Below are 121,896 nucleotides of genomic sequence, written 5' to 3'. Positions count from 1 at the left end.
ATCCAGGTGTCAGAGTCTGGATTTTATTTATTCATCTGTAGTATACAGATAATATATCATATCTAGCAAATAATTTACTAACATAACTTCATTTACAATTTCCTACTTGTAATTTTGAGCATTAAAATGACCATTTTATTTACACATATGACATGTGCTTTAATTGCACCCACGTTTAGTCTGAGTGCTGTATGAATATTGGTAAACTCCTGTTTTTACTGCATTGATGAATGATGACATCAGCAATAAGAAACAGTTTAAGAACCTTAAACTGCCTGGGCTCCTGTAAGATCGGCTTGTAAGGCATTAGTTTTACTTTTTTAGCTTGTTCTCACATGGAATCTAGGATCCTAGCCTCTTTCTTAAATACTACAGAATCAATACTTTGTGAAACAATTCATACTGAACACTGTTTACTCAGTTTATTACTCATCTGGTGTTGTTTCTCCTATTAAACTGCACCCAGTTGTTAACCTCTGTGTAAACTTTAGAATACATCTAGTATATACCAGTATAAACCTTATAAAACATACAGTACATACCAGATAGTACACTGCTCAGATTTCTGTCTTTACTTGTTATATATGTGCTTGTTTTGAATGAATAATGAAGTGTTTATTGATTCTTGGGCTGTTGATAGGCCTATGGATATTGTGGAGGCTTAGAAATTGATTTTCTATTTCTATCTTAATGTTCACTATAAGATTGGAGAGGTCTGTGTGAGGGATGAATTGCTCTTGAATGGGGGCAGGGTGATAACCCAACTCAGAAAAACTTTCCAGGGGTTAGCTTACTTAGACAAGATGTTTTTACATGTTTTTATAAACAAGGTGGCTTCTCAAAGCGCTTTACAGGATGACAATAACAATAAATTAGAAGACTACAACAATAAATAAGAAGATTTCACAAGATAGGACACAATTATAATTACAACAGTACAACAATAACAATAGAGGAGACCATGGAAGGTGGTATTAAGAAGAGCAGAGGGGTGAAGAATGGAACCAGTTAAGTAAAGGCTTTTCTGAAGAAGAAGGTTTTGAGTCTGGATTTGAAGGAGTTTAGAGAAGGTGACTCTCTAATATCCTTGGGCAAAGAGTTCCAGAGCTTGGGGGCATAGCAGGAGAAGGCCCTGTCGCCCATACAATGTAGACGGGCTTGGGGGACAGTAAGGAGGGCAGAATTTGAAGAGCGGAGGTTGCGAGGTGGGGAGTAGGGCGATAAAAGTTCAGACAGGTATTGAGGTGCCAAGCCATGTAAAGCCTTATAGGTGAGCATGAGGATTTTAAAGTCTACGCGGAATTTGACCGGAAGCCAGTGCAAGGACTCCAGGATAGGAGTAATGTGAACACTTGCACTAGACCTGGTCAGGATTCTGGCTGCTGAATTTTGGACATACTGCAGCTTGTTCAGAGTAGATTTAGATACCCCAGGGAGTAGAGCATTGCAGTAGTCAATTCGAGAGAATACAAATATGTTGATCAGCTTTTCAGCCACAGTTAATGATAGCATAGGGCGTAGTCTTGCGATATTTCTAAGGTGAAAAAAAGATGTTTTGACAGTATGCTGTACATGTGGGTCGAATGTTAAGCCAGAATCGAATATAACCCCAAGGTTTTTCAATTTTGATTGAAGCTCAAGTACAGAGCCATCTACAGATAGGGTTACAGGACTGGCTTTACGAAGTTGATGGGGGGTACCAATAAGCATGACTTCAGTCTTGTCACAGTTAAGATGAAGGAAGTTTTGAGTCATCCAAATTTTTATGTCAGAGATGCAATTAGATAGAATAGAGACAGCCACATCAGTGTCAGGTTTGGTATGGATGTATATTTGAGTATCGTCAGTGTAAAAATGAAAGCTGAGGCCATGTGATCTTAAAATGTGACCAAGTGGGAACATGTAAATGCTGAAGAGCAAGGGGCCTAGTATTGAGCCCTGGGGGACACCAGACTTGACAAGACCAATTTCAGACCTGTACCCATTGAGAGAGACAAAGTGACAGCGATCAGTGAGGTAAGACTTAAACCATTTGAGGGCAGTGTCAGAGACTCCAAACACAGTCTCGAGATGAGAAAGTAAGATGTTATGGTCAACAGTGTCAAAGGCAGCACTGAGATCAAGAAGGATTAGTATGGAAAGAGAACCAGAATCAGAAGCTATTAGGAGATCGTTGGTGACTTTGACTAGGGCGGTTTCTGTGCTGTGAAGTTGACGGAAACCAGATTGGAGGGGTTCGAAAAGGTCGTTTGTCATGAGGTGGTTATGTAACTGAAGTGTGACAGCACGTTCTAGAATTTTAGAGAGAAAGGGTAAGTTGGAGATGGGGTGAAAGTTGTTAAGATTGTCGAGAGCCATGTTAGGCTTCTTTGGCACGGGGGTGATGGCAGCAGTTTTGAGGACGGTTGGTAAAAATGCCAGTGCTCAAGGAATCATGTATAATATTGAGGACAATGGGACAGAGAGAAGAGAAACAAGACTGGAATAAAGTGGTGGGAATGGGATCTAAAATAGATGTGGTGGGTTTCATGCGTGTAACTAGTTTGTTTAGGGATGCTGAGTCAAGAAGAGAGAAGCTGGAGAGACGGGAACCAGAGAAGTTGGATGAGGAGGGAGGAGGTATGGAAATGATATCCGTAGTGGAGAGAATGTGATTCTGGATGTTGTCAATCTTAGAACTAAAGAAATCTAAGAATGTGTTGCAAAGTTGTGATGAGGCAGGTAATGTGGTAGGGCAGTTTGGCTTGAGCAGTCTGTTGATGGTGGAGAAAAGATGTCTGGGGTTGTTTTGGTGATTTTCAGTGATGTGAGAGAAGTAGGTGGATCTAGCAGACTCTATTGTAACCTTATAATCAGATAAGTAATCTCTCCAGGCCTGATACTGTACATTTAGGCCGGAAAGACACCACCTACGCTCATGTTTGCGAGATGCTGCCTTCATGAATCGCAGATGGTCATTGTACCAGGGGGCAGGGCAAGAGAAGGAGATGGTTCGAGTTTTTAAAGGAGCAAAGGTGTCGAGGGTAGATAAAAGAGCATTGTCAAGTAACTGTATTTTGTCCTCTAGAGGGTCAGAGGAAGAGAAACAGGATAAGGAGGACAGAACAGAATTTGCAAACCTTGGGTGATCAATTGATCGCCAATTGTGGAAATTTACAGAGCGTGGGGAGGAGGTGTTAGAAACAGGTAATTCCAGATTGAAGAGAATGGCTAAGTGGTCAGAGAGGCCTAGATCAAGGGGAGAGCAGTGGGAGACAAAGGAGTCATTTGCAATAATTAGATCTAAGGTGTGTCATTTGTTATGTGTAGGGGTACAAACAAACTGAGTTAGGTCAAAGCATCCCAAAAGAGAAAGGAAGTCTTTAGGCAGACTGGAAGAGGTTGAATCAATGTGTATATTAAAGTCCCCTAGAATAAGGATCCTTTTAAACTTAAGGGATAAGAATGAGAGAAAATCAGCAAACTCACCTAAGAAGACTCCACTGGGTTTGGGTGGTCTATAAACTGTGGCAATATTAGTAGATTGGGGGATAGAAACATTTAAAACAAGACACTCAAAAGAAGAGGGAGGAGGTATAGTTATAGGACTTAAACTGTAAAAAAGGTTGTAAATAGCAATGATGCCCCCGCCTCTGCCTGAAAGACGCGGAATGTCAAACAAACCATATCCAGGAGGAACTAGTTGGTTGAGCAGGAGTCCATCGTTTTGTTTGTGCCATGTTTCAGTTAAACACAGAAGGTCCAGTTGTTTTTCTTTGATAATGTCACATAAAAGAAGAGCCTTGCTGTTAACGGAGCGGGTGTTGAGTAGCGCTGATCTGGCCAGTCTCGGGGATGCAGGGGGAAGCGGAGTGCGGTCCAGGTGCGGTAGTGAGAGGAGATTTTTTAGATCCGCACCGGTACGTGATGGACTTACAGACGTGCGCCGAAAGGCAGGGATAGAGACTCCGCAGGCAGACGAACGAAAAAAACGGCGTCCTGTGCTGCGATGGATGTAGCGAGTCGGTCGTAATATCCCAGTAAAACGGCAGTAATCGAATGTGTCTTTGACCAGAAGGTAGCTTTGTTTTAGTTGAAGAAGTTGCAGTGCAGTGTACCTCAGAGACATGATCAATGAATCGAGACGGGAAGGAAATCCAGAGAAGACGGTAGCAAGTGGTGGAGGTCTTCAGTTGAGTAAGTTCACAATGCAGTGGAAGTCGCATTTGTGAATTTGTAACGTGGAGCGGATAACGTGAAGCAGATGAAAATAGATAAGTTAGAAATCAGTGTAATCGAGGAGAAAAAAGGAAAAAAAACCATAAATAAGTAGATAAAAATGAAAAACTGGTGAGAGGAGCGGCAGCCAAATGCGCCAGCTTTCCCTCTCGACCGGAACCAGAAATCATGGATAGATCATGCACACCTGTTGAGAGCAAGGAGTATTGTTCATTGGGCACTAGGGTTTTACCATATTTGAACATCAAAAAAAGAGGACACCCTGAGAAACTTTCCTATTGCCTTATCTGGGAAGGGGGTCAGGATGGAGAGGGTTTTCAAAATATCCCACTTTGTATGTTCATTGGTAAAGTAACTGTGATGATGTTTAACTGTGTGAAATGCATAAGTCCCCTCTGCTGCAATAACAGTATCCTCTGTTTTGCTGCTAGATTTTACAAAATAATCTGTTAATTTGGTTGACAAACTCTCGCCTTGAATTGCCTTTTTGTGTTTGTCTAGTCAACATGAGCTTGCAAGTCAAGTACACCTTTATTTGCCACGGAGACGAAAGTACCAGGCTTACACACCAAACAACTTCCCAGTCTTCTCTGCCACTTTGAAAACACGGAAATGTACTGTACTGTTTAGTTCTGCTGTGAATTTACACGTTTGCATTGGCATTGTGCTTGAGAGTAGGAAAACAAGAAACAAAATAGGGAACCTTTCGAGGGAGTGCTTCTGCACTGCACAGACTGAGTAAAGACACCGATACTGACGCCCGATTTCGTTCTCTCATGACATAATCATACAAGTACAGGACGAAAACTGAATGACGAAGTAGGTCACGAAGCGAACTAGAGAAGTTAAAAAAATCCTCACTCTCTTTCTAACCTCCTCATCTACTATCTTTAAAACTTTTGTTAATTATTTTTCATGGTGAAAATGAAGCACTGGCACTGCTAGAAAATGAAGGTGGTACGATCCAAATTGTCTAAGTGCTCAGTGCTACTTTTATTATATTGTATGTGTGTGTGAGTTTGTGTGCGTGCACGCTCTTGTTGGTCATTGTGATTTTCTGTGGTTCCTATAAAAAGATGACTTGTAGGTGGTGCTTTGGTTTGATCAGCGGTGGTACCTGGTCCAAAAAGTTTAAGAACAACTGATATAGAGGGGTGATCACTCCTGTAATCAAACAATTTTAGTTGTCATTAACATATTTTTCTCTGCAGTTTGTGATAACTTTCAGGTTCTTTCGAATACAGTCTAAAAGTGATCACTTTGTACATTTAAAATTTTAATGAAAAATATTTACTATAAACTATACCTAGATGCAATTTGTACTTAAATAAGTTGTGACAGCACTGGAAAGGTGTGAATACAGCAAGGAACTGTAAATCTGTGTCATCATTAAGCTCAGTACAGTTACAGAAATTTCATCCTCAGCACCTGCAATCGATCTCAGCTGCAGTGATGTTCTTCTGCTGAGGGAAGTTTTTGTACGGATGTATAACACTGTGTGAGCAGCAAGTTACTGCTTCCCCAGGTTTCTGCTGGAACCAGGATAGGCAGTCATTGCTTGAAGTGCAGACGGCTACTTCACTGCTGGTCTTACAGCTCACAGTGACTGCCTGTCCTGGAGTTACAGATTTCACTGCTGGAGTCTGAGTCACAGTAATCTGTCCTCTGGATTCTGAAAATAAGAAAAACATTTTATTTTTTGTTTTCATTACTAGCATTATATTTTTTGACAGGTACAATGAATTATACAGTACTTGATTTGTATTTCCCTAAGAAAACTAAATAATGAAATAATATCTTACCCTGAGCACATGAGGAGTGTCCAGATGAAGATGGTGATGAAGGTCATTGTTGCTGTGGGTTCTGTTGCCATGAAGGGCAGCTCTCAGTCATGAAGTGTTAAACTCACAGGGCTATAAACACTCCCAAAGCACTGAAGCATAGGCTGCCAATGCAAAGTATCTCTTCTATGCAAATTGTCTTCCTGTATCTGTAGAAAATAGTTCCTGAAATAGAAGTGCAGTTCCTGTAGGTGTTAATTAAAGCAGTGTGTTTTCTTCACCTTCTTACATACAAATCCTGTGCCAGGCCTGCCATTGTGATCTGAGTTGGGAGCAGAGGTAGGACTTGAAAATGGATAGATAGTTTTCCTCTGATTTGAATCATTCATTAATCACATGGTTTTGAAAGATGAGATAGAGGGGCTTTCTGTCTGATCCCTGACTGAATTTAAAAGAGACATTGAGCAACATGAGACCCCAGTAGGTGAGGGCCAGGGAGAGAACACATCGTCTCACTCTGTACAACACCTCCCTCTGCTGGGGACTGTGGGGAGAGCATTATCATTACAACCCTGCTCTCCTCACGATCTCAACCCAGGAGGATGAATTTCTCACACAGCCTGCTCTCAGCCTCCAGGGGACAGCAGCTCCATGTAGAAGAGAGCAGGGACTTGTAGCCTCCAGTCGACAGCAGAGCGAGCTACACTGAGGGGCTGTTCTTTCCACTTGCTGGAGGGTAGAGTTCACATTTTCACAAACAGGCCAGATGAAGTGGTTTTGTTACAGTATATACAGGGAATTCAAGGTGGAGGTTGGTGTTGGGTTTTGAAGATCCTCCAGAGGAAAGTTTTGCTTTAATAAAACTCCTTGCACTGTTATTCTACAAAAAAGATTAATTATTTATTCTACAATAAAGATTTAATGTGCTGGGGCCACATGATCCACAGGTATTTAGGTTGAGAACTATTCACAATTAAATATTTTAATAGCCAGCCTTGTGGGGTTAACTACCTTCTCTCTGCTGTGTTGAAGGAGCTCTCTGCTCTACACTGTGATAATGCCATCTGCAGCTGAGTGTTTTCTGTGTGTTGCCTCCTTTTATACCCCAGGGAAACAGTAACCCGTTGGAGGCTTCTATATACGCTTGGACATGTTAATTGTAATTGCAGAGTGTGGAACATTATTGTTGTTTTAATTTTGTTGGATTTCATTTTAAAAAAGAGATATTTGCAGTATTTAAAGAAGTATTAAAATAAGTCTTTGCCACAGCCATTAGACTTCTAAACTCTTAATTAACCGGCCCCCACTCACACCCCACTATTTCGGCACTGAACTCACAGCACTGCCTCTGCTTGGTTTTTGCACACTGCTGCTGTCTGAATGCTAGTGGACATTACAGTTGTTACAGTATACTTCATTTATACTACTGCTATTGTATTCTGTATTAATAACATGCAGATTCCTTCCAACCACAGTTTTATTTTTTTATTTTCATTTTATACGGCTTACCATTACTGTATGCTGTTGGCATACATGCCATTATGTTCCTGTCTCCAACAGTATGTGCTGCCATCTGTTATGTCATGTGTTATTTGAGGAAACAAGCAAGTAAGCACTTTATCGTACTCAGGTACATATGACACTAAACTTGAACTTGAGGTGTGAACAGAAGTGACCCTTGTGTTTTATGGGGTCATGATTTTGATTTTTTTAGTGCTATTAGTGTTATAACATTGTATTTTTAAAATAGATTAAATAAATCTACAATATCTTAAATATAAAGATATCTGTCATATGATGTTGTTCGTTCCTGTTTTATCTGGGGTATGAATATAGCTAGAGCCACTGTGTCTAATTATGGAACTCCATATTACTGCAGATATGTAATTAATTAAATTCAGTGTGTTTGTGTGCAGTTGAGTTCTATTTCATTGTCTTCATCTCCAGCACCTGCAGTAGGTCCCAGCTGCAGCAGTTCATTCGCTGTACAGTTCTGCTGAGGGAGGTTTTTGTACGGCTGTGTAACACTGTGTGAACACCCAGTTACTGTTGGGGTAGTGTAAACTCTGACAGTAATAATCTCCTGCATCTTCAGCCTGGACTCCTGTGATGGTCAGAGTGAAGTCAGTCCCAGATCCACTGCCACTGAAACGACTTGGGGTCCCAGAGTTTAGTTTATTTACTAGATAAATCAGAAGTCTAGGAGCTCCTTCAGATTTTTGATGGTACCAGGCCATGTATTCACCATTGCTGTCACTGTAAACCGGACTGCTGGTCTTACAGCTCACAGTGACTGTCTGTCCTTGGAGAACTGATCTCACTGATGGACTCTGAGTCACAGTAATCTGTCCACTGGACTCTGAAAGGAACAAGACAGAACAAGAAACAATAAAAGTTATACTAGAATATTGTTCAAATATGTAGTACAATATTTGTGTACATATATCTTCCACAAAATCTTTCTGCTGTATATCATTCTTACCTTGAACGCAGAGAAAGAGAACAAAGATGAATATGGTGATGAAGGTCATTGCTGCTGTGGGCTCTGTTACCATGAATGGCAGCTCTCAGTCATGAAGTGTTAAACTCACAGGGCTATAAGCACTCCCAGAGCACTGAAGCATGTGCTGCCAATGCAAAGTGTCTCTTCTATGCAAATTGTCTTCTTTGATAGAGAAGGACTTTTACCCAAGAAGAGCTGTAAACATAGTGTGAAAAAATGCCTTTTGGAATATTGCCCAGCATCATTCTATATAATAAACAAGACAAGGGTTTTGCATTTTTATCTCAATAATATTCTGGTCACTACAGGAAACAAAGCTTGATTGTAATTTTACCTCATGTTTTCCTGAAGATACAGTCCATTGTTTCTGATTAAGTTCAGTTTGGGATCTTGTTCTATTCTAACAGCATGTGACAGTTACTGAGATATTTTGCTCACTGTTGTGTTTAGTTTAGATAAAGAGTGATCAGTCACTGTTCAGCCCTTTCAGAGTCACTGACACACACAGGACAATGATGCCACTGATTCTACTGCTGGGGAAACTGGGGCTCTTTGCTCAAGGTGAGGATTAAAGAAAATACTTCTCTAATTCTATTATTTTTGTTTTATTAACATCAATTGCACAATATTAACAATATTAATATTAATAAAATTAATAATATTAATAATATTAATAATTAATACAGTTTTAAAGAACGTAGAATACATTTAGAATAAACCTAAAATTTAAAGAACTTCAATAGAAATGTAGCAAATGTGTTTTCTGAAGCAAATATATAAACAAATGTTTTTTAAAAAAATGTTTTATTAATAATTAATTCTTGTTGATATTTTACCTCCTGTGTCCAGTGTACAGATTGTTCTGACTCAGTCACCAGCACAGTCTGTTCACACAGGAGATACTGTCTTATCAGCTGTACAGCCAGTCAGTCTGTTAGCAACTACCTGCAGAAACCTGGTCAGGCTCCACAGCTCCTGGTTTATGAAACAACAAACCATCAGTCTGGGGTTCCTGATCGATTCACTGGCAGTGGGTCTGGAACAGCCTTTACACTGACAATCACTGGAGTCAAGGTTGAAGATGCAGGAGATTATTACTGTCAGCAGTATGGCAGTACTCCTCCCACACAGTGATACACATCTGTAAAAAAACCTCCCTCAGCTATACAGGAGCTGCTCTGGCTCATCAGTAGGAACCACAGAGGACTGAGGCTGACAACAGCTGCAGAGCTGCTACATGTGAACTGAACAGAGCTGAGTTTGTACAACATTTATAAATGTTGAGTAATAAACATGTATTTAAGTATTAAACGTAATAGGCTATAAACGTAAAATTGCAAATCAAATACAGGTAATAATAAAATAATGTTAATAAACATTATAGCTATAGCTAATAGATGCCATCAGAAAAAAATATTTCAATATTTCAGCATAACTAGATATATATTTTTATCTTGTGATATTTATTGTTTATGTAAAATACAATCCAATCAACTCCATTCCTATAGACAGATCACAGAAGCTACTGTGAGACACTGGGGATCTGGATGTTTTTATTTCAGATGCATTAATAATCAACCAAGAAGCACAAAATCACAGACTGCAGTTCTTAATATTGACCGTAAAAGGGAGACAGAACAGGTCATTGCCACTCTGCTGTAACAGCTCTATGATTAAGTCAAGGTGACACCCTTCTTTTCTCACAATAGTCAACTCAGTGTCTCCTCTGAGCTAGTGATGCCAAAACTACACAGTTTTGTTTCTCGGCATCTCAAGGGGATTTTAGTCTGAGAGGTCCTGATATTTTAATCACTTAAACTTTGTGTATAAAATAAAATCTCCTTGTAAATTTGGATAATTGTTTCATACATTCTTACACAAATAAATTCTGAAAAGGTGAAAGTAATTGATAAGTATTTTTACACCCACTCTGTGAAAATAGTTTAAACATTTGCCAGTTCACATGTCTTGACCACCAGTCCACACTGAATGAAAGCAGTTTGTGCATGTGTTGTCTCTGGATTATGCATAATGAAGTGTGAAGTTGTTTACAGACTCCAATTTACTGGCTGCCCTTATCTTTAATGCCCTTAACTACGTACAAGGGGACTAAATAGCATGTATGTTCTGATCCATATCCTTAACAGTTGCCCATGATAACTCTAAGCTGCACATTACTCCCAGGGAAATTCCTCATCTACCCTCTGTTCCCAACCAGAACTCTTCTTATCTACTCGTTATCCAATGGGGATACAGGGACTGCTACAGTACTTTAGTCTTACTGTAAAGGCTCAGATATCTGCACCAGGTCTCTGGTCTCAGTTGTCACTACAGTAACAAAATGGTCAAATAGCAACAAAAGTTGCTTTTGTACTTCTAGGTATCCCAGTTTACCAAGATGACCTGGTTTTGATATAAGCCGTCTTTTTTTCTTTTCTTTTTCCTTTTATTCCTCTAAACTGAAAAAAAGGTACAGTATAAGCTGTCTTCACAATCTTCCTAACAATGTTGTGGTTGCATTGCAGGGAAAGCGATATTTTGCCTTTTCTTATAAAAGTTTTGTCATTTTTTAACCCTCACAGACAGCAAAAATAGAAAAAAGTTAAGTGTTTGAAAAAACTCTTTCTAAACTCTTATGATTTGTGTTTTAAAGCAAATACAATTAGGAATTTAGCCAAACTTCAGTAGTTAGTGTAATCCTAACCTCAATCCATTACAAAAACATGTTTTTGAACAGCTGCATGTAGCGCAAAAGAAAAACTGGGTAAAATGCATTATTTTCTAATGCATCAACCCTTATTGATACTTCCAGCAGAGCTCTGAGCTCTAGATGCAGTCAAAACACAATGTAATACAGTAGGTTGTTCATGCACTAAAATTATCATTAGTATCTCATAATTATGAGATAATGTATTATCTCATAATTTATTCATTTATTCAGAATTATGAGAAAGAACAACAGTTTTTTTTCTTTGATTTCAGGAAAGTGCTTCCATAGTTTCATCCCTCTATCCAAGTCTTTAAGCACATATTGTATAGTGGGGCAGGTGCCAATCAACACAGATTGAAAGACACACTATTGACCCAGATGCCTCTCAGTTTCCACACAGTAAGAGCTGGCATGTTGAGGTGTGTAGTGGTTCTCAGTCAGTGTCAGTGTAGACCAGACCTGAGCCAGAGGGGAGACAGAAAGGAAACAAAGGAGGGACAGAGCTCCATTCTGAGAGTTTTCAGAACAGCACTGAATATTTACTCCTTACAGTTTCTTCATTAAATTTAAATATTTACTTTACATACAGTACTTCAGCTTCCTTCTGTGATCACGGCATGTTTCCAAAAATGTATTGAATGGTCACAAAGGACATAACAAAACTGACCCTTTCACTCCCACCAACTCCTCTATACAAGACAGAATTAATAAAGGGAGCAGTTTTCTGTCGGGAGAGAGGGGCATCTTGTCCAGGACCAGCAGACCAAAGGAGACATTAGCAACACAGCTGAGGTACCTTGCTGGGTGTGTGTTTTCCTGCAGGCAAGACCAGACAAGCTGGTCTGGAGATCTGAGACCGAGGCAATGGACAGAGTGGAGACAGAGCAGAGCAGATCTTCTCTCTGGAGGAGGTGTAAGTACAGCCTGGCCACTGCAGAGACTAGAGAGACTGGACTGTGAGGAATTCTTTTGTTTTTGCTGTTTATTTGCAAAATGACCATTGCAAACAATATATTTCATTTTTCTTATTTCCCTTTTTGGACTTATACTTATATACATCTACTGGTGCTTTCATTAGTCAATAGTGGCAATGGCTACTGCTGTTTACCAGAAATTGATGTCATCAGCTTTCAACAGGTATTTAGACCCTTACCCCTAATGCCCTCCTGCTGGGAGTCTGCAGTGATAGACACTCACTCCTCATCTCCTCCAGGCCTCCAGCTTGACTCCTCTCTCCTGTTCCAGAGCCAGCATGAGGTTTTCTCTCTCTTTCCACTGCCTCTCCCAGCCTTCAGACTGTTCTCTTTCTGTCCCTCCCAGTCAGCCCCGCAGCTGTCAGCTCTCTCCCCACTGACTGTGCAAGGAATCCTCTGTACCCAAACTTCAACTGAGAACAACCACGCCTGCCACCTGTTACGGTTGACATCCCTCCCCTAGAGGGCACTCCATTTACTCCTGTCAATAGTCCCCTGTGATTGTTGATATGTGTTCCAGGTGTGCCTTGTTGTGTCTCCCCCTATTTAAACCCAGCGCCTCCAGTCCTCGGGGTTCATCATTAGGGTATGGATGTTGTGAGGCCTGCCTAGCACCAGGATACCCTATGTCCATTTCCTGAAGGCATAGGCCTCATCCCCAACACCTCCTGTTTCCTAAACCCGGGGTCTGGAGAACCTCGCCTCATCATCCCAGGATCGCTATGTTTTTCGTGCGTTCGTGTTTTCCCCCTTCCTGAGGATTTTAACCTTGTCGCTTCCCAGGATGGATCTACTGTTAATGGACTCAGGAACTGTGCCCTGACCTGCCTTTGGACCTGCTTGGATTTGGATGCCTCTCTTTGTTTCACCGTCTCACAAACTATCACTGTTACTTTACTGCACCATTTAACCCCTGTGTGTCTTCCCATACTCCGCCTCCTGTCTCCTTCAGCTCTTATCGCTTCACATAGGGTCTAAGTTAACACCCAACACAGGCTACAGAACCAGTTTGTAACACCACCCTTTCCCTCTGCACTCTTGTACCAGATTTTCATATCTGGCACTTTTCCTCGCAAGGCCCTCTAACTAAGAATATATTCTTAATCTTCTGTTTAGCTGACCTATCCACATACTGTAGCAAAGGCCAGTTACTGTATAGAGTAATGTGGGCACTATGAGCTGTGCTTACTCTCTAGTAATCGTGAGAGAGATTCCTGAATCCTGTGCTGTCTGTGGTACACTGGTGGCTCTGGGAGATTTGACTGCCTGTGTGGGGATAAGGAATGAGGATGAGGCAGCTTGAATTGCTAGGTGATGCAGTCAGCTACAGTTAGTGCAGTGTGGGTTCAGTATCCCTGGCAGGTATAACAGGTGTTCGAGTAGAAAAATGCTTCAGTGTGTGATCTGTAAGAGATAGACACTAAAAACACATCCCTTTGTAATACAGCTTATTTGAAATTGAAACAGTTGGTTTATAACACAGCTGGATTTGCATTGATGAGTCAAAGTTGAATTTGTAACAATGTGAAATCCAGTCTGCAAAGAAACACAGAACCTACAGAACCCAGAGAGCCCAGAAACGTGTTTGCTTGCAGGACACTACAGTGACCACAAGATGGTGCTGATATCAGTACTTCTTAACTTCTCAGCATTTCTGAACTGTCATTAAAGTGTGAAACAGACTTTGCAGAGTCTTAGGATTCCACATCAAATGCATGAACGTTATACTGAAAACAGCCTAAGAAATGGACATGATTTTAAATAATTTTCATTTAAACTATAGTACACCTTCAGATCAGTAATACATTGAGCTTTGAATGCAACCCATATTAAAGAAAATATTAAAAGTTACCAAACCCTGAAAGATCACATCTGTTTTCACAGTTCAGATCTCATCTAACTGTCTGTGACAGGATTTGTATACAGGAAGGTGCTTTGCATACCTGTGCCGCCTCACTGCTCCAAACACTTTAAGACTCACAGTGTGGATCAGTCACTGACACACACAAGATAATGATGTCACTGATTCTACTGCTGGGGACACTGGGGCTCATTGCTCAAGGTGAGGATTATATTGATATTTCTGTTAAAATAGTTTTAAGTGAGTAAATGTTTGTTTAACTTTTTAATTACTGTATATACTGTATCACTTCAGAAAAAAATGTGTAAGTATGTTTAGGTTCAGCATACATTTTACTGGATAACTAATTAAACTAAATGTTATCAATTTTAGTGCTATTTGTTAATTCGATTTCCATGTTATTTCAGGTAATACAATTTTTTCATTTCAGAGTCCAGTGGGCAGATTATCATGACTCAGTCTCCAACAGCTCAGTCTGTTCTCCCAGGCACTTCTGTCTCGATCAGTTGTACAGCAAGTCGGTCCATTGGTACTGAGCTCAGCTGGTACATGCAGAAACCTGGTCAGGCTCCACAGCTCCTGGTTTATGCTGCAACAAACCGTTATTCTGGGGTTCCTGATTCAGTGCCAGTTATTCAGGGACAGTCTATACCCTGACAATCACTGGAGTCCAGCTTGAAGATGCAGGAGATTATTACTGCTTACAGGACTATAGTACTCCATTCACACAGTGATACATGTCTGTACAAAAACCTCCCTCAGCTCTACAGAGGACTGAGGTTGAGAACAGCTGCAGAGCTGCTATAGACGAACTGAACTGATTTTTTTTTAAATTTAAATTATTAAATGTATTTCAAATATATTTCCAAAACATGATTTTCTTAAATAGCCATAGGGTGTTATTAACTCAACTTTGTTATCAAAGTATCTATTGTTAAATCTCTCTTTTCACTGGAATGTTGTATTGTAATGTATTATACTGTATGTTGGATAAATGCATGCTATTTAAGATTTTTCTTTCTTTTCTTTGTATCTCTGTCTTTTGTATCTCTCTTATTTCATGTGCACCACAAAAAAACTCCTAACAACCCAAAGGTTGGTTGCTATAAAGTTGACACTGACTTTCACTTTGTGTCCTTTGCTCTTCTTGATCTTAAAATCACCAGTTTCTTACTCTGGCTGTCAACTTTTCACCACTATGTCAAAAGGATGGAATTAATTTTCAATGTGTCCGCAAAGGGCTTTGGCAAAATTCACTAATAATAATAGTTTGTGATAGTACAGTGCTTGTTTGTTCCACTTGTTGGCAAACAAGCATATCACAATTTTTCCTTGAATAGTTATGGTGCTTTATAATGTTTTTTAATTTTCCTTGGCGGTCTCCCCCTATGATTCTGACCCAACTGTGCTAAACTGAGAACTTATGAGACCAGGTTACAAGGTGGCAGTGCTGTCATTTGTGACCGATATGAATAAATACCACATTTATAAATTCCTTACTGACTCTTGTTCAAGCTATATCAATTGGCAACCAATGTTTGATCTTTCATTCTGTCAGAGTTAGTAAAAAAATACTTATCAATTACATAAATCTATACGGAATTGCCTTACATGAGAACCTCTGAGACACAGCAGAATTTAAAAAGATAAAAACATTGATTTGATTTTCACATTATCATGACCACATTTGTCATGGCAACTGTGAATGATGAAGGCGGATTCATTGACGTTCATCAAAGTGCTGTTGCAGTGGAGAGAGCACTGAGGTGATCTGTCTCCCTCTAGTGGTCACCATTAATAACTGTGGTTTGTGTTGTAATAAATAATAATAATAATAATAATAATAATAATAATAATAATAATAATAGCTAATACTTATATCGCGCTTTTCTGGACACTCCACTCAAAGCTCTTTACAGATAATGGGGATCCCCTCCACCACCACCATCTTGCAGTTGTTTGATGATACACGGGGAAATAAAAACATCTGTATCTTCTGCATCTCCAAGCTGCTATTTCATCGATTTGTCATTCTAATTGATCCAGTACAGCCTTTTAACACTAACCCTTAAGTTTTAACAGTATCTTCTGAGTTCCGCTTTAAAAAATGGAATTGATTAGATTGCTACTTGACAATAAAAATCACAGGATGTAAACAGACATTTAGAAATTCTAGATATTGTAGCGGTCCCCCCTGCTTTCCCTCTGTAAAGCAATGCTGTCTCTAAGCTCAGGCTCATCATTTTAAAACACTTTTTAATCCTACATGGGCTGCAGTGTAAGAAGAGGAGGAAGGAGACTGGAACTGCAGCTTACTAATGTTATTTCCAGGTACACAAGCACGTTAGTCACTCAGGTAAAGAAAGGAAGGTAGGAAAGCAAAGGGAGGGAAACAGAGCCAACTGCTCGACTAGGGGTTTGAGCAAGAATGTGGGAAAAGGGAAAGAGGTCCCATACTATAGAGGGAAGAGGGAAAATTAGTCTAAGAATTGAGAGATTCAAGGTCATGTGCTTCTGGGACACTTCTGAGATGTTAAACTATGCATTGAGATATTTTCTCTGATGATAATTAGCATTATTTATTTTATTTCTAATTGTTCAATTTCATAGCCTTTTAAGTACAAAAATTTTAGTATCTACATCTACATATTATTTGTGTGTTTAGAATCTAATACAGTATTTATAAATGACACACAAGCCCAAATGAAGCAGATCAGCAGCTGTTCTAAGCATCAGTCCTCTGTGGTTTCTGTTGATGAACCAGAGCAGCTCCTGTAGAGCTGAGGGAGGTTTTTGTACAGACCTGTATCACTGTGTAACCCACTAGAGTACTGAAAACAGTAATAATCTCCTGTATCTTCAGCCTGGACTCCTGTGATGGTCAGAGTGAAGTCAGTCCCAGATCCACTGTCACTGAAACGCTCTGGGATCCCAGACTGACGGTAAGTTGCATAATAGATCAGGTGTGTAGGAGCTTCTCCAGCTTTATGATGGCACAGGGCTATAAAAACTCCCAGAGCACTGAAGCATGTGCTGCCAATGCGAAGTGTCTCTTCTATGTAAATTGTCTTCCTTGACTGAGCAGGACTTTTAGCCAAGAAGAGTTGGAAACAGTTTGTGAACTGAGATCTATAAAAAATTGTCTACTGGAATCTGGAACTGCATCATTCTGAATGATAAATAAGACATCTTTGTCACAGTAATATTCCAGGTTCATTACAGGATTGTTCCTATAGATAACAAACATTGTGCCCAATTATACATCTTGTTTTGTTCAAACACAATGTGGATCAGTCACTCTTCAGCCATTTCAAATTCACATAGGACAGCATTCAAACAAAACTCAATCTTTTTGACTAAGTTAACTTTAGTCCTGCTATCTTAATCACAGAAGATTTTTTTTAATAAAGGATATGTAGATATCTGTTTTCTTAAGAAAATCGATTTAGTTAAATAGTTATATTATTGAAATTTCTAATGTAAACATTGAACCGATACTCACACAAAGCAACATTCTGGCTCTGCCATTCTGTGGAGAATTTGAAAAGTCCCACAGAGAGGAAGCAGATTGAATTTGTCACAGTCTCCTGCTGGCTTGGCAGTAAGTCAGTACTGTTGTTTTACTGAGGAGAATTTAGTGTGTATGGCACTGGGACAAAAGAGAAAAAGATTCTACTCTTAAGTGACTTTACACCTGTTTATGCACATGGTGTGACTCAGGGACAGACTGTGAGTCAGGACAAGGGAAAATATACTCAGTTCACTCCCTGGGTGTAGCTGCTACCACTGACTATACTTTGATAGTCAGGCTTGTTGATATGAGTCTACACAAGATCATATGTATTCATTTAATTGAATACAGCTGAGAAGCAAGTAGCAAGATTGCTTTTGTGCTGAAAGGCCTTGCGGAGAATTGTAATTCATTGCAATATTTTGTAATGATACAGCTGCTTACTTGGTGTGATTCTCATCAGTAATCAGGCTGAGGAATCCACATACAGTACCAGAGCCAGGATGAATGGGAGTCCACTGAGGAACAAGTGGAAGATTAAGCAGGCAGGGCAGGCAGCAGCTAGAACAGGCGGAGCTCTGAATGCGCAGCAGGGACAGAGGTTTGCGCGAGGCTGCAACAGTGCAACTGGCAGACTAGGCTGGAGCTGCAGGAACAGCAGACTGATTAAAGGATTTAACAGGCATGTTCAAGCCAAAGGGAAGATCTGAAGACAATGTCAAGAAGGGAGGCAAAAGGTCAGGAATAGAGGATGGACTGAACAGACAGATTGAAGTGCTGAGAGCTTGTTATAGACTCAATGTCAGAACACTGAATGAAACCCAGGAAAGGATTCTGACTGAGTGACTGATGAATAAGAGCCACATCTTGCTCATGTTCTGCTGGCAATGGGCTAATCAGAGTCCTGTGTGGAATGCAGTTCATTGCTGTGGTAGCTGATGACTGCGGTGTAACAAATGTAAGTTACATTTCCAGACACATGCACAACACTGGTGGTCATCATGTGTTTTAGTATTTTTTCAGATTTCTAGGTTTCAACCAAACGATGAGAGTGAGTTCAGAAAGAGTGAGCAACATTCATGGCGGTGTGACACGACTGCATTATACCACGATTACAAACTTAAAAATGGACCGGTGGCTTACTGCTATAGTAAACAACAGTGGTGAACGTGAAACTATTAAAGCAGATTAATGAAAGGCACTTAAATGCATGTATGTATACATAATATTAATTATATTGTGTGAGTGTGATGAGGGTGTTCGCATTGTTTTCTCAATGGGTTTTGAGTTGGGGGGGCGCAAGTCAAAAAGGTTGAAAACCTCCGCTATAGTGTACTGTGGACATTATGAGCTGTGCTCACTCTCTAGTAATCGAGAGAGAAATTGAAGAATACATGTCCTGTATTGAATCCTGTGCTGTCTGTGGTACACTGGTGGCTCTGAGAGATCCTCCTGCTTGTGTGGGGATAAAGTGTTAGGATGAGGCACGTACGCACATGTTAAGGAAGAGAGCTGCTTTAGTATACAGTATTATCTGAAAAACATGGAGGTTATAAACATGTTTATTTGTAAAAAAACGTATTTAATAATAAAACAGGTGTTTTAAACCATAGGTTGAATTTGTATAAATGAGCCCAAAGAAATCCAGAGAATCACAGAACCTCCAGAACCTTATGAGCTCGGAGACCCTGCTTGCTTGCAGGACACAACAGTGACCACAAGGTGGTGCTCATCTCAACTTTTCTCTTCTTAACGTTCTTGAAATTAAATGACTTTATTAATACTTGCTTGAACTTTAAATACTGGAAAATTAGTACAGTGAAAAGAATGTACCATTTTTACATGATTTAGGGTAAACTAAATGCAATGTAAATTAAATAAAATAGACAAGCCCTGACAGATTGCACCTGTTCTCCCAGCTCAGGACTTTTCTGTCTGTGACAGGATTTGTATACAGGAAGATGCTTTGCATACCTGTGCCGCCTCACTGCTCCAAACACTTTAAGACTTATAGTGTGGATCAGTCATTGTTCAGCCCTTTCAGAGTCACTGACACACAGTGAGTCAGGACCTCAGTTTTACGTCTCATCCAAAGGACGACACCTTTTTTACAGTATAGTTTCCCCATGAAATACTGAGGCATTAGGACCCACAGAAACCACAGGGAGAGCGCCTACTACTGGTCCCACTAACACATCTTCCAGCAGCAGCTTTCCCAGGAGGTCTCAGTAACCAGTCAAATGCTGACAAAGGAAAAGGTAAAGGTACATTCATTTCCAGGTAAGGAAAAGAAGCACAACATTTCAGCTGTGGATCAATCTTCTGGTGTGAAAAAGGACTGCATTGGTCCTGAAGAGCTATTGTTGGGGTTAGCTTTTTCATAAGACACAGGCATTTGTAATGTGGTTGCTGGATAAATGCAGTCATAATCAAATTTTTAATATTGTGACTAATCCCTAGTTGAAAGTAAGTCCATGCAATTTAGCAAAGTTTGACTGTCACTAACACTATCCCCAACCTTCCAGCTGAGCTCTGGGTAGCTTCTACAGTAGGTGCTGTCAGTGCACAATGTAATAGGGCATCCATACACTCAAATTATCATCGGTATCTCATAATTATGTAAATACTGTATTATCTCACAATTAAAAGAAAATTATTTTGGAATTAAAGATATTATTTTTTTTACCTCAATGTCAGCAATGTGCTTCCATAGTTTCTTTCCTCTAATTAAAGTCTTTAAGCACATACAGTGTGGCAGTTGCCCATCAAAACAGATTAAAGACACATTATTGACCCAAATGTCCCTCCGTTTCCACACAATAAGAGGTGGTGTGTTGAGGTGTGTGGTGGTGCTTAGTCAGTGCAGAAGAGGAAATAAAGGAGTGACAGAGCTCCACCACACCTGGAAACCCACATACTGCAGTTCTCAAAGAAGCCTGAAACACCCTTTGTACCCTCTAGAATGGATTACTGTAACACCCTACTTACTGGGGTACCTCAATCCCAGATTGTTGTTATTGCCATTCTTGTGCTTGCAGGGCAGGTAGAAGGAGACTGGGTATGATGTACTGGACTACAAAAGTGTCTGTGTGTGCTTGTAGAAAATAAACCTGTCCTGTTTGTGTCAGCACCTATGTGACGTGTGTTTGTCTGCAGAACATTTGGTAATGAGGATCGCTGTCTATGGATTCAAAGTCACAGATGTCACACCCACACAGCCAGAGGACGCTCCTGCTCTGTCCTGTCCCTAGTTTCCTGTGCTGTTCTGTCCTTCTGGTGTCTCTCTCTCTGGGGCTATATATTTCTGGGTCACTTATTCGTCTTCACTCAGTATTGACGTTCGGTTGTCCTGAGACCCACCTAGCACCAGGTCGCCGCTCCATCCGTGGCCTGAGGGCATAGGTTTCTTTACGGCATTTCCTGAACTCATGTACCGCTGAGCCCGGGCTAACCCCCCATTCCTCTGCTTCACATTGGGTCTTTATTCCACTGTCCTACCATTCAACGGTTCGTCCCTTCCAACATCCGTGACAGCAGAGCAGTTCAGTGAAGGTTTGAGATGAGTTTAACTGGTGATGAAAACAGATATTTCCAGAGAACACTGGGAGAAGACACATGCAAGTCAAATCCTCCAAAGTGTCCTGGATTCCTGCAGTGTTACAGAGGATTTTATAGTCTGTGTGCAGTCATGGTCACCCTGTGTTATTACCATGAATGGGGGTTTAACAAATATTTCCACTAAGGGCACAGGTCTCCTTATACCTGCGTTGCAGACAACTGAACACTGCACAGTAAATATACAGAACCGCAACCTTCCAACATAACAACTCCTACAGCACTGTGTCCATGTGCTCCAGCAGCATGCTGGTACTGATTGTGAATCTTGGTTCAGCAGCTCCACTGAGAGCAGGAACCTGGTTTTCCTGGGAGGTCTCCCACTGTGGTTCTGATCTGGCCCAGCTGTGCTCATCTGAGATCTGATGAGACCAGGCTACATGGGGGCAGTGCTATCATTTGTGTACACTATAAACAAATACCAAATACATAAAGTTCTTACTTATTTAGTGTAGACTGTAGTTCAATATTAGTTAAATATATTAACTGACAGGTAGATTTTGATCTTGCGTTCTGTCAGAGAGTTAGTGTAAAATACTTTCAATTACTTTCAAAAATAGAATTGTGTTTTATGGGCACTTGTGAAACTATATAGTGCCTTGCAAAAGTATGCACATTCCTTGGACTTTTTCACATTTTATTGTATTACAGCATGGACCCATAATGTATTTAACTGATAATTTTTACCACTATATAATGTCAAAGTGAAAAAAATCCAAATTGACTAAATTAAAAATAAAAACAGAAAATTATTGAATGCATAAGTATCCCCCCAAGTTAATACTAGGTAGGACCACCTTTGGCAGCAATTACAGCTGTTTTTCTCTCTGGGTTAGTTTCTATCAGCATAGCACATCTTGACACTGGAATTTCTGCCCATTCTTCATGGCAAAATTGTTCAAGCTCCATCATGTTGGATGGGGACCATTTGTGAACAGCAATTTTTATGTCATTTTACAGATGCTCAGTAGGATTGAAGTCTGGGCCACTCCAGGACATTAACCTTTTTGGTTTTAAGCCACTCCAGTGTGGCTTTTGTTATGTGTTTTGGGTCATCGTCCTTTTGGAATATGAACTGTCTTTTAATTCTTAGTACTCTTGCGGATTGCAGCACATTCTCCTCCAGGATTTTTGTGTACTTAGCTCCATCCATTTTTCCTTCTATTTTTATGAGTTTTCCAGTCCCTGCCGCAGAGAAGCATCCCCAAAGCATGATGCTGCCACCATCATGCTTCATTGTAGGGGTGGTGTTCTTAGTGTGATGTGCTGTGTTAGGTTTGCGCCAAAGTTCAGTTTTGGTCTCTTCAGACCATAGGATTTTCCTCCAAATTGTTGAGTATCTCACATGCCTTTGGGCAAACTCCAGCCGAGATGTGATACAGTATGAGTTTTTTTCAACGAAAGGCTTTCTTCTTGCCACCCTTCTGTACAAGCCAGATCAGTAAGGGTTAAGGGCCTTATGCAAAAGCCAAATAGAATAGGATTCCTCTGCTGGCTGTGGGATCCGAACTGGTAACCTTCCAGCCACAGGTGCAGATCCTTAGCCACAGAGCCACCACTCCGCCCTAGGTGGCAAAATTCTCAGTTAAATACATCATGGTTCCATGCTGTAACACAATAAAATGTGAAAAGTCCAAGGGGGGTGAATACTTTTGCAAGGCACTGTAGAATTGAAAAAGATAAAAAAAAATATAATTTGATCAGCTGTTATCACATTCAGTTGTCATAACAACCCCACACCAGCCATACCTGGGTGGCTAATATCTGCTTAGTTTCTCCTCGGCAGTCAGTGCAGAGCAGGCAGGAGGATGGAGGCATAGTCTGCAGGCACTATAACTACAACACGCCCTGCCATCTCACCAAGAATGGGGAGTAATGAAAGCTGAATCACTTACATTCATCAAAGTGCTTCTATAGCGGCGATAGCACTGATATGATCTGTCTCCCTCTACTGGTCAGTATTAATAACTGCAGTCTGTGCTGTTCGCCATTTTGTTTGATGATAATAATTGCTTACACTTACATAGCACTTTTCTGGACACTCCCCTCAACCACCACCAATGTATAGCATCCACCTGCATGATGCAACGGCAGCCATAGTGTGCTAGAACGCTCACCACACATGAGCTATCAGTGGGGAGGAGAGCAGAGTAATGAAGCCAATTCATAGATAGGGATTATTAGGAGGCCATTATTGGTAAGGGCCAATGGGAAATTTGGCCAGGAAACCAGGGTAACACCCCTACTCTTTTCGATAAACACCCTGGGATTTTTAATGACCAGAGAGAGTCAGGACCTCAGTTTTACATCACATCCAAAGGACAGTGCCTGTTTACAGTACAGTGTACCCATCACTATACTGGGGCATTAGGACCCACGTGGACCACAGGGTGAGCACCCCCAGCTGGCCCCACTTCCTTCCAGCAGCAACCTTAGTTTTTCCCAGGAGGTCTCCCATCCAGGTACTGACCAGGCTCACACCTGCTTAGCTTCAGTGGGTTGCCAGTTGTGAGTTGCAAAGTGATATGGCTACTGGCAATGATGAACACATCTGAAGCAAAAATATCCATAGTTTCAGTGTCTTCAAGCTGCTGCTTCATTGACTTATCATTCTAGATCCACTCCAGCCTCACGTCATTTAGAAACGAATAGAGTAGCTTCTGAGTTTTGCCTTAAAAATTGAGTTGATTGCATTGCAACTTGACAATACTTATCACAGACAATGAAAATAGATGTTAAAAAATAAGAGATATTATATTTATTTAAATATTTTCTCTTATGACAATTTTTAGCTAAAAGGTTAGTTGGCATTATTCCTTTATTTGTCATTTTAAATTTCATAACCCTTTAAGTGACATACTGTAGTTTAAATATTTCTACAAATTATTTCTGTGTGTTTATTACACAATATTTGTCACTGATGAATGACAAACCTAACTGTTCACAGTCTCAGTCCTATGTGGTTCTTGTTCATTAGCCAGAGCAGCTCCTGTACAACTGAGGGAGGTTTTTGTATGAGTCTGTAACACTGTGTGAACACACCACCACTGTGGTAACTCTGACAGTAATAATCTGCTGCATCTTCGGCCTGGACTCCTGTGATGGTCAGAGTGAAGTCAGTCCCAGATCCACTGCCACTGAAACGCTCTGGGATCCCAGACTGACGGATTGTTGCCCCACAGATCAGGAGTTTGGGAGCTTCTCCAGCTTTCTAATGGTACCAAGCAAGACAGGGGCGATATGAACCACCACAATAACAACAAGTGCTCACCGCACTGCTGATCTTACAGCTCACAGTGACTGTCTGTGCTGGGAGAACAGATGTCACTGATGGAGTCTGAGTCACAGTAACCTCTCCATTGGACTCTGAAATAAAATAAAATACATGTATTACTAAGATACAATTTTATAATTTTAAAATGCAAGAAATGCCTAGAACAGATTTCTTTTATCACCTCACAAAATAAAAAATCACATTAAATTGCAAATCTCCCTGTTTTATGTTACCAATGTAACATAATAATTAATAATTTCATTTCTATTCACCATGAAAGCAGACAAGTGTCCAGATGAAGATGGTGATGAAGCTCATTGTTCCTGTGGATTCTGTTAGGGTTAGGGTTAGGTAGCTCTCAGTCATGAAGTGTTAAACTCACAGGGCTATAAACACTCCCAGAGCACTGAAGCACATGCTGCCGATGCAAAGTGTCTCTTCTATGCAAATTGTCTTCCTTGATAGAGCAGGACATTTACCCAAGAAGAGCTGTAAACAGAGTTTGTGCACTGAGGTCTGTGAAGACATGTGTACTGGAATCTGGTCCAGCATCATTTTGAATGATAAATAAAAACACGGTTTTTGCATCTTGGTCACAAGTGAATCTTCCAGCGTAACAGTGACTGGAAGAACACATCAAAATCCACAAAGAAATGGACAGATGACCAAAATATCTCACATCTAACACATCTCAGTGTTCAGACTCAAACCCCATTGAAAACCTGCGGCTTGAATTCTAGAAGGCAGTCCATAGGCTCCGACTGAAGGAACACAAACTACATTTTTTGGAAAAAAAATTCTATTTTGAGAAATGTTTTTGGTTAATTCTATTAAGTCATTAATAAAATATTTTTTTTTCTACTTGAGCTTAAATTATAATATACTGAAGCTTGTTACCTTGTTAGCTTGTTCTTTTTCTATAGCCTTTTTTGCTCATCTTGATTAAAGGTGCCAATAATTTTATAAGTAACATTTGATCATTGTAGACCATAAACATATTTTGTGTTAAACCCAATACGTTAAAGTGATATACTGTATATTGTCTCTTGGTATTAACTTCAACCCCGTTGGGCCTGGAGCATGAACTACCACACAGCCTGCCTATCCAGAACCTGAGACATCTATCAGTATAGCCTGAGCTGTATTTTCTCAAGCCTCCCTAGTTTACTGATTCACACAATCCAGCCCAATCCATGACTATGAACAGCTCTCTCCTGAGCTTCCTCTCTTCCTTTTTCCAGGCTCATGCTGGAAAAAGTGAGACTGAGACCTTTTTCCTCCCAATTGATCTTATAAGCCTCTTAATCAGCCCAGAGGAGTGACTAATTCCACAAACATCCTATTCCAACATCTCATTTACCTCATGTTTGCCAATTACTCATTAAGACCATTTGTGCCTCATTCTTGACATATATTCAGTGTTACTGCATTACTGCTTAATTACATTGTGGGAGGTACAGAATAAGAGTAGTTCCTACAATAAGTTAACCCTACCATGTATTGCATGCAACAAAAAGTAAGTAAAAATAAGATTTCTATTAACAACTGCAAGTAATTTCCTGCTAGAAGTGGAGAAGTAACAAACTTTAAAGAACAGGGTAATAATGAAAGTGATAAACAAACCATATTTGTTTGCTGGGAAAAAGTTAGCAGTATGTCTGTCTTGTGGTGCTGTCCAAACTCTGCATCACTGTTTGAATTGAGCTCAATAAAGGTAAAACTGTACAAGGCAGCCTACAATTCTTTGCTTAAAGAATTTCACACAGCATTCTGCAGGTTTTCAATCAACAGGTGGTAATGTTGGCTCAAATCCACAACAAAGGACCCGATGTTTGAGCCAAAATGGTGGCTTTATCACAAAACCACTTCTTATTATATCACAAACACACTGAGCTTCTACTGGGTTAGCAAAGAGAAAAATGTCAACAGACACAAAACCTTAATAAGCCCCAACTGTTTCCACCCCTTACAGCTTATCTAACTGTCTGTGAGAGGATTTGTATACAGGAAGGAGCTTTGCATACCTGTGCCGCCTATCTGCTCCAAACACTTTAAGACTCACAGTGTGGATCAGTCACTGTTCAGCCCTTTCAAAGTCACTGACACACACAGGACAATGATGTCACTGATTCTACTGCTGGGGACACTGGGGCTCTTTGCTCAAGGTGAGGACTATATTGTCTTTTAAGCAACGTTTAAATATTTGTACTAGTTTATTGCTTAATTTCTTTAGACATTTGTGATTATACAGTATATTGTACACACATTATATAAAGTCATACATTTTTAAGATTTTCATGCTATTTCAGAAAATATCCTTATTTTATTTCAGGTTGCCATGGTCAGATTGTTCTGACTCAGTCTGCAGCTCAGTCTGTTCTCCCAGGAAGCTCTGTCTCAATCAGCTGTAAAGCCAGTCAGTCTATTAGTGATGATGTACACTGGTACCTGCAGAAACCTGGTCAGGTTCCACAGCTTCTGGTATATGAGGCAACAATCCGTCAGTCTGGGGTTCCCGATCGATTCAGTGGCAGTTACTCTGGGCCAGTCTTCACACTGAAAATCACAGGAGTACAGGCTGAAGATGCAGGAGATTATTACTGTCAGCAGGACTATAGCTACCCATTCACACAGTGATACAAGTCTGTACAAAAACCTCCATCAGCTCTACAGGAAGTGCTCTGGCTCATCAAAAGGAACCACAGAGGACTGAGACTGAGCACAGCTGATGATACAGGTGACCTGAACTGATTTTTTCAATTTTAATTATTAAAAGATTTCAGATATATTTCCTAAAGACGTTTTTTCTTAAATAACAACATGGCAGGATGCTATTAACTCAAGATTGTTATAAGAGTATGAATTGTTAAATTGTTGGATCTCTATTTTCACTGGAATGTACTGTAACATTGTATTTTATTTTTGTATATGATAATAATAATAATTGCTTACACTTATATAGCGCTTTTCTGGACACTCCACTCAAAGCGCTTTACAGGTAATGGGGACTCCCCTCCACCACCACCAATGTGCAGCATCCACCTGGATGATGCAACAGCAGCCATAGTGCACCAGAACACTCACCCCACATCAGCTCTCAGTGAGGAAGAGAGCAGAGTAATGAAGCCAATTCATAGATGGGGATTATTAGGAGGTCATAATTGGTAAAGGTCAATGGGAAATTTGGCCAGGACCCCAGGGTTACACCCTTACTCTTTTCGAGAATACACCCTGGGATTTTTAACAACTAGAGAGAGTCAGGACCTTGGTTTTACATCTCATCCCAAGGATGGCACCTGTTTACAGTACAGCGTCCCCATCACTATACTGGGGCATTAGGACCCACACAGACCACAGGGTGAGCACCCCCTGCTGGCCCCACTAACACCTCTTCCAGCAGCAACCTTAGTTTTCCCCTAGGAGGTCTCCCATCCAGATACTGACCTGAGTGATATGGCTGCTAATCTATATGATACATGTACAGTACAGTATGTTATTTATTCTTTGTCTTTCTTTTCATCTCTTTTTATTGTATCTCTGTTATTCAGTTATGCACCACAAAAAAATTACTAACACCCAAGACGGTTGTTTTGGCTGTGAAGTTAACTTTTACTTTCACTATGTGTCCTTTGCTCTTGTTTAATAATCTTATAATCACCAGCTTCTTACTTGGCTGTCATATTTTGAGATCAGTGTCAAAGAGCTGGAATTTATTTTCCTGGAAATCAAGGACTTTGGTGAAAAGGTCTTTGGTGAAATTCACTAAATCTGTTCTGTGCTTCTCTTGCAGCTTCTGTCTTTCTGTTACTATACCTATATTTGGGAAACAAGAGGAGGGCATTGGGCACATCCAGGTTGTTTGGTTGCTACTATCTCAGTGATCTGAGATCTGAGAATCTCATGCGGCTTTTTCTTGAAAGAAGTGCAGAGTATCGGCTTCAGCAACATAAAGTAGCAACATATTGTAGCAACATAGCAACATAGGCGGGAAGGTTGTTCCATACTGCCATAGCACTGTGGGAGAAGAAGAGTGGATCTGATGCTCTGGTACTATTTTGTGACAAATTTGGGAAAAAATGCTCTAGTTCATCGTGGTGAATAAATTGAGCTCAAAATGGGAGCATTTTCATCTGGAATTTTCTCCTGGTTTAATACATAATTCAAAGAGGACCTATACAGAAGAAACACACAAGATTTCTGTGATTTATTACTATTGGCAATTTGCATAAGAAGAGCCCAAAAAAGTGTAAGAGCTTAAATTCAGCTTAGAGACAATATTTTTCCAGCCCCGAAATATTTTTAGTCCAGACAGAATGTGCTATAAAAGAATTACTGCTGAGGACACTGGGGCTCTTTGCTCAAGGTGATCATTGAAACAGAAATTAATCTAAAATTGTTTGACTAAAATAAATTTAATCCTATCCTATTGAATCTTATTATTTTAGCACTATTTTGGTACTAGCATAATTCTCTCTCACAATAGGTAGATTTTAAAAAAGAAATAAATGTGTTTTCTTAGGCAGATCAATAAAAACTGTACAGTTAGTGTTATTTCTGAGCAACTGAAGTATTTGTGTCTGAAAAATCATCACTAGAGATGTTTTAATCTTTTAAAATTCATCCATCCATCTTCTAACATCTATGCAATACAGGGCCACAGGAGAACAAGAGCCCATCCTGAAAAGCAGAGGGCACAAGGTGGGATACACCCTGCACAGGACACATGGCACACAGACACTCAAAATACCAGGGGCAATTTTCCCAGAAGCTCATGATTAATCCACCAGTTTGTCTTTGGACTGTGGGAAGAAACTGGATCATCCAGACGAAACCCACAGATTTGTTGGGAGAGCATGTTAAGTCCAAATTATTTTGTGCAAAATAATATGCATTTCCTTTTCAGTATATTGATCTGTTTTTTCTCTTTGTGAATTCTGTAAAGTATTTCAGACAAACTCTTACAAAACAGTTCTGATAATTTGAAAGTAATTGGTAAGTATTTTGACATCTTCAATGAGACAGAAATTTAAAAACTGGCAGTTAGTTCACATGTCATTAATGATCAACACTAAATGAAGACAGTAAGTACAATATACACATGCTATTCAATCATATTGTTCAGAAAGGACAGCATTACCCCCATGTAGCCTGGTCTTATCAGATCTCAGAAGCTGAGCGCAGCTTGGCCAGATCAGAACCATAGTGGGAGACCTCCAAGGAAAACCAGGTTCCTACTGTCAGTTGAGCTGCTGAACCAGAATTTACAAACAATCCCAGAATGCTGCTGGAGCACAAGGATGCAGTGCTGTAGGAGCTGCTGTCCTTCAGATGAGACATTTAAATCAAACTCTAAACACTAACCTGAGATTTTGACATGATTGAGGTGAATAACAAACTCGTGATTCTGATCAAGAGAGTGGGAGTGGGAGTTTTAGAGTAATTGATTTCATTACCTGGTCTGTTGTGTACTGAAGGTACCACAGTGGACTGAGGCTGAGAACAGCTGTAGAGCTGCTATAGCTGGACAGGGTCATTACATCATTCACTCATACAGTATACATTCATTCATCTTTGTAAAAAAACATTTTTTGTACATCCCTGAGATGCAGTTACATGCAAAAAGAATCATATTTGCAAAGTGTAAGCACAGCTATATTACAGGGTCCAGTGTGTTGTTACTGAAGGTGACATCATCCTGTAGAGCCCCAGACAGCATACCATTCCCCTGCTAAAAGCTGTAAGCACAATTTATGCACTGAGGTCTGTGAAGACATGTCTGTTGGAATCTGCTGCTGCATCATTCTGAATGATAAATAACAGAATGTTTTTGCATCTTTATCACAGGGATATTCCAAGATTCACACCATGGAGCAAACGTTGTGCCCAAGTTTACCTAAAACTTGTAAAAAGTTTACAAGTTTTCCTGAAGATATTGTCCATCGCTTTTGATTAAATTTATTTCAAAATTCAAATATTGTTCTATTCTAACAGGACATGACAGTTACTGAGATATTTTGCACATTGTTGTGTTAAGTCATTGACACACAATACTCAAGGTTAAGATTCAAACAAAACCAATCTAATGTTGTTTGACTAAGTTAACTTTAGTCCTATTATTTTTAGTCCTATTACTGTATATGTAAAAAACTATATCTATTTCCTTTTCAATAAATTAATTTGTTTTTTCTCATTGTCAATTCTGTAAAGTGTTCCAGACCTAAGGCAGTTCTGATAATTTGAAAGTAATTGTTAAGTATTTTTACATCTACTCTGTGATAGAAAGTTTAAAAACTGGCTGGGAGTTCACATTTACACAGCCCTCGTCACTAAATGAATAAGAACTGATTGATCATATTTTTCACAAATGACAACCCTCCTGTAGCCTGGTTTCGTCAGATATCAGAAGCTGAGCACAGCTGGGCCAGATCAGAACCATATCATTAAAATAAACTCTGAATACTCACCTGCGTTCTTGACATGACTGAGTTTAAGAACTCATGACTCTGTCCCAGAGAGTGGGGGGGGTGAGTTTTAGTGTCCTGGATACATTCTGAATAAAATATATATATTTTTATTTTAGGCATTTGTAATTCCCTGCGATGCAGTTGCATGCAAAAAAAATCATATTTGGAAAGTTTAAAGCATAGTTATATCACAAGGTCTAATGTGACCAATGCTGTTACTGAAGGTGATGTCACCCTTGTTGAGCCCCAGTGTTAGAATTTATTCTTCTGCTGTAACGGAGAATAGAGACCCAGTGTAATGGGAGCCGGTCCAGGTTCCCGCGAAGGTAGTTCAAGACCCTATGCAGACAGTATATTCTGTAAGTGGAGAAGGACATCCGGGGAAGGTACAGTAAGTTTAGGATGGGTAGACAGATAGAGGGGTGTGAATACTGTGATCCAGTGCTCGGGGGGCGTGGCAAGGGCAACAAGGTCCATACAGCCCAAAAGGGGGAATCCGGGGAGCAGTCCAAAGTCCAAAACCGGGGATCCATACGAGATGAAACAAACACAGTTAAAATCCAGAACAGGATCCGGAACAGGGAATTAAACCAGGATGACGAGGCCAGGCGCTCTGAGCCCTGTAAGAGGAGGGATGCTGACACCCAGTCTTCTGAAGGAGCTGAGCTCTTTGCTTTCTGGGAAGAGGTGGTGTACAGCTCTAAGCCCTCAAGTGACTGTGATCACATCTAGACAGGGAGAAAACTGCACTCAATACAGTTAACAGCTACTATCTTTTTGATTAAAATCATTGGTTACTCACAAAAGAAAATCATACATATTAAACTCCATCTCATTACAATAAATCTAATGTTGAAATTCACAATTATTTTATTCCTAATAAGTATGAATTAAAACAATTAGAATTCATTACATTTATAAAAGCTCACAAAATTTACATTTCATTAAATAAAATTTGATTATTTTTTATGATACGAAGATGAGGATAAGATGAAAGGGAGATGAGGGCGAGGTTGGAGAGAGACCTGGAGCTGAAGAGTAGATTGGGGTCAAGGTTAGATTTCTTCAAGAGGGGAGAAACAGCAGCTGTTCTGAGCTGAGAGACACAGCTCCAGTCTCAGGGGATTTATTGATCAGGTCTGTGATAAACTGAATCAGGAGCGGTGAGCAGGGTTTGAACAGAAGCATAGGAACAGGATGCAGGGAGCATGAAGGTGTTTGCATCTTAGAAATAATGGCCGACAGTGCAACAGAAGAGACCCCGTAGCTTGAAAAAGGAATGGTATCTGATGATGGACATCATGAGTTGATGTAGGTTTTTGTCTGATAATGGAACTTTTATCCTTAAAAAGTGAAGAAAACTATTGCACCTGTAACGTCCAGTGATTCTGTCAGTATCAATGCGTTTAGTCCTTATCCTGTGTGATGGTTTCCTCCCCCTGAATCAAAAGTCATCATACGCAGACAGTGAGGCAGGAAACAATTAACAAGAACTGAAGAACACACTGGTTGCCCAGATATAATGAAATGATCACACATTATGGATGGGCATGTGGAGGAGGGAGGGGCTGCTGAGTGAGTTTGGATCAGACCTTGGGCAGAGTGGGGCAGGAAAAGAAACAAACAAAGAAATGCATACTGACAGTTCTCAAATGACACTAGCTTCCTCCTGACAACCAACTGGAAAAAAAGCTCCTGACAGAGACAGAGACAAACCCCCTTCGTGGAGAACTGACCAACCAAAAGGGGTGAAAAGACCTGAACCTGAACAAATGAGGTGATCTATCTTTCTCTCACAATCCCCCTGACAAAAGATGGACAAAACAAAGGAAACAGTGGTTTTAGAATACCGGTGAAATTTGGAAGGTGATTCTTAATATTAACGTGCTCCAAAGAAATGTGGACTGCAGAGAAATGCAGAACCTCCAGCTTCCTGAGCGTCGAGCACCAGTTTGCTTGCAATACACAACTGTGGCCACATGGTGATGCTCACCTCAACATTGCACTCCTTAACTGTCAGAAATTTGATTAAAAAATGTTATTAAATTTTAAGGATTTAAAATGTGACTTATAAGTGTTGTTTATAAAACAATATTTTGCATATTTATTTGTTAAAATAATTTACATCAAGGGTTGTGAAATTGTTCTGAAATCTTCTTACAAACGGCACTCTTTAAAGACCATTCTATGTTGTTCAAATTTATTTTGTGTAGTGTGGTGAATTGGGTGAATTCTGTTCACAATGACAGGAAGGATCAAAAGATCAAAATACATCCATACCCATACATACTTGACTGTAAACACTGAAAATGTAGTAACAGTGTAAAGATTAAAGAGGTTTTTAAATAATTTAGGGTCAAACTATAAATAGTACAGCTTCTTTTTTTAACAGTGGAGCTTTGAATGCAGCACAAATTAAGAGAGAGGTCCAACCCTTGCAAGAGTGTGGATCAGTCACTGTTCAGCTCTTTCAGAGTCACTGACACACACAGGACAATGATGCCACTGATTCTGCTGCTGGGGACACTGGGGCTCTTCACTCAAGGTGTGGATTAAAGATTATTCTGGCATTCTGGGATTAGGATTATTCTGATTATTGTTATGAAATAAAATGTATTGATAATGTAATGAAAATTATGGCAAATGTTTTTTTCAGGGATAACAATACATAAATGTTTATAACAATCAATTATTAACAATCTCTAATTTATAACTATTTAATTTCCAGAGTCCAGTGAGCAGACTTTGACTCAGTCTCCAGCTCAGTCTGTTCTCCCAGGAAGCTCTGTCTCTATCAGCTGTACAACCAGTCAGTCTGTTAACAATGAGCTCAACTGGTACCTGCAGAAACCTGGTCAGGCTCCACAGCTCCTGGTTTATCATGTATCAAACCATTGGTCTGGAATTCCCAATTGATTCACTGGCAGTGGATCTGGAACAGCCTTTACACTGACAATCACTGGAGTCACGGCTGAAGATGCAGGAGATTATTACTGTCAGCAGGACTATAACTTCCCTTTCACACAGTGATACTCGTCTGCACAAAAGCCTCCCTGAGCTCTACAGAAGGACTGAGGCTGAGAACATCTGCAGAGCTGCTACAGTTGAACTGAACTGAAAATGTTCATTTAAATTATTAAGATCGGATCACTTTATTGGCCATATACTGTACAGTTTCTTGCATTAGGAATTTGCTTTTTTACATACCCCAGCTTGCTCTACATGAGACACACAGGCAGGGAGAGAGAAGCTTGGGGTCAGAGCACAGGGTCAGCCATTGTACAGTACCCCTGGAGCAGTTGGGGTTAAGGGCCTTGCTCAGGGGCACAACGGAGTAGGATTCCTCTGCCAGCCACGGGATTTGAATCTGCAACCTTCCAGCCACAGGTGCAGATCCTTAGCCATAGTATTAAGTATTAGTCATTAAATTGTTGGATTTGTCCTGAAATATAAATTTTATTGTACTTTGTATATGATACTGTACATGTGTGTTATTTATTCTTTCTCTTCTTTGTATCTCTTTTATTTCAAGTGGAGAGAGCACTCACACGATCTGTCTCCCCCCACTGGTCAGCATTAATAACTGCAGTCTGTGCTGTTTGTGGTTCTATTTCAGACTGTACTAGATAGATAGATAATACTTTATTAATCCCATAGGGAAATTGATGTGTTACAGCAGTCCAGCCCAAGACAAGCAAAACATACATCAGAATAGTTATAAAACAAAAGACAAACAAAATAAATAAAAATAAATAAATACATAGGTGTGTGCAAAATGTGCTGATCATAGTCGCTGTAAAAACAATAAAATATGTGCAAAATGTGTATAGGTTTATACAGACTGATTGTCCAAAAAGTACAATGGAGTAAACATGCTGTCCATAGAGGAGCAAATGAAGGGCTACAGTCCTAGCCTAGGGCAGCGTTATACACCCTCACAGCCGCCGGGAGGAAAGACCTGCGGAAACATTCCCTTGAACACCGTAGCTGGAACAGTCTATTGCTAAATGTGCTCCGCTGCCCAGTAACAGTCCCATGAAGTGGATGAGAGGTGTTGTTCATGATGGCTGTGAGCTTGTTCAGCATTCTCCTCTCAGCCACCACCTCCATGGGGTCAAGGCTCATCCCCAGCACAGTGCCAGCCTTCTTGATAAGTTTATTGAGCCTATTTGCATCTTTTGTCATGATGCTGCTGCCCCAGCACACCACAGCGTAGAAGATGGCCGCTGCCACCACTGATTCATAAAAAATGTGTAGCAGTGTTCCACACACACCAAAGGACCTGAGTCTCCTCAGAAAATAGACTTGGCTCTGACCTTTCTTGTACACGGCATCAGTGTTACCAGACCACTCCAGCTTATCATCCAGGTGTACCCCTAAGTACTTGTAGGAATGTACACCCTCTATGTCCTCATCCTGGATGGAAACAGGGTTCAGCGGAGACTTATTCCTTCGAAAGTCAAAAATCATTTCTTTGGTCTTGCTGGTGTTAAGCTGGAGATGGTTAAGATGACACCACTCTACAAAATTGGTAATCAAGCTCCTATATTCCTCCTAAATGTACCTGAAGTAAAAATCATCCATAGGTTCTGTATCTGCAAGCTGCTACTTCATCAATTCACCATTTTAATAGATCTAGTCTAGTCTCACATGTCATTTAGAAACTAAACTTTGTTTTAACAGTAGATTCTGAGTTCTGCCTTCAAAAATGGAGTTGATTGGATTGACTAACAATAAATATCATAGATAATAATTATTAGACATTTAGAAATTCTGAAATGTATTGAAATATTTTATCTGATGGCTTTTATTAGCTAAAATGTCAATTCTCATTACTTTTTTTTTAGTTTAATAGCTTTTATGACTTAAATATGTCTGACATTGTCTGACATTGACACCTGAAGAAGGCTCCACGGCCGAAACGTTGTGTTCTCTTTCTTCTTTTTTTCAGCATGGAATAAAACTATTACTTGTTAAATATGTCTGTATCTGCACATTATTTGTGTGTTTACTACACGATATGTATTAATGTTGTTCAAACCCAGCTCTTTTCAGTACTGTAGCAGATCTGCAGCTGTTCTCAGCCTCAGTTCCTGTTGATGAGCCAGAACAGCTCCTGTAGAGCTGAGAGAGGATTTTGTAGAGACGTGTATCACTGTGTGTAACGAACAGTTCTTTCCGGACCCTATGCGGACGACACAATCCGACGAAGTGGGGAAACACTGGGGAAACGTCATGCAGGAATACGGGGCAGAAGACAGAGGGGCGTGTCCAAGGTGCGCTGGTGCACGGGGGAGGCGTGGCCGAGGCGAACAATCCCAAAGAGTAATCCTTAGAGTATCCAAAAACACATGAGTAAGTCCAAAACCAGGAGATCCATCAAAACAAGGGAATTAAACCACGAAGGCCGGGTCGGAACCGGCAGACAAGGAACAGGAACAAGGGTTAAAACCTTAACGGGACCAGGCGCTTCCAGGTCCCGGACTCGCACGATATGGAAATCAGATGCAGAGCCCGGATGAGCGTCAGCGCCTGGCTTTTAAGGTGGGCTGGGAAAAGGGAGCAGGGAGGAGTTTAGGAGCTTCTCCAGGTTTCTGATGGTACCAAGCAAGACAAGGGTGATATGAACGACTATAATAACAGTTATTACCCACAGAACTGCTGGTCTTACATCTCAAAGTGACTGTCTGTGCTCGGAGAACAAATATCTCTGATGGAGTCTGAGTCACAGTAATCTGGCCACTGGAACCTGAAACAAAAACAAAAACAAATTAATGTACTGTATTACTACTGTATGGTAATTATTTTAGAATGTTAAAATATATGTAATACTTGGAAAAGATCACCTTGGAAATAGTTTCAGTATTAAATAATATAATAAATACTATATATTATATATATAATGTGATATAAAACACCTTTACATTGCAAATCTCTCTGCATTATGTTTCATTGCAATAATTTAATTTCTACTCACCATGAAAGCAGACAAGTGCCCAGATGAAGATGGTGATGAAAGTCATTGTTGCTGTGGGTTCTGTTGCCATGAAAGGCAGCTCTCAGTCATGAAGTATTAAACTCACAGGGCTATAAACACTCCCAGAGCACTGAAGCATGGGCTGCTAATGCAAAGTGCTTCTTCTATGCAAATTGTCTCCCTTGATAGAGCAGGACTTTTGCCCAAGAGGGAGCTGTAAACACAGTTTGTGCGCTAAAATCTGACACGAAGACATATCTTCTGGAATCTGGTCCAGCATCATTCTGTATGATAAACAGAACAAGTTTTTTACATTTCTTTATCACAGGAATATTCCAGAAGTCACTACAGCTAACAAACCTTTTTTCAGGAGCCCAATTTTACCACATGTTTTCCTGAAGATGTACAGTAGTCCATTGTTTCTGATTAAATTTACTTTGGGATCTTGTTCTATTCTTACAGCGTATGACAGTAGCTGAAATATTTTGCTTACTGATACTGTTTAGATAAGACACAGTGTGTAGATGTGTCACTATTCTGCCCTTTCAGAGTCACTGACACACACAGGGCAATGATGCCACTGATTCTGCTGCTGGGGACACTGGGGCTCTTTGCTCAAGGTGAGGATTAAAGAAAAGGTTTCTCAAATAGACTTTGGCAAATTTAACATTAGTTTTACTGTTTTACTGTAATATTAAACTAATTTTTCACAAAAGGGGAATTTAACGAATGCCAATGGAAATGTAGGCACAGAGTGTAAATGTTTATCACAAGCATTTTTAATTATTATATTATAATAATTTGTCATCATTTTAACTCCAGATTACAGTGGGCACATTGTTGTGACTTAGTATTTAAATTAAGTATTTCAGAATTTACATTTCAAAGGCTTTGCAATTGAATTACCAAAAATAAATTATAAAAATATAATACAAAAAAACATTATAGCCATTATTTGCCATCAGATAAAATATTTGAACAGCTTTTTTTAATTTCTAAATTGTAACGAAAGCGTTCTTCCCAGACCCTATGCAGACGACACAATCCAGGGATGAGTGAGGAAAACACAGGGAAAAAAAGCATGCAGGAGTCGGGAATGGAAACAGGGGGCGTGTCCATAGTGCGCAAGTGTTCAGGGGGCTGAGTCCAGGGCAAACAATTCAAAACAGAGTCCAATGGGAAATCCAAGAGGAGGCAAAAGTCCAAAGCCGGGCGAAGACAAACAGGATTAAAAACCGGAGTAGGATCCGGTGGAGGGTCGGGGGAACAAGAGGGGGACGGGACCAGGTGCTCCAGATCCTGGACTCGCTTGGTATGGGAACCAATGCAGAGCCCGGAACAGAGTGAGTGTCTGGCTTAAGTAGGGAGGCAGGAACAGGGAGCAGGTGCACAAAATCAACACGGAAGTGAAAGAGCCGGAGCGCTCTTAATGGGGAGGGACTACAATCGTGACATAAATGTCTATTTGTATCTTGTGATATACAGTATATTGTTTCATGCCTTTCCATCAGCTACATTTCCAAAGCAGGAACACAGACATACAGTTAAAGCAGAAGGATGGTGTGTTTTTTCCTGAAGGAGTTTTACCTGAAACATAATGATACTGTTACTAATGGGGTGTTACAAAAATGGTGAAAATCAGGACCTGACTGAGAGGTTCAGTCAGTAAGTGAAATATTTATTCATAACCCCCAACTTGTAAGTGATTTCTAGCAATATACCGAGTGGTTGGTATAATAAGAGGCAAATACTCTCAGGTACTGTGACAGAATGAACAATTTTTAAACAACTGCTCACACTAAATGAATAAGAACATTATGAATATGGTGCTTGGTCTTTTGTTTTATTTTCTGCAATAATCTAAATTATGTCATGTTGTAGTTTGAAGCTCTTTATAGATTCCAGCACACAGCTTTGCAGAGAACAGAACTTTAATGCCTTCGACTTACAGGAAGACAGTATCATATCTGTGCTATTCCATATCCTTAATGGTTGCTCATGATCACTCTAATCTTCTCATTTATCCCAAAGAGGCATTTGATTCCTCCTCTGGTTCTACTCATCTCCTCTCTGGAACAAACAAGAATATCCAGGCCTAGTGTCAGTCATTTAGCCCCAGCGTGTCTCTCTGATAAATTCTTCCTGGGAAAACAGAGAACACTAATACTACAATACATTAGTCTTACTACACAAGCCCAGATACCTACACCAGGTCAATCACTCAAACCCTGGAGTGTCTCCCTGAGAAATATCCAGTGTTCTGCTGTAGTATTTCAGTTTAATCTAGAGGCCTACATACAGTACTATACTGTATCTACACCACGTCTCTCATCTCAGCCTTCACTAAAGTAACCAGGCAAAAGCTAACAACAGTTCTTTTTGGACATCTACAGCAGGTGCTGTACTTTAAGTTGACCTGGTTTGGATAACTTGTTTTCATAATCTTCCTAAAATTGCTTTATGCAGTAATTCTGACTCTGGGAACTGGGAACTATTTCACTTTAAAAGTTCTTTTACCTTAATACTCACACTGCCACCAAATAATTATTTCCTGTGAAAGGTCTGAACGTTTGAAGTGAAACTGATAAATGAAGTAATCAAAATGACACCTTCTTGCTAACCAGGCTCCTCTCCATTGTTCTCTTTGTTTAGATGAACCCTGTGTGTCAGGTAGAGGCAGTGGGCTGGTACAGTAGTTGGACGCTGGGCTGCTCAGTTACAAGGCTGCGCACTTTCAATCTGGGTTCAAATCAATGAACAGTAAATTATGATCAAGGGAAAGACACCAACTCATAATGAGATTAACATGGGGCAACTTTACCATTTTGTGAACTAGAAACAGAAAACTCACCAAGTAATAGACAGCAGTCTGTGAGGCCTTGTTATCAAAAGCCACTGGCCATCTACACACGCAGGCAGTGCCAGGGTGACCAGGGAAGGACACAAACTCCCAGACATTGATCCTGTGGACACCTGGGAAAATGCGAAGAACGTAGTTATGAGAACAAGCTGGGTGAGAACCAAGGACACATCAAGAAAGCCACAGACACGGGAGATCTGGGAGCAGGTCAAGACAGGGCAGGTGGGGATTCCAAACAAGGCATAGCTCAGGGAACACAGGAGGAGACGACAGCAACACAGGTACACAGGAAGAAAAGCAATAAGCCAGGGAATCGTGTCACGATTGTAATCCCTCCCCCTTAAGGGCGGTCCGGCTCGTCAATATTTTAGTTGATATTGTGCACCTGCTCCCTGTTCTAGCCCTTCCCTACAGAAGCCAGATGCTCACTCTGTCCCTAGGCCTGCCTACCACCAAGTCCCCCTAAGTCCGCGGCTTGAGGGCATAGGCCTCCTATCGGCCCTCTGAACCAGCTGAGTCCGGCACAGGTGACATTGTGGTTCTCTTAATAATAAAGAGATTCAAACAAACCCAACCTTTTGAGAAACACAGAACCTACAGTGCTGCTGCTTGGTTCCAAGACACAACAGTGGCCACAAAGAGGTGCTCATCTCAACATTGCACTCCTTAACTGCTATAATTCCATCCATTTTCTAACTATTTCATCCAATTCAGTGTCTCAGGAAGCCAGAGCCTATCTCAGCAAGCAACAGGTGCAAGGCAGGATACAGATTGGACAGGATGACAGCTCATTGTGGAGCACACATAGACACAAATTACATACTGTAGACAGTAAATGAAGGAAATTACTACTGTCCGAAGAGCTTTAGCTTCCATCTCATACATTGATACAGTACACACCTGTGCAAAAACCTCTTTCTACTGAACAGGAGAAGGTATGGTTAATTAAAAGAAACCACAGATGACTGAGGCTGAGAGCAGCTATAGAGCTGCTATAATAGCTTTTAACTCAACGTTGATATAAAACTATGTATTGCTAAATTTGTGGACCTCTATTTTCACTGCAATGTGAATGTACCATTGCATTGGGTTTTTTATTGATAGATGGAGAGCAAGCTGGGGTATGCGAAAAGACAATTCCTAATGCAAGAAATTGTAAAGGGTTAATAAAGTGATGATATTATGTTATTTCTTCTTTGTATCTCTGTCTTTTGTACCACAAAGAATTCTTAAAAAGCCTAATCAATAAAGAGTTGGTTTGGCTACAGTATAAAGCTGATTTTAGACTTTCACTTTGTGTCCTTTGCTCTTGTTTAATCATCTTAAAATCACCATTGTCTTAACTTGGCAGTTGAATTTTGAGATCAGTGTCAAAGGGCTGGAATTTATTTTCCTGGAAATCAATGTGTCCACAAAGGACTTTGGCAAAAACCACTAAATTTGTCTTTTGCTTCTCCTGCAGCTTCTGTTTTTCTAATCTGATATATTTTCTAACAGTATGGTGCACCACCTCTGAAGATTTAAGAACAAAAGCAATGTCCTGTATTGAATCCTGTGCTGTGCATGGGTCCAGTGGCTGCTCAGGGAGATCTGACAGCCTGTACGGAGTTTAGGATGAGGCACCTCTGAATTGCTAGGGGGTAGTCAGTAGTCTAGAGGAGGTGGCCATTGGGCACATTGAGCTTGTTTGGTTGCTATTATCTCAGTGATCTGAGAAGCTCTCGTGGCTGTTTCTTGAAAGAAACCATATTGGCTTCACCAACACAGCCGGAAAGATTACTTCCTCTTTGGATAAATAACTGTCTCCTGTTCTCAGTTTTAAATGCAGATCTCTGATGTCATAGCAACTATTTGAAAGACCCCAGGATGAAATTTAAAAAAAATAAAAATAAAAATGTAAAAAATCTTATCTGTGATAGAAACATTCTCCATCTTGATTCTCTTAGGTACAGATTTATCAATGACCAAATGAAAAAGCTATCTGTCTGTGTCTAACATATCAACATATGATATTGTTGTGCCAAACAAAGGGCATCAGCCAAGAGTTTGTGTGTTGAAAGTCGTCTTTATTTCATATGCATATGGGAGTCATGCTGTTGTACGCAAGACTCAAAAATCCAATGCTTACAGTGCTCTTTTATACAGTGAAACAAACGATACAAGATACACTCCCACATGACTCTGCTTGCATTGTGGCTATATATGGTCATTCTAGGAAGCTGACCAGTACGTATATTTTCTTTACTGCCGACTTGTGTAACAAGCAGCCCCTTCTGCTGAATAGGTCATTTGTTCCAGGAGAAGTCACTCGGTCATTTCCCTGAGAACTATGCCAGCTATGCGTAAAGACATCACGCGGCTACACCACACTATGTTATCTTTTGAGATCAGACACCCTGGGACGGTGTTAGTAAAATATAAGTAAAGAGATACATAGTCAACAAGATATAATACAAACTTTTAGTAACTTTTTTAGTTAATTCCCTCAGTATTCTGTTCAGACTCAAGGTCTTGCCATTATTAAGAATGGCCACTCCAGTTCACCCAAGTTATCCTGAACAGTGAAAGTCACCTTCATCCTCAGGAAGCTTCTGTTCCTGAAAGCTCATTTACTCCACCAGAATCTTTTTGCCTTTATTAAGTGCCTTTACAACTCATGTTCACACACAGAGAACTTTCAATTGATGTGTCACTAGAAACATTCACCTATAAGAAACTCTTCAGATGTTTTGCTTTCAAGCATCAAGTAAGGATCCCCTCCATAAAATTACCAAATCAGATCTAATTTTCATTCTAATAAGACTTAAGATATTACAGCTGAGGAAACCATTCCTTCCCTTTCAGCTGTTTCTGAAAACTACAATGGTTTATTATTTTGTTTCAAGTAATAAAGCCAAAGTAACTTATTCACCATTTTTTATGTTATCCTCACACAAAATAGATCAAACTGATGCTAGGGGGAAGTTATATTTTTCACAACTTATAAAAATTAAAGGAATCATTAGACATTAAAGTTGAGACATTTTCTTCTCAATGCTTAACAAGGTGATTGTTTTTTGTTGTGTGGAGCAGGTTGGCCAATTTTCACGATTTGTGTAGTTGCTGTTGGGACTGTATGCATCTAAATAGTGAATTATTTTTTGTTAGGCATTGTTAAAGTGCATAGTTTATTTAATATTAATATTCATATACAGTTTGCAGTGTTTCCTTTCTTGAGAAATTGTTTACACAGCAACCTTATAAAGAATATTTGCAGCAGCTTTGTCTGAATCGGACACAACTCCTTCTAAATTCTAAATTCTGCTTCTGATCAATCAGATACAATATTTTCTGAGTTTTCCTCTAGTTCATCAGTGGTGCATGAGTTGAGCTCAACTCAAACATAATTTAAAGAGAACCTACACAGAAGAAAACACAATTATTTCTGTGATTCATTTATTATGTCTGCATAAAAAGAGCCCAAGAAAGTGTTTAAGATGACCAGCTTTAACTCAGATTAGAGACAATATTTTTCCAGCTCTGACTTGTCAGACACTAAGACATCTTTAAACCCAGGCAGAATGTACTATAAAAAAGAATTTCCACTACCTTGTAAAGACCAGAGGTGTGAAGTAACAAAGTAGAACTACATCACCACACTACCTAAGTACATTTTTCTGAGATCTGTCCTTAAGTATTTTATTTTCTGGGATAGTTTCACTTTTACTAAAGAATGAAGCTTTAGAAGAAACAGTACTTTTTCTCTGCTACACTTCCCAGAAGAATCTTTATTTTTCGTTCTCTCTGGGATACTGATGTTTCCAATGGCGGAGATTCTGATTGAGTAAAGCAGAGGCACCTGAACAATGCTAATGTTCTGAAACCAAGTTTTTTTTTTAAATAAACACTCAATAAACACCACAATGGACTACAGGGCATCCCAGTTTAACATTTGTTAAAGGGCTTTATAAAACATGCATGTTAAGCAGGAAATTATTTTCCCAGAGGAAATTATGGAAATAGGGTTAATATTGACCGGAATGATGTTAACTGACTTATTCTCCAAAAGAATCAATGTATTTCAACTGTAATAGGGAGCAGAACATAACGATTTGAGTCTACAGTAGTATCACTTTTTTGTGTGAAAACAGAATGATTACCGTAATGTCATATTAAGCTGAGCACTTCAATGTAATTTAACCATATTTGAAACAGATAAATGAATAGAATATACAGTAAATGTTAGCATTGACGTGCCATGTCTCCCTCTACTGGTCAGAAATAATAATTGCAGTCTGTCTGTTTGCGGTTCTGTGGTGATAAACAAGTTTGAAGTAAAAACGTCCATAGTTTCAGTTTCTCCAAACTGCTACTTCATTGATCAATTAGAAACCTTCAACAGTAGCTTCTGAGCTCTGCCTTTATAAATGTAGTTGATTGGATTGCAACTTGACAATAAGTATCACAATATAAAAAAATACACATTTAGAAATGTTAAATATGTATTGAAATATTTTCTCTGATGGCATTTATTAGCCAAATGTTAATTAGCGTTATTTCTTTTTTTAATTTTCAGTGTCATAACATTTTAAGTTTCATAACTTAAATGTATCTACTTAAATGTGCTGTATAAGTAATCATCTAAATATATCTAGATGCAGGAGATTGTTACTGTCAGAAGTTGGTAGCCTCTCAAACAGTCTGTACAAAAACCTCAGCTCTAAAGGAGCTATTTAATATTTAATTTTACATTAAAATTATTTAACATTAATATTTATATTTAATAACTTAAATATATCTACAACTTATTTATGTGTGCTAATTACAACAACATTTATAAATGTTGTACAAACTCAGCTCTGTTCAGTGTGATTGTAGCAGCTCTGCAGCTGTTCTCTATGATTCCTGTTGATGAGCCAGAGCAGCTCCTGTAGAGCTGAGGGAGGTTTTTGTACAGACATGTATCACTGTGTGAACACACCACTGCTGTAGCTCTGACAGTAATAATCTCCTGCATCTTCAGCCTGGACTCTTGTGATGGTCAGAGTGAAGTCAGTCCCAGATCCGCTACCACTGAAACGACCTGGGATCCCAGACTGACGGCATGCTGCTGCATAGATCAGGAGTTTAGGAGCTTCTCCAGCTTTTTGATGGTACCAAGCAAGACAGGGGCCCATTGAGCTGCTGCTACTACAATAACAGCTACTCAGAGAACTGCTGGTCTTACACCTCACAGTGACTGTCTGTCCAGGGAGAATAGATGTCACTGATGGAGTCTGAGTCACAGTAACCTGTCCACTGGACTCTGAAACAAAATAAACAAACAAATGATTTAGTAGAAATACAATCTGATTATTTTAAAATGCCTGGAATGCCTAGTACAGATTTGTGCAATCACCTTGCAAACCTTTCAATCCAGTTTCTGGACGTAGAAAATAATACAAAATAACTTTACATTGTAAATTTCCGTGTGTTGTGTTACATTGCAATAATTTAATTTCTACTCACCATGAAAGCAGACAAGTGTCCAGATGAAGATGGTGATGAAGGTCATTGTTGCTGTGGGTTCTGTTGCCATGAAAGGCAGCTCTCAGTCGTGAAGTGTTAAACTCACAGGGCTATAAACACTCCCAGAGCACTGAAGCATGTGCTGCCAATGCAAAGTGTCTCTTCTATGCAAATTGTCTCCCTTGATAGAGCAGGACGTTTACAGAAGAAGAGCTGTAAACACAGTTCATGCACAAAGGTCTGTGAAGACATGTCTACTGGAATCTGGTCTTGCATCATTCTGAATGATTCTGTAAATACAAGGTTTTTGTATCTTTATCACAGGAGTATTCTAGGAGTCACTACAGCTAACAAATCTTGTTATCAGTTTTCCTCATGTTTTCCTGAAAATAGAGTCCATTGTTTCTGATTAAATTAAATTGTGTTTAGTTAAGACTCACAGTGTGGATCAGTCACTGTTCAGCCCTTTCAGAGTCACTGACACACAGGACAATGATGCCACTGATTCTACTGCTGGGGACACTGTGGCTCTTTGTTCAAGGTGAGGACTGAAACAAAAATCAGTCTAGTATTTCATTTTAGTCTTACTGTCTTAATACTAACAGAAATCATAATCACAATAGCTAAATAAAAAAAGAAAAATGAAATACAGTATATGGAAATGTAGCAAATATGTTTTATTATGCAAATCAATACACACATATTCACAGCAAGAAAGCATTAATTCATTATTTGTTACTATTTCATTTCCAGTTCTGTTTCCAGATATTTCTGATTCAATCTGTGTCTCAGAGTTGTCCGCTAGTTATAGCTTCCTGGACTGGTATTTACAGAAAAATCCACAGCTTCTAGTTCTAGGCAACAAACCGTCAGTCTGGGATTCCTGATTGATTTACTGGCAGTGGGTCTGGAACAGCCTTTACACTGAAAATCACTGGAGTCCAGGCTGAAGCCCACTGGATCTGTTAAGATGACAGTCAGATGGCACAAGAGCCTGGAGATACTGAAACTCTTGACTTTTTTCCTTCTGATGTTCAAACAGAACCATAACAAGCAGCGCCAACTGCTTGAGACAACTACAAGAGATAAGAGGCACACAGATAATGTCATTACTATTGTCACGACTATAGTCCCCCCTCCTTAAGGGTGCTCCAGCCCTTTCACTAAAGACTTCATTCTCTGCACCTGTTTCCCATTCCCTGCCCACCTTAAAAGCCAGGCGCTGACGCTCTTCCGGGCTCTGCATCTGATTTCCGTATCGTGCGAGTCCGGGACCTGGAAGCGCCTGGTCCCGTTAAGGTTTTAATCTCGGTTCCCGGTCCTGTTCCCTGTCTGCCGGTTCCGACCCGGCCTTCGTGTTTTAATTCTTTGTTCTGATGGATCTCCTGGTTTTGGACTTACCCTTGTGTTTTGGATATTCCCTAAGGACTTCTGTTTTGGATTGTTCGCCTCGGCCACACCTCCCCCGTGCACCAGCGCACCTTGGACACGCCCCCCTGTCTTCAGCCCCGTTTTCCTGCATGACGTTTCCCTAGTGTTTCCCCACTCCGTCGGACTGTGTCGTCCGCATAGGGTCCGGAAAGAACTGTTCGTTACAACTATCACCGTTTAACAACACATTAAGTCAATCAAACAGCCTGTACTTCTCAGAGAAGTCAACTCAGTTGTTGGCATTTATCTGCTTTTAGCCAATGATGTAAAAACTGCTTTCTGAGAAAATGAAGGATTGGTGTTTGAAAAATCATGGAACAAATGCTGTTTTTAATCATTTACTATAAATATCTATTCATTTTCTAACCTCTCTAATCCAGTCAGTATTATTAATTAATACAAGGCCACAGGAGAACCGGAGCTTATCCCCGCAAGCAATGGGTGCAAGGTGGGATACATCTTGGATGGGACACCAGTGCTATCTTGTTTGAAAGCAGGTGATGATTTCAAATGGTTCTAAAAGTTATAACTGACTATAAATGGTCATACAGTACAGTTTGTTTCCCTTGGAAAGAAAAGGTAATGCGTCTTATCTGTCAGGAAACAATCACCATGATTAAAGAATACAACACAAAAAGGCACTATGAGACAAAACATCAGGCTGGCTCATTTCAGGCTTTGTTTTAAGAATACACAGGAGATGGACAAAGGAAAAAATTGGAACAGTTGAAAAAGTCGATTCAGTGGCAGCAGAAAGCATTTAAGTGAAAATTCAAAGAAAATATATTGGCTACCCGAGCTAGTTATTGAGTATCACAGCTTCTAGCAGCAGCTGGCAAACCCTTCATGGATGGTGAGTTTATTAAGCAGTGTATGCAAGAGGTCGCGGAGGAGATGTGCCCGGAGAAACCTATTCCAATTGGTGAGTTTATCAGCTAGATCGAGGATTTCACTCAGATGGCACGGCAAGAGTAGTAAAAATTTTTTAATGGCTCTTGCTCTAAAAAGTTTGACGACCACCGTTCTAGAGCACCACCATTAGAAAAGCAGGATAACGAAGACAGGGCAGAATTTGCAAACCGAGTCAGATCAAGTGATCCTGTTTCACCGTGCGAAACAGGAAATTCTAGATCGAAAAGAATAGCTAAGTGGTCAGTGAGACATTTGACTTACAGAAGTGTAAGAGAATGGTATGCTCTATGGAAATGAACCCATTGACTGAATAAGCAGGAATAGTCCTTGTAATGTTGCCATCGCCAAAATGTAAATGTAGTGGCTCTCTGAAGGCACCAGTTCTGTAGGGTTTGGGCATTTACTGAGACAATTATTAATTGTAGCAGTAAATCACAAAGTTGATTCTTTTGATGGCTTTAGAATCCAACCATGCGATATAGTTCAAACAACGCACACACACAGGTACTAATACACGAGGATACATTTATTAATACATAGAATATGCATGTAAACCTAACAGATCTTATCGAGAGGGTTATCAGAATACAAAAGATATATATTCAATCAGTTACAAAGTGTTACATATATCAAGAGGACATACATTCAGTATATCATTCATTTAGACCGTTTCATAAATGAACTTGGTTATAACGTCTACATTAGATACTCAAAACAAGTACATAACTCTTAGGAATTAAATTGATATCAACTGGTTGGGATAACAATTGAATTCTCGAGCAGTAATGCAGTGAAGTTGAATACTCATCCAATCTTTGGGGATTCAGATCTCCTGCGGGCACAAAGAAACAGTTGCAGGCTGTTGCTGTCCATTCCGCGCTCTCTGGCTGCGTGCTGTGCGGCTTGCGACGGTGCGCTGCTGATGTTCACTGACCGGCTAGTTAGTGTTGGCTTTAACTAGCAAAGTTTGCACACAGGAGAAAAGATGACTGTGAGTCCCAGCAAGTCAGGAAGAGGACCGGTTCGTTCCTGATGAAGAGCTAGTTCTGAATAGTGATTCAGCTGTCCACAGTTCCGACCTGTTCATGAGGCCTGCTGCTGGTGCTAACCTTGGGTGGATCCTCTGGTTACTCTCTGGCAACCTCCGCTCTAGACTCTTAGAACAAAGGAAAGTTCTGGCACTCGGACACACTGGCCGTTCCGTGGTTGTCCGGGCTGAGTCTCAGGATGGTCAGGAGGCGCGCTGCGAGAATGTCCTGCCCTTGGGAGCCTTCTGCTCCTGGGCCGTCCTGCCCTGGAATTCTCCTTTGAATTCCCTTTAGAAAAGTCCACAGAATTCTCCTGAATCCCTTCTTGAATCTCTCAGGCTCTCTGTGTTGCCTGTTTTTACCTGGAGGAACTTCAGCTCGTTGATTGGCTGAAAGTTCCATGGGCATCAGAGTCCCACGTGGGTTACTCGGCCCTACCAGTCCCTGATTGGTTGATCAAGGTGAGATATGAGTCACTTACTCCTGACACTTAGGAATGCAGTCCAGATGTCCAACTGGCACTCCCTAGACAGATAGGCACCAATGGATGACCATTGATCATGATAGCCAGGCTTAGCTAAGCGCATCCCCCTTTGGGAGCTGTCCTAGGAAACCTTATCAAAGGAACCTTAAATCAGCCTGGACACCACAGAGATGAACCACAGAGATGAACAGAGAAATGGGGCCTCATTTGGGAAAGCTCAGAAACACTTAATTCTGCCTTATTAATAAGCCTCGCCGCTACATCCTATAAATCTCATAATTCACAAGGTTCAGAATTTAAATGTTCCCCTTTTTTCTTCATCAACTCTTAATACACAGAAGGACAAATTATCAGCTTGTGCTGGCTGGGCTACTCCAACAACCTGGCTATTTAGTCTTTTAGCGTGAAGCTCCAGAACAAGGCCGTGCCCGTCAACATCTTTCTGCTCATTAGTCCAACCTGTGCTCCTGGACTTGAGCATTTTCCTCTTCATCCCTCCACCTGCTGTTGCTTGAGCTTCATCCCTGCCCTTGATACTCAGCTCAACATCAGCTATCAGCAGACAGAGAGAGACATTGGTTTGGTCTTGTGCTCTTCATCCCTCCACCTTCTGTTGCTTGGGCTTCATCCCTGCCCTTGACACGCAGCTCAATGTCAGCCATCAGCAGACAGAGAGAGCCTGTCATGCCCAGTACACCTAGAGGGGGTGCTCTACTTCTCTCCTGTTCCTAGTTCCCTGTGATTATTCATGTCTTTCTGGTGTGTCTTGTTGTGTAGCCTATTTACTTCCTGCTTCTGCTCTGCTCCTCGCTCAGCATTGAGGTTCGGATGTCCTGAGACCTGCCTAGCACCAGGTCACTCCTGTCCATGGCCTGACGGCATAGGTTTCTATATGGCATTTCCTGAACAGCTGAGCCGGGGCTAAACCCCATCTCGCCGCTGCGCATAGGGTCTATTTTCACTCTCTTGCCATTCCACGGTTCATCTTTTCCAACATCCATAACAGAGCCATTGGCCTGGTCTCATCCTCTTCATCCCTCCACCTTCTGTTGCTCAATATCAGCTGTCAGCAGACAGAGAGAGCCATTGGCCTGGTCTTGTCCTCTTCATCCCACCACCTGCTGTTGCTTGAGCTTCATCCCTGCCATTGACACTCAGCTCAACATCAGCAGACAGAGAGAGCCATTGGCCTGGTCTTGGGCACCTTTGGTGTTTAACTCCTCCACTTCCTCCCCTACAATATCTCTACATACTGTGAGATCTAAGAGGATAGAGCCTGTGCTGGAGAACAAATGCTCTCCTCCTGAGCATCTTCAATGCCTGCTCGGATCTCATCATCTCTGTCTTCTCTTCTGCTTTCCAGGAGACCTTCAGACCTTCACAAAGGTTTTAAACATCTCAATAAAGAGGCAAACTGCCCAGTCTAACTCCCTGGGACATCCCTAAATTCCTCCACCAAAATATTCACTGGGCTGTGGGTGTGGCTCAAAGTTTTAAAGTAAATTCTGACTAATATTATTTTTACAGTGCAAGATTTAGACCAATATCCTTTTACACTTTTATTTTCCTAGATGTTTTTAAGAGACAACAATAGAAGAGGCATTAACAGATAAGCATATCTGATTGCTAAATTCATTTAAAGCAATTAATTAATCAAAGATATACATAGTAATCAACATAAATGTTCCAAAACTTTTCCACAATTTACTTATAATGAGAAACAGAAATGATTTAATTTAAAAAGTATTCATACCCCTTGTACTTGCTTAAACTCACACAGGTGGAATATCATACATTACCTCAAAAGTTACACAATTTCTTGATTGACTCCACCAGTGTAAGAAATTACTGGATCACCTGTTGTCAATTCTTTTGTAAATATAAATACCCCTCTCTCTGTAAGGTGTTACAGCATGGTAGAGACTTTCTGCAAGAAGTCAGAGATATTATTATAGAAAGGGGGAGGAATCTGGTGAAGGGTACAAGACTATTGCCTCAGTGGAGCTCAGTGGAGTCCATTGCACAGAAGTGGAAGACTATGAAACTACAGCCACACTGCCAAGATCAGGCCACCCCCCTAAACTTAGTTGCTGGACTAGAAGGGCACTTATCAGAGAGGCTACTGCGAGGCCAACTGTGACACTGAACGAGCTACAGAATGTAACGAAACGTAGTTCTGGACCCTATGCAGATGGTATAATCTGGAATTAAGTGGAAAAGGACGACGTGGAGGAGATGACGAGGGTCAGGAGGGATTGACAGACAGGGGGGCGTGATGATGGTGAACTGGTGTTCGGGGGGCGAAGCCAAGGCGAACAAGTCCAAGGATTCCAGGGAGGAAATCTGGGGCAGAGTCCAAAAGTCCAAACGGGGTGATCCAGCCGAGACGTGACAAAACAGAGTAAAAAACTGGAACGGGATCCGGTACAGAGACAGGGAATAAAAACAGGATGACGAGGCCAGGCGCTCCTAGCCCCGGACTCAGCTGGGTCAGGATGCCGATAGGAGGCCTATGCCCTCAAGCCGTGGATGTAGGGCGACTTGATGGTAGGCGGGCCTCCGGGTGTCCATCTTCCACTGCAGAGCCCACAGTAGCGACAGCGCCCAGCTTAAATAAGGAGTGGCAGGTTTGGGGGCAGGTACACGTAATTAGAAAAATAAGAAAGAGCTGGAGCACCCTTAAGAGGAAGGATTACGATTGTGACACAGAAGTTAGTGGCTGTGATGGAAGTTAATGTACATAGGTCAACAAGGCTTTCTACAAAAACAGCGTCTGTGGGAGAGTTGCAAGGAAGGAGCCCTGGTTGAAAAAAAAAACCCATATCCTAGCCTGCAAAGAGTTTGTAAAAACCCATCTAGAAGATACTGCAGGGACGTGGCAAAAAGTCTTGCGGTCTGATGAGACAAAAGTGGAACTTTTTGGCTTGAATGCTTAACTGTTTGTATGGCTCAAATCAAACTCTGCACATCAGCCAGGTTACACCATCCCCTCTGTGAAGTATGGCGGTGGCAACATCATGTTATCAAGATCAATGGGAAGATGAATAGTGTATATCGCTGACAAATCCTGGACAAAACCCTGGTACCCCCTGCCAAAAAGCTCAAACTGGGGAGGACGTTTGTCTTTCAATTAATAGACAGACTAGATAGGTTTCAAATGAGTGGAGGCCTTTGAGCCGTTATGTTCATATTTTCATTGGCACATGTATATTTCTTCCACGATTACATTTCAAATGTAGAAGTACAGTAACTAAGGACTCCATTTACTGTCTATGGCTTACAATCCTTTCAAATTCAAAGTTGGGCTTTACTTATAAACATTATTAAGCCCCTTCAAAAAAGAGAGGGCTACATGTCCATATTAAATAATCACAGCTGTATTCATATTTGTTCACCCTAAAGGATTGCAAAGAGCCTTATAAATATGAGGGCAGCTCTTCTGCTCCAGCTACCCAACTGCACAGCAGATCAGGTGCCGATGTGAGAAATTACATCATCAGCTGAACTAAAATTAAATAAGGAGAGGGCAGATTGTGCAAGCCCTGCTCCTTATTGAATTACCACATAGATAAATAAAAGAGACACAGATTAACATTTAGCCTGGATAAAGTGGTTAGAAAATGGATGAATAGATAAACAATTATCAGATCTTTCTGAAATATCAAGACTCATCACAATGTTAAACATACAACACTGGTGATCCTAATAACCAGAGGTATACAAATATAGTAGAAGCCCTGCTTTTTTCACAAAAAGTGATTTAAAAAACATTTTATCATATATTTATCATTTATTTTTGCACGCATGCTTAATTTGTATTTTGTCATATTGACAAGATGTTCAACTCCTTTTAGTTTAGAGTTAGATGTTTCATGTCCTGTGCTTTTTAACTGTGTCCTCAGGTTAGCTCTCTCATTTCTTGATGCCTGACTACAGGGATTATTGAGTTTCAGTGCTGGGCCTCTGACACAGATAAAAACACATTTGTGTGTGTCTGTCTCCCCCTATAGGTGTTTCTTGCAGCTGCAGGTAAAATAACTTGGACCACTTTCCCAGATGGCTGCACTTTGCCTTGAAGACACCTCAGTGCCCCTCAGTGCCTTTCCTGTCACTCTGATTGTTGAAGTGAAACAGTCCTTTCACACTCCTTGTCTGTTTCTACAAATCAATATCCTCTACCTTTAGAAATTCAGTAACTAAAGAAAGTTTCACCATGCTCCCAGAACTTCTTTTCAACATACAGAAATATCTTAAAATTGTTTAACTGCCCTTTTTTAAGAAATACTGCCCATTTACTGTCTGGGTGAAAATGAGAAATGGAATATATTACCAAGCCAGTGAAGGAAGTAAAAGATTTTTCTTTAAGCGGACAGGCATTGTGATCTTGAGTAATTCTTTACTTTAGATGCTAGATGTCAGTGATATATTCTTGTTCTGTTGTTAGGTGCTGTTAGGTGTTTTTTTACTTATAGCACTGCATTCTGTTTATTGATATACTGTATAGTGGAGAACAGTTCACTCTGCCACCACAGAGCAGGAAGATGCACTGAGACAGAGCAGACCAATAAAATACAGATTCACATAATCCACAGTTTACTATTATTATCATTAATCAAAAGGGTGACTTACAGCACATGCAAATTGTTTAGACCACAAGCCTGCGTGGTTTGCATAAAGGGAGTCAGACAGTTTTAAATCTGAAGACTCATCACCACTCTGACATTTTTTTCAAATCAGGAAAAGACATCAGCCATGGTGTCAGTCATTTCAGTCATCTGGATTATTTTATTCTACACTTACTGTATGGTGAGTCAAAGAAATATTTATCTACATTTAGTTCAAGTAGATAGGTGCGTCAGCATGCGAAGGCTGCAAAGGAACAAGTTAAAGGTTTATTCCATGCTGAAAAGAGAAGAAAGGAAACACGATGTTTCGGCAGTGGAGCCTTCTTCGGTTGTGAAAAACATGTTTCCTTTCTTCTCTCTTCAGCATGGAATAAACCTATTAATTGTTCCTTTCTCTACATTTGTTTTGTATTTTCACTTAAATATATATTACAATAAAATGGGATCTGTCTTATACACATTGTTTCTGTGTTGTTTCTGCAGGGACTGATGGTGAGATTAAAATGACTCAGACTCCAGCCACACTGTCAGTGTCTCCTGGGCAGGATATCAGTCTCCAATGCAGCGCAAGTCAGTATATAGCTGGAAATTAATCTGGTACCAACTCCAGGCTGGTCACAGTCCTAAACTGCTGATTAAAGCTAGGGATGGGTGATTTGAGTTTCCAGTCGGGTTTCCAACTTGATTTAATGACAGCTGATCCAGAACTGTTTTTACCTTCAAAATCACCAGAATTTCAGGTGGAAAATGCAGGAGATTATTATTATCAGAAGTATAGAAGCTTTCACAGAGTGATACATAATAATAAGGAGAACAAAGTGATGCAATTAATAGATGGGGATTATTAGGAGGCCAACAGGAAATTATACTAGGATGCCAGGGTAACACCCCTGCATTCTTCAAGAAACACCATGGGATTTCTAATGACCACAGAGACTGAGGACCGCAGTTTTACATCTCATCCAAAGAATGGCTCCTTTTTACAGTCTGACATCCCCGTCACTATACTAGGGCATTAGGACCCACACAGACCACAGGGTGATTGCCCCCTGCTGGTCCCTTTAATATCTCTTCCAACAGCAATTTTAGTTTTTCCCAGGAGTCTCCCTTCTAGCTACTGACCAGGCTCACACCTGCTAAGCATTAGTGGGCTATCAGTTGTGAGTTGCAGGGTGCTATACTCTTCTGGAGACTGAGAAAGGACACATACAATGAGTCAAACTGCCAACCAGTCTTTCTGCTTTTTTCAGGTTGGCATTTTGGCTCCTTCTTGCTCATACTCTTACTCATAATCCATCTCTATCTCATTAGGAGTGAATCTAATGTGAAGTTAGCCTGTGTTACTGTACATACTGTACTGTACGTCCTCGGTTCGTCTCGTACATCTGTATGTAAGATATTCTTTATTTTACCACTCCCCACCAGATTTATTCAGTTGTAAATACTTAGTAGTTACAAATGAGCTCCTAGATTCTTGTTCATTCCAGTGTTTTCTAACACAGAACACTTTGTTCATCTCATTTCTTTCCTAATATTTGCTTTCGAATACTGTCTGTAAGGCTGTTCACTTTCATGATAATCTCTTTGTTTGCTTCATCTTCTTTTTCCTTTCACTTGAAAGGGGAGTTTGATCTCTTTTTTAGATTTTCCTTTGCTTGACTGGATTGTTTTTACATAGCTCAGTAATAAAAGAGTTAAAGAGCAGGAAAAACAATGTCTTACATCAGCTATTCTCAGATTTCTGCACATCATTTGAACATGATCGTCATACCTGACTTCCCCAACTTCCACAGCAATACTAACTATGGGAGAAAGCTGTCCTAGAAGATAGCCTTACTTGGAGCAGGGGAGGAGTGCTGGTGTCATCCATGCCTTTTCACCTGTGCTCCTCTTGGGAAGAGTGCCAGCCTTAAGCCTAAAACTTTGGCCTAAAAAGCACATCACTCTTCAGCCCCTTCCTCATTCATAACTGAGCTTCAGGTCCCTCTCTGTGTGCACACTCTATGATAGCCCTTAACAATGACCAGGATTACACAGCCCATTCCAGGTGCACGTCAGTGTTAATAACCTGACCTGAGAAAGCCTCTTGCCTTTGCCTCCGGACTGTGTTCCCTGATCTCCCTTCAGCTCTGATCTCTGTGTGTCACTTGACTTCACCCCTGGCTTTTAACTTGACTGAACCTCACCCTGTCTCCTGATCAGCCCTTGCGCGTGACTACAGTGCCTCCACAGTGACCCCCCACTTGTTTTGTATTACGACCCCAGACTGTGGTTACCAGCATCCTGCAGGTCTACCAATCAACCATGACCCAGGAATTTCCATGTGAGCTGTGACCTGTGGCTGATGTGAGAGCAGCCCCTGACACAACATGATCCTCTGATGAAACTGTCAAGATCCTTCCTAGAATGTGTGCTAGACGTCACCCAGTTGGATCAGCTTCAGCACCATGACTGAATAGCTGATTATAGACCCACAATGCCGTGAAGTGAAAGGGTTTGTTACAACCTGATGGATCATAATGACTGTGTGGCAGCTCGTTTTTATTTTACTTTCACCCTAGAAAAATCTGAAATTGAAAGCATTTGTTTGTTATCCTTGGTCTGGAAGAATCTCCATTTCTCTTCCTCTCATTCGTCTTCGATGTCTGGGCTCTTGTGCAGAAGCCAGGTGTTTGGTGTATCTAACCCTCCTGGCTGCCTCACACACCTGCTGAAAGGGAGCCCAAGTGTAAATAGGGAGGATTGCCCTCTAACACAAGATCAGGGTGTGGTTGTTAAAAGTGAAAGTCTGGGAGGATGAAAGGCGCTGGAGTGTAACGCTCTGTTAAGCTCATGCAGTTCCCCCAGCACAGCATGAGGCAGCCTGTGAGGCAGAACTGGCGAAGGTGAACAGGGTTTCAGCTCAGGGCTGTGAAGGGAGGCAGGTGAAGGCAGCGACCATCTGGCTGTGTGGTTTCTCTCTCTGCTGCTGCTGTGAAACTGACTGTCAGTCTGCTGCTCTGTGATTGCAATCGCACTCTTTTCCTGTGATTGTCTCTTTGCTACTGTTCTGTGATTGTCATTCTGCCTTACTTCTGTGGTTCTGCCAAAAGCAAAACAGACTAAATTAAACTTACAGTTTCAAATCTAATTTTAAGGTAATTTAAACAAATTAAGCTGAATTTCATGGGCTTCTGAGCAGCAGTGTTGTGTCATTTATCTGTGAAATACCATGTTGGCACTGAATGTGATTAATTCTTTCTCACTTTTTGTTGAAATGTGAAATGAACTAACTTACAGTATGTAAAGTAGGTGACAATGCTAAATAATTGAATGAAGTATGTCTATTATGAAGAGTTCAGCATATCATATTAAATGAACATTGTATATTGTATATCATATTTTTCTGGTTTATAAAAAGCAATCACTTTGTAGTAGCCTTAAAACAGAATATTTTAATTTAGAAATGTTAAGGACATTTTTGATAAGAGTTGGCTTTCATTTTTTTCATGTTAAAAGTATAATATATATCTGACTATATTGCAAATTTGTCCTCACAGCTCTCTGGTCCAGGGGTGCCTTCTGCATGGAGTCTGGATGTTCTTACTCTGATCAAGCAGGATATTTCCTTGTGCTCCAGTTCTTCCCACCTTCCAGAGCCCTGCTGGCTGGGATAATCGATCTCCGCAAGTTATTGCCCCCGTCTGCTTGTATCAAAGTGCCCTGTGTTGGACTGGCATCCTAGCTGCTGTCCCACCTTGCGCGAAGTCCTCCAGAATAGACTCTGGACCAGGAATAAGAGACTTTCTGATGATGGATGGACTCAGATTTGTATTATACAAGAACACAACTACACAATGCATCTGACTGTCAGACATGTCTGTTGTGGTGCTGGAGACTTCAGCCTTAGATGTACTGTAAGTCTTAGTAATAATTATTTCAGTACTGTACATCGATAAAGTTTCTAGTCAAACACCACAGAAAGAAAATCAAGTCTGAATAAGAAAGAAGAACTGAAAGGAAGACATTGACAGTGGAGGGCTGGGAAAGAGCAGTTTGGTGCAGGTTTTGGTACAGCTGCGTATGAGACTTCACACCACTTTATTTTCACTGACACAACTCTTTGATTTATAATTAGAATTATTAGATGTCTTGATAAGTACAGAAGATATACTGTGGTGCTTTATTGGCAATCTGTGTATGTAAACTAATATATGTATATAGAAGTGCTACTGCGGGCAGTTAATTGTGCAGTTTATGTCCTAGATGGGCTGCTGGAAAAGGACTAGGTGCTGCTGTATGCATGTATGTTGATCTCCCTATTCAGATTCCTCACCGGGTGACTGTTTATAACCCCATCAGCAGCAGAACCATGAGTCCCCCCCATAGACTGGACTCCAGTGGTTTGGTGGTGAGCAACTGTGACAGACAGTAGGGGTCTGGGCTTATTATTAATTTTCTGGCTCCCACCTTCCCAATCCCACACTGTTATGTGGCTGAGGAGATTGATGTTTCATTTTCTATTGGTTTGGAAGCAGGAAAGACTCAGGAGGGAAATAATGTACAGGCCACTACCCTTGGGGGGGGAGTCTATCCCAGACATTGCCATGAAGCTGCTGTGCATCTTCCTGACCTCTGTACTGAGAGGTCTTGCTAGAGCACCTGAACCACAAATCTGGACTTATTTCCCCAGGTGTTGGGGAAGTAGGGAGGTACTAGACCCAAGCTGGATTTCCCATTCTCTGACACATGTCCTGCAAGTTAAAGCACAGATAAAAGCATTTTAAGATCGGATCCAATTGGTGATCTTTCCCTCCGAGATAATGTATCAGTATCCAAAAACTGGAAGATCTTGTCATGCTTCATAAGGATTGGCTGAGCGTTTTAACAGCAGCTCAAACAAGAAAGGTGGGGAAACACACTGCCTCCAGGCTTCTGTGCACTGTTCACAGAGACTTAGGCTTTAGACTTAGGATTGTGAACACATGTGTCAAGCCCTCCACTCATCCACCCCCATATGATAAGATCCTCCATCTGAGACTGAAGAAATGAAATTATATCTTTGTTTCACACATTGAATTGATTTATTTATGCTTTTATGATCTCAGTATTCTAAATGAGGTCGAACACGTGTGAGGGATCATTTTAGCTAAAATTTCCCTCAGTTCCTGTGTGAAATGTATCTTTATTTCTTTATGTCTGGTTCTCCCAAACCTCTCATTGCTGTCCTACGCTGAGAGACGATGTGCCTCTTCTCTCCAGCCTCACTCCATGTTGCTTTTCTCCCAGGTGACACTAGGCCCTCGCTGACATCCTGCCCCCCTCCAGCAGAGAGCTGTCGGAGAAGAAGTTGGCCATGCCGCAGGGTCTGGTCAGCAGGGGCTTCCTGTCCTGCTGGAGCCTGTAGTGGACAGTGGACCAGCAAAGTCACCAAGACCCCCGGCCTCCTGGACGGCACTGGCCTGTACAGCTGGAGCAGTACCCTGACACTGTCAGAGGCTAAGTGGTCCTCAGTGGCCACTGTGGTCTGTGAGGCCACCCACAGCTCCCAGACTCCCCTCTCAACACCCCTGAAGAAATCCGAGTGTACGGAATAGCCCAGCCCAGATTCTCAGCTTCATTCCCAGATTAGAACTGCAGATAGTGGTGTTTAACTGTAACCTGTCCGTACTGTGATTCAGAAGCAGAGGGCTCTCAACCCCTCGCCTGTGTGGCCCTTCGTCTTGAGCCAGTGAGCTGCTTGTGTTAGACCCCTCTCAGAGCTCTGCTCATGTCTGAGTGTGGAAATGGTCTGTTGCTGCAAGTGACACAGCAGTCAGAGTAATAAAGAGTTTTTGGATCATAAGCATCAATGTTCTGACTATTATTGACAAACATTTTGTCTCATATTAGACTCCTGTAGCTAAACTGGTGGAGTTACTAATGATTTATTCTTCAAGATTCATCTACTGCTGGGGATCATTTTTACAGTTTAGTTTAGTGTGCTAATGAATGGAGTTTAGAAAAAAAGTTCAGGAGGGATGACAAGAGCCAAGTTCAATCAGAATAAGCTCTCAGTAATTCAAAATCACCTCTGACGTCACTTCCTCACCTAAAACATTATAAATACTGTATGTGATCCCCTTATCTCCCTCTCATACATCTTTTTACATCCCTCCTCCACACCATCTCTACCTCTGCAGCTGCCCCTTGGTCACTCCTCACTCTGCAGGGGGTCCCTGCCTCCCCGTCCTCTGGCCAAAAGGACCAGGACGGTGAAGCCAAATTTTCACTGAACACTCCAGAAACCTTCTTGGATGTTATTCCCTGAGGATATTCCCTTGTGTGTGTGCCCTGTGGTAAAGTTGGCTATGATACACACTCACACTCAGCTCATCCCAGAGTGAAGACTGACCCTCCGAGCAGCAGATTAAAAACTAATTACTGTCAAATGTGTGCTGCTGTACGGGCTACTACCTGTTAATGCAAATCATTTTAGGTTAGTGGATCACTAACCTCTTGGGATAGTAGATCAGTAGATCTAGTAGATCAGTAGATAGTAGATCGGGAATCTGTCATTTACATGTACGTGCTAAAAGCTCTTCCTTTAGCCAGTTTTAAAGAATGATATGTGTTTTTGAAATTTGATTATGTCTGATGTTCTTCAGTGTGAATTGACCCCAGACTATACCCCAATTTGCAATGTGACTCAATGGTTCTGAGCCACTGTTTTGTTCCTTTTGTATGAGGTCATTACAAGCACCTGAATGAATAAAACGTCGCAATATTCACAGATACCCTGAAAAATACACACACCTGTCTTCACAAAATTGCAGTAAAAGAGGTGTCAGACGATATTTTTAGAGCAGCAAAGAAAACATCAGCTTTGCTATATAAGAAATAGGTTTACAGAATTTTACAGTGCAATTTCTTCCGACTTGAGAAGGCTAGCCTGTCTGGAATACTACTTATGTATGATTCATAAACTGAACATTAATTAAATCCCAACCTTTCCAGTTTTAGCCTTGAAACTTGAGAGTTTATCATTTTTCCAAACAAGGATTCAAAGCTACAGGAAGAAAGCAGGAGACAGCTTCTTTCACAAACAATTGTGAAATCTATCTAGATTTTTCACATTCTTTGTTTTTTTTGTAACACTGAATATTTATCTTGACCCCTTTTTTTAAAGAAAAGAATTAGTTTCCATGTGAGAAAAATTATAGCTTTTCAACACATCATGTTGTAACATCTTGTACATCATTACACAGTATGTACACATACAAAATAGAAGATCAAGCCTTTTACAATCTCTCCTCCAAAAACAGACAGTATCAGTTGAAGTTCACAGACAATGGTTCTGCAGTTTAATATGTGATCTTGCTGTTTTAGATAGTGAGGTTGCCTGAATGGCTTTTTACTGTTTGTAATCTGTGGTGCATTTAATTACTGTTATTTCAACTGTAGCCATAGTCAACAACCCATGTTAACACCTGTGTGTGCAAAGCACCAGTGAACTTACAATTTAAGAAGGGATTTGATGTGCACAGTTTCTGTGCTCTTGAAACACTGGCACTGGGCAGGAAGGCCTCAGGACTGTAAGATATATATTAATTGGTAAACCAGGCAGAAACCAGGGGGATCTGTTGGGAGAATCTTCTAAGATCATTTCAGTACTCCAGCCTTACAAGGGTTGCTTGTGTTCTTCACGGCTCTTACTTACTTCACAAGGGGACTGTTGTTTTGTTGGTGGTGTGTTAGGATAGGAAATGGAAACAAAGAGCACGCCTAGTCGAGGAAAGATCTGAATGAAATGCAGAAAGACACTGATCATAACATGGAGGAGGAATCTTTTGAAAGAGTCTTAATGGATTATGGATCAGATTGATAATCCAACCAGCAGTTTCTTTTATTACTGAATTCATCGTTAGGATCAAGGAGATTTATATCTTGGCAAGAGCAATGTTGTCTCTTGTATCCTAGAAGAGGATACTCATGAATTCAATGTCTTTGTTTATCCAGGATGAGGATGAATTAAAGGCCATTTCCTGATTTATTAACTTGTGGAAGAGGGACACATCATTGGATAAATGCAAAGAGAGACATCATCACGGTGTCTTGGAGATCCAGCTTGATTTGATCTTTGTGTCAAATGAAATTAGTCTTTGGCACATGGCTTCTGTCCAATCCATGCTGGACAGAGTGAGCAGCACACAAGACAGGAGCAGACACTGGGCTAAAATTGTTTCTAAGAGAACAACAAGAATGCTGGACACATTCCATAAATCACGGAGTGACCTTTTGCTTTAGAACTTCTAATGAATCCTGAAGGATATTACAAAAACTGACTGAATGATCCTGAAACTCCTTGGTCCAAAGTCCATTCTTGACTGTATTTCATGGGAATAACTTACATTGGCTGGAAACTGCATTCTTTACTGACCTTTACATGGAACTGAAATCAATGTTTCATATTTGGAATGTGTGGTCTTTGGATGTTTTTTTAAAAACATTCTGGATAATTATTATTTTTATTGGAGTGGGGATTCATCTTGGAATACATTTCATCACAATCCTGAGGAAAGAGACATAAGTCACATGTGAGTCATGAATAGTCTGTGATCAGAAATGACCTCCAGGTGTTATACAATCTACTAAAACTTCAGCAGTGCATCTGGTGGATATACTGTGCTGCACAGATTTTACATTACAAATGTTTCTCTCAGCAAAGACAAATTAAATAACCTTGATTTATACATATACCCAGATACCTTTAATTTAAAGTTTACATTCAGGCCTCAGGTTCAGGCAGGATGTCCTTGTTTGGTGACATTTGGCTTAAATGCAACAGCAGGCTGGCTTTCAAAGTGAAGTTTGCTCCAGTCTTCTGAACTCTAAATAAACCCCAACTTTTCTTCTCTTAAAAGTGGTCATCAATTCAATAATACTTTGTTCTATTTTCATTGTCATTTGCTACATTTAACATGTATGATGTCTTTGAGGATATGAATGAGGATAACATTTAACTGTGAAACAGAAACCTGTGAAAGTCTCTCTGTAAGCGTCCTGCACTTCATCCATACTTGAATCCATAGGATAGTGATAGCACTCATGTTTTGTCCTTGAAAATAAAGTGCATTTAAAAATGTGATAAAGGGAAATAACATGTTATAACTGCAAAGCTTAAAGAAAGGCATTATTGGCAGTAGGCAGTGTGTTGAAGAGCAGGGTCTGCTCTCTGCAGCAGCAGGAGGTTTTTGTACAGCGTCTCTATGGCAAGGAAGCACTGTGGTACACTTTCGGACAAGGCACCAAGGTTGTGGTGAAATGTAAGTGACTTCTCTTCTTTCTCTCAACTCAGCAGACTTTTCTTGTCTTTTCAAATGTTATTTTTATGTTTTAGCTGTGATCCAGTGTGCTTTGTGCCTCCTAATCTTGGTCATTCTTAACTGATGTACAGTACAGAATATTTATGGTTGAGGAGGGAAATCTTGACAGCACAGAAGCTGCTTCAGTCAAGCTTCTTCTGCGGCATTTTCCTCTCTCATGATCCTAAACGATCTTGGGCGACCCAGTCTTCTGGGCTGGTTCATGAAATTAATGCTGATTCTTTCACAGGGAAAAGAAGCTTTCACACACTAACCCTCTTTGCAAAAAGATCTAAATGTAGAGTTTGAGAGTTGTTTTGGGCACTTAATGACAGAAATAAAAGAGGAAAAACTAAAACTCAGTATGTTCATTTCTAAAAGAAGTATTTTAAACTGATCTGAACTGCAGCACAGTAATATCACCATGAACTAAACTGAGGTATTAAAGTATAGTGATTACAGAGAGCAGGCAGTGCACAGGAGAGCTGGGTGCTCTCTCTGGAGGTTTTTGTACAGCCTCTCTATGTTAATAAAACACTGTGGTGGACTTTCGGGCAAGGAACCAAGGTGGTGGTGAAATGTAAGTGACTTCTCTTCTTTCTCTCAACTCAGCAGACTTTTCTTGTCTTTTCAAATGTTATTATTATGTTTTAGCTGTGATCCAGTGTGCTTTGTGCCTCCTGATCTTGGTCATTCTTAACTGATGTACAGTACAGAATATTTGTGGAAGAGGAGGGAAATCTTGACAGGACAGAAGCTGCTTCAGTCGAGCTTCTTCTGCGGCATTTTCCTCTCTCATGATCCTAAACGATCTTGGGTGACCCAGTCTTCTGGGCTGGTTCATGAAATAAATGCTGATTCTTTCACAGGGAAAAGAAGCTTTCACACAAACGTTCTTTGTTAAGAGATCTGAATGTACAGTTTAATTCATGCTCTTAGTTATAGAAACAAAAGAGGAAAGACTCAAACTCAACATGTTCACTTACAAAAGAGGTATTTTGAAGCAGCACAGTAATATCACCATTTACTAAACTGAGATATTAAAGTTTTGGAATCCAAGTGATCATAGAGCTGGCAGTGCACAGGAGAGCTGGGTGCTCTCTCTGCAGGTTTTTGTATTTTTGTACAGCCTCTCTATGGTAATATAACACTGTGGCTCACTTTCGGACAAGGAACCAAGGTGGTAGTGAAATGTAAGTGACTTCTCTTCTTTCTCTCAACTCAGCAGACTTGGAAGTCCTGCAATTTTTACATTTTAGCAGTTTAGAATCTTTAATTTCTCCTGGAGCCAGACTGTCCTGTAACATTATGCTTCAGAACCTGCTTACTTTTGAATCAGCTCTAGCCCAGTCTCTTCTGTGACATGTCCAGCTGTAATAATCACAATCAGCCGTGTGCTGTGTTCAGGTTGGGTTTCAAAGTCTCTGAACTTTTTGTTCCAGTCTTCCAAACTCTAAATTACCCCCAGCTTTTCTAGTGGTCATCAATTCAAAAATGCTTTTTATAGATGTTCAAACAGGGAAGAATGTTTCCACTCTCAGTGTCAGTGACTGAAATCTGTTTTATTGTTTTCTTATCCTTGTATTTTGTGTCAGGTTGCTAAAAGTAAATCAAGATCAGGCACTTCACTTACATAATTTAATTTTCTATGCAGGCTAAAAACAAACCGCCAAAACTCCACTAATAGTGGTGTTCCTAATACTAATGAATTCCTATTGCCAGTCAGATTTGACATAAAGACTGCAGTGAGTCTTATCAATGCAGTCCACGTTCAGACAGGACTGGTGAAGAAAACTGTTTTTTTTCTTTTATTGTATTTACTCAGCAGAGAAAAAAAAACTCTTTAGGCTTTAAAGTATACAATTTTTAAATATGATTAAAAGCAATTGTAAGGCAGTTTTGATCTTCTTCAGAAGTAAGGCTATTTTTCAATACACCTTTACAGATCTGTAGGCAACAGAATCTAACTGAACTGGAAGCTGCTGTCACTGTTGAGGCTGAGGTCAACTGGCATTTTAGAATGCACTCCATTTGCAATGGAATGGTTTTCTAAGATACTGTTGCTTTTTCCTTAGACAGAGACATTATGTAAAGATAGAAATGATCAACATTCAATGTCTGCTACTTCCGGTAACACTAGAATAGTGTAGGAATTTACAAATCATCATTATTATTTTCAATATTAAATTAATTTCAGTTGATTAATCACCTTTGTTATAGTAGTAATTAAATTAATAATGATATTGATATTAGTATAATGCACTGCTGTATGTTCATATTAATATATTAATATACTTGCAATCCACAACTGCTATCTTTAATTATCTATAAATGATCAAGTAATGATCAGATGGGCTGATGAAAAAATAGTATTTGAGAATGTAATCACGGACAAACTGCAGGTAAGTCTTTTATACTTTTTTTATGTGTAGAAATTGATGACTTCTAATGTACTGATCAGCACAGGATCAAAAGCGTTGAAGTTATTTTATGAACCTTGTGAAAGTATTTTAATTTAAATCTTCAGGTTTTGTTGCAGCTGTTTCTTCAGACACATTTTCCTCTGCTGTGCTGCTCAGTAAAGCATGAAGTGGAACACAGATGACAGACCCAGCGCAGTTGTTCTTTTTTAGTAATGCCTAATGATAGTATTAAACTTCAAGTTATATAGAAACTTCAAAAATCATCTTAAAGTGCATATACATTGCATGTATGTTATGTTAACACAATTTTTGTTGCAAGCTGTAGCAAATGAAAATTATTCAAGCACTAATCGAGTCCAGACCAGCATCAGCCTGTGCTTTTTTCAGTCTTAGCTAACAATTACCTCCACAGCTGAAGTTTAATTTACAGCGCTGAGAACTGACACTTACAGTGTAATGTTTAATAAGATCCTGTGAAGTGATATGTGTTGCAGATATTAATACATGTTGTCTTTAAAGTGAGAAGATTCTACATTGGCTTATTTTAAGTCTTTCATGCAGACAATCCTCCTAAAATAATAACTATTTGTTGATTCTGATTTTCAGCAGCAGGTGGAATGGGGAGTTAATTCACTTGGTGGCTCTGTCTAAGTGTCAGTGAACTCATTGGAAACTGGGCTGGCTGACTCTGCAGACCTGTTCTCTCTGTATCAGAGGTGAACAGGCTGCTCGGGGTCACAGCTTGGAGTCCAGGCTGGTTCAGGACAGCTGGTGCAGAGAACTCAGGCACCATGATTCTAGTGATGAGTCATCAGAACCTCAGAAAGGCTCCAAACAAGCAGAGACCTGTCCTGCTCACTAGGCTACTCTGTAGCACATTGATCTGAGGATGTCAAGGGGCTTCTTTGAAAGCATTCTTGTTGATAATATGTGTTACTTTAAAATGTATGTATTGATGTTAATTATTAAAACAATAGATACAGGAGTAGGAAGAAGCCTGAACTTTGTTTAGAAGAGCATGTGGTTTTTCTATGTGTCCCAAAGTGCGGTGTGTGCTGGTGCAAAATAAGTGAGGCTCAGTCTCCTGCTGGACACCAGTCCTGACTCTCTACCCTGCTCTGTCTCGCTCTCTCCCAGCCGGCGCCACCGTGAAGCCCACAGTGTCGCTGTTCCCCCCGTCCCCCAGTGAGCTGTCCACCAACTCGGCCACACTGCTCTGCCTGCTCAGCGGCTACTCCCCCGAGGGGGCCAGCGTGGAGTGGACGGTGGACGGCTCCAAAGTGACCAGCGGGGTCCTGACCAGCGGCGAGGAGGGGAGGGACGGCAAGTTCAGCCGCAGCAGCTCCCTGAAGCTGAGCAAGGCCGAGTGGGAGGCCAAGGAGGAGTACGTGTGCACAGTGACCCACGACAACTCGCCGGCCTCCTACAGCGTCCGCAGGAGTCAGTGCGCGGGAGCCGCGGCGTGATGCGCCGGGCCCGGCCAGGCTCAGGGACTCTCCGCGCAGCCGCTGTCCTGGGAGAAGAGGGGAAGAGCCGCCCTTCCCTTGGCCCCAGTGTGTCTGCAGATCCTGTCGAGCCATGCAGCAGCTCAGTAGCCTCGCATGTTAGTCTCAGCCTCCGGCCGTCACTAGAGCTTGTCTGGTAACTGGTGTGTGTTTGTGTAGTCTAGGACATTTTTCATTGTTTGTTTTGCTCTAGATGTTCAAATAAAATATTGAAGTCAGAATCTGGAGTTGTGTCACTTTGTGTGCGTTTGAATTTCTGAAAAGGAATATAAGATCTCCGGGGTGAGAAAGGCCCCAGTTTGACCCTGTGGCACAGAGGCAGAGAACAAGACCCTCCATATCAAAGACAGCTGGCAGCTCTTAACTGAAAGACAGGGTGTCAAAGCCAGTGAGAGGAAACCGTCTTCTTATTATAATAAAAAGAGTAATAAATTTAATTGATTTACCTGACATCTTCATCATCAAAGATGCCTGAAAATTAAAGAACTATATTATACATGGTTATATCATAATAATAATACTAATAATAATAATAATAATAATAATAATAATAATACAAAAACGTTATTTTATATAATGCCTTTAAAGGTGGCTTCTCAAAGCGCTTTACAGAATAACAACAATAAATAAAAAGAATACACAAGATAAAACACGATTACAATACACAGAGGAGACAGTGGATGGTGGTACTAAGTATAATAGGAGCAGAGGGGTAAAGAATGGAACAAGCTGAATAAAGGCTCTTCTAAAGAAGGTATTGAGACTGGATTTGAAGGAGCTTAGAGAAGGTGACTCTCTGATATCCTTGGGGAGAGTGACTTTTAGTGACTAAAAGCAGTGCAGCTTAAGGGACAGAGACTTCAGCGAAACCACAGACCAGCTCGATGCAGAGTCAAGACAGCAGGGGCCTGAGGAGGCTGGAGACACACAAGTGTGTCTGGGGATCTGGCTCCTCCTCAAGGGTGGACAACCAGCAGTACTGGAGGCTGGAGAGCGAAGAGAAGCAACAGCTGGACATGAACAGAGAGGAGGAGGAAGAATCAGAGATTATATATAGTGTATATTATACAGTGCCTTGCGAAAGTATTCGGCCCCCTTGAACTTTTCAACCTTTTGCCACATTTCAGGCTTCAAACATAAAGATATAATTTTTTTATTTTATGTGAAGAATCACCAACAAGTGGGACACAATTGTGAAGTGGAACGAAATCTATTGGATTTTTGAAACTTTTTTAACTAATAAAAAAATGAAAAGTGGGGCGTGCAAAATTATTCGGCCCCCTTGCGTTAATACTTTGTAGAGCCACCTTTTGCTGCGATTACAGCTGCAAGTCGCTTGGGGTATGTCTCTATCAGTTTTGCACATCGAGAGACTGAAATTCTTGCCCATTCTTCCTTGCAAAACAGCTCGAGCTCAGTGAGGTTGGATGGAGAGCGTTTGTGAACAGCAGTTTTCAGCTCTTTCCACAGATTCTCGATTGGATTCTGGTCTGGACTTTGACTTGGCCATTCAAATACCTGGATACGTTTATTTGTGAACCATTCCTTTGTAGATTTTGCTGTATGTTTGGGATCATTGTCTTGTTGGAAGATAAATCTCCGTCCCAGTTTCAGGTCTTTTGCAGACTCCAACAGGTTTTCATCCAGAATGGTCCTGTATTTGGCTGCATCCATCTTCCCCTCAATTTTAACCATCTTCCCTGTCCCTGCTGAAGAAAAGCAGGCCCAAACCATGATGCTGCCACCACCATGTTTGACAGTGGGGATGGTGTGTTGAGGGTGATGAGCTGTGTTGCTTTTACGCCAAACATATCGTTTTGCATTGTGGCCAAAAAATTCGATTTTGGTTTCATCTGACCAGAGCACCTTCTTCCACATGTTTGGGGTGTCTCCCAGGTGGCTTGTGGCAAACTTTAGACGACACTTTTTATGGATATCTTTGAGAAATGGCTTTCTTCTTGCCACTCTTCCATAAAGGCCAGATTTGTGCAGTGTAAGACTGATTGTTGTCCTATGGACAGACTCTCCCACCTCAGCTGTAGTTCTCTGCAGTTCATCCAGAGTGATCATGGATGAACTGCATCCATGATCACTGGGCCTCTTGGCTGCATCTCTGATCAGTCTTCTCCTTGTCTGAGCTGAAAGTTTAGAGGGACGGCCAGGTCTTGGTAGATTTGCAGTGGTCTGATACTCCTTCCATTTCAAGATGATCGCTTGCACAGTGCTCCTTGGGATGTTTGAAGCTTGGGAAATCTTTTTGTATCCAAATCCGGCTTTAAACTTCTCCACAACAGTATTACGGACCTGCCTGGTGTGTTCCTTGGTCTTCATGATGCTCTCTGCGCTTTCAACAGAACCTTGAGACTATCACAGAGCAGGTGCATTTATACAGAGACTTGATTACACACAGGTGGATTCTATTTATCACCATCAGTCATTTAGGACAACATTGGATCATTCAGAGATCCTCGCTGAACTTCTGGAGTGAGTTTGCTGCACTGAAAGTAAAGGGGCCGAATAATTTTGCACGCCCCACTTTTCATTTTTTTATTAGTTAAAAAAGTTTCAAAAATCCAATAGATTTCGTTCCACTTCACAATTGTGTCCCACTTGTTGGTGATTCTTCACATAAAATAAAAAAAATTATATCTTTATGTTTGAAGCCTGAAATGTGGCAAAAGGTTGAAAAGTTCAAGGGGGCCGAATACTTTCGCAAGGCACTGTATGTGTACTGAGTACTGACACTGTGAAATGTTTCACATTACTCTGAATTGCAAACTCAGCACTGACACACCAGGATCTACAGTACCACAGTGTTATCAAATTAACAATTGTTTTTCCTGCATACTGACAAAAAGAGTCGGTACACAAGAGCAATTTTGTGCTTGTCCTGCCGTTACTTGTCCTGTTTCTAATCTTTCATAGTTTGTATACATTCTGAAACATGCCTTTGCATTTCACATGTATAATCTTTTATCTAGTAGTGACGTTTACACACCCTGTGAATATATATCAACAGCATACATATATCACATATAATGTGTGATAAAAATCAGAATAAGGAATATGGTCTTATAATATGGTCAGGCTAGCTCCTTGAAGAGTCTGACAGCAGGGCCCTGAGGAGGCTGGAGATACCCAGGAGTGTCCAACAGCAGGCCAGTTGGCTCATCTTGCTTATTTGGCAGTTTAGTAGCAAATTTGATCTAACATTTTACTTAGACATTTCTTAAAGATGCCCAGAGCTTGAGACTCATCCACCTGGGTGATATACTGTATTCTAAATACCCAGAACACGTTCGTTACAGCATCAGTTTTCATTTTTCATCCTGTATTATTTCCATTTTAGTTCCAGTTATGACTTTGCATCCTTGTTTGACTCCTGAGTGTGTAAAAGAGCCTGTATGTTGAATTTGTCTATACCCATTATAGTTTGTATATCTGGAACAAATCTCTCAATTTCCTCTGTTCTAGTCAGATGACTAGAACTTGTCTGTATACAGGTATAACTGTATATGACTTGGGCTTGTCTGTACAGTATATGACAATCCACTGAAACTAGGATTTATTATTGTTGCTCTTCATTTAACTCTTTCTCAGACTCTATTCTCCTTTTTGATATGCTGCCCAAAACTGAACACAGTTTTCTAAGCGAGGCCTTAGAGGTGCCTTGTAAACCTGGAGTATAACCTCCCTGGAATTAGATTCCACTCTTCCTGCTCTGTACAATCATCCAGATCTCTTTTGCGTGTAACATCCTGCAGTCCAGACTCATCCATGCTAAATATACACAACGTACACTACCTGCCTGGATCACCTTGCACTTACAGTAACAATGTTAAATTTCATACCAGGTGTCTGCCCAATTTCTGATTTTGTCTTTAAAGTCTTATTTAGTTCCCTTACCGCTGCTTCTGTGTTAACCACTCTCTCAGACTTTAATTGTTTAAAATTTAACCAGTTTGATAACTATACCTGAAGCTGATGTTTATATGGACCAGGAAGATGATGGGGCCAAATACCCATCCTTGAGGCACACCACTAGTTTCATCTGCCCAAATAAGTGTGGTACCCCTTAAGATTATGAACTATGCGCTTAAGGTTATGAACATAATGTTCCCTCTTAGCCAGTTACCAATCCATATACATAAGGTAATGAGACTAGAACAGTGAATTTGGCCATCATGAGTTCTGTTGCATTTCAATCAGATTTCAGATTGTTCCTTCTTTCTTTTTAGGCCATGAGGTGTTTTGGTCTCTGTTCCATTTAACTAAACCCTACTGGACACTATTATGTTTTTTTTTATTTCAGGTTCTCCACTTAAATGTCTAGTCATTTTAAAGCACACAAACAACAAACAAAAGAAAAGTGTTGAGGTTTTCCTAGTTAATTCAATGATTAGTGATTAGATAAAAAAATCTGCAGATCTAAAGGAGCTACTTGCAAATGTAAGTGGTAAGAATGGGCAAAAGAGCATCCTCTAAGTTGTACTTTCTCTTACAGACAGTCTGACAGAAAGTGCTCAACTGGTAAAGGCACCTTTTGGAGTTCAGGCTGGGCTCTGAAGAACATATATTACTGGACTGAATCTGTTATATAACTTACTCAATCCCATAACTTAAACACAGACTCTGACACACTCAGTCCAGGGACAATCTTCCCAGAAGCTAATTAACCTGCCAGTATGTCTTTGGACTGTGGAAGGAAAACAGAGCACCTGGAGAAATCCCAGGTAACCACTGGGAGGACATACAGACACTACACAGACAGCACCCCAGGTCTGGAATTGAACCCAGGACCACAGTGCTGCCAGGTATCTGCTCTCATTATCATACATACAATTTAACAGAGTCTTCTAATAAAGTGTCTCTTTCCTTCCAGGACCCAGCTACTGTCTCTTTGACACTACCTGTGCTGAATCTACAACAATCATTTCCAAAACCGTCAATATTAATTAGCAGTGTGTGAGCATTGGCCTTTTCCTAGGGAAATCCTAGGGATTTTGGGGGGTTCTCATCTTAATTATTTTAATTACCATGCTGTACTGTGAATGGCCAGTGTGAATATTAATATTAATCGAGTTAAAGCCTTTAAAAACCTCTGAGGGAACTGCACATTATTCTAAGTGCTGAAGAAAGAGAGTCAATTAATTTATCATGAAAGGATACGGGTGATGGTCTGTGAGACTGGAGCTGCCTGGTGCTGTCTGTTGCTCTTGGAGAGACTCTTGACACCTGCAGCTGGTCTATTCTGGGAGCGCGTCGGTCACGCTTGCGCACCTGCGCAGCTCGATATGCAAATCCTCTCGGCAGCGGTTTCGCTTTCTCCTCCCCGTCTTCCAGTTTCACAGCCAGAAATAGCCCGGGGGCGGCGGGGCAGCGGAGCGCAGCCGGGGAGATTTGCCTGCCATGGCAGAGAGCCAGCCGGGCGCACAGCGCTATGGTTTCGGAGAGCCCAGCTGTCTGAGCCACAGGCAGGAGCCCAGGAGGAGGAGCTCAGCTGCGCTGTTAAACTACATGAGAGACGGAGAAACGCGAGGTGCTGTAACGATGCACAGATAATTAATTCAGATTTCTAGATTAAATGTAATTCTTCGAGACTGAAGCCTTCTGGATCTGTCATTTAGTAAGACGTTCAAGTAGGGAGCTGTGTCAGCGTGCGTACTATAGACTGCAAAGGAACAGGTAAAGGTTTATTCCAGGCTTAAAGGAAAAGAAAAGAAAAAAAGACCTTTCAGGTGAGAGAAGAAGGATCCACAGCTGAAACGTTGTGCCTGTTTTCTTTTCAGCATGGAATAAACCTCTACCTGGTCGTTCACAAAGATAGTTGTTCAAATCTGACATATTAATAGAATAATACAGATTAATTTAGTCTAATTCCCACCAGAAATCTTAATTCACAGTGTGTGAGCAATGGCCTTTTTCTGGAGATCATCTTCTAACATATGTGTAGATCTTTTGTGATTCCCCATTTTATTGATTTTAATTACTATGTTTTTATTTATACTAAAATATTATCCAGGTGTCAGAGTCTAAATTTTACTTATTAATCTGTAGTACACAGATAATATATCATATCTAGCAAATAATTTACTAACATAACTTAATTTACAATTTCCTACCTGTACTTTTGAGCATTAAAATGACCATTTTATTTATACATCTGACACACGCTTCAATTGCACCCAGGTTTAGTCTGAGTGCTGTATGAATGTTGGTTAACTCCTGTTTTTACTGAATTGATGAATGAAGACATCAGCAATAAGAAATGGTTTAAGAAACTTAATCTGCCTGGGCTCCTGTAAGATCAGCTTGTAAGGCATGAGTTTTACTTTTTTAGCTTGTTCTCATACTTAATCTAGGATTCTAGCCTCTTTCTTAAATATTACAGCATCAAGTACTTTGTGAAACAATTCATACTGAACACTGTTTACTCAGTGTTTATTACTCATCTGGTGTTGTTTCTCCTACTAAACTTCACCCAGTTGCGAACCTCTGTGTGAACTTTATAATACATCTAGTATATGCCAGTATAAATCTTATAAAACATACAGTACATACCAGATAGTATACTGCTCAGATATCTGTCTTTACTTGTTATTTATGTGCTTTGTTTTGAATGAATAATGAATTGTTTATTGATTATTGGGCTGCCAATAGGCCAATGGATATCGTGGAGGCTTAGAAATTTATTTTTTTGATAACCTGAGATCTGGACATTTCTGTCCTAATTTTCACTATAAGACTGGGGAGGTCTGTGTGAGGGATGAATTGCTCTTGAATGAGGGCAGGGCGATTACCCAACTAAAAAAAAAACTTTCCAGGTGTTAGGTTCCTTAGACACAATGTTTTTACATGGTTTTTATTGGAAATATGCAGTTTGCTTATGTCAGACATCCAGACATAATATTAATGCTGCTGTATTTTCGAAATACTTCCCATGTTTATGTTGTGTCCTTGATTTGAGTAAGTGTTACTTGCTGGTGTTTTGTACACATTATAAAGCACGTTATCTAATCCCTAATCATTGCAGCCGAATCGGGCCAAAGATGTATTTTGACTTTTTCAACATTCCCTGGAGTCTACAAATTAATTCAGCAACAATGATTTGAAACAAAGTTGCAGCTTTTTTATGATATCATCACAGTGTTATTTGGTTAGCAGGGTACTTTTTTAATCAATGTGTTTTTCCTTGTTTCTGTCAGCTTGTAATGCTCTAATTGTCTTTATGCTTTCTCTAGGGAATGTCACCACTTGATGTTTGTACAGTATCTTGTGAAAGACAGATCTTGTGGTAGTTTGGGAATAATCTCTAGATGACTTTAAGCCTGTCTGTTGAATCTGTCTGTACTGATCACAGCAAAACAAAAGACGTGCTGAAGTCAGAGGAAATAAACTAGGATTAGCTGTGGCAAAGAGTAAAAGATAAACACAAAGCTTAGCAAAGCAGAAAAATGTTCAAAATACTGTGGATACATACAGTATGTGATCTTTCAGAAAGTTTTTTTTTTAATTGAATGGGAAAATGATAATATCTCTGCTTTCCCAGATAATGCAGGTATTAGTAATGTAAAATGAGGACTTAGACACCAAGTATTTTACGTGCTGTAAATACACATACAGTACTGTACTGTTGCGATAATATTTTACTGCACTCACTGGGTAGAAAAAAGCTATTATTCTTGGAAAACAATTGCAGTGTTTCAGATTGTGTATGACTGTTCCAGCCTGTATTAAGATTAATGTAGTTCTGAAGCTGAGGTAACCAACTGCTATTCTTTGTGCTGGAGGTGACTCAGCAAATTACCAGCAGTGGCAGGAAATGGCAGGAGAATTGAAGGAGATTCTTCAGTCTGTTCACTTGCATTTCAGATGCAGTATATACAGTACCTTATTATACACAACTAAGACTCACATCACATAAATTACAATCCACAGGGAGTTCTGGGATAAATAAACCTTTATTTTTTTTTTGTCTGCTTCTCCTTCAACTGTAATTGAACTTTTTATAGTTTACTGTTGCTTTTTTAAGTAAATTGTCAGAATTTGCATTCTGATATAAGTTATAAATTAAATGCCCAAATGTTGCACTTGTAATAGTAACAATCACACTTTACAGTTTTGCACTTAGATAAAGAAATAAAGATTTACTTTAAAAGTAATATGTAATTGGATTTCTTGTTCAATTAGCGGGAAAATATTGTGATTGCACAAAGACAAAGTAAAATACAATAGAAATGCCGACAGTGGAGCACGGAAGCGTACGGAGTCTTATTATTATAAAATATATCATTTATACGAGATAGCATTGCGTTTATACGATAAAAGTATCTGGTATATATGACACATGTATTGTATTTACACAAGAGTTAATTTGTGAACAATGTTGCCTACTATATTAATACTCTATAATGCATTGTACTGAATATTGTAACGAGACGGGGTCAGTGAGGATGGAGACAGGAACCTGGGCTCTTTTAAAACCACAGCGCTTTATAGTCGGACGTGCGTCCGGCTCAGCACCAGCAACAGGGAAAGTAGGAACAGAGAGACACAGCGTACAACACGCTGGGTCATTTCGTGTACAGTACGTGGTATAGAGTGGTAAGTGGGTACAGATATAAAAGGGGCTGCAAAACTGGGATAACTATTTACAGGGACCCCGGCAACCTATCAACGGTGTACACCCGTTCAGAATGGTCAGCGGCACTGGCCAGTGGCTCCCCTAGTCCCCGCCCTGACCACTACTACAGTACTACTCCCGTCCTGCCCCTCGCCGCGCACCCCAGCCGTGCGCTCTTCGGCCGCAACGCCAGGCGAGGACGCCACACTATGAAATAATATTGTCCCCTGCAAAGTAGCATTGACTTAAACAGTAGAATACTTCCACACTCCTCTTTTCGAAAAAAAATCTAAATTGTTCAGTCTTTTGGATACATGAAGTACAACGCAGTGTCAGTAAATACGGAAGCACATTGCTGCCAACAAGGGTAAAAAAAATCGCCCTTTTTTACGAGATAGCAATGATTACTTCAATGTATACACAACCTGTTGTGTTGTGCACTGAACGCATGTAGAAGCTACCGTGTGCTTAGCTGGCACTTTCGGTTTAATGATCGTGTCAATGTCCGGCGCTGCAGAATGTGTACGGATTTACTTTCGACTGGGGTTTAGTCATAATGAAGTCTTGCAATTGTGAGAAAATATGAACCGAATCATTATAAGCATTAGGACCAGGTGTGTGGGATTTAGAGATCAAAGCAATGATGGCTCCGTTATGAACAGTTATACGTGCAATCAGTTCCACTGCTTAAAACTGTAAGTCCGCACGGAGCGATAGAGGTATTACAGTATATGGCGATCGTGCTGTCGCATGATCACATAGAGTACGCGAGAATTACTATCTCGTACGAGAAAATTCCTTATCGAGGATTTTGTTTTCTTTAGTGGGAGCAATGCGCTTCCGTAAGTAAGCATTCCCAGGTTAAACGCGTATCGTTTTCACCGTTTCTGTGAGAAGAGACGTCACGGCTTTCCAAACTTTCAGTATGTTCTTCTTGATGTGAAGCTGCAGAAACATGTCCCGTATATACTGTAGGGTGCTCATTGCCTCCTCTTTAAACATTGAACGCAATGCTGTACGTTCACTTGACTTGATAGTAAGACTAATGCCAAGTGTTATCGCTGTTAACAGTAAACGGAACGCTAACCGTGTGCAAGCTGTAATACGGGTTGTGTGCCGTCCTGAAATTTTTCTTTTTCAAAAAGTTTTTGTTTGGCATTACCTTGTCTCTGTACACATGGATATCCGTGCAAACGAACACACAAATATTGTTTCTTCTCCCATCAAAATGCACTTTTCCTGCATTTTGCTGTGTAAATCCAAATTCAAATGCATTTCATGTCAGCATACTGTAGTCTAAAAGCTTTTAATAATTATTATAATTGCTTACACTTATACTGTTCTGTATAATTATTTTTTTGTAAAAAGCTGCACAGGGATTACTGTATTATTAGTCAACAGAGGGCAGCACTGAAAACTGAATTGAGAGTCTCAGTCTCTGCTAGCAAACGCTGCTGCTCTTCTTACTGATGTGACTCGTTTCAGTTTAATTGCTGTATTACTGACACTAGAGGGCAGCACTGAACACTGAATTGAGAGTCTCACTTTAAAAAAAACACTGCTCTGCTCCTCTTACTGTGACACTTGTCTCAGTGTGTGAGAACAATGCTGCTCTTTCATTTCTCCCTGCCTGTCCAACACATTGTTTCATCCTATAAATACAGCTCCTCTTAATAATCTAGTCTGCCTGATATTGAGATACCTCACCTGTGAACCTGTCTGAGATGCTTTGCTGCCTCACACTTCTTCTTTGTACTTCAGGATGTTCACCAGTTTCACTCTGTTTCATCAGTTTCTGTATATGATGCACTGAAAGTATTGAAGTAGGAAACAGCATTTGAATCTGCAGCTCATAACAAAAAAAACTTGAAGTACAATAATTATACTTTAAGATTACAGTTGAGAGGGTATCTTTGAAACCAACCCTCAATAGGAGTGATAAACTGCCATGGTCTGGCGAGATTATTTTCTCTGAGTCAACATACAGTATGTGTTTTCTTGTAAATAGAGAAGTGTTGGACAACATGAGGTTGTGCAGCTACACAACCCTTCTCTGAGTTCACCAGCCTCGGTTCTGAGCTGTAAAACAGACCAGCTCCACTGGGTTCCAAATTATACGTTTAGAAAGCCGTGTCATTTCAACTTGTCACAGAAACAGCGATAAACATGCATTTACCCCAGTATTGCTCACTGACACTGTGCTCTACTTCATGTACACAAAAGACAGAACATGTGAAACTGTACAAACATGTACTGTTCATGGGTTTTTTACCGACTCTTTAAACATTGAACAGAATATATTTACGATGACTTGACACTCAGATGTAATACCTATGTTGGCTTACTTTTACTGTTATTATTGGTCACTCATTAAATCTTTAAACACAAAAAACTTTATGCCAGCAACCATATCACCCTGCAACTCACAACTGGCAGCCCACTGAAGCTTAACAGGTGTGAGCCTGCTCAGTACCTGGATGGGAGACGCCTGGGAAAAACTAAGGCTGGTGCTGGAAGGGGTGTCAGTGTGACCAATAGGGGGCACTTACCCTGTGGTCTGTGTGGTTCCTAATGGCATTCCTAATTATGGGGACACTATTCTGTAAAAAGATGCTGTCCTGGTTCTCTGATACTATAAATCCCAGGGCATTTCTCAAAAAAGAGTAGGGTTGTAACCCTGATGTCCTAGCCAAATTTCCCATGGCCCTTACCAATCATGGCCTCAATGGCAATAATCCCCCTCTTTGTCACTCTGCTGTCCTCCCCACTGAGAGCTGGTGTGTGGGGAGCGTTCTGGTGCACTATGGCTGCTGTTGCATCATCCAGGTGGGGCTGCACAATAGTGGCGGTGGAGGGGATCCCCATTACCTGTAAAGTGCTTTAAGTGGGTGTCCACAGTGTCAGTGAACAATACTGGTGCGTGTTTGTTGCCGTTTCTGTGACAAGTAGAAATGACACAGCTTTCCAAACGTACAGTATGTTATTCTTGATGTGAAACAATACCTGCAGTGATTATGAACCAGGTTAGATTGTGCTCAGAGTGATACTGTTAATACAAAACCGTAAAGAATACCAATATTGAGTTGAGCTCTGAATGTCTGAAGTACATTGAGAACCCAGAAATCCTCTGCAGACTCCTCCCACATTCAGGCTGTCCCTGTGAGTGTGAAGGGATCAGAGCCCAGTGGAGCTGGTCTGTTTTACAGCTCAGAACCGGGGCTGGTGAACTCAGAGAAGGGTTGTGTAGCTGCACAGCCCCGTATTGTCCAACACTTCTCTACTTACAAGAAAACACATATGTTGACTCAGAGATAATAATCTTGCCAGACCTTGGCAGCATATCACTCTCATTGAAGGTTGGTTTCAAAGATACCCTCTCAACTGTAATCTTAAAGTATAATTATTGCACTGCAGATTCAAATGATGATCTTACTTCAATACTTTCAGTGCATTTTATACAGAAACTGATGAAACAGAGTGAAACTGGTGAACATCCTGAAGTACAAAGAAGAAGTGTGAGGCAGCAAAGCATCTCAGATAGGTTCACAGGTGAGGTATCTCAATATCAGGCAGACTGGATTCTTAGGAGAGGCTGTATTGATAGGATGAAACAATGTGTTGGACAGGCAGGGTGAAATGAAAGAGCAGCACTGTTCTCATACACTGAGACAAGTGTCACATAAGAGGAGCAGAGCAGTGTTTTTTTGGGAAAGACTGAGACTCTCAATTCAGTGTTCAGTGCTGCCCTCTAGTGTCAGTAATATGGCAATTACACTGAGACAAGAGTCACATCAGTAAGCAGAGCAGCAGCGTTTCAGTTTTCAGTGCTACCCTTTGTTGACTAATAATACAGTAATCCCTGTGCAGCTTTTTACAAAAAAATAATCATTATACAGAACATTTGTGTGCAAAACTCTTAATACAATGATTCAAATGACTCAAACGAGGAGCAACAATTCTATAATTCTATAAATGGAAGTGAAGAATTCAGTCAAAACTGTACATTTTAATGATTCAAACAAAAAAGGAAAATGGTCACATTTAAATTGGCTCCTCAAGCAGAATAATTTGCTCTAGAGTGCAGTTTACTGTACATCAGTCACACTTTGTGCACATCTATCACAGAACCTCTTTGAAGACAGAAATTTGAATATAGTAACACAAGTCAAGATAAACATACAAATACAATTAATCCACATTTCTCTTATTGGCCTATTTTGGCATTGTGTTTGATACTGCATAATTAGGCAGTTGGTGCAGCTCTAATTTCATTTGAGACAGTGGCATATCTGTGTTGTTGACCTCAACAGTTGACCTGTCACCCCTCACGGTGGACTTTCTGGACATCTCGATCCCCGCTTGGGGCAGGGCAGTGTGCTTCCCTGTGAGGGAACCCCACTCTCGAGTGCTTCGCTCACGTGGTAAATAAAGATCGATGGGCGATCCGTGAAGGACTTGCCCCCGCGGATCCCATCCTTTTCCCAGAACCATGCTTTTAAGACCAGGAAGAGTTCAGTCCAGCTGTCAAAGTGGACGCTCCGCAGGGCCTCTCTCTTGTGCAGGGCGAGAGAGGGGTTAAATCTGATGTTCAGAGACTCCTTGACCGTGCTGGTGGACAGGAGGGAGTCCTCGACCATTGTTTCGACCGAGTTGTCTGTTTTGTGTCTGTTTGTAGCCTGGACGCCCCCACTGGTCTGATTTATATCCAAAACTCATGAATCGAGAAGAACACAGCTGCTCAAAGGTCTTTACTCACAGCCTGAGGCATCAGATCTGTGCCTCCATCTCTTTTGTAAAACCTGGGGGAAACAAATCAGAAAGACAGATCATTTTTGTTATTTTTATGTTCCTTCCCATTTCCCAGTACTGTCAATCTGAAAACATCATAAATATGAATATGGTCTTTGTATTAGAATGACTATGTGTCTCAAGACTATAATATGTCATCTCAACACTTTTTGATCCCATTTCTCTGTTTTAGGGAAGAGTCACAAGTTCGAATAGAAATTTAGAGCTGCAGAGATTCTTATTCAGACATTCTCTAGCAGGGATTATACTGCATAGTTCACAAGGAACAACAGCATCCAAGAATCAGGTGCTTTTCAGGTATTTGATAATTTGATTATAAAAAGTTTTGGTTTTATCTGCTTGGTTATGAGGAAGCCTATTGGTGACCCGACGAGGAGGCTCGACCTCCAAAAAGAAACAAGTGAACCCCAAACCCGCACTGCAGACACAGACAGAAGGAACATTGAAATACAGACATAACATTAAAGGAGAAGGGCATTAAAAACTGTGGGACACTCTGACACAGAGACTGACCATCAGCCTGTGTGTCACCTGAGCGACACTTGTCGTCCCAGAGAGAAACTGGGCCAGTCAGTGTGTCCGATCTCACTCTCTCTGTCAAAATACTGTTACTGACTGTGAACAACCCTGTTACAGCCCGAACTGATCTGTCTAAAATGGAATACTGTATATATCTGAGACATGTTAAAACAAAACGGGCACATTACAGGAAGTAATTGAATAATACTTGGCTTTTTATGCATTTTAGTTGAGTAAATCTTTATTTGAGTGAAAATACAGTTTGGAGGAACAATGTCTTTAGTTCTGTCAATGTTGCCTGACAGCACTGGGGCCTGGATTCAATTTTATTTCAATTTCTATTTCAATTCAATTCACAGTGCTAACTGTGTGGAGTTTCCATGTTCTCCTCATGTTCTCATGTGGAAAATTAACCCCGGCGTGAGTGTGTGTGATTGTGTCTGGTTGCCCTGCAATGGATGGGAATCTCATCCAGAGTGTATCCAGCCTTCCACCCTTTGTAAGTAACACAAGTAATGTGGCATCGTATTGCATTCTGTATATATGTGTTTCTTATGATTCTCCTTTCTCTTCTTCTATCTTTCTTTTTTTTGGTATCTCTGTTATTTCAAGCACACCACAAAACAAAAGGTTCGGTTTGGCATTACGTTTACTTTGACTTTGTGTCCCATTACTGGTTAATGTGGTTAGGAAATGGATGGGTGGACTTTTCTGTGCCACCAGGAAACATACTTCTCATGAGCATGATGAATACCAGAGATATCAGCTGAGATCAGTATCTTGCTTTCCAGCCTCATTATCAAAATGATTGAAATGAGAAATAATATAATTAGATTTCTTTGAATACTGTGACTATGTTGAATGATCTCTTATAGTAGTATAATAACTTGATCTGTAAGTGCACCTGCAGTAGGTCCCAGCTGCAGCAGTGCAGTCACTGTGCAGTCCTGCTGAGGGAGGTTTTTGTACGGCTGTGTAACACTGTGTGAACACAGGAGTACTGCCAGGGTAGTGGAAACTCTGACAGTAATAATCTCCTGCATCTTCAGCCTGGACTCCTGTGATAGTCAGAGTGAAGTCAGTCCCAGATCCACTGCCACTGAAACGCTCTGGGATCCCAGTCTGACGGGTAGTTGCATAATAGATCAGGAGTTTAGGAGCTTCTCCAGGTTTCTGTTGGTACCAGTGGAGGTGATTATTACTGTACACTGCAGGACTGGTCTTACAGCTCACAGTGACTGTCTGTCCAGAGAGAACAGATTTCACTGCTGGAGTCTGAGTCACAGTAAACTGTCCACTGGATTCTGAAAACAAGACAAAACACAAGAAATACAGGAATTTAATAACTAGAATACAATAATTTATTTTAGGTATTTTACACTTTGCTATAAAACTTGTTGAAATAATATTTTACAAGGTATATGCTCTATCAAAGTTTTAAAAAATGTTTAAGTCAACACCTGGGTATGTATTAAATCATACCCTGAGCGCAGATGAGGAGAGTCCAGAGGAAGATGGTGATGAAGATCATTGTTGCTGTGGGTTCTGTTGCCATGAAGGGCAGCTCTCAGTCATGAAGTGTTAAACTCACAGGGCTATAAACACTCCCAGAGCACTGAATCTTGTGCTGCCAATGCAAAGTGTCTCTTCTATGCAAATTGTCTTCCTTGCTTCAGCAGCACTTGTAGCCAGTCAGTGCTGGAAACACAGACTTGGTGCTGTGTGTTATGACAGAGCAAGATGAGCAGTTTAGCATGAAAACTCCCAGGACAGCAGGACTAGACAGAAAACAGCTTTATAAGGAGTAGAGGATGACTCTGTAACGTTGCCATAGCCGGCCCAGGGACGCCAAAATAAATGTAGTGTGCTCTCTGAAGGCACCAGTTCTGTGGGGTTTGGGCATTTACTGGGACAATTATTAATTGTAGCAGTAAATCACAAAATTGATTCTTTTGATGGCTTTAGAATCCAACCATGCGATATAACTCAAACAACACACACACAGGTACAGTACTAATACACGAGGATACATTTATTAATACATAAAATATGCATATAAACCTAACAGATCTTATCGAGAGGGTTATCAGAATACAAAAGGTATATATTCAGTCAGTTACAAAGTGTTACATATATCAAGAGGACATACGTTCAGTATATCATTCATTAAGACCGTTTCATAAATGAACTTGGTTATAACGTCTACATTAGATACTCAAAACAAGTACATAACTCTTAGGAATTAAATTGATATCAACTGGTTGGGATAACAATTGAATTCTCGAGCAGTAATGCAGTGAAGTTGAATACTCATCCAATCTCTGGGGATTCAGATCTCCTGCGGGCACAAAGAAACAGTTGCAGGCTGTTGCTGTCCAATCCGCGCTCTCTGGCTCGGTGCCAGGCTGTGCTGTGCGGTTTGCGACGGTGCGCTGCTGATGCTCACTGACCGGCTAGTTAGTGTTAGCTTTAACTAGCAAAGTTTGTGCACAGGAGAAAAGATGACTGTGGGTCCCAGCAAGTCAGGAAGAAGACCGGTTCGTTCCTGATGAAGAGCTAGTTCTGAATAGTGATTCAGCTGTCCACAGTTCCGACCTGTTCACGAGGCCTGCTGCTGGTGCTAACCTCGGGTGGATCCTCTGATTACTCTCTGGCAACCTCCGCTCTAGACTCTTAGAACAAAGGAAAGTTCTGGCACTCGGACACACTGGCCATTCCGTGGTTGTCCGAGCTGAGTCTCAGGATGGTCAGGAGGCGCGCTGCGAGAATGTCCTGCCCTTGGGAGCCTTCTGCTCCTGGGCCGTCCTGCCCTGGAATTCTCCTTTGAATTCCCTTTAGAAAAGTCCACAGAATTCTCTAGAATCTCTCTGAATCTCTCAGCCTCTCTGTGTTGCCTGTTTTTACCTGGAGGAACTTCAGCTCGTTGATTGGCTGAAAGTTCCATGGGCATCAGAGTCCCACGTGGGTTACTCAGCCCTACCAGTCCCTGATTGGTTGATCAAGGTGAGATATGAGTCACTTACTCCTGACACTTAGGAATGCAGTCCAGATGTCCATCTGGCCCTCCCTAGACAGATAGGCACCAATGGATGACCATTGATCATGATAGCCAGGCTTAGCTAAGTGCATCCCCCTTTGGGAGCTGTCCTAGGAAACCTTATCAAAGGAAACCTTAAATCAGCCTGCATGAATAGTTTCTCTGTGGCTGCACCACAGAGATGAACAGAGAGATGAGGCCTAATTTGGGAAAGCTCAGAAACACTTAATTCTGCCTTATTAATAAGCCTCGCCGCTACAACTCCTTTTGACTCCTTATAAAGACTCCTTATAAAGTTAACTTCTTCTTAATGTTCAGTACACGCACTACATTTTATATAAACATAACCATAGACAAGTGTTAAGATTTCATAATCATTTAAACATATTTATGGTCTTTTCTAAATCGCAAATGGAACAATACATCAATGGATTGTACTTATAAGATAACAATACATCTGTAGTTTTTCAAATGTTTTTCTATTATTACATAGGCTGATATTCCAGACTTATTACAAATTGATTGCTAAGCCTTTACTAAATTGATATTGCTGCTAAATCACCAAATGGGACCTCGCAATATAAAAGTCACAGTTTTATCGGGGCCCAAAGGCAATTTTTATTTATTGAACAACTTCCCTGTTCACACTAACTCAACAAACATGAAACCTAATATTTTCTTATTATAATCTTATCTCTCAGTTACTATAAATTCTAACTTCACTTTTTGTCTCATTTAATCCCAATATTTAAGCAGGGGGCTTAAATATTGCAGCAGGGGGCGCTCACCCTGTGGTCTGTGTGAGTTCTTATGACTCAGTATAGCAATGGGGATACTATAATGTAAAGAGGTGTTGTCCTTTGGATGAAATGTAAAACCAAGGTCCTGATTCTCTGCGGTCATTAAAAATCCCAGGGAATTTCTTGAAAAGAGTAGGGGTGTAACCCTGGTGTCCTGGCCAAATTTCCCCCTGGCCTTTACCCATCATGGCCTCCTAATAACCCCCATCTCTGAACTGGCTCCATCACTCTGCTCTCCTCCCCACTGAGAGCTGGGGTGTGGGGAGCGGACTGGCGCCTCATCCAGGTGGGGCTGCACACTGCTGGTGGTGGAGGGGATCCCCATGACCTGTACAGAGCTCTGAGTGGAGGGTCCAGAAAAGTGTTGTATACTGTAAGTGTAGGGAATTATTATTATTAGAACAATCATTCTAATAACAAACAAGTACAAACAACTGAAAAGAGAAGAAAGGAAACATAACATTTCAGCTGTAGAGCCTTCTTCTGGTGTGAGGAGTTATAAGATTTGTATTATCATTAGTTGCATTGCAGCTCTGGGGCCCTGGGTTCAAGTCGAAATCTGGGGTGCTGTCTGTGTGGAGTTTGCATGTTCTCACTGTGCTCACATGGGTTTCCTCAGGGTGCTCCGGTTTTCTCCCACAGTCCAGAGACATGCTGTGAGATAAATTTATTATTATATCTCACATATTTATTTATTAATGTGAGAATTTGCCCTGGTATGAATGTGTTTGTCTCTGTGTGTCCTGTAATGGACTGGCATCCTGTCCAGGATGTACCTTTCTTGTGCCCGTTGCTTGCTGGAATAGGCTCCGTCTACCTGGTGACCATGAATTAGAAGAAGCAGTACGAACATTATCAATAATATAATATACAGTAATATAATATCATATAATATCATATCATTATTACTATTTTAGACTCTTGTTTTCTTTATCATTCTGTGACAGAAGCGTATAAACTGCTCTGCAAAATGTTTTGAGTTTCCTCCCCATATTAAATTGAGACTTATTTTGGAAGGTGTGAAAAATCTGGAATCAAATTAGTTATTGTAGGGAGTCCCCGAGTATTTCCTGTGATGCAGCAGAAAATGCCCCCTGTCTCTGCTTCTCTCTGCTCAAGGTAATAGGATTGTCTGTCCTCTCTGGACAGGCAGGTCTATCTGTGTCCAATCTCTATGGCCACGCTGTGGTCAGTTAGCCTGTACTTCATCAGTATTGATAGTGATGAGGTGATGTGTTATACAGTATGTTTTAATCTTTTCATTGACGCTCACTGTCTGAGTGCAACTGAGCTCCTCCTCAGGCTGTGTCCTGTGTCTTTGTCTTCACCCTCAGCACCTACAAGAGGTACCAGGTGCAGCCATGCAGTCTCTGTGTAGTCCTGCTGAGGGAGGTTTTTGTACGGCTGTGTAACACTGTGTGAACAGATGTTTACTGTTGGTTTAGTGCCAACTCTGACAGTAATAATCTGCTGCATCTTCAGGCTGGACTCAGATCCACTGCCACTGAAACGTTCTGGGATCCCAGTATAACTGTTAGTTGCTGCATAGATTAAGAGTTTAGGAACGTCTCCAGCTTTCTGTTGGTACCAGGACAGGTAGTGATAAGAGCCAGCAGTATACACTGCAGGACTGGTCTTACAGCTGACAGTGACTGTTTGTCCAGTGAGAAAATATTTCACATCTGGAGTCTGAGTCACAGTAATGCTGCCAATGCAAAGTGTCTCTTCTATGCAAATTGTCTTCCTGTGTTCAGCAGCACTTGTAGCCAGTCAGTGCTGGAAATACAGGCTTGGTGCTGTGTGCTGTGACAGAACAAGATGAGCAGTTTATCATGAAGACTCCCAGGATAGCAGCACTATACAGAGAGCAGCTTTAATAAGAAGCAGAGGATGAGACACAACTAGCTGAGCCCTTATTCCACTCAACACAGCTGGAATGGAGTGGAGTGTTGAGAGTCTGGTTAAAGCAGCACGTGGCTCTGTGTGTTCGGACACAGCAGGACTGATTGTCTAGATTGTGTTTTCACCTGAAAATGGAGCCAGAAAATGATTCCCATGGAGCTCATGCTTGTCTTGTCTGCTTAGACAAAATGCTCAAAGAAGGTACAAACTGCTCAGAGATACAATGATACAAGAAACAAGGAGCTAGCCATCTTGCTCTCTCATTTTCAGTTAGCTAATTGGAAGGCTGTGGGTTGAAATTCCTGTTGTTGTGCCCATTTAGAACACACTTCACCCAGATTGCTGCAGTAAAATGCTTGGATGGATCAATGGCAGTCTTAAAAATGACAGCCAAACTAATTAGTGATTTTTGATGAATAGTGGTGTTCTTCCAGCCCAGCCTCTTCTTGAATAGAATCACCTTCAACACTGCAGCTATGACAGCTTGTGCCACACATCTACACTTCAGTGTGTAAAGAAGTACTTCCTGTTTTCAATTCCATAAAATCTCTTTCCTCTCCTATTACTTTCCCCGGATCCAGACAAGATCCGGGTGTTGATTTTGACATAGGATATTTGATAACCTTAGACCCTTTCAGGATTTTGAATTTTTAATCCTGATTCCTCTCCTGTGCTCTCTGTTTTCACTGGGAATAATGTCTGCGGTGCATTTGGCTTCATTCAACATGTTTTAGCTACAATATTTCACCAGAAGCATGTCTCCATTAAAAGTTCTTTTTAAATTATTATTAAGTCTTTTTAAAATATTTTCTAGGCAGATATTTTACAGCAGAGATGTCAGACAGAAAGACGGGAAATGCCGTTCTTCAGCAGCTTTCAAATGGCCTGGCTAAAATCAATCAGAGCCGATTTCCTGGAAAATATAAGGTATGGTGCTACTAATTTACACTGTACCCGAGGTTCATGTGGCCACTGAAGATGAGTGAGATCACCTCAACCTAGTCAAAAAGAAGAACGTAAAGGCCAAAACTTACATCCGTAAGTGGCTAAGCCTCCCACAATGTCTTTCAGAGAAAGGACTCTTTGGGAGGAACATTCTCCAGCTTCCTATAAAATCTTTCAGCCTAGGCCAGAAGCAGGAGAAAAGCTTGTTAATCATAGAACAAAGAGAGTCCAGAGCCCAGATAACAGAGGTGTCAATGCACAAGTGCATACTGGGAGAAGTTGTACGGCACACGATGACATGTGGAAGGCAGTGAATAGGCTGCAACACCAGGAGGTGGTTGGCTCAGTCCAAACAGGTTGAGCAGGAGTCAGATGGGGGCAGGCACTTCGCCTGTGGTCCTAAGCCAATGAGAAGGAACAGAAGGAGATGGTGGTCATGGAAGTGACAAAGATAGAAGAGGAGAGATGGAGGGTGTCACATGGACAACAGGGGAGCAGGACTAAGTGGGAGACTGTGGTGAACTGGAAAATCAGCTGGAGGGACATGTGGAAAGTCCCACAAGCATGCTTCAGCTTCCTGATCTGGGCAGCCTATGAAATTTGGCCTTGCTCCAAGAACCTCCATTGATGGTACGGGATAGAGGAGGCCTGCCATCTTTGCAGTACCCTTCAATACTGTAACAAGCAGTGTGAAGAACCCTATGCAGGTCGGGTAGCGAACAAGTCCAGTAGGGCAAGGCAAAGTCAGAGTCAGGTAGCCAGGAAGTGTCATTATCCAGGGAGGCGTTGAGAGGTTGCAAACAAATCCGTAGGGTGGGACGAAGACGGAGTCGGGTTGGCAATCAGTGTCGTATCCAGGAGGTTTGAAGAAAGGGATCGCAAAGGTTTCGAAAGGGAAGAGCTCAGGAAAACAGTAAACTGTTTAATACCAAGCGCTGAAGTGAAGGTTGAGGAGGTTTAAATAGCAGGTGTGGTGAGAAGTGAGAGACGTGATAGGATGACTAGATTGTGCATTGTTGTATTTTGGGAATTGGATCGGGCTGGTGTCTGATTGACAGGGTTCGTGGGAATGTGCCCAGGGCTTTCTCGCTGGGCCGATACAGGTGGCGATATGCCCAGGTTCTAGGGAATCTGGCAGAGGTGCTGGAGACCAAGCAGCAGGAGGCTGGGAAAGAGGAAAGGAAGTGGGACAGTGCAGGAGGAGGGTGACATCAAAGATCCTCACACCAGGAGTGGAGTGGAAAATGGAGGTGGATCTTGGCAGGCATCCCAGTTCCCTAGAGGAATCTGCAGCACGCCACTGATATAATGGTGTGGGCAGAAGAGACCAAGACTTATGATTTTTCTTTCTCTTCTTGAATCTATCTTTTTGTATCTCTGTTATTTCAAGCACACCACCAAAAATTCATATCAACCCAAAGGGACGGTTTGGCATTAAAGTTTACTTGGGCTTTGTGCACCTGTACTGGGTAAAGTGGTTAGAAAATGAATGGATGGAGTTTTTGGTGCCACTAGAAAATGCACTTTTCACGAGCAGGAATTTAAAACCCCTTGATTATGAGAAATGTCAGATATGATCAGTATCTCTCTCTCTAGCCTCACACTCAAAATGGTTTAAATGAGAAATAATATAATCACAGTTCTTTGAATATCGTAAATGTGTGTTAAATGATCTCTTATGTTAGTAAAATAAACTTGTAAGTGCACCTGCAGGAGGGCCCTGCTGCAGCACTACAGTCAGTGAGCAGTCCTGCTGAGGGAGGTTTTTGTTCAGTTGTGTAACACTGTGTGAGCACCCATTTCCCGCTGAGGTAGTGTTCACTCTGACAGTAACAATCTCCTGCATCTTCAGCCTGGACTCCTGTGATGGTCAGAGTGAAGTCAGTCCCAGATCCACTGCCGCTGAAACGCTCTGGGATCCCAGTATACCGATTAGTTGCTGCGTAGATCAGGAGTTTAGGGGCTTTTCCAGCTTTCTGTTGGTACCAGGCTAGGTATACATTACCATGTACAGCAGGACTGGTCTTACAGCTCAATGTGACTGTCTGTCCAGTGAGAAAAGCTTTCACTGCTGGAGTATGAGTCACAGTAACCTGTCCACTGGATTCTGAAAACAAGAAAAAACACAGGAAATGCAGGGGTTTAAAAACTAGGTTTAAAAACTAGGGTGCATTTTAGCTATTACACACTACTGTATTTCTGTAAAGCTTGTTCACGCAATATGCTAAAAGCTACTGTATATGATCTATCACAAATTCAAACAATTATGTTTAAGTCAACACCCAGCCATGTACTAAATTGTACTCTGAGCAGAGATGAGGAGTGTCCAGAGGAAGATGGTGATGAAGGTCATTGTTGCTGTGGGTTCTGTTACCATGAAGGGCAGCTCTCAGTCATGAAGTGTTAAACTCACAGGGATATAAACACTCCCAGAGCACTGAAGCATGTGCTGCAAATGCAAAGTGTCTCTTCTATGCAAATTGTCTTCCTGGGTTAAGCAGCACTTGTAGCCAGTCAGTGTTGGAAACACAGACTTGGTGCTGTGTGTTGTGACAGCCCAAGATGAGCAGTTTAGCATGAACACTCCCAGGACAGCAGGACTAGACAGAGAGCAGCTCTTTATAAGGAGCAGAGGATGAGACACAATCAGCTGAGCCCTTATTCCACTCAACACAGCTGGAATGGAGTGGAGTGTGGTGAGTCTGGTTACAGCAGCACTTAGCTCTGTGTGTTCAAATGTAAGTTCCCATTATAAGACATCATTTAACTTCTTCTTAATGTTCAGTGACACAGATGATTAAGTCTCTTCTCAATTCCAGCACTTTGTATGTTGGGCTGGGGAGCAACACATTGAACAGGACATCTCTGACTACAGGGATAGACTCTGGAGGAGTTTTCCTTCTTGTGGCACCAAAGTGGTTTTACTTTTCTGTGAAAAAGAAATTGCAAAAACTGTGAAAAAGAAAAGTACATTGAATGTACAGTACTTTTCTAAGCCAATATAATTTTCCATTTCCAGAACTCACTGACCTTGTGCAAAACCTGAAAACCGTCAGAGAGCCAAACATCCCCTTGTAGCACCAGTTGTGTTTCCTGCTTTTAAAGATGTTATTTTTCCAAACACTACAATCCCCTTGAAGCACCTCAAATCCAGTACAGAACAGGCTCTTTGCGGGCCCTGGCAGGAAAATATCATCCTGGTTTCTTACAAAATACAATCATATTAAAAAAGATACATACTGGAGATCATCGGATTTGTAATAGGTCTGTACATGTTTTGGAGTTTCACTCTGATGCCTGAAATGCAACCAATTGGATCTGTAAAAGGAAAAACCTCTCTTGGTGTGTCTGATACCTTGTCTGTCTCCAAAGTGGTTCATAACGTGTCACTCCCACTGTGGGCGTGTCTGATACCACATCACTCCCACCTAACTATTCATCTTCAATTGATCAACTAGTAGGATCTGTTCAATCAGAATTAAAAGCTGACAAATTGAAACCAGGTCATGTAAAGATCTGTGTGCTGACGCTGCACAACTGAAGTGTGATAAAAGTCTAAACAAGCAAGAATATCAATAAAGTTATGAACACACACTGGAGCAGCAGAGCTCAGCTAGAATGAAAACCAGCAGACTGTGTTTCTGCAGCCCCAGGGCTGGGAGCCACTGCTCTGATTTATTTTCATGCCCAGGGAAATGTGAGAATGACTGTCAGTGAGGCTCTGATCTCTGGAGGGGCTGTGCCTGGGCGTACAGACCTCCAGCCTGTAAAGATCACTGTGCTTTAGAAAGAAGAGCCAAGAAGCCCTGCAGATTTTTTTAAAGCTCTGTCTTTTCATGTGGAACGTCTTCGGCAGATGCTCTGTCGTTCACACACCAGTCCGCCTTCACATCAGACTTTCTGGGTGTCTTGATCCCCATGTGGGGCAGGGCTGTGTGCTCCCCTTTGAAGCAGACTCTCTGAAAGGGCACGAGCAGGTGCTGGTGATAATCCGTCAGCTGGAAGGGCGTGAAGAGTGCAAAGGTGCCCAGGCTGGACTCATCCAGGCTCCACTTCTTCACCAGCCGCCCTCGCCGTGGATGGCCGCCAGGAAGAACAGAGACTCGTCCGACCACATGTGAGACACCACACCAGCCCGACCCCGCTCTCAAGCGCTTTGCTCATGTAGTAGATAAAGATCGAAGAGTGATCCGTGACAGACTTGTTCCCGCGGATCCCTTCCTTCTCCCAGAACCGCTCCTTGAAGCCCAGGAAGAGTTCAGTCCAGCTGTGGTAGGGGACTCTCTGCAGGGCCTCTCTTTTGTGCAGGAGGAGAGGGGGGTTAAATCTGACTTATACGAGGGTCCTATACTATGACAGTGAAACCAGGCACAGAGAAACAAGACCTATGGGTGTAATGAGGCTGTTTAAGGTGGAACTGTAATAGAGGTCTGTAGGTCATAAGATGAACCCTAAAGCTGGAACAGGTCAGCTGGTGAGCAGCAGGCAGGAGCAGCAAACAGGCAAAGTACAGTCCAGAACTGAACTGAAGAAACAATCGTAGCTCGGAGCTGGAAAGACATAACAAAGGAACAAGGAAACATCTGATGAGAAGCAATCCAGGTACACAGTTGAAACTCAAGGAAAATGCAAAGCTGGAGTTGAGACAAATCAGGTTGATAGCCCAAAGAGAAATACAAGCACAGCCAGGAAAAAGGCAGTGGCTCAGAGATAAAGCTCTATACAGGAGCCCAGAGCAGAGCTCAATCAGACCTTAAACAGCCTGCTTCACCAGGAGACAGGGAGGACATGGTGATACACAGGTGAAGCCATCTTCCTGTCGGACTGCATTACCATCAACCAGCTGACTGGTAGAACTAGTCAGCTCCATAGCGCCCCCGCGAGGACGGCAGAGACAAATGGTACATTGTACTAACAGCCAGACCCAGACGTCACTGTGTTCCTGAGATAATAAAACTGCAGGTGAATGTCTTTAGTTTCTTCTAAAGAAATAAGAACTGTCTGAAGAGCAGCAGTGTTTCAGTAGTACCCAGTAGTAGTAGGAGATATAATCTTACAATTTATGTTTGAAATATTCAAATGTAAACATAAACATAAAAGAATTTTAAAAAATATTAACAATTGGCAGGTTCAAAACATTTTCCTGAAGCTCTAGAGGCTGGTATTGACCTCCCTAGGAAATGAAGAGGAAAAATTCAGCATCAGCCCAATGTAACATGACAAAGTGAGGATGAGACTTCAGTGTTAGAGAGCTGTGATATACTGTACATCCATCAATCCATTTTCACTTCCGCTTTTCCTGGTGAGGGTCGCGGTGAAGCTGCGCAAGGCAGGGTACACCCTGGACAGGGTTCCAGTCCATCGCAGGGTAAGTGCAAGTCAATCATACATGGGACAATTTGGAGGCCGCGGTAAGAGCAGAGGGTGGAAATTTGGCACCCAGACACCAGGATAACTCCCTACTCTTATCAAGAAATGCCCGGGGACCTTTAATGACCACTGAGAGTCAGGACCTCGGTTTAACCTCTCATCCGAAAGACGGCACCCACTACAGTTCAGTGTCCCCGCCACTATACCAGGGCATTAGGACCCACACAGACCGCAGGGTGAGCACCCCCTACTGTTCCCACTTACACCTCTTCCAGCAGCAACCATAGCAACCATAGCTTCGCAGGAGGTCTCCCAAACACGTACAGTACTGACCAGGCTCCACCCTGCTTAGCTTCGGTGGGTTGCTAGTTGAGAGCTGGGAAAATTGACCCTGGTGTGAGTGTTTGTCTCTGTCTGTCCTGCAATGGACTCCTTCAGAGTGTATCCTTTCTTGCACTCTTTGGAAGTAATGAAAGTCATGTAGCATCATACTGTATTCTGTATATACTGTATGTGTTTGTATGGTTTTTATCTTTTTTCGTATCTTTGATATTTCAAGCACACCAGAAAAATCCCTAACAACACAAAGGCTTGGTTTGGCAATCAGGTTTACTTAGTTTAGAATGCTTTGCTGCCTGTACTGGATACAGTGGTTTGAAAATGGATTGATGGACTGTTTGGTGCCACCAGAGAACACACTTCCCATGAGCAAGAAAGCAAAACCCATTGAATATCAGAGATGGGAGACGTGATCTTATCTCTCTCGGCAGCCTCAAAGTCAAAATGATTGAAATGATAAATAATATAATCAAAGTGTTTTGAATACTGTAACTGTGTTAAATGATCTCTTGCAGTAGAATAATAAACTTGTAAGTGCACCTGCAGGAGGTCCCAGCTGCAGCAGTGCAGTCGCCGTGCAGCCCTGCTGAGGGAGGTTTTTGTACAGCTGTGTAACACTGTGTGAGCAGAGCTTTACCACTGGGCTGATGGTAACTCTGACAGTAATAATCTGCTGCATCTCCAGCCTGGACCCCTGTGATGGTCAGAGTGAAGTCAGTCCCAGATCCACTGCCACTGAAACGCCCTGGGATCCCAGTCTGACAGGTAGTTGCAAGATAGATCAGGAGTTTAGGAGCTTCTCCATCTTTCTGTTGGTACCAGGCTAGGTAGTTGTTATTCTACACTGCAGGCTTGGACTTACAGCTCATAGTAACTGTCTGTCCATGAAGAACAGATTTCACTGCTGGAGTCTGAGTCACAGTAACCTGCCCACTGGATTCTGAAAACAAGACAAAATACAGGAAGTGCAGCAATTAAATAATGTGAATGTTTTAGTTTCTTTCAGCTATTTTACACTTTTTTGTAAAGCTTCTTAACATAATAAGCTAAAGCCATATCCTCCCTCATTAATTAAAAAAACATTTTAAGTCAGCATCCAGCCAAGTTTTATATTGTATCTTGAGCAGAGATGAGTAGCGTGCAGAGGAAGACAGTGATGAAAGTCATTGTTTCTGTGGGTTCTGTTACCTTGAAGGGCAGCTTTCAGTCATGAAGTGTTAAACTCACAGGGCTATAAACACTCCCAGAGCACTGAAGCATGTGCTGCCAATGCAAAGTGTCTCTTCTATGCAAATTGTCTTCCTGGGTTCAGCAGCACTTGTAGCCAGTCAGTGCTGGAAACACAGGCTTGGTGCTGTGTGTTATGACAGAGCAAGATGAGCAGTTTAGCATTAGACAACTGCTGTTTTGCCCTTTTAGAATGCACCTCAACCATATTGCTCTCATAAAATTGAATGGGACAGCCAAATTAAGTGGTGATTTTTTAATGATCTGAGATGCTCATCCATCCTCTTCTTGACTAGAATCACCGTCAACATTGTAGCTATGACAGCTTGTTCCACACACCCACACTTCTGTGTGTAAAGAGTTACCTCCTGCTCTTGATGCTATAAACACTCTTTCCACTCTGTGGTGGCTCAATCCAAGGCTTTGTCCAGGGCCTCTCTTGGGAGTGAGAATTGGACACACCTGGCTTAACTGCCTGCTTAGTGCCCTGTGTGACTGGAATGCCTCTGGAGCTCATGTGATTGGTCCAGTGAGAAATTCCACATCCCAGTGAATTTATTATCAGGTTATATGAGTAGACAGGTGTACATAAGCTACAGGCTGTGTCTAAGCTCCTTCTGTTTAGGGAGAGAGGAGAGTAGACACTGTAATGCTTTAGGATCAAGGGAAAGGCTTTTGCTAAAACCCGTGGGTAAAGTGGAGTCTTTCAAACAGGATAAGGATAGGTGAATAGTTTTATATGGTGCACAGCTGGGGTTCTTGTGGCAGTTTTGTCTATGTTATGGAACCCTGTCGATTTGCTCCATTACTTTTGTGCACATACTGTACGTCTACCCAGTTTACACTACCTGACCCCAACCCATCAACCTTGATGCCTAATATTTTTATTAAATCCTTTCTATTTATGTCTATTTTCCATCTTATCATCCAGTTACCATTAGTAATAACTTCACATTTCATCTAATTTCATCTGATTAAAAAAAATTATTTAACATAGCTATTTTAAAGGTGGCTTCTTAAAGCACTTTACAGAAAGACAATAATAAAAAATATACAAGATATAAACAATGAAAATACACAGTGAGAGGATAAAGTAGATGGGGTTACTGAATACAGTAGTGTCATGATAGTTTGAACACACTCCCTAGAGTAAGCTGGCGAGAGTTCGAAGTTGGCTGACCTACGAACAAACTGCTAAATAATCCTTCAAGTACAAAGTTAAGTTAAACACATTCCTTGTGTTACGCTCAACTGTGTTTAAGATGTATATTTAAACGAACCCAAAAGGTGACAAGTTGGAGCAAAGGGATAAACAGAGCAAAGGCCCTTCTAAACAAGAAGGTTTTAAGCTCTTTGAAAGAAGGAATCAGCTATTGCAGACAGTAGATCGTTTCACAAATATATTCTATTACATTTGTTATTTGTCATATATTTAGAACCCATGTGAAATACTGTAAATTACTGTATCATTTTTGATTGGTTCATAAAAGTTGTCAAGTGTTCACACAAATGTAACATTACAATTTCAGAATGTATTTCAATTTCAAAACCCCACATTATCTATTCATTTAACACAGGTTTTTCACTGTAATTTAAGAATGTATCGAGTTAAAAAACAATGCGATTGTATTTCAATTCAAGAGTAAAGAGGGTTAGTAGGAACAGCCTTAGCAGCTCTTGAAAACTGCACCATCTGTAACGATCTCGTGTCTAAGGACCCTATGCAGAATTCCTCTGAACGTAAATTTTCTTGTAGACACAAATCCAAATTAATGAGTCCAAAATCCAGGCCAGAGTCAAAAGGCAAAAAAATACACAATCAAATCATGAACTAAGAGACCTACAGTAGTCAGTAAACAAGCCGACGTCACAATCACTAAAACTAGGAGTCTTTTAGAGAAGCACAGGAATGATGTAGCTCTGGATAGGAAAACCCTAATACTGAGCAAGGAGTGGAGTGTCAGGCTGCTTGAAGTAGACAGGTGGGAGAGGGTGTGTCTGATTATTTAATTAGAGACTCCACTGGAATGTGAAGGAGTTGATTGAGGGTGATGAGACCTCCGGGGGCGTGATGCGAATGACATAACACCATTTCCAACTCAATAGGTATGATCAACGATAAAGTGCTGTACATGAAAAAAGCAAAGCTCATGCATAAACTGACTTGGTTTATCCAGTGTGCAGCCCCACCTAGATGAAGCACCAGCAGCCGGAGTGTGCCAGTAGGCTCCCCACACACTAGCTCTCAGAGTGATGGAGAGTGATGGAGCCAGTTCACAGATGGGGATTATTAGGAGGCAGGGGAGATACCTTGATCAGCCTGTAGGTGGAGTAGTTGGATTGTTTTTCTTTTGTTGGAAGCAGTGTTCGATTTGCGGTTTTTGAAATGGCAACCTTTGGATCCCGTAAGAATGCTGTACGTTTTGAGCTCTTGGATGACCTCTTCATGGATCGTATGCAGTTCAGCAGAAAAGTGTTACAGAAGGAACTTGGCTTTGAACCTCGGCACTTGGATTTCATCTTCGCTCTCCCAGGTCAGAAAGCATTTGAGGTTGTATTTGCTACCTATCCTCTGTTTGAACAATGCGTGGATGTGTTTGAGGCAAAAAGAGGCAAAGTTCCTGCACTTGAGAAGATCAACTTGCAGCCTCTGACACAGAGAGAGAGGAAAACGGTGCATGTTGTTATGTTCTCGGAACTGGCAAAGACGGAGGACATTCACACCTGGCTTAACCAGTACTGCACCGTCCACCATGGAACTGAGGTTAGAGATGTTGATGGTATAAAAACAGGAGCAAGGAAATTCGAGGTTCGCTTGCTACCGGACAGCGTAAATGGAGGCTTAAGGCACCTGCCCTCTACAATCCGGCTGGGCGCCTGCAATGGCTATGTGTTTTATGTGGGACAACCAAAGGTGTGTCGGCGCTGTGGTGCTGTGGGACACCTGGCATCGTCCTGCACTGTGAAATGCTGCAAGACCTGTGGCAAACAGGGACATTTAGCCTCTGACTGTTCAATGCTGCCAAAGTGCAATTTATGTGGCTCGGAAGGACACGTTTTTAAGAACTGCCCTCACGCCTACGCCAATAAACTCAAAATGAGAAAGGATGAGGCAGTGCTTGTTTCAGCCAAACCGGCCCGAAAATCCAAAGCAAACAACAAGTCAAACAAAGAACCCTTGTTGGACAAAGACTCTCAGCCTCCAGCCAGGATCAGTCCTGCTGTGGCTCCGGGGCCGGTGGAAGAGAAATCCACTACGCTCCCACAACCGCAGACTGCACCAGACAAGCACGAGGGTTTGAAAACCCCCGAGAACAGCGAGGACCCCTCCCCCACTCCTGCTCCTCAGAACGAGGGCCAGTGTGGGGCCCCCCGGTGGAGCGGGTCCAGCGAGGATACCCAGGATTCAGCGGAGCTGCTTTTCTCAGACTCTGCAAGTGCTACAGATGCCCTCCTCTCCTCCATCCAGTCCATCACGGAGGATCTGCAGCAGCTGGTGGGTGAGGGGGAAGAGGAGACTGGTGCATCGGCTGCACCCCTTTCCCCTCAGTGCTCCCAGGAGCTGGACTTGAGGAAAAGGAAAAATGACTCTGTTTTCTCCCCGAGCGAGGAGGAAGGAGAGCATGGCGATGGGGACAGCTGGAACCTCTCCACCCCTCCCTCTACCCCCTTCCTTGAAATGGACTCTGTGAACGCTTTTACTGCTGCCACCCTGATGAAGGCTCATTCAGAGGATGGCTGGCAGGAAATTGGTAAGAAGAAAAAGAAAAAGAAAAAGGTAACAGGTGAGACCGAAGAGAAATGTGTTTTGTAAAGACTGGTTCCACTTTCTTATGTAATATGGCTCTTAACATAATTTCTCTTAACACAAGAGGTATCAATGACAGAGTTAAATGCCAGTCTGTCTTTGATTACCTCCAGCAGAGAGAGGGAGATGTGTTGATGTTGCAGGAGTGTGCTTTAGCCTATCAAGAGAGGTATAAAAGTTTTGAAGATAGGTGGGATAAAGGGCCTTCTGTTTGGTCAGGGGACAATAACAACAGAGCCTCTGGCGTGGCCATTCTTTTCAAAGGATGGGCATTCAAATTGAAAAGTATTCAGAGGGTCATAGATGGCAGGTTGCTGTGTGTGGATGTGGAATGGGGGACCGTTAACCTGCGGCTAATCAATGTGTATTGCCCTACTGACGTAGGAGGAAGGGTGGAGCTACTCAAGGCACTCTCCCCCCTATTGTTATGCAGCACAGACGTGATAGTGGGAGGGGATTTTAATTGTATCTTAGAGCACACAGACAGGCAGTCTAGCTCGCCGATAAAATTGGATTCCAGCTCACTGGCCCTGCAAAACTTAGTTCAAGACTTTAAACTCTCAGACACATATAGATGTATATATCCCACAACAGCAGGATATACATGGTCAGGGAGGAATAGCAGCTCCAGAATTGACTATTGCTTTGTCTCAGAGAGAGTGAAAGTTGTTGGGGTCACTCTTCAGCCTGTCTTCTTCTCAGATCATCAGGCTTTAGGGTGTAGAGTGGAACTCCAGGGCGGGACTGTCTTTGGCCCAGGCCTCTGGAAACTCAACACAAAGCTGCTAGAGAACGAGGGGGTAGTATCCCGCTACAAGGAGAAACTATCACAGTGGCTGTCCTTGCAGTGTCTGTACGGGTCAGTAGGAGAGTGGTGGGAGGAGGTGAAGGTGAGGACAAAGGCCTTTTTCATGGCTGAGGGAAGGAAGGCTGCTGCCAGACGGAGAGGAGTGCTAGCCAGGAAACAGAGGCAGCTGCAGCGTCTCTACACGATGCTGCACAGTGGCTTCGATGTGCTCGAGGATATCGCCCTTTTAAAAAAGGACATCCGGAGCATAGCCGAAGAAAGTAGTCGAGGAGTGCTGTTAAGAAGCAGAGTGCAGTTCTTGGAAGAAAATGAGAAGTGTACTCGCTTCTTTTTCAGGAAAGTGGTAGGCTCCAAGACTGTCATGGAAAGTGTAGTTGATGAGGAGGGACGAGAGAGAACAGAGCCGAGTGCTATCCTCTCCTGCACCGAGGCCTTCTACTCAAGACTGTACAGCTCTACAGAGGTAAAGGATGAAGATATTCATTTTTTTACCTCAAAGCTAGAAAACATTTTGAGTGAAGAAGATAGGGAAGTACTTGAGAGGGATTTGACAGTAGAAGAGCTGAGACAGGCTATGGAGAGCTTACAGAAGGGGAAAACTCCGGGTGCTGACGGGCTCCCTAAAGAATTTTATTGCACCTTTTGGGATCTGCTTCAGGATCCGCTACTGCTCCTATTCGAGGAAAGCTACAAGACAGAATTGCTGCCTGACTCCTTAAGAGAAGGCACTATCTCTCTCTTGTTTAAGAAAGGAGCAAAAAATGACATAAAGAACTGGAGACCCCTCAGCCTGTTAGGCGTGGACACTAAGATCCTGTCCAAAGCCCTTTTCCTGCGCCTACAAAATGTAGTGGCCTCACTGGTAGGGAAAGAACAGACTTGTGGGATAGCAGGACGCCTGATGAGCGACAACCTGGCCTTGTTGAGGGATGTCTGTCTGTACTCTGAGGATCGCTCCCTCCCTCTGTGCATTTTAGGTGTAGACCTAGAAAAGGCCTTTGACCGCCTAAACCGGCAGTACTTAACATCGATACTTGAGCACATGAAGTTTGGCCCCATCATGAGAAAGTGGATTAACCTGCTGTACACAGGTAGCAACAGCAGAGTCATGGTTAATGGCAATAGATCACGCACCTTTGAAGTCTGTTCAGGGGTGAGGCAGGGCTGCCCATTATCCCCCTTGTTATTCGTTTTGGCTATGGAGCCCTTAGCCTGTGCCTTGCGCCAGGATCAGGCCATTAATGGGATACCAGTGCCTGGAAGTGGGGGAGGAGAGGTAAAGATATCTCTATACATGGATGACGTCACCCTGCTCCTCTCTGACAATGCCTCAATTAGCAGAGCTCTGCAGTGCTGTGATCGGTTCTCTTTGGCTTCCTCCGCAAAAATTAACACATCTAAGAGTGAGATTTTTTATCAGAACTGGAGGGAGCCAAAAGAAGGACATGATCTCAGGCTGCAAGAGAAGAGAATTAAGGTCCTGGGGGTGTATTTTGGAGAAGAGATGGGAACAGTAAATTGGCAGAACAAATTGCCAATCTTAAACAAAAAACTGATGCAATGGAAGGACCGAGACCTCACCATGACAGGGAAGGTGCTGGTCATCAAAGCCGAGCTCTTGCCTGTCTTGAATTTTCTGGCTTCTACCTTCCCAATCCCACACCGTGTTGCGGCGGTGCTGAGGAGATTGATGTTTCAATTTCTATGGGGTGGGAAGCAGGAAAGACTCAGAAGGGAAATAATGTACAGGCCGCTACCCTCAGGGGGGAAGTCTGTCCCAGATATTGCTACGAAGCTGCTGTGCATTTTCCTGGCCTCTGTGCTGAGAGGCTTTGCAACAGCACCTGCAGCGCGTACCTGGACTTATTTTTCCAGGCTCTGGGTAGGTAGGGAGGTGTTCAGAGTGTGGGGTGTCAGACCCAAGCTGGACGTCCCACTCTCTGACACATGCCCTGCAATTTATGGGACAGTTAAAAGTTTTCTAAGATCTCACCCAATTGGCCATATTCCCCTCCGAGATGTCAGCGTCCAAAAACTGGAAGATTTCGTAGCACCCCAGAACAATAGGCAGACCCCTGTGGGCATTTTAACATCAGCCCAAACAAGGAAGGTGTGGAAACACACATCCTCTAAATTTCTGTGCAACATTCACAGAGATTTAGCCTGGAGTGTCGTCCACCAGTGCTTACCGGTACGAACTTTCTTGTACCGTAGGGGCCTCACCCCCAGCCCTCGCTGCGTTAGGGTGGGCTGCGGCGAGGAGGAGACTGTGACCCATCTCCTGTGGTCCTGCTTTTTTGCTAAGGCCTTCTGGGCACAGTTTGAAGATTGGTTGCAGGCTCTCTCGCCCCAATTTACCCTGACCGCTGCTTTCATCATATACGGCATCTCTCCTGTCAAACTTCCCCCTGACGTGTTTGACAGGATCTGGGCCGTGGTGAACAGTGGGAAAGACGCCCTGTGGAGAGTGAGGAACATGGGGCTGTTCAAAGGCATCGAGGTCCCAGTCAAGGCAGCAGGTAGCCTGGCCCTGTTCATCACCCGAGAGAACTATTACCTCAGAGATCTGTGGAGAGAAGGGAGGGAGGAAGCAGAAAATCTGTGGGAAATAGAGGGCATTGGACAGTATCTCAAGAAACTGTGAAAAACATTATCATGTTTAAATAAAGAATGTGATTTGCACCAGAAAAAAAGAAAATTGTTGCTATGTAACTGTTACCGTGTCAAAATGTAATGAGATGTGATCATATATACTGTTTTAAGTATGTAAAGCTTTCTGATTTGCGATTTCCTGTATTTTTTTGTGAAAAGAAAATAAAGTTCTTAAAAATCAAATCGGGATTATTAGGAGGCCAGGGAGGCATTTGACCAGGACACTGGGGTTAACTCCCCAATCGTAAAACCCCAAATTTATCAAAAGAAAAGTTGGTTTAAATGTTGAAAACATAAGTTTTTTTTGTCACAGCGGGTGTTATGAATTATAGCATTTATTAGCTTGAGCCACAACTAATAAATAAAATCACAAATCCCAGCAAAGCCCTCTTTTTCTAGGGAAGGAGTGGAAGGAGGGGTGGAGCAGAGGGGGTCAGAGTGGCAGTACTGCTGGTCCAGTCCCTAGGGCAAATCTCTACAGTACTATAGTAACTAGCAATGTACCAAGCATGATTTGAGAAGTAGACGATACCTTTATTGTTTGAATTGGATGTGTACTTTGCTTTGATATGTCATTCAGTAGGACTACTTTATACAGTGACTGGGTGATTCAGTACATAACATGTAATGTTTCTGGGTAAATGTCTGCGCTGAAACAATTGTGTCCTGTGAATGAACATCTCTGTGTTAAAATGCATAGAAAATTACAAAACATTCTCAATGAATCTTACAAAACTATCAGTGCACTTGGAACTTATTATACATGGTTCACCTCCATTATAATTTAGGAAAAGCTCAGGGTGGCAGGACAGTAGTCAGTTACCTCCTGGGCAACAGCAGCTTCAGGGAATAAAGTCCTGAGAAAGAGGAGCTGTGAGCTTCCCTGCTGAGCCTGTGTCTCTCTGAGCAGAAGGATAAAGAGAGAACTGGAGGGAGAGGAAAGAGAGATGAGGAGGAAAGCAGAAGCCAATAAGACTAGAGGACAGGAACAAGAAGCACAAGACCCGAATCCAAGTGCACAATGAGAAAACCAAACTGAAATGATTAAAAAAGACACTTTTTCAGAACGCACATCAACAAACCAACTCTGATCATTCCATGCCTGGCATGATACACATGGGGTCACTTTCTTGTCCATAAATGTAGACAAATTTAGAGTTATTTTTGGGAATTATGGGAAACGTAAACCGTGTTCCACTGAAGCCACAACACATTGTTGGAGTGTGTTTATAAAAGTGCTTCATAAAGTACTGGAAATAGTGGTTAGATAGATGCATGGACTTTTTCATTGTCACCAGAGAACACACTTCTCATGAGCAGGAAAATTAAACACCTTGAGTATCAGAGATGACATATTAGAATTTCTCTCCAACCTCACAGTCAGAATGACGAAATAATATAATCCCAGTTCTTTCAATACTGTAACTGTGTTAAATGATCACTTGTAGTAGTAAAAAATATGGATTTTTTTATTTTAAAATAAAGTTTTTTAAGTGCACCTGTAGTAGATCCCAGCTGCAGCACTGCAGTCGCTGTGCAGTCCTGCTGAGGGAGGTTATTGTATGGCTGTGTAACACTGTGTTAACACATATCCACTGTGGTAACTCTGACAGTAATAATCTGCTGAATCTTCAGCCTGGACTCCTGTGATGGCCAGAGTGAAATCAGTCCCAGATCTACTGCAACTGAAATGCTCTGGGATCCCAGTATACCGATTAGTTTTACACATTTTTTTTGTGTATCTGAACTTCCCAAAGATCTTATGATGGAAAGGCTATCTATTTTGTAGGACTTTGGAAAGACGTAATATTGTGGTTGGGAATCATCCAGGATGTTCCACTTGTTATTTAAGATGTAGACCAGAAGCTTGGGGACCACATCTCAGGTGGGTTTTAATAGAACATTAGGGATATGACTGCCAATTGTGTGGTGATTCATAGGACTATTAATATATGATGATTGGCAAGTGTTGTGGAGTGCTGTGTCTTTTTTCCTTTAGTTCCTTCTCTTTAGTGTTCTGTCTGTCCCTGTATTCCAGGTGTGGGCCAGACTGCACACATCCATTCTGACTGTATGGTAATTGATGAGCATCCAGGCATCTAGACACACTGTATGAATCTTCTTCTATATGTAAATATCCCTTACTGCCAAACTTTTATTAACTTTTTATTTCTGTATTTTGCTTGTGTAAAATATTCTCCCCGTGTTCATATGGGTTTCCCACCAGGTGCTCTGGTCTCCTCTCACAGTCCAAATACATTGTTAGAATAACTGGCTGCTGGGAAAATTGACCCCAGTGTGAGTGTTTGTGTGTCTTTTTGTGTCTATCTGCCTAGCAACTGACTGGCTTCTCTTCCAGAGTGTATCCTGCCTTGCAACCTTTGCAAGTAATTCAAGTCATGTAGTTTTACAGAGGGTTCTCAATTTACGTGGAGGTTGCATTCGGGAAACCCACGTGTACTGTAAATTTAGTGTATTTTTAAACACATTGTTCCTATTTAAAATGTTGGTAATTTCTATAGTTGCATTCCGCACAAGTAAGTTTGACTCTGCTTATACACTATAGATGTGAATGATGGTACGTGGCATTCCCTAAATACCTTCAGTACATCAACTTGTACTATGTATAAAATAAAAACACGTGTATAAAATAAAAATTACCAATGCACCAATGAGACACTCGCATCAAGCGGCCAACTGCATAACTATGTGGTGCTCGTTATTTTGACTCGCACTACATAATTCAAACAAAAATATACTTAAGGATATATGGTTTTAAAAACGCATATTTCAATCTCCCGTAAGACTGTACTGTAAGACTTGCGCCCCTGTACTGGGTTCTGTGGTAAGAAAATGGACGGATGGACTTTTTGGTTGAATATGTGATTGGTATCTCTGTCCTGTCTCGCAGTCAGTATGATTGTAATGAGAAATAATATAATCACAGTTCTTTGAATACTGTGACTGTGTTAAATTATCTCTTACAGTAGTATAATAAACTTGTAAGTGCACCTGCAATAAGTTCCAGCTGCAGCAGTGCAGTTGCTGTGCAGCCCTGCTGAGGGAGGTTTTTGTATGGCTGTGTAACACTGTGTAAACACCCATTTACTGCTGAGGTAGTGAGCACTCTGACAGTAATAATCTGCTGCATCTTCAGCCTGGACTCTTGTGATGGTCAGAGTGAAGTCAGTCCCAGATCCACTGCCGCTGAAACGCTCTGGGATCCCAGTCTGACGGTTAGTTGCATAATAGATCAGGAGTTTAGGAGCTTCTCCAGCTTTCTGTTGGTACCAGTGGAGGTTTATGTTATTACTGTATACACTGCAGGACTGGTCTTACAGCTCACAGAGACTGTCTGTCCAGGGAGAACAGATTTCACTGCTGGAGTCTGAGTCACAGTAACCTGTCCACTGGATTCTGAAAACAATACATTAACAAAGTAATTTAAATTTCTTTTAGCTATTTTACGCCTTTCTGTAAAGCTTATTTACATAATATCCGAACAGGTATACAGTATACTGCAGATATCAAAAAGTATATTTAAGTCAACACCTATCCAGTAATTCATTATAATACATACTTTTTTAAACGTGTAAATAAATGTGCCTCAGAAAACACATCTGCTACTCTTCTGTTGAACCTCTTTACATTTTAAATTAATTCTAAATGTATTCAGTTCTTTAAACTTTAACTGTTAAGAGTTAATATTGTGAAATTAATGAAAACAAAATAAAAATAATAGAATTAGAGAAGTATTGGTTTTAATCCTCACCTTGAGCAAAAAGCCCTATTGTCCCCAGCAGTAGAATCAGTGGCATCATTGTCCTGTGTGTGTCAGTGACTCTGAAAGGGCTGAACAGTGACTGATCCACACCGTGAGTCTTAAAGTGTTTGGAGCAGTGAGGTGGCACAGGTATGCAAAGCTCCTTCCTGTATACAAACCCTGTCACAGACAGTTAGAAAAGGTCTGGGTTGGGAGGTCAGGTGCAAATTGCAAGGGTTGGGTCTGTTATGTGTATATAATAGTGTAACACATATGGCCACCATTGATTGTGAGAGCCGGCTTACCAGAGCATGACGTCGCTGCCCTTTCCTGTAATAGCTGGACAACAGCCACTGGGGTGAGGGGAGATCTCTCTTTAGCTCAACAGGCTGGGTCCCTGTTGAGTGACGCCGGAGGCCTCGGTTCGAGTCCCTGATGGTGGGGGGCTGACCTGATGCGGCAGCAGGTGAGGGTGCCCATGTGAACCCCTTAGACTTACAATATGTAGTACATAAACCACTAGATAAGTACTCTGACGTTAGACCTCTACCACATTTAGACTCTGCATATACACCTCTATTAAATTTTTATTAAAACAATAGTCCTTTCTTTAAACATTCAGAAAGCACTGATCCAGCAGAGACTTGCCTTCCCCTGGAGGCCCTCTTTGCCAGCACTTGGGGATCCCAGTCCTCCGCTGGCCTGCTACAAAACCTGCTATTCCTCTGTCTGATTATTCCCGGCGAACTCTCCCCAGTGACTCTGCTGTCTACTTTCCACACAACTCCTCTCGTGCTGGTCTCCCCACCTTCTCCACAGACAGGTCCCAGTCTGCAGACTGCAGCCTTCACTCGCTCCCAGCCCAGTCAGCCCACACATCTCTCACTCTCTGCTTCCTGCTCACTGCCTCACCTCCATCTCATCTCTCTGATCTCCCAAAGATCCCTGCAGCCCTGCGCTCGGGGCTTAATCTGTCATTTCACTGCAGGGCTTAATAGCAGCTGCAGCACAACATACATGGTGTACAACTTATTGATACAACACAAGAACATGCTTAATAAACTATGAATCTTATTCGAATATATTTGTGAAATGATCTGCTGTGATAGGAAAGATTGATCATTCCCTCAGGGTTAGGGTTAAACTTAACAACATCAGGGTTAATATATATTTCACATCCATTAACTAATGATCTCATATCTCATAAAATATATCAAATATAAAGTTTTGTTGTCAACCTTGAAGGTTATATCAGTCTCTAGCAGTTAAATCACATTGATGCTCTCATACAAGTAAATATGCTTTCACTATCATGAATTTTCAAACATGTGTAAATATAATTTTTGGCATTCATATGTTGTTTTTTTTTTGGTCTTAACTTCTTATCTTGGAAAGGTGATCTATTTTGTAGGACTTTGGAAATATGTAATATTGTGGTTGGGAATCGTACAGGATGTTCCACTTGTTATTTAAAATGCAGACCAGAAGCTTGGGTACCACATTTCAGGTGGGTTTTAATAGGACTTTAGGGATATGACTGCTCATTGTGTGGTGATACATAGGACTATTACTATATGATGATTGGCAAGTGTTGTAGAGTGCTGTGTCTTTTTTCCTTTAGTTCCTTCTCTTTAGTGTTCTTGTCTGTCCCTCTGTTCCAGGTGTGGGCCAGACTGCACACATTCATTCTGACCGTATGGTAATTGATGAACATCTAGGCACACTGTATGATTCTTTATGTGAAGAAGCTTCTTCTGTGCTAATTGTACTAATAGAGATAATTTTGTAAATCATTCTCAATCAGAGCAATCCAATTGATCATTATGATATCAATGATGTGTTTTCAAATTATTATCAGACTATGTTAATTAGCAGATTCTATTGGAAAATCCCTTACTACCAAACGTTTATTAACTTTTTATTTTTGTATTTTGTTTTTGCTACACAATACTAGTTTCTGAATACCCTTCCACTCACCAGATATTCTAGAAATACCAGTGTCTCGCATCTGAAGTCATAGAAATTATTTTTAATAAAAGGTCCATCTTACTTTGTAATCTCCTCATACAATGTTTCTGATAGCACAGTCTGTTTTCTGTCTAATTTTTGAATTTCTATCATGATACCTGTTTAATTTGTCTCCTGTTGATTCCATTTTTTGTGAGCTTTTCGGATGATCATGTTCTTTCTACATTGAAAGAGGAGTACCAGAAGCATTCTAATACTTTTCTAATCATCTTGGTGTGCCTTGACCAAGCTGAAAAGGCACAAGAATGCAGCTGAAGAGGCCCCTGTCTCACCCACTGAGTGACCTGGTGCTCTTTGTGTGTGGGGAAGTGAGGGAGATGAGTTTGTCTTTCGCAGGACAGTGATGACCCAGTACTCTCCATGGTGGATGTTTGCTTCTGGTGGCTGGATGTCTAACAGAGAGTCATCTGGACATGATCATAAGGTCCAAGGTCACTGTTCATCACCCAAAGAAAAATCCACCAGTGGGAGATCTGTAGGGTTGTACCAGAACCTAACCTGACAGCATCTCAGCCAATCACCAACTGTGATGTAAAGAATTCTGCCCAAGATATTCTTTCTGCAACAGAAGAAATCTTGTGTTCATGAACCAACTGTTATTTTTGCTGTCTATGTTTGCTGTCTAAGACAATTGGACTCTTTCTTATGTCAACATGTTGCATGTCCAAATATATTCAAAAATAAGTTGTAGCTGGGACAAACCAAGTTCTCTCACCTGTTTACCTTGGGCCAGAACCAGGAAATCAAATGGTGTACAAACTTTGTTTTTAAAGACTAAAGTTCAGCAAGACGTAGTAATTCACAGGTGAACCCAGCTGCCTGTCTGACTGCGTTTCCACAGCAACCGGCCAGACTGGTAAAACTAGCCAACTCCACAGCGCCCCCGCTGCTGGGAATATGGACCTCGGTGTGAGTGTGTGAGTGTTTGTGTTTGTGTATCTGTCTGCCCCACAGCCTCAGTGTCAAAATGATTTAAATGAGAAATAGAATAATCACAGTTCCTTGAATAATGTGACTGTGTTAAATGATCTCTAAGAGTAGTGTAATAAACTTGTAAATACACCTGCAGGAGGTCCCAGCTGCAGCAGTGCAGTCGCTGTACAGTCCTGCTGAGGGAGGTTTTTGTACAGCTGTGTAACACTGTGTGAACACACCACCACTGTGGTAACTCTGACAGTAATAATCTGCTGAATCTTCAGCCTGGACTCCTGTGATGGTCAGAGTGAAGTCAGTCCCAGATCCACTTCCACTGAAACGCTCTGGGATCCCAGTATAACGGGAAGATGCATAATAGATCAGGAGTTTAGGAGCTTCTCCAGCTTTCTGTTGGTACCAGGCTAGGCGGTTATTATCATACACTGCAGGACTGGTCTTACAGCTTACAGTGACTGTCTGTCCAGAGAGAACAGATTTTACTTCTGGTGTCTGAGTCACAGTAACCTGTCCACTGGATTCTGAAAACAAGACAAAACACAGGAAATGCAGGAATTCAAGAACTAGAATGCTTTAATTTATTTGAGCTATTTTTACATTTCTGTAAAGCTTGTACATAATATGCTAATTGCCACATCTTCCATCACAAATTAAAATATGTTTAAGACAACAACTAGCCAAGTATTAAATTATACCCTGAACAAAGATGAGGAGAGTCCAGATGAAGATGGTGATGAAAGTCATTGTTGCTGTGGGTTCTGTTGCCATGAAGTGTTAAACTCACAGGGCTATAAACACTCCCAGAGCACTGAAGCATGTGCTGCCAATGCAAAGTGTCTCTTCTATGTAAATTGGTTTCCTGGGTCAGTAAACTATAGACTGTTATTATAGCAGTTGCTTAGAGCAAGGAGTTTTTTTTCTGAAGTATGAAAACAACCTTCTTTTATACATATCTACAGTGCCTTGCGAAAGTATTCGGCCCCCTTGAACTTTTCAACCTTTTGCCACATTTCAGGCTTCAAACATAAAGATATAAATTTTTTATTTTATGTGAAGAATCACCAACAAGTGGGACACAATTGTGAAGTGGAACGAAATCTATTGGATTTTTGAAACACCCCAAACATGTGGAAGAAGGTGCTCTGGTCAGATGAAACCAAAATCGAACTTTTTGGCCACAATGCAAAACGATATGTTTGGCGTAAAAGCAACACAGCTCATCACCCTCAACACACCATCCCCACTGTCAAACATGGTGGTGGCAGCATCATGGTTTGGGCCTGCTTTTCTTCAGCAGGGACAGGGAAGATGGTTAAAATTGAGGGGAAGATGGATGCAGCCAAATACAGGACCATTCTGGATGAAAACCTGTTGGAGTCTGCAAAAGACCTGAAACTGGGACGGAGATTTATCTTCCAACAAGACAATGATCCCAAACATACAGCAAAATCTACAAAGGAATGGTTCACAAATAAACGTATCCAGGTGTTTGAATGGCCAAGTCAAAGTCCAGACCTGAATCCAATCGAGAATCTGTGGAAAGAGCTGAAAACTGCTGTTCACAAACGCTCTCCATCCAACCTCACTGAGCTCGAGCTGTTTTGCAAGGAAGAATGGGCAAGTATTTCAGTCTCTCGATGTGCAAAACTGATAGAGACATACCCCAAGCGACTTGCAGCTGTAATCGCAGCAAAAGGTGGCTCTACAAAGTATTAACGCAAGGGGGCCGAATAATTTTGCACGCCCCACTTTTCATTTTTTTATTAGTTAAAAAAGTTTCAAAAATCCAATTTCGTTCCACTTCACAATTGTGTCCCACTTGTTGGTGATTCTTCACATAAAATAAAAAATTTATATCTTTATGTTTGAAGCCTGAAATGTGGCAAAAGGTTGAAAAGTTCAAGGGGGCCGAATACTTTCGCAAGGCACTGTATATGACAAAAAGAATTATGATCTGCTTGCAGAGTGAAAGTTCAGTCTGCACCACAGATTTTCTTTCACTTATTGCAGATAAAAACAGTTGACACAGTAGCTTCTATCGCTGCCTCACAGCACTTGAGCACTGGGTTGAATTCCTGTAGTGCTCTCTGCATGGTGTTTATATGATTTTACCTGGTTCTAGTGGGTTTTCTCCTGGTGCTTTAGTTTCAGCCCACAGTCTAAAGGACATACCAAGCTTATTGGCTTCTGGGAAAGTGGTTTGACAATGACCATGTTTGTTTCAGTGTCTGCTGTGTGGTGGACTGCTGTCACGTAGTGTACAGGGTGTATCCTGCCCTGTGCTGTTTGCTGGATGGGATAGACTCTGGCTCTCTCGTGACCATGACTAGAAAATGGATGGATGGAATATCAATAAAGTCCAACACCGAAACGTGTTTTCAAATGACATAGAATGATAATCGTTAATCATCATGAGGTAATAACTCTGTTTTTCTGTGGTTATTGTGATAATTTATTTGTATTTTCTTCCCTCAGCCCTAGAAAAAAACATTGAGTGACTCAGTGCTGTCTTTATTCTCTGCAGTGTGGGACAGGGTGTAGTCAGAGGATTTTTACAGGTGTTACAATCCTTCCTCCTACCCCTGTGTGATCAAAGAGACCCCGGAGAGGAGGAGCACTCTAACATAACAAGTGTAGCTGCTACTGGACTGGTGAGATGAGTGAGTCACAAGTTGTGGGCACACTGGAACAGCAGACATACAAAAGACTTTGAAGACAAGGGAGGACCCACTCCAGATCTCCAGCACTGTCCTTCTGCCGTCTCTGTATTAAAATATTTCCTGAAGAAATAAAGTTTAAATCTGATTTTAAAAAAGGGATGAATTTATTTTTTTTAGTTTTGAATGTTTCAAAAAAGCATTTAGAAGATGCAAAAAGAGAGAGGACACACTCTGAGTCCTTCCACAGGTGGGATTCAAACAAAAAAAAAATCCATTAACAGTCAAAGATATCCAAGTGACCTTCAATAAATTTAGTTTCCATACATCCTAAATTCATTGTAGTTCCGTCTTGATCTTTTTCTGACCACCTAAATGTTCTCATATTATGCCAATACAGATGCAATATTAATAATTCTATTGCTTATCATTGTAATGCATTTCTAATCTCATTGTCACTGTGCAAAGTGTCATTTGACAAGTATATAGACTTTGAGCATACAGTATATAATATAATAATTTTCAAAAGAAATCAGGGATGTAAAAGTGTCCCATTTCTTCAGTCACGAGTACAGGTAAAGATAGCCACAGTTAAGCTTTTCATTACTCCCCTATAATGTTGTGTGAAAAGTGGGTAGTTTTGAAAAGTACAAGTATAAAAAGATAAAATACACCCAGTGTAAGAGGGGACAGGAGACAAGGAGATGAGCCTGATAGAGCTGGAGAGGAGAGGAAGAAGACTGATAGGCTGGAACCCACTCAGGCCATGAAGAAACAGAAATGTAGCAGCCCTGTGGTATTGATACTGTATATTGATGTTGTTAATGAGCGCCCTCTTGTGGGCATTGCAAGAGCTTTTTGAGTGTAATAGTGTGATGGGCTGGAGCCACAGGTGTTGGTGCAGACAGCATGATGAGTGAGGAAACAGGCCTTCATTGATTAAAGATTATAACATCTCTCACTGCTGAGATATTCAGAAACACTGTTAAGTTAATAAGAATAATTTAAAATAAAGGTGGGTAGCTAGATCTGTCACACTGTTAGAGTTTTTACAAAACACACAAACAAATCTCCTTTGTAACTGAACCTCAGCAGGTTTCTGTTTTCACTCGCAACATTTTACCTGAGTGTTTAACTGTAATTGTGTGTATCTCTGTGTGAACCTGTGAAAGTATCTATCTGCACAGGTTTTAAGCAAAGTCGGTGTCTGATTCACTAACACTGCAATGAGGTGGGATCAGTGGCGGATTAAGGTGATCAGAGGCCCCTAGGCTACACGTTGTACAGCACCATCCCCCATCCCATTACCAGGAGAAAGCGAGAGAAAATACTTTAATATTTCAGTGATGCATTCGGAGTATGAGCTGCTACCGCCTATTCAAACGGAATGTAAGGCGGCACACGCAGAGAACACACATGTACACAGGGAGCACAAATACACACACACTACAAAAGCCTGTAAGTACAGCAATGCAACCAATAAATCAGATTCACAGCCAGTCTGCGAGCTGACAACAGAAATCATGCGCATGCTTACTTTGAAACCGACGATACACAACAACAAGATCGGCACAGCAGAGACCAGTGACCACTCTGTTTGAGCGCATTATTTCAAGAACAGCAGGGCACTCCCAACTTGTGCAAGTCCATTGCAGCCAATAGTTTCAAATCAGTCAATACACTGCATTGATGATTAGATATTTTTCTATGTGGGCTTTCAAGAAGGGATCAAACTCACTGATAACTTCGGGGACACCCATGAAGTTCCCGTTGTCAGGGTGCCCAAACGTTTCGCTGCGTCCCCTAAAAGGCAGCCCTCGCTCTGCTAAAAACTTCACCACTGCAACCACGCTTTTCAAGATGTTAGAACAATACTCATATTCATTGTCAAACTGTCTTTTTAGTTCTGAATCTATTTGTGTCACGCCGGGGCTGACTGCGGTGGATTGGGATCCTATGCGGTGCTCTTCAGAAGGATAACCGCTAGACGAAGGCGTAGTAATAGCAGAGTCCAAAATCCGGGTAGGCGTTATAGAAGCGTCGGTGTTGAATCAGAAGGCGAAGGCGTAGTCAAGGAAGCAGGCAGGGGTCAGAATCCAGGAAAGTATTGTAGAAGCGTCGGTGTTGAATCAGAAGGTGAAGGCGTAATCGAGGAAACAGGCAGGGGTCAGGATCCAGGATGGCGGTGTAGAAGCGTCAGTATAGAATCAGGAGGCGAAGGCGTAGTTGAGGAAGAAAAGCAGGGTCCAATATCCAGGAGAGCGTAGTACGGGGGGAAGGTACGAAGTTGGGAGGCAAAGGCGTAGGGTCAAGATCCAGGAGTCAAACAGTAGAATCACAAAATGAGAAAGTAGAAACGAAGCTCAGGGAGAAAATCTCAATCATGAGCACTGAAAGGGGGTCTGGTGAGGGTTTAAATAGAGGACAGATTGGTGCGTGCACACCTTGTGGGAATGCGGGAGTGCTTGTCTGCGTGAGAGCGATTCATGACAATTTGACCATTATCAGCACAGCACATAATGTATGCAACTATAGCCTTTTTATGGCTCTCCAACACTTGTTCAGCCAAGCGTGTGGTGGCATTTTTCCAGTCGCTATAGCCTATGGTCAGTCCGGACTGATTATCGCCGTCCTCAAATAATTTACATTCGAAACAAAGCACTACGCCTTTCAAAGGGGAATACAGCAGCCATTCTCTTGACACAAACTCGCCATTTGCAAGTTTTCTTTTGAAGAGGGTTTTAGAGAAATACCTCTTTTGGTGTTTATGTTGTCTTTCTGATGCAACATCCGCGTCTTGGTTTTGACACGATTTCGGGCCCAATCTAGCCCAGTATGCCTGCATCTGTTCATCTATTTTACTCCAGCGTGCTGGGTCTGACCTATACGAAGCAGGAGCTGGTAGCTCCATGGCAGCAGGTGCAACAGCCATTGCGGCGGCTTGGATATGGCTCGTTGATCATATGGAGATGGTGGTGGCGTTTCAGATGGCTCTGTCTCTGAATCATGTTCCTGTGATTCTGTTGCAGCTGGCTCATCCTCATGAGCGGCGTTGATGTAGACTGCGCCCAGGCTAGAGCTAGGTGCAGCTAACTTTTCAACCGCGGTTGCTGTAGCACTGGCTGTAACGTTAGCCGGAAAATTTAGGATAGGGGTCCGGCTCAGCAAACTTGAAATAACCAGCAATCTGGGGATCTTTCTAAGTAGATCCTGCTCACACTGCTCTTTTAGCAGCCATGCTTTTCATCTTTGCGCCCCACTATCATATTTTCTATCACACATCTTGAGGCTAGTGAAGTACAAGTAAAGATGGGGGTTAAATTAAGTTCTTTCTGCTTGAAGACTAGACTTCTAAGCAACAGGAGTTTATGACAGGAAAGAGAGAACTGATAAGGATTCCAGATGCGAGCTAGTAGAGCTAGGGAACTCCCTGGGGACTCCTTGACAACTTGGCCAAAAAGCTGTAAACTGGCCAAACACCATAATAACGAGTGACGTCAGAAGCGGAAAGGAAAGGATATATAAACCTAACGTTTGTACCAGCACTTGGAACAATATTTCGGTTTTGTTGTTTAACTTCATCTTGGGATCCAGAACCCTATTCTTTCTGTTACAACACTAGCTACCGTAAAGTTGTTCTAGAGGTTAACTGATGAATCTGACAAAATGAATTTGAACTGTGAAACCATTGCATCTAACCAATCATTTGTTCACAAATTATTCAACACTTTTATGGACCAATGGGGGCCCACAGGTCCATTTAAAAAAATACTCTGGCCAGTCGGGGCCCCTGATCAATCCAGGGGTGTTCTTTAATCCACCCCTGCTTATCTTGCTGTTACGGGCATCTCTGTTCATTCTAAAGGAAATGTCCACCTCTCCCACTGAGCCCCTGTGTGTCACTTGTCTCCAACATGAACCTGAAGGGAACTTATACAGGGAGGGTCAGAGCTGCTGTCCAGGAAGGCAGTCTCCTGCCCCACTACAGGCAATAACACTCGACCACTGTTACACTACCATCAACGATACCTATCACTCTACTCCTCGTCCGCTTTTCAGTCAATCAGATCAGCCTTCTGTGCTCCTATTTCATGTTCTCAGGCAGAAACAGAACCTGGGAGTGAGAACGATACAAAGCTGTTTTGGATAACCTTTAGATAATTGATTTTAATACAATCTCCCCCTTAGATCTTATACACTCACTGTCCAGAGCAACTGTGAGTGTCACGCCTTCATCCCACCACATTCTCACATGGAAGCCCACTCATGCTAATCACACTCCAGCCCCGAGCACATCCGCTAAACGACACTGCTCCTGCCAATCAGCCAACCACGACACTCCATCAATCAGCGCACCTTCTCCCTAGCACAATTTGCTCAGCGGATCATTCGTGACAGTGAGGGTCTTCTCAGACAACCTCTTACACCAAGTGCTCATTTAGGGAGCTGGTGTCCCCCAGGTGCAGCCAATCGTCCTAATTTCCTTGGGCTACTGTGAGACTTTACATTCCACAGAGTTCCTCTCTCACACTCTTCCTCTCCTCTCTTTTCCACTCTATTCTTCCTCTCTCACACTCCTCCTCTCCTCTCTCTATTCTACTCTACTCTTCCTCTCTCACACTCTTCCTCTCCTATCTCTCTCTTTTCCACTCTATTCTTCCTCTTCTATCTCTCTCTTTTTCACTCTCTTCTTCCTCTCTCACACTCCTCCTCTCCTCTCTATTCCACTCTATTCTTCCTCTCTCACACTCCTCCTCTCCTCTCTATTCCACTCTATTCTTCCTCTCTCACACTCTTCCTCTCCTCTCTCTTTTCCACTCTGTTCTTCCTCTCACACTCATCCTCTCTATTCCACTCTATTCTTCCTCTCTCACACTCTTCCTCTCCTCTCTCTTTTCCACTCTCCTCTTCCTCTCACACTCTTCCTCTCCTCTCTTTACCACTCTCTTCTTCCTCTCACACTCTTCCTCTCCTCTCTCTCTTTTCCACTCTCTTCTTCCTCTCTCACACTCTTCCTCTCCTCTCTCTCTTTTCCACTCTCTTCTTCCTCTCTCACACTCTTCCTCTCCTCTCTCTCTTTTCCACTCTCTTCTTCCTCTCACACTCTTCGTCTCCTCTCCTCTCTCTCTTTTCCACTCTATTCTTCCTCTCTCACACTCCTCCTCTCCTATCTCTCTCTTTTCCACTCTATTCTTCCTCTCACACTCTTTCTCTCCTCTCTCTCTTTTCCACTCTCTTCTTCCTCTCACACTCTTCCTCTACTCTCTCCTCTCCTCTTTTCCACTCTATTCTTCCACTCTCCTCTTCCTCTCTCACACTCTTCCTCTCCTCTCTCTCTTTTCCACTCTCTTCTTTCTCTGTATTCACCCCTCTCTCTCTCTGTGTTTCTCGCGAGACTGAGTGAGAGAGTGGGCGGAGCTTCGGTGTGTTTGAATCGTGTGGCGGTGTTTCTTCACTGGTTTTGTGTTTTTCTGTTTTTCTGTCTTTTTGGGGGAAAAGCGGGGTTTATTTTCTCATCATGGCTGGTTCTGGAGGCTTTGATCCTCCAGACCTCTCCTTTGAGAAATTAACTCGACGCCATGGTGTAAAAATCTCCCCTGCGGAGTCATGTCTGCTGGAGAGGTGCGCTCTTGCGGTCGGGGAGGTCGTGGGCTGCAGGAACATCAGGTCCGCTTCCAGCATGAGTGGAGGGATAGTCGTTTTCCTGCAATCTACCGATCTGGCAAACACCCTGGTGGAGAAGGGGGTCGTCCTGGACGGCACCTTCACCCCGGTACTGCCTTTCGCGGCCCCGGCTCGAAAGATCACCCTCTCCAACGTGTCTCCATTCATGAGGAATGAGCTGCTGGGGAGGGAGCTGTCCCGGTACGGACAGGTAGTCTCTCCGATCAGGAGGGTCCCCCTGGGCTGCAGGGGACCGCAGCTGAAGCACGTCATCTCTTTCCGGAGACAAGTCTGTCATCTTAAAACCCCACGGAAGAGATCAATGTGGCCCTTAAATTTTGGATTGACAGCTGTGATTATGTTGTATTCGTGACTTCGGAATAGGGTCCACAGGGTGAGCACCCCCTGCTGGCCCCACTAACACCTCTTCCAGCAGCAGCCTCAGCTTTCCCAGGAGCCTCCCATCCAGGTACTGACCAGACTCACACCTGCTGAGCTCCAGTGGGGCTGCCAGTGGTGAGCTGCAGAGTGATATGGCTGCTGGCAAACATTTGACATGTGGTGAAGAACTGCCCGGAGGCAGAGGACGAGACGGGCAGGGAGCCTCAGCCCCAGGGCGCACAGGAGGCCAGCAGACAGCATCAGGCAGCGGAGAGACAGAGCCCACCGCCGGGGTGCAGGAGAGGAGATCGCTGGAGGGAGCAGGTGAGCCCGAGCCGGTGGTGTCCCAAGCAGGAGAACAGACAGCAAAGAGTGGACCACCGCAGCCCTCAGAAGAGCAGGGAGCCCCCCACACTGGAGAGCACGATACAAGCGCTGGAGGAGCAGTTGGCACTTTAATACCCAACTGCTTGACGATGCACGATGCCAGGCAGATCCAGAAGAGGACTGGGCAGTTCTACAAAGCGCTCTTCTCCAGCGAGGCTAGGGAGGACTCGGTCCGCACACGCAGGTTCCTTAAAGACCTTCCACAGGTCCCCGAAGAGGAGAGAGCAGGGCTGAAGAGGCCTCTCTCCCTTGAGCAATGGCAAGACCCCTGGCCTCGATGGCCTGCCGGCCGAATTCTATCGTGCCTTCTGGACTGTGCTAGGACCTGACCTGCTGGATGTATATTTGGAAAGTCTGGAGCAGGGGGACCTGCCACTGAGCTGCAGGAGAGCTGTCACCCTGCTGCCTAAGAAAGGGGACCTGTGTGACATTAAGAACTGGAGACCTGTTGCCCTGCTGTGTGTGGATTATAAAATCCTGTCCAAGGCTCTGGCCAACAGGCTGAGAGTGGTGCTGGGGTCCGTGGTGCACTCCGAGCAATCGTACTGCGTGCCCGGAAGGTCAATCTTTGATAACATATTTCTGATTCGAGATGTTTTGGCCACCTCCAGACTATTGGGTTTAGATACTTGTCTCATTTCGTTAGACCAGGAAAAGGCCTTTGATAGGGTTGAACATCAGTATTTGTGGAGGACCATGAGGTCCTTCGGGTTCAGCCCCGTCTTTGTTGCCATGATTCAGGTGCTGTACAGTGACATCTTCAGTGTGCTTAAGGTCAACGGAGGGCTGAGTGCTCCATTTCCAGTGCGGAGGGGAGTCAGGCAGGGCTGTGCACTCTCAGGAATGCTCTACTCCCTTGCCATTGAGCCTCTGCTACATCAGCTGCGCCGGGTCATCAGGGGCCTGTCCATCTCGGGCTGACATCATGGTCGTGGTTGGAGGAGAACAGGATGTCAGGGCGCTACAGACAACTTTGAGTGATTTCCAGCGGTTATCATCAGCCAAAGTAAACTGGGCCAAGAGTAGCACCCTACTCCTGGGGGAGTGGAGCGAGATGGGTCCCCCAATCTTGCCAGAGAGGCTCAGCTGGACCAGAGGGGGACTCAAATACCTGGGGGTGCACCTGGGAGACGAGGCCAGCGTGAAAAAGAACTGGGAGGGGCTCCTCGAAAAAGTGAAAGGTCGTCTGGACCGCTGGCGCTGGCTGCTCCTCCAGATCCCCTACAGAGTATGGGTTCTGATTGTCAACACCCTGGTGGCTTCGATGTTGTGGCATCGCCTGGTGTGCCTGGAGCCACCAGCCGGACTGGTCGAGGAGCTGCAGGCCACGCTCCTCGACTTCTTCTGGGACGGACTGCACTGGCTGCGGAGGGGGCGTCCTCTATCTGCCCAGAGAGGACGGAGGACAAGGACTCATTGATATCCGGAGCTTGCAGGCAGTGCAGAAGCTGCTGTTCGGCCCGGCCTCGCTGTCCTGGAGGGAGCTGACCTTCACCCTGCTGCGTCGAGCAGGACACCTCGGGCTCTACTGTGTGCTCTTCCTGATGGACACCAGCAGGGTTGACCTGTCTCCACTGCCGCCTTTCCAGTGCAGTCTCCTGGAGGCCTGGTGGCATCTGCGCGTACAGAGAGAAGAGGAGTGGCCTAGTCTATACTGGGCACTCAGAGAACCGTTAATACACAATCCACGAATGGACATAGAACCGGGCCGCTCCTTGGACATTACCATCAGACTGGTCCGCGCCAACATCACACAGCTCCACCACCTACTGGACGTGGATCAGGGCTGCTGGCGCAGCGTGGAGTGGGTGTGTGACGTGCTGGGACTACACTCACGGCGGTGTGTAGACAGGTTTCTTAGTCAGCTTTGCTCTGCTCTGCCTCTCAAGGAGATGCTGCTGGTCCAGGGTCTGTTTGAGGACCATTGCCTTCCAACCACACAGCCTCCTTTCCCTGGTCTGCTAGTGTCTCCTGCGCTCAGTCAGGGACCGACCGGATCTCTCCTTGAGCCCCTTGCTTCAGAGAAGAGGTCTCTAGCTGGTGTTGGGGGGAAATGTCAGTACAGACTAGTCGTAACATCTAGACACCAGGCCCAGCTGTCCGCGCTCCCTGACACTCCCTGGAGGGCTCGTCTGGGAGTGCCGGATGACGTCCGGCCTGCCTGGGGTAGCCTCTACAGATTTCCCCTCAATAAGAGGGCTGGTGATCTGCAATGGAGGGTCCTGCACACCATCCTGGGGATCAACTCATTTGTGTCAGTTCTGGACCCGGCGGTGTCTGACGCTTGTCCCTTCTGCGCTCAGAGGGAGACGGTGTTCCACTGCTACAGCGCCTGCCCCCGCCTGTGGCCCATGTTTGCCGTACTGATCCGGCTCTTCACCAACCTTGGCCTTGCCTTCAACGACGTTATTTTCGTGTCTGGGATGGGTCGTACAAAAAATATCGTTAGAATAATGACCTCGGAATGTTTGAAAAGCTTTGGTGTTTTGAAAATGTCCTGTGCAGGACTGTAAATAATGAAAGAGTATTATTCCAATTATGATTTTATTTTCTTAATTCTTAAAATGGGGTTTTAAGACTCTTGATTAATACTTTTGTTTCTTTTTTCTGTCAATAAAGTTTGATTGAACTCTTTCTCTCCTCTCTCTCTTTTCCACTCTCTTCTTCCTCTCTCACACTCTTCCTCTCCTCTCTTTTCCACTCTATTCTTCCTCTCTCACACTCTTCCTCTCCTCTCTCTTTTCCACTCTATTCTATCTCTCTCACACTCTTCCTCTCCTCTCTTTTCCTCTCTATTCTTCCTCTCTCACACTCTTACTCTCCTCTCTCTTTTCCACTCCATTCTTACGTAGTGTGGTGCAGGTTCTTGTTCCATCCTACTCTTGGTCCAGGTTGGAGGGTTGCACCGATTCTGAGTCTTGTTAGCTGGTATGGATGGGTTTGGGGGTGTTGATACCAGAGTGGTCCAGGAGGGGGGTGCAGGTGTCTCGGGGGCATTCTTGTTTTTCTATGAGTTCAGGTTGGTTCTGAGTGTCTTGGTTACATCCGTTTGTGTGTATAGATGAAAAAGCTATTGAAAAGCACCCCCTCCACCCACCCCCCACCCATCTCGGTGGAAGTTGCCATGTTAAAAAAATCCTAAAAAGAGAATTAAAATTTCACAAAACAAAGCATGAGTGTGAAAGGTCAGGAGGCCTGCCTAGTGAGCACAACACTTGATTACCGTAAAAAAATCATAAAAAATAAAGAAATGTTCCACAACTCAAAGCAAAGTTGTATAAGGTTAGGGGAGCTGTCTGGTGTGTTAAACACCTGGTTGCAGCACTGTGGCTGTTGTGCTTGAAGAGCTATTGACTCGTGAATAGCACCCCCCCATCCCCATGTACCGCCTGTCTAATGGTGCCATATTGAAAAAATCGTAAAAAAATAAAGAAAGGGGCCACAGTCACAGCAAGATTGTATAAGGTTAGGGGGGCTGTCTGGTGTGTAAAACACTTGGTTTCAGCAATGTGGCTGTTGTACTTGAAATGCTGTTGAGCCATGAAGAAGACCCACCTATTCCAGTGTATTACCTGTAGTGTTATCTTCAAAAACTCATAAAAAAATAAAGAAAGAGGCCACAGCCACAGCAAGGTTGTATAAGGTTAGGGGGGCTGTCTGGTGTGTAAAACACTTGGTTTCAGCACTGTGGCTGTTGTGCTTAAAAAGCTATTGAGTCATGAAGAAGACCCACCTATCCCAGTGTATTGCATGTCTAATGGTGCTGTATTGAAAATGAATCATTAAAAAATAAAAGAGGTTTCACAATCCAAAGCAAGGCTTGGAAAGGTCAGAGGACCTGCTTAGTGTGCAAAACACTTACTTACAGCATTGTGGGTGCTGTGGTTTAAATGCTATTGGTTTGTGAACAGAATACCCCTATCCCAGTGCATTGTGCCAAAAGCACGAGAAAAAGAGATTCAGAACGCAAAGCTGTGTCAGTGTTCTGTGTAAAAAGTTGGTTTGAACATCATGGGAGCTGTTTTTAATAAGCTGCTGAGTAAAGAATATTTGAATCTTCCTGCTGTCAGTAGTATTGTCAATATAGTTGACCCTTACCTGAATGAAAACAGGACGTAAGGGAAGGGTTTCAGAAATCAAACAAAGCTTTATTCCCATGCTTACAGTCTGGGTAATTAGAGACTGCGCTGTTCTGCTTCCTATGGTCATATACGGGTTTTCGCACGAAGCCGTATTGAACAGTATTTCTCACGTTGTGAACATGTGTACACAGCGGTC

General features: G+C 42.0%; 5 long non-coding RNA genes and 1 gene segment (V, D, J or C); 3 read left to right on the top strand and 3 right to left on the bottom strand.

The window, feature by feature from the left end:
• Positions 1–8,555: 8,555 nt before the first annotated feature.
• LOC148646801 (uncharacterized) lies at positions 8,556–63,002 on the bottom strand. 2 transcript variants are annotated; one of them, XR_015927722.1, is made up of 3 exons: positions 62,958–63,002; positions 9,339–9,619; positions 8,556–8,697 (listed from the first exon to the last, which is right to left on the bottom strand). It is a non-coding gene; the product is annotated as an uncharacterized LOC148646801 (long non-coding RNA). The 2 variants fall into 2 exon arrangements; XR_015927723.1 differs by having other exon boundaries at positions 9,448–9,619.
• Positions 26,506–67,187, top strand: LOC148646800 (Ig kappa chain V region Mem5-like). The segment is given in 4 exon segments: positions 26,506–26,612; positions 26,780–27,071; positions 62,962–62,999; positions 66,599–67,187. Coding segments are annotated over 4 exon segments (708 nt in total).
• On the top strand, positions 27,078–30,633 carry LOC148646805 (uncharacterized). Its single transcript, XR_015927727.1, has 2 exons — positions 27,078–27,184; positions 30,292–30,633. It is a non-coding gene; the product is annotated as an uncharacterized LOC148646805 (long non-coding RNA).
• LOC148646804 (uncharacterized) lies at positions 36,626–37,404 on the bottom strand. Its single transcript, XR_015927726.1, has 2 exons — positions 36,889–37,404; positions 36,626–36,660 (listed from the first exon to the last, which is right to left on the bottom strand). It is a non-coding gene; the product is annotated as an uncharacterized LOC148646804 (long non-coding RNA).
• Positions 41,794–45,472, bottom strand: LOC148646803 (uncharacterized). Its single transcript, XR_015927721.1, has 2 exons — positions 45,236–45,472; positions 41,794–45,032 (listed from the first exon to the last, which is right to left on the bottom strand). It is a non-coding gene; the product is annotated as an uncharacterized LOC148646803 (long non-coding RNA).
• LOC148646802 (uncharacterized) lies at positions 53,773–59,539 on the top strand. Of its 2 annotated transcripts, none has more exons than XR_015927724.1 (4): positions 53,773–53,896; positions 54,199–54,965; positions 57,255–57,611; positions 58,984–59,539. It is a non-coding gene; the product is annotated as an uncharacterized LOC148646802 (long non-coding RNA). The 2 variants fall into 2 exon arrangements; XR_015927725.1 differs by having other exon boundaries at positions 53,774–53,896; positions 54,199–54,285.
• Positions 67,188–121,896: the final 54,709 nt, after the last annotated feature.

This window comes from Lepisosteus platostomus, chromosome 16 (assembly GCF_059453375.1).
Source record: "Lepisosteus platostomus isolate fLepPlt1 chromosome 16, fLepPlt1.hap1, whole genome shotgun sequence".
NCBI classification, from domain to species: Eukaryota; Metazoa; Chordata; class Actinopteri; order Semionotiformes; family Lepisosteidae; genus Lepisosteus; species Lepisosteus platostomus.
The sequence above is the reverse complement of the archived record's forward strand: the minus strand, read 5'-3'. Positions and strand labels throughout refer to the sequence as shown.